The sequence below is a fragment of the Panthera tigris genome, chromosome C1 (genome assembly GCF_018350195.1).
Source record: "Panthera tigris isolate Pti1 chromosome C1, P.tigris_Pti1_mat1.1, whole genome shotgun sequence".
Lineage (NCBI taxonomy): Eukaryota > Metazoa > Chordata > Mammalia > Carnivora > Felidae > Panthera > Panthera tigris.
Window position 1 is genome coordinate 124,189,529 of NC_056667.1, and position 144,179 is coordinate 124,333,707.

The window sequence follows — 144,179 nt, forward strand, 5'->3', positions numbered from 1 at the left end:
CTTTATTTCTCTTTCTGTTGTTTCACTATTGGTGTATAAAAATGCAACCGATTTCTGTACATTGATTTTGTACCCTGTGACTTTGCTGAATTCATGTATCAGTTCTAGCAGTCTTTTGGTGGAGTCTTTCGGGTTTTCCATGTAGGGTATTATGTTGTCTGCGAAAAGTGAAAGTTTGACTTCTTCTTTGCCAATTTTGATGCCTTTTATTTCATTTTGTTGTCTGACTGCTGATGCTAGGACTTCCAACACTATGTTAAACAACAGTGGTGAGAGTGGACATCCCTGTCATGTTCCTGATCTCAGGGGGAAAGCTCTCCATTTTTCCCCATTGAGGATGATATTAGTTGTGGGCTTTTCATCTATGGCTCTTATGATGTTTAAGTATGTTCCTTCCATCCCGACTTTCTTGCGGGTTTTTATTTAGAAAGGATGCTGTATTTTGTCAAATGCTTTTTCTTCATCTATTGAGAGGATCATATGGTTCTTCTTTCTTGTATTAATGTGATGAATCACACTGATTGATTTGTGAATATTGAACCAACCCTGCAGCCCAAGAATGAATCCCACTTGATGATGGTGAAAATTCTTTGTATATGTCATTGAATTCGATTTGCTAGTATCTCGTTGAGAATTTTTGCATCCATGTTCATCAGGGATATTGGCCTGTAGTTCTCCTTTTTTGTGGGGACCCTGTCTGGTTTGTGAATCAAACCAGAGGTAATGCTGGCTTCATAGGATGAGTCCTGAAGTTTTCCTTCCATTTCTATATTTTGGGGACATCTTGAGAAGGATTGATATGAACTCTGCTTTAAATGTCTGGTAGAATTCCCCAGGGAAGCCATGTTTGTCCAGGACTCTTATTTGTTGAGAGATTTTTGATAACTGATGCAACTTCTTTACTAGATATGGATCTGTTCAAATTTTCTATTTCTTCCCGTTTGAGTTTTGATAGTGTGTGGGTGTTTAGGACTTTGTCCATTTCTTCCTGGTTGTCCAGTTTGTTGGCATAGAATTTTTCATAGTATTCTTGGATAATTGCTTGTATTTCTGAGGGATTGGCTGCAAGAAATCCCTTTTCATTCGTGATTTTATCTACTTGGGTCCTCTCTCTTTTCTTTTTGAGAAGCCTGGCTAGAGGTTTATCAATTTTGTTTATTTTTTCAAAAAAACAAATCTTGGTTTCATTAATCTGTTCTATTTTTTTTGGGGGGGGGTTCTGTATTGTTTGTGCTCTGATCTTTATTAATTCTCTTCTTCTGCTGGCTTTGGGGTTTCTTTGCTGTTCTGCTTCTAGTTCCTTTAGGTGTGCTGTTAGATTTTGTATTTGGGATTTTTCTTGTTTCTTGAGATAGGCTGGATTGCAATGTTTTTTCCTCTTAGGACTGCCTTTGCTGCATCCCAAAGGGTTTGATTGTTGTGTTTTCGTTTTCATTTGTTTCCATATATTTTTTAATTTCTTCTTTAATTGCCTGGTTGACCTATTCTTTCTTTAGTAGAATGTTCTTTAACCTCCATGCATTTGGAAGTTTTCCAAACTTTGTCCTGTGATTAATTTCAAGTTTCATAGCATTGTGATCTGAAAGTGTGCATGGTATGATCTAAATTCTTTCATATTTTTTGAGGGCTGTTTTTTGACTCAGTATGTGATCTATCTTGGAGGATGTTCCCTATGCACTCGAGAAGAATGTATATTCCACTGCTGTAGGATGAAAAGTTCTAAATATATCTGTCAAGTCCATCAGGTCCAGTGTATCTTTCAGGGCCATTGTTTCTTTATTGATTTTCTGTCTAGATGACCTGTCCATTGTTGTAAGTGGAGTGTTAAAGCCCCTGCAGTTACCACATTCTTGTCAGTAAGGTTGTTTATGGTTGTGATTAATTGTTTTATATATTTGGGTGCTTCTGAATTCGGTGCATAGACATTTATAATTGTTAGCTCTTCTTGATGGATAGACCTAGTAATTATTATATAATGCCCTTCTTTATCTCTTGTTACAGCCTTTAAAATCTATTTTGTCTGATAGAGGTATGGCTACTCCAGCTTTCTTTTGACTTCCAGTAGCATGGTAGATGTTCTCCATCCCCTCAGTTTCAATCTGAAGATGTCCTCAGGTCTAAAATGGGTTTCTTGAAGGCAGCAAATAGATGGATCTTGTTTTTTTTTTTAATCCATTCTGATACCCTATGTCTTTTGATTGGAGCATTTACTTCATTTGCATTCAGTGTTGTTATTGAAAAACATGGGTTTAGAGTCATTATATTACATGTAGGTTTCATGCTTATGGTGATGTCTCTTGTCCTTTAGTGGTCCTTGCATCATTTTACTCAGAGAGTCTCCCTTAGGATCTCTTGTAGGGATGGTTTATTGGTGATGAATTCCTTCAGTTTTTGTTTGTTTGTTTGGGAAAACCTTGATCTCTCCCTCCTTCTATTCTGAATGAGAGGCTTGCTGGATAAAGGATTCTTGGCTGCATATTTTTCCTGTTCACCACATTGACAATTTCCTGCCACTCCTTTCTGGCCTGCCAAGTTTTAGTAGATAGGTCAGCTACTACCTTTATGTGTCTACCTTATATGTTAAGCCCCGTTTATCCCTAGCTGCTTTCAGAATTCTCTATTTATCTTTGTATTTTGACAGTTTCAGTATGATATGTCATGCAGAAGATTGATGCAAGTTACATATGAAGGGAATTCTCTGTGCCTCCTGGATTTCAATGTTTGTTTCCTTCTCCAGGTTAGGGAAGTTCTCAGCTATGTTTTGTTTAAGTACATTGGCCCCTTTTTCTCTCTTCTTCTTCTGAGACTCCTATGATATGGATATTGTTCTGTTTGATTGCATCACTTAGTTCTCTAAATCTACCCTCATATCCAGAATTTTTTTTATCTCTCTTTTCCTTAGCTTCCCCTTTTTCCATAATTATCTTCTAATTCACCTATTCTCCCCTTCGCCTCTTCAGTCTTTGTTGTGACCACCTCTATTTTATTTTGCACCTCATTTATAGCATTTTTAAATTCATCATTACTATTGCTTAGTTCCTTGATCTCTGCAGCAATAGATTCTCTGCTTTCTTCCATACTTTTCTCAAACCCACTGATTAATCTTATGACTGTTATTCTAAATTCTTGTGCAGTTATATTGTGCATATCTATTTTGATCAATTCTTTAGCTGTCATTTCATCCTGGAATTTCTTTTGAGGAGAACTCTTCTGTTTCATCATTTTGGATAGTGATGTGTTTTAAAAGCTTGTTATGTGCCCTGCACCTGTGAGCACTTGTATATTAAAGACGGGCCATACCCTATCCAGAGCCTGGCCCTTCAGGAGATGTTTTTTTGGAGAGTGTTACTTGCTCTCTCTTGTTGTGACCTTGGGTACTTTATCTCCCAACTGGTAGTGATGTTTTAGACCCTCCACCAGGTGTGCTTTGACTTGTTCATTGAAGTAGCTCTGGAAAGGAAAATAGACAAACAAAAAACAAACAGAAAACAAAAACACACAAACACACAAGCAAGCAAACAAACCAAAAAAACCTAGAACAAAAACCAGAAACACCAGCTACAAGTAAATCACAGGGTGGAGGTAGTGCTGATGGAAGAGGCCTTATCCCATACAAAGAGAGACATGACAAGAGTGGGGAAAAGAAAGAGTAAAAATGGACCAGAGAAACTATATGGCTTAATCCAGAGATAGAGAAAGGAAACTGAAGAAGGAGGCAGGGAAGAATGAAGGAAGATAAAGTTGTCCAGACAGAGAAACTATAGGGCTTAATCCAGAGAGAGAAAATGGAGAATAAAGAAGGAGGTTTGGAACATATATCTAGAGAATGGATTAAATATGTCTGCTTAAACAAACCAACAACCAGAGTAACCATACTAGAGGAGGGAAGAGATGAGAAGGAGGAAGGAAGAATGTATCTATATAATTAGAATTGTTTGAGAATTAAACCAGGCAATGCAGCAGTGCAGTTCTGGAGAAGGGGGCGTCCACTGTGGGTCCTGCTGTCCAATCCCTGAGGTCCCATCTTGGTGGTTGTGGGGAGAAAAATGGCAGCCCCCCCCCCCCGCCCCCAGTCTCTCCTCCGCAGACCACTCTGTTTGAGCTATCTGTCCTCACTGTGCCGTGGATACAAATGAAACAGTTTGTCTCGCTCCGCCGACTCCCGTGCCTGGCATTTGGCTGGGATTCAAACTCTTGCTCCCCGGCCCCAGGAAGCATCTCTCCCCACCACCTGATATGTGGTCCCTGACTGGCAGGTGCGGCAGGCTTTGTCCTGTCCCACAGGGAGGGGGATAACTCCAGGGAGGGGATCATTTTTCCCTAGTGTGGACTGCACTCCTGACCTAGCCCCCGAGACTGGGGTTGGCTCCCCTCCTCCTCAGGTTCATGATCCAGGCAGCTGGCCCCAGTCCACAGAAAGCCCCACAGTTAGAGGCTGGATCTTTCTCTGTCCTGGCCTGAGGTTTTTCTCTTGTCCAGATACAGTGCTGTGCTTCCCCAGCCACTCTTTCTCTTCCCATTGTCTCTCGGAAGAAGCGGATCCCTCCCTCTGTTCATTTCATCTCTCCCACATCACAATCACGCACCTGTGGCCCATCAGGTTGTCCCATGGGTCCCTGGAAGCGCGACTGTCTCTTTTCCACCCGGACTCTTGGGATTCAAAGTCCTTTGGCTTCAATACTTCTTTGTCTGGGAGAAGAGGGAAGTTTGGATACCCCTACTTCTCCGCCATGTTGGCCCCTCCCCTCAGGTGTTAACTCTTTAAATCGTTGAAAGGATGCAGCTCTGAAGCCATTGGATCCTGGCCTTTTGTTTGTTGGGAGTTTTTGGATTACTGGTTGAATTTGATTGCTATTCATCAGTCTGTTCAAATTTTCTATTTCTTTCAGGTTCAGTTTCAGATGTGATGTTTCTAGGAATTGATGCATTTCTTCTAGGTTGTTCATTTGGTTGGTCTATGATTTTTCATGATATTCTGTTATAATATCTGTGTATTTCTGTGATGTCTGTCATTATTTATCCTCTTTCATTTCTGCTTTTAGTTTATTCCTCTTTTTGGGGGGAGGGGGATGAGTGTAGCTAAAGGTGCATCAATTTTGTTTATTCTTTGAAACTATGAGCTTCTGGTTTCTTTGAAGCCTTCTGCTATCTTTGGGGTTTATTCTTTTTTCTAACTGCTTTATGTGTAAGTTTAGGTAGTTTATTTGAGATTTTTCCTCTTGAGGGAGGCCTGGTTTGTTGTAATCATCCCTCTTAGATCATTCATAGCATCCCAAGGATTTTTGACCCTGGTGTTTCCTTTTTCATTTGTCTCTCTATATTTTTGGATTTCCTCTTTGATTTCTTGGTTGACGCATTCATTGCTTAGGAGCATGTTATTTATCTTGCATTTCCTGATTCTTTTCCTGTGATTGATTTCCGGTTTCCTACCATTGTGGTCAGAAAAGATGCATGAGATGCATTCATCTTTTTGAATTTGTTGAGACTTGTTTTGTAGCCTGACATGTGATCTCCTCTGGAGAATGTTCCATGTGCATTTGACAAGAATGTGTATTGTGCTGTTTGGGGATGGAATGTTTGAAATATATTTATTAGATCCATCTGGTCCAGTGTGTCATTCAAAGCCACTGTTTTCTTTTTGATTTTCTGATTGGATGATCTGTCCATTGTTGTAAGGTGGTGTTAAAATCCTATACTAATATTGTATTGCTCTGAATTTCTTCTTTTAGGTCTGTTGTTAGCTGTGTTATATATTTCAGTGCTTCCATGTTGGTTGCATGAATATTCACAATTGGTATGTATTCTTGTAGGTTGTTCCCATTATCACTATGTAGCGTTCTTGGTCTCCTGATATAGTCTTTGTTTGAAAGTCTGTTTTGCCTGATTGGAGTATTGCTACCCCACGTTTCTTTTCACTTCCATTTGCCTGATAAATGTGTTTCCATCTTTTCACTTTGGATCTACATGTGTCTCTAGTTCTGGAATGAGACTCTTATAGGTAGCACATAGGTGGGTCTTGCTTTTTTATCCATTAAGGCACCCTGTGTGTTTTGATTGGAGCATTTAGTCCACTTATATTCAAAGCTATTATTTATTTTAGTATATTTTATTTGCTGAATAGTTAACATGCAGTATTCTGTTAGTTTCAACAATTTTCTGCATCACCAATGCACATCACAGTAAGTCTACTCCTTAATCCCCATCAGTGATTCCACCCATCCCCCACCCCACCCCACCCCCTCTGGTAACCGTCAGTTCTCAATAGTTAAGAGTCTGTTTCATGGCTCATCTCTCTTCTCTCTCTCTTTGTCCTTTGGTCGTTTGTTTCTTAAATACCACATGTGAGTGAAGTCATAGGGTATTTGTCTTTCTCTGACTGATTTATTTCACGTAGAAGTATACTCTGTAGCTCCATCCATGTTATTGCAAATGGGAATATTTCATTCTTTTTTATGGCTGATATGATTCCATTGTGTGTGTGTATATATATATATGTATGTATGTATATATATATATATATATATACATGTATGTATGTCTGCACATATATACATACATGTATACGTGTGTGTGTGTGTGTGTGTGTGTGTGTGTGTGTATTTTCCAGGTCTGTATGTATTCATCTATCTAGGGACACTTGTGCTCTTCCATAATTTGTCTTGTAAATATTGCTGCCTAAACATGGGGTGCATGTATCCCTTTGAAAGAGTGTTTTTGTATTTTAGGGGTACTCAGTAGTGCTATTGCTGGATCATCGGGTAGTTCCATTTTTAACCTTGTTGAGGAACCTCCATACTGTTTCCACAGTGTGGCAGCAGTTGGCATTCCCACCAACAGTGCACAAGAGCTCCTTTTCCTGCGCAACCCATTCTACCCTTGTTTCTTCTGTTGTTCATTGTAGCCATTCTGACAGGTATGAATTGATGTCTCCTTGTACTTCTGATTTGCATTTCCCTGCTGAGGGGAGATGTTGAGTATCTTTTCATGTGTGTGTTGGCCATCTCTGTATCTTCTTTGGAGAGAGATCTGTTCATTTCTTCTGCTCATTTTTTAATTGGACATTTTTGTGTGGGTTTATTTGCACAAATTCTTTATATATTTGGGATACTAACCCTGTTTTGGATATGTCATTTGCAAATATCTTCTCTGTTCAGTAGGTTGCCTTTTAGCTTTGCTGATTGTTTCTTTTGCTATGCAGAGGCTTTTTATTTTGATGAAGTCCCAATAATTTATTTTTGCTTTTATTTCCCTTGCCTCAGGGGACATTTCTAGAAAAATGTTGCTATGGTAGTTACTAGAGACATTACTGCCTGTTCTCTGTTCTGGGATGTTTATGGATTCATGTCTCACATTAGGTCCTTAATCCATTTTGAATTTATTTTTGTGTATAGTATAAGAAAGTGGTCCAATTTTATTCTTTTGCTTATAGCTGACCAGTTTTTCCAGCACCATTTGTTGAAGAGCCTGATTTTTCCCATTGGATATTCCTTCCTGCTTTGTTGAGGATTAATTGAACATAAAATTGTAGGTTTATTTCTGAATATTTTATTCTGTCCCCTCAATGTATGTATTTATTTTTGTGCCAGGACCATACTGTTTTACTGCCTACTGCCTTGGACTAGAACTTGAAGTCGTGAATTGTGATCCCTCCAGCTTTGCTTTTGTTTTCCAAAGCTTCTTTGGTAATTTGGGGTCTTTGCTGGTTCCATATATATTTAGGATTTTTGTTTTAGTTGTGTGAAAAAATGCTGTTGGTACTTTGATAGAGATTACATTAAATCTGTGGATTGCTTTGGTAGTGTAGACATTTCAAAAATATTGGTTCTTTTTTATTTATTTACTGAAAAATTTTTTTATGTTTATTTATTTTTGAGAGAGAGAGAGAAATAGAGCGTGAGTGGGGGAGGGGCAGGAAGAGATGGAGGCATAGAATCCTCCAGCCTCCACACTCTGGGCTGTCATTCAGCACATGGCCCAACGTGGGGCTCAAATGCACGAACTGTGAGATCATGACCCAAACTGAAGTCGGACACTTAACCAACTGAGCCAGCCAGGTGCTTTTCTTTTAAAAAAAATTTCTTTTTAACATTTATTTTTATTTTTGAGACAGAGAGAGACAGAGCATGAACAGGGGAGGGTCAGAGAGAGAGAGAGAGAGAGACACAGAATCTGAAACAGGCTCCAGGGTCTGAGCTGTCAGCACAGAGCCTGATGCGGGGCTCGAACTCACAGACTGCAAGATCATGACCTCAGCCAAAGTCGGACGCTTAACCGACTGAGCCACCCAGGTGCCCCTAAAAAAATTTTTTTTAAATGTTTTATTTATTTTAGAGAGACTGAGACAGAGCATGAGTGGGGGAGGGGCAGAGAGAGAGGGAGACACAGAATCCCAAGCAGATTCCAGGTTCTGAGCTATCCGTACAGAGCCCAATGCAGACCTCAAACCCACAAACATGAGATCATGAACTGAGCTGAAGTCGGACGCTTAATCGACTGAGACACCCAGGCACCCCTGGTTCTTTCTGTGCATGAGCATGGAATGCCTTTCCATTTATTTGTGTTGTCTTCAATTTCTTTCATTAGTGTTTCACAGTGGTCAGAGTAAAGGTCTTGCACTTATTTGCTTAGGTTTATTCCTAGGTATCTTATTATTTTGTGTGTGTGTGTGTGTAAATATAATTGGGATTGTTTCCTTAATTTCCCTTTTATTGCTTTATTATAATAGAAATGCTACTGATTTCTGCACATTGATTTTCCATCCTGTGACATTACTAAATTCAAGTTTCAGTTCTGGTAGATTTTTGGTGGAGTCTGTTGGATTTTCTATATAGAGTATCACATCATGTGCACATAGTGAAATTGTACTTCTTCCTTCCCAATGTGAATGCCTTTCATTTCTTTTTGTTGGCTAAGTGCTGTGACTAGGACTGCCAGTACTATGTTGAATATAAGTGGTAAGAGTGGAGATCTTTACTTTTTACTGACCTTGGAGGAAAGCTTTCTGTTTTCTCCACTGAGTATGATGTCTGCTGTGGGCTTACATAGATAGACTATATTAAGCTGAGGTATGTTCCCTCTAAACCTGTTTTTAGAGGGTTTTTATCATGGATGAGAGTTTTACTTTGTCAAATAATTTTTCTGTGTCTGTAGAAATGATATATATTTTATCCTTTCAATTATTACTGTGATATTGCAGGTTGATTGATATTTGAATATGGAACTACCCTTGCATTCTGGAAGATATCCCACTTTATGCTGGCGGACTATTTTTTGAATGTGTTGTTGGATTCTGTTTGCTAAATCTTGGTTGAGGACTTCTGCATCTGTGTGCATGAACGATATGGACCTGTAGTTTTGTTTTTCCATGGTGTCTTTATTTGGTTTTGGTATCAGGGTAATGCTGGTCTCATATAAGTAATTTGGGTATTTTGTTTCCTGTTCTGTTTTCTGGTATAGTTTGACAAGTACAGGCATCAACTTTTCTTCAGATGTTTGGTAGAATGTGCTTGTGAAGTCCTCTGGTCCTGGACTGTTGTCTGTTAGGTGATTTTTGATTACTGAGTCTGTCTTCTTGCTAGTAAACAATCTGTTCAAATTTTCTATTTCATCCTGCTTCAGTTTTGGTAGGTTCCATGTTTCTAGGAATTGATCTGTATATTCCAATTTGTTGGCATATAGTTTTTCATAATATTCTGTTACATTTCTTTGTATTTCTCTGGTGTTGGTTGTTCTTCTCTGTCATTGTTATTTATATGTGTTGTTTCTGTTTTCTGATTAGTGCGGCTAAGGGTTATCAATTTTATTGATCTTTTCATGGAAGCATCTCCTAATTTCATTTACCTTGTTCTACTGTAGTTTTAATTTCTGTATCATTTATTTCTCCTCTGCTTTTAATTATTTTCTTCATTCTGCTATTTAGGGGTTTTGTTTGTTGTCCTTTGTCTAGCTTTTATTGTCATAAGGTTTTGGAATTTACTTCAGGTTTTTGTTGTTGTTGTTTTCCCCCTGCAGCAGACCTATATTGCTATAAACTTCCCTGTTAGAACCACTTTTCCTGCTTTACAAAAGTTTGGATTGTTGTGTTTTCATCTTCATTTGTTTCCATGTCCTTTTGGATTTCTTCTTTGATTTCTTGGCTGACCCATTGATTGTTTAGGAGCATGTTATTTAACTTCCATGTTTTTGTGCTTTTTCCAGATTTTTTTCTTGTTGTAGACTTCTACTTTCATAGCACTGTGGTCTGAAAAGACACATGGTATGACTTCGATCTGTTTGATTTTGTTTTGGCTTGTTTTATGACCTAATATTTTATCTAGTGTGGAGAATGTTCCATGTGCACCTGAAAAGAAAGTGTATTGTGCTGTGTTAGGATGGAATGTCCTAAATATATCAGTTAAGTCCATCTGGTCTACTCTATCACTCAACATCACCACTTCCTTGTTGATTTTATGATTGAATGATCTCTCCACTGATGCCATTGGGGTGTAAAAGTGCCCTACTAGGATTGTATGACTATCAATTCCTTTACTTTTGTTTTTGACTGTTTTGTGTATTTGGATGCTCTCAGGTTGAGTGCATATATGTTTACAATTGTTCTTTTTGTTGGATTGTACTTTTTATTATTAAGTGTCCTTTGTCTCTTGTTACTGTTTTATTTTTAAATCTATTTTGTCTGATATAGGTATTGCTACTGCAGTTTTCTTTTGATATTTAGTTCTATAATTAGTCTCTTGTAGGTAGAAGATAGATAGGTCCTATATTTTTATCCATTCTATCACCCAGTGCCTTTTATTATTAAGAGAGAGAGAGCACAGGCGTGGGAGGGTGGGGTGGGGGGAGTGGGGAGAGAGAGAGAGAGAGAGAGAGAGAGAGAGAGAGAATGAGAATGAATCTTAAGCAAGTTCCATGCTCAGTGCAGAACCCAACATGGGCTCAGTCCCATGATCCTGGGATCATAGCCTGAGCCCAAATCAAGAGGCGAAATCTCAAGCAATTGAGCCATCCAGGTGCCCCTATCTGTCACCCACTGCCTTTGATTTGAGCATTTATTCTGTTTCCATTCAAAGTAATTGATAGACATGTACTTGTTGTCATTTTATTACTTGATTTTGGTTGTTTCTGAATCTTTCTGATCCTTTCTTTTTCTCTTTTTTACGGTTTGCTGGGTTTCTTTAGTAGCACATTTGAAATTGCTTGTCTTTATTCTCTCCATATGTATTACTGGTGTTTGGTTTGTGGTTATTATTAGGTTTGTACCTAACCACTTCTGCATATAGAGGTCTATATTCAGTTGATAGCTGTTTAAGTTTGAACCAGTTCTTTACTCCTTTCCTCCCCGTGTTGTAAATATGTAGTGTCATATTTCAAAACCTTTTATATCGTGAATACCTTGACTGATGTTTTACAGAAATACTTGTTTTTATTGCTTTAGCGTTTTGCACTTTAATACTGTCATTTTAGGTGTTTCTTTTCCACTCAAAGATTCCCCTTTAACATTTCTTGCCAGGGTGGTTTGTTGGTAGTGAACTCGCTTAGTTTTTATTTGGGAATCTCTTGATCTCTCCTTCCATCTGAATGATAGTGTGCTGGATAGACTCTTTTTGGCTGCAGGTGTTTTCCATTCAGCACCTTTAACATACCATGCTGCTCACTTACGGTTTCAAAGTTTCTTCTGAAAAAAATCCAGTGATAATCTTATAGGGTTTCCCTTATAGGTAACTGTCATCTTTTGTTTTAAAATTTTTCTTTATAATGACATTTTGGGTTTTAATTATTATATGACTTGGTGTGGATCTGCTTCTGTTGAATATATTGGGGGTTCTTTGTGCCTCCTGCTTCTGGATCTGTTTCCTTCCCCGCATAGGGAAGTTTTCCATTTGTTGTGTCTTCAAGTAAATTTTCTGGTTGTTTTTCTCAGAGTTCTGAGAATCAGAGATAGGACAGGAAAGACCTGTTGAAGGTTCTCTGATGAGTCACTGGATTTGCATGCATGGAGGATAGATTTGGGACTCAAATGAACAACCTAACTAACTTCAAAGAACTAGAAGAAAACAACAATCTAAGTCCAATGTTCTCAGAAGGGAGAAAGTAATACATATGAGAATGGAAACAAATGAAACTGAGACCATGAAATCAGTAGAAAATATGAAGAAGACCAACAGTCGGTTTTCTGAAAAGTTAAACAAAATTGACAAGCCTGTACATAGACTATGCTAAGACAGAGAGAGGACCCAAATCAAAAGAATTATAAGTAAGAGAGAAGACATTACATCTGATAGCACAGAAACATAGAGGAGACAAAGAGGCAACTATGGCCAAATTAGATGCCAACAAACTGACAACCTAGAAGAAATGGATAGGTTCTGAGAAACACACAACCTACCAAGACTGTATCAGGAAGGAATAGAAGGTTTTTACAGACCAATTAAAGGAAGACTGTATCAATACCAGAAGATAACCAATGCAAGTAATTTGAATCAGTAATTGAAAATCTTCCAGTGAAGAAAAGCCCAGGACCAGGCGGATTCACTGGTGAATTTGAGCAAAAGTTTGTAGAAGAAATCTAACAGCAGCCCTCTCACTGATTAAAGAGGAATGAACACCACCAAACTCATTTCATGAGATTGGAATTACCCTGTTAGGAAGCCAGAAAAGGATACTACCTGAACAGAAGACTATAGGCCAGTATCCCCGTGATGAATATAGATGAAAAATTTCCAATAATACACAGGCAAACCAAATTCAGCAGCACATTAAAAGGATCATTGACCGTGATGAAGGGTCTTTTTTTCCCTGTAAAGGAAGGATGTTAAGCAATGCAAATCAATAAATGTGACCCCTCACATACTTGAATGAAAGAAAAATCAAGCAGAAATCAGACTCTTAACTATAAATAGCAAACTGACGGTTGCTAGAAGGGAGGTGGGCAGAGGGATGGGTTAAATGGGTGATGGGCTAAGGAGGACACGAGTATTGAGGAACACTGGGTGTTGTATGTAAGTGATGGATGACTAAATTCTTTTTTTTCAATAAATGAAGTTTATTGCCAAATTGGTTTCCATACAACACCCAGTGCTCATCCCAAAAGGTTCCCTCCTCAATACCCATCACCCACCCTCCCCTCCCTCCCACCCCCCATCAACCCTCAGTTTGTTCTCAGTTTTTAAGAGTCTCTTATGCTTTGGCTCTCTTCCACTCTAACCTCTTTTTTTTTTTCCCTTCCCCCCCCCCCCCCCCCATGGGTTTCTGTTAAGTTTCTCAGGATCCACATAAGAGTGAAACCATATGGTATCTGTCTTTCTCTGTATGGCTTATTTCACTTAGCATCACACTCTCCAGTTCCATCCATGTTGCTACAAAGGGCCATATTTCATTCTTTCTCATTGCCACGTAGTACTCCATTGTGTATATAAACCACAATTTCTTTATCCATTCATCAGTTGATGGACATTTAGGCTCTTTCCATAATTTGGCTATTGTTGAGAGTGCTGCTATAAACATTGGGGTACAAGTGCCCCTGTGCATCAGTACTCCTGTATCCCTTGGGTAAATTCCTAGCAGTGCTATTGCTGGGTCATAGGGTAGGTCTGTTTTTAATTTTTTGAGGAACCTCCACACTGTTTTCCAGAGTGGCTGCACCAATTTGCATTCCCATCAACAGTGCAAGAGGGTTCCCGTTTCTCGACATCCTCTCCAGCATCTATAGTCTCTTGATTTGTTCATTTTGGCCACTCTTACTGGCGTGAGGTGATATCTGAGAGTGGTTTTGATTTGTATTTCCCTGATGAGGAGCGACGTTGAGCATCTTTTCATGTGCCTGTTGGCCAGATGGATGACTAAATTCTATACCCAAAACTAGTATTGCACTGTATGTTAACCAACTGGAATTTAAGTAAAAACTTGAAAAATACATACTAAATAAATACATAAATAAATAAATTGTTAAAAATTTAAAGTAAAAATAAATAAATTTTAAAAATTAAAAAGAAAACTCATATGACCATGTCAATAGACACAGAAAAAAGATTTGAGAAAATTTGGTATCCATTTGTGCTAAAAAACTCTTTAAAAATTCAGTGTAGAAGGAACATATCTCAACATAAGAAAGGCCATGTATGTGAAGTCCGCAGCTAACATCATACTCAATAGTGATATTGTGAAAGATTTTCCTTTAAGATAAGGCACAAGACAAGGATGCCCTAGATATGTGAAGGGGATTGGGTGATGCAGGCTTCTGGTTATGTAATGAATAAATCATAGATAGAAGATACAGCATAGGGAACATACTGAATGGTACTGGAATAGATGCATGGTGACACATGATAGCTACACCTGTGTTAGTGTAGCAGAATGTATACACTTGCCCAATCACTATGTTGTTCCTCTGAAACTAATGTAACATAGTGTGTCAGCTATTCCCAAATAAAATGATTTTTTTAAGTAAGGTGAAGGAATGAAATAAAAAGTTTAATGTAAAAGAGCCTGTTAACATCTAATCAAGAAATGCAGTAAAGTTGCAAAATAGAAAGTCACCATACCAAATTCTGTAGCATTCCTATCCATTAACCACATTATCTAAAAAGAAATAAAGAAAAGAATCCCATTTACAATAGCATCAAAAACAATAAAATATATAGGAATAAATTTAGCCAAGGAAGTGAAAGATCTCTCTACAGAAAACTATAAAACCTGTGTGGAGAAATGGAAGAAATTCAATTTGGATGAAAGAAATGAAGAACACACAAGTCAGTGAAAAGCCATCCATGTCCATCTTTTGGAGGAATTAATATAGATACAATATCCATACTACCCAAAGCCATCTAGAGACTCAATGCAATCTCTATCAATACTCCAATGCAATTTTTACGCAATTAGAAAAACATATCCTAAAATATATTTGGAACCACAAAAACACCCCAAGTAGCCAAAGCAGGAAAGAACAAGATAGGAGGCATCACACTTCTTGATTTCAAGCTGCATTCTGACACGAAAGAAATCAGTTATGTCACTGGCATAAGCACACACACAAGACAATGGAACAGAAATTGAGAGCCCAAACTAAACCCATGCATGCACAGTCAACTAGTATTTGGCAGGGGTGTCCAGAATACACAGTGGAGAAAAGTAGTCTCTTGAATAACTGGTGCTGGGAAAATTGGATATTTACATGCATAAGAATAAAGCTTACATCCTTATGTTACACCACTGACAAGTATGAACTTGAAATGCATTAAAGATGTAAATGTATGATATGAAAACATAATTCTTCCTCATCATTTCAGCTCTTATTATGCCAAGACGGAGCTGTTGAGGTGGTGAAGGGCTGGGTGGAGAGTAGTCCTGGAAATAGAAGCCTCTGTGTGTGTGGAACAGACTTTGTTTAGTAGTCTGGAATTATCCCTCTGATCCTTTAAGACTAGCCACTTCCTTCCCTACATTTGCAGACACAGCTAGTACCATGCATGCTGCAAGCAATGCACTGCATTGTCTCCTCAAACTCCTAGAAGCTCTAGGTGGGACCTGGTGGGAAGGGTGGAGTTTTGTGGCACTGCTGCTGCCCTGTTGAAACCAGGTGGAGGGGAAGGAGACAGGCACTGTTCCTGCTTCACTGCAGTTCAGCTATGTTAGTGTTGGTGTTGTTGTTGGATTTTTCACCTTTTACCCTAACACAGCTCAAAAGTTTAATTTCTATCCTACAGGTCAACGTGGCTGCCAGAGCGTTTCCTCCTTTCCCAGAAGTGCCCTCCATGTCGTACCCCGTGGGCTGCCCTTTATCACAATTCATGGGGTCTGGGCCACCCCCACCTTCTCCAACTTGGTGGCCTCTGGGACCTCACCCTCCACCTCCACCATCTGGAAAGATGATCTGAACAGTATGAGTTGACTTATAAAACACGTTTTGTTTTTTTACTTGTGTGTTTCGAAAAGATGCAGTGATGGCACCACAGGGCTTTCAGGTCGGCCTGACTGAGGATGTTACAAAGTTCTTCAAGTTTCTCAGGACATGCATGAAACAGGCTGTCATTTCCACATAGTGAGCTGGGCAACACGTGTCTCTTACAGAGAAGGAAAGAGGCCTGATACAGGCTGACAGACATAGCACTCCTTAGGATGTAGCTTGTACAGAGACCATGTGCTGGGCTCTCCAAAGGATGAGACACACCTTAACTTTATTTCTAGCTACTTGAGACCTGAGCTGCTCACAGCTGCTTGATCAGTTATAAAAACACCTGAACCAGGGCCCTGTGAACCATCCTCTAGGGACAGGATCAGATTTCCCTCTTGTTCTCAACGGTCACCCAAGGCACCTGAAAAACCCACTGCCCCTTGTAAAGGACCAGAGAGTGGGAAAGAGTTGAATATAATGAGACATGGTGCGGAGGGTTTGTTTTTCTTCTGCACAGTCTATGCAAGTCAGAATCAACTTCCATCCACCTCCAGCCTTTATGAGACCCAGGATGTGGCGCAGCTTCGATGGGGGAACATCAGTTGTGTCTCTACCAAGGATGCAGAGTAAGACAAGGTAAATTCTGTTGTCCATTTCAGTTGCAATGATTTCTGGAAACTTTTGTCTGGCCTTGTCTGGTTTTCTGTGTCCTCTGGTATCTTTACTGTCTTTATTTACTTCCTCACAAGCCTCCAGGCTTCTCCAGTTTAAGATCTTCATGTTAGCTGGCGCCTCTGGAAGCCACAAGTGCGTGGAGGCTGAGGACCACGTGGCTGTCACTTTGTGTTTGTGGAAATAGCTTGAGGAGGATGACACTTCACCACACCCTCAAGTCTTCTGGAGCAGCTGACTCCTTCCGCACCATCTTTACATGGGATTTTGTTATTATTTTCATTTTTTCCTATTTCAGGGTAGGTGATGAACTTGTTCAGAATGTCTGTGATGAGCCTCATGACTGGAAAAGATGAAAACTCTTTCCAACTTTATATTCTGTGCTTTGTGCAGTCCTGAGTGTTCTTAGATAAATTTCAGAATTCATTACTGATCCTTCTGTGTTGGTAAATGTGCGATAGAGAATTTCTCCAGTTGTCCCCTAGGTGGAAATACTCTTCAGTTGTGTTTATATGAGGAAAAACCTTCAGTTGTGTTTATATGAGCAGGTTCTCTTGTGTCCCAGGAGCAGTTGTAACTGGTAGTTTGTCTCATGATACCTTATGGGAGTTTCACAGCCGAAATTGAGACCTGTTTCTCTTCATTCTTTTATGTAGAATTTCTACCTCCCTTTTACAATGGGACAAAATAGCTCTGCACCTCATATTGTACTTAAAAGCTGAATTATCTGTGGATTAAGATAAACATATCTGAGACCAATGAATGTGCACAGGTAACGTGTTTCTCTCAGAAAACACATTTCCAGGCCCCCTGCACGACTCCAGGAATCCCCATCTCCTCATAGGTCTCTGTGGCCGTGCAGAGAAGATGCCTTTGTCAGGGAGGGAAGCAGAGTGAGGACAGGCACGGGCTGGCCGGCTGAGCTTTGACCCTGGGGTGGCCCTGAATCTCTGTGTGGTGCTAGGCTTTTCTTTCATTCCTTCATGTTCTGTCCTCAAAGTGCACATAAAAAGCCTGCAGATGCGGTGGAAGAGGACACCAGAGGGGCCCTGGACACAGATGTCTGCCTCTCTGGAATATTCTCCTTTATTAGACTGGCATTAGTGCCATCAATCTTCTAGAATAGGCAGCCTTGGCTTTCTGCATTTATAAACACGGGCAGTGACGTGTGGCAACAGTAGTTTCTCCTTGTAACATCTGGTACCTTCCAGCTGTAGATGGGATCTTGTGGGAAGGTAGAGTTTTCTGCAACTGATGCTCTGTTCTAGAACCTGTGAATGAACAAGAGGCCAGGTGCTGACACCTGCTTCCATTGGGTTTCAGCTCCTGTGGGCATTGTGCTTCTGTGTGTCATACCAACATACCCATCACTTCTGTTGTATAGGTCCCTGTGGATGCAAGAAGACCTCCTCCTTTACCAGGTCCACCCTAAAGGCCCTTCCCCACAGACCCCCTTTTATCACTGTTCATAGGCTCTATGAGCTGCCTCCAGCTCCTGGATGTCCTCAGGGACAGGACCCACCACCTTCACCTCGACTATTTGTAAGATAATCTGAACAGTATGAGTGGACATGTTCAGCACATTCAGCTTCTGCCTTGTTGAGTCTTTGAGAAGACGTAGAGATGGCCTCACAGGCTTTGCAATGCAAGGGTGCTGCTGGCTGAGGACACTGTTAAGATTCCTCAGGTTTCTCGGGACATACGTATGTTAGGCTATGTCATTTTCCCTTACTGAGCTTGGCTGCAGGTGTCTCTTGTGGAGAAGGAAAGAGTCTTTTCGTAGAAAAGCAGGCATATCAGTTCTGCTGATGTGCCTCGTACAGAGTCCATGTTCCTGGCTCTGTGAGAGATGAGGCACACCCCTACCATCAAGGGCTTCAGGTGTCCTAACGGGGAGAGAGTCACATGCATTAAATGACATGGAGCTTCTGATCTACAATAGTGGAAGCTCCAGTAATGGGTCCTCAAGTACAAGAGACAGAGACGTGAATCTCATGAGAATGAATTGGAGGCTGTGGGCGAGAAGGAAGAGCTGAGATGCTGCAGAGGGGAGGGTGATGGACTCAGTGAGATGGAGCTGGAGGCCATTTCTGGCAGGGCCCCAACCTGGGCAGGGAGAGTGAGTGCAGCGTGAGGTCCACACAGAGCTGCTGCATGGATTCAAGCACAGTTCATGCAGGTGTCATCTCTGAAATGTCATTGTGGCCAAAGTGCACCTAGCTCATTATCTAAATAAAGACTGTTGTTTCCCTTGGTTCTGTGTGAAAGAATGCCCTGGAGATTTGTAGTTTAAATTGGTTCTTATGGGATGCTTGTCTGCCTAAGTTTGTGTGCCTCTGTGAGACTAGATGCAACGGAAGGTTGTAGATCAGCTGTGCGGCTTCCTTGGCCTTCAGCCTGAGTCAGACTGTTAGCGGGAAATTCATGGTTGACCAAGACCGCCCCTGCTGGACTCCTGTCATCGCACCCCTGCGCTGCTGTCACCACCCTGCCTGAAGGTTTGCATCTCCGAAACTTCCCTCACAATTTCCTGAGACTTTGCCTGTGTTCCTGCTGTCTCAGCCCTAATACCCACTCTCAGTGGGGCCATCTCAGAGCCTCAGCTTTGTAATCTGAGAAGCAGGGACAGTGTTGGTCTCTGAGGTCAGTGTGATGAAGAGGTGGTTAAGCACATAAGGAATTTGTACAATGTATGGGACGAATGGGCACTCACCCTTCTCAGGGTGGAAGTGAATGTATCTGCACACAGAAGATCATCAACAGATGTTCATTCACTTTCATGAAACTAAGGGTATAATGCCTGAGGCTGGGAGATTGGCAATTCCTGTTTCAAAAGATCCAACAAAGACGCCTGTGTGTTTTCTATGAAAATTCAGGTCCTACTTTACAAAGAAGGAAAAGATAAGTATGAGAATGTGTACATCCAGGGATCTACCTCTAAGATCTGAAGGTAATCTTCCATTACAGGTAGACACACAAATGCAGCCACACAATTAAGTGCTCATTCCAGGCCACACATATATCATAGAAGACAAAATGCATAGAGGAGAACAGAAGATCCCATTGCAATAACTCAAAATCACTTTGACATAAAGGACAATCAGTCTGAAATTTGAAATGGACAGTGAACCATTACAAACCAGCTGTGGTTATTATATATTTAGAGAAGGTATTTAATCTGCCCCTTGGTCTGAATGCTTTCCCTGCCCACCCCATCCCCTCCACTTTGTCCTTCCTAGTGTCCCCTAATATACTTGACACAGTTGTGTCTCTGTGTCAGTGTCTGCTTCCAGGAAAATCGGCACTCATTCCCCATCAGGTGTACCCTCTGGGGTTCTTGTACACACAGTTAACCAACAGGTAGAATGTATAGTATTGGTGGAAGAAGACAGGCCGTTCTTTGGGGTTGTATTGCCTGGAAGGGACCTATAGTTCCATCAGAGGAGTTGGACACATACTTTAGGGAGCTCTGGTGGTGGTGGTTAATTTTGTAGATAGATACTCATGAGCATATGGCACCTGCTAGTTTATGGGGTTTGTGCTGATGAGCAGGGCAGGTATCTGTTTCCAGGAGAGGGTCTAATCTGATGGTGAGGAATGGATTCAGGAGACCAGTAAGGAAGCCCTGAATTAATCCAGCTCTTGTGCCCTTGTGCACCTTACCAGCTGCTCCCAGTAGCACCAATCCAGGTGGCCTCCAAGGGGCAAATGGCAGCAATTTTTGTGGTGAGTCACAGGATATCCCATAAACCTCCCCCTGTTGCCTTATTGAGGCATGGGGAGGGCAGAGGTCAATGGTATTAGATAGGTTCCTTCAACACAACCCAGGAGAGTTGGGTGTAAGATATGGCTCCTTCTGCATCAGCCAATCTAATCCACTTTGCCCTCAGGGACCTTGAACCCTGTGAGCCCCTTTCTCCTCCCAGCTTAGGGAAGCAGCCAGACCTCCAGCAGCTTTTGGGTCATGGCTGGGCCACCAAGGGTAGATGTCTGGTTGTCCACATGCTGCCAGCATTGCTATAGCAAATGTCAACATAAGCAGCTGCTGTATGGGGGGGTGGGGGGAGATTCTCCTCTATTGTGATCAGGGCCTGGGACAAAACATGACAGGAGAGAGGGAGAGACAGGAGTGCCCTGTGCTCCTGGACAGGGCTGCATGCACAGAGCAGATAGCCTGAAGCCTGGGGAGAGGTGGAGAAAGAGATAGGCAGGGAGAGAGACACTGGATGAGTAATGGGGGAATTGGGCAAGTCCTAGGGAGTGAAAGGAAGAAACCGAGAGAGACGGGGTTAGGGAGAAACAAAGAGGAAGTACAAGGAGGAAATTAGGGACCTGGTCCAGGTATGTGGACGGGGTGACATGGGCCAGGGGAGAGGGGATGTATGAAGTGGCTCTGAGTGCTGGGGCAGAAAAGGCTGGTATCATGGGCATCAGAGTTCTGTGACTCCAAGACTCCAACTTCTCTGGGGCCAAGCTCTGCAGAGGCCATTGCATTTGAAAAGATGGGTGTCCCTCATTTCTCCTGGAATTGTGGGGCTCAGCCTCATGTTCCATCATGGAGAGGGATGTCTTGAGGGAGAGTGTGCTGCTCTTTGGCAGGTAAACTCCAGAGCCTGCTCTGTGGGGAGGTGACCCTGAGCCATCTCCCTCACTGCCCCAGGCCCTGCTGCAGTCCCCCCCACCCCCCAGCTGGCCTTCCTCATGTTCTGAACCCAGGCATCAGGCATTGTGTTGCCCCCAAGTCCTGCAGGCTGGACCTGGCAGAGGTGGACAGCTGATATTGATAAAAAGTATTTGACAATAAGGTCCATATTCTCCCTCTGGAACTAGCGATATGCATCAAGATAGTGGGTTGCTATCCTCCTGTCCACTGCCAATCTGAGGATGCCAGATGGTAGGTGAACCCTTCAAAACACCATAGTCTTCTCTTACATCAAATTCAAAGACATAGCTTTTTTTAAAAAATTTTTTTTTAATGTTTATTTATTTTTGAGACAGAGAGAGACACAGCATGAGCAGGGAAGGGGCAGAGAGAGAGGGAGACACAGAATGTGAAGCAGGCTCCAGGCTCTGAGCTGTCAGCACAAAGCCCGACGCGGGGCTCGAACTCATGAACTGTGAGATCGTGACCTGAGCCGAAGTCGGACACTTAACCGACTGAGCCACCCAGGCACCCCTCCCCTAGCTTTTTAATTCTGAAGAGATGGCGATTAGTAATTGAAGGCATAATGGTCCTACAGGAAATTGACCTATATGACTGATGGACATTGTTTGATTCATCTACATCCCTAAAGCCCATTTCATTGAAAATATTAGCCAAGGATACTTACAGTAAATTCATAACAGATGTATAGCTCCCTGTAAGTTGCATTCTGACCTTGTCATCTATGTGTCCATCAAAGACATTATTAGTGACTTTTCAGACAAGCTCTCAACATCAAGATGGTGATGTTAGAGAATCTGGTATAAATGGAATTTCATAGATTCTAAATAAGGAATTATTTTTTTTTATTAGTTTTACTTATTTTTGAGAGGCAGAGAGAGACAGAGCACGAGTGAGGGAGGGGCAGAGAGAGAGGGTGACACAGAATCCAAAGCAGGCTCCAGGCTCTGAACTGACGGCATGGAGCCTGATGCGGGGCCAGAACTCACGAACTGTGAGATCACAACCCAAGCTGAAGTCAGACGCTCACCCAGCTGAGCCACCCAGGTGCTCCAGAATGATTTTTTTTAAATTTTTAATGTTTATTTTTTTCTTTTTTCGAGAGAGCCCGAGCTGGGGAGCGGGGAGAGAGAGGGAGACACTGAATCTGAGGCAGGCTCCAGGCTCTGAGCTGTCAGCACAGAGCGGGACGTGGGGCTCAAACTCATGGATTGCAAGTCCATGACCTGAGTCGAGGTTGGATGCTTAACCGACTAAGCCACCCAGGCACCCCAGGAATGATTTTTTAATGACAAAGAAGGAGAAACTAAAAATAGTGTAAAGGATGTCGATTTTTAATTGAAATATTGTTCACACATTTGTTGTATTAGTTTTAGGCATACATCGTATTATTCCATATGTCTATAAATTATGTTGTACCTAACCACAAGTGTAGCTATCATGTGAAAGCATGCAACATTATTATTACAGGATTGACTCTATTCCATTGGCAGTACCTTGTATCCCTTGGACTTATTCACTCCATAGCTGGAAGCAGGTATCTCTCTCTCAAAGGTGTCAATTCTTTATCTAACCTAAGTATTTTGGTGGTAAACACAATTACCTCTTGTTCAGTATGTGTAAATTGGCAGGCTATTTTTCTGTGAACATTGCTTAAAGCATTACAAATGATGTCATTACATAAATAAATGTGGTTTCATTTTTCACTCACTAGAAAGAAGGAAAAGATTTCTTAGTTTCCCAGGCCCTGTCACCAAGACCCTTCCCAACGTGGAGAACAGGCTTAGTTGCCCAGAACACCTTCTATCCCTCAGCTGAGCGACCAGGGCCTCAACATTGCAGGAATTCCCATGGTGGCCAGCAGAGAGTGCTTGAGCACCACAAACTAGGAGGGGCGGGTTCCTCTGGGTGTGCGGTGATGGCCAGCAGAGGGCACCTCAGAGCAGGAAGGGCTTCTGTCGCCCCCAGAGGACTCAGGGCCTCTGCCGCTGCCTCAGGACAGAGACCAGAGCTGCGTTTCCAGCAGGTTCTGAAACCCGCCCCAGGGGAGACCTTGGGAGCCTTGCAGCAACTTGGTGTCTCCTGAGTCGCCAGAGAGAAGCTGCCTTGTTGCACTGAGTGTTGAGGAGGGGGCGCTGGGTGGCTTCCCTGGGTGCGCTGGTCAGTCAGCAGCACAGGCCCTTGCATTTTCTGGGCTGTTCCCGTGTTTCATTCCTCACTTTCCCAGACAGTATTTGAGCAAGACGTATTTTACTAAAGGACCCGTGGATTGAGGGGTCTCATGACATCACATCATAGATGCCGTGGATGGTTTGTTCCAGATTCAGGCTTGTTTCCAGGGAGAAATCTTGACAGAAATTCAGAAGAACGGAGCTGCATTCAGTTAGGACGTGAAGACATGAAATGCCCGTTTGTCTCAGGACCTTCTAGAAGAATGAACTGGTAGCCACTTTCCGAGTCCTGCTGGAACCAGAGACCGAGGTAAGGGCACAAAATCATACATGCTTTTAAAAAATTTCATGTTTTTTTCCCCAACCTAGTGAAGTGATTGGAAACTACAGAAAACCTGGTAGGTAGGTGTCATTCACCTTATGTTATTTTTTAATTTAAATTCCGGTTAGTAAAGATAGAGTGTAATATTAGTTTCAGGTGTACAACATAGAGCAACACTTTCACACATCACCCATACTTACCCCAAGTGCACGTCTTAATCCCCATCACCTGTTTCACCCATCCCCCACCCCACTGTGGAAACCCTCAGTTTGTTTCCTAGTTCAGAGTCTGTTTGGGGCGCCTGGGTGGCTCAGTCGGTTAAGCGTCGGACTTCAGCTCAGGTCACGATCTCGCGGTCCGTGAGTTCGAGCCCCGCGTCGGGCTCTGGGCTGATGGCCCAGAGCCTGGAGCCTGCTTCAGATTCTGTGTCTCCCTCTCTCTCTGCCCCTCCCCCGTTCATGCTCTGTCTCTCTCTGTCTCAAAAATAAATAAACTTAAAAAAAAAAAAAAGCTGCTGAGGATTCAACTCAGTTTAAAAAAAAAAAGTCTGTTTGTCACTGTCTCCTTTCCCTCCCCCGCCCCCTTGTTTTGTTTCATTTCCACGTGTTAGTGAAATCATCTGGTATTTGTCTTTCTCTGACAGGCTTATTTCACCCAGCATAACATTCTCTCGCTCCATCCACCTCATGGCAAATGACAAGATTTCATGTTTTTATGGCCAAATAATATTCCATTCCATATACTACATCTCAGTTTATTCATCAGTTGATGGAAACTTAGGCAGTTTCCGTAACTTGGCTGTTGTAGAAAATGCTGTAAACATCAGGGTGCATGTATCCCTTTGAAGTATTATTTTTGTATTCTCTGTGTAAATACCTTGTAGTGAAATTGCTGGATCATAAGGTAGTTCTATTTTCAATTTTTTTAGGAATCTCCATGATGTTTTCCAGAGTGGCTGCACCAGTTTGCATTCCTACCAATAGTGCAGGAGGTTTCCTTTTTCCCCACATCCTTGGCAACACCTGCTGTTTCATCATCCATTGATTTGAGTCATTCTGACAGATGTGATGAGTTATCTTATTGTACTTTTGAATTGTATTTCCCTGAAGATCAGTATTGCTGAGCATCTTTTCATGTGTCTCTTGGCTATCTGTATGTCTTCTTTGGGAAAATATCTATTCGTGTCCTCTGCCCATTTTTAATTTAATGTATCATTTTTGGGGTGTGTATAACTATATTTTGGACACTAACCCTTTATCAGATGTCATTTGCAAATATCATCATGCTGTAGGTTGTGTTTTAGTTTTGTTGATTATTTCTTTGGTGACAGAAGCTTTTTATTTTTACGAAGTCCCGTTATTTTTGCTTGTGTTTCCCTTACCTCAGGAGATAGATCTACAAAGATGTTTGTACAGCCAATGTCAAATAAGATACTGCCTGTGTTATCCTCTGGGACTTTTATGGTTTCAGGTTTCCCACATAGGTCTTTATCCATGTTGGATTTATTTTTGTGTATGTTGTAAGAAAGTGGTCTGTTGTTTTGTTTTGTTTTGCAGGTTGCTGTCTAGTTTTTCCAAAACCATATATTGAGGAGACTTTAAGTGTATTTATTTATTTTTGAGAGAGAGACAGAGCATGCAGAAGAGGGGCAGAGAGAAATGGAGAGAGAGAATCCCACGCAGGCTCTACATTGTCAGTGCAGAGGCCTACACGGGTTTCAAACTGATGAACCCTGAGATCATGACCTGAGCTGAATCCACGATTAGATGCTTCAGTGACTGAGACACCCATGTGCCCCAAGACTATCTTTTTTTCCATTGGATATTCTTTCCTGCTTTGTTGAGGATTAATTGACCATATAGGTATGAGTTCATTTCTGGGTTTCCATTCTATTCATCAGTGTGTCTGTGTGTTTTTTTCTTTTTCTTTTTTTTTGCCAGTACCATACTGTTCTGATCACTACAGCTTTATAATAATATAATGTAAAGTCTGGAATTGTGATGTCTCCAGCTTTGCTTTTCTTCTTCAAGTTTGTTTTGGCTGTTTGGGGTCTTTTGTCGTTCCATACAAATTTTGGGATTACTTGTTCTAGTTCTGTGACAAATGTTTTATTAGTGTGATAGGGATTTCATTACATGTGTAGATTGTTTTGAGGAGTGTAGACATTTTAACAGTATTTGTTCTTCCCATCCATGAACATGAAATGTATTTTCATTTGTGTCCTCTTCCATTTCTTTCATCAGTGTTTCATAGCCTTTAGAGTATAGGTCTTTCACCTCTTTGGTTAGGTTTCTTCCTGGTAGGTTGTGGTATTTGGTGCACCTGTCAATGGGATTGATTCCTTACTTTCTTTTAATTCATGATTCATCTATAGAAACACAATCAATTTCTGTACATTGATTTCTGTATATAGTGACTTGTCGAGTTCATGTATCACTTCTAGCGATTTTTATGGGAATCTTTCATGTTTTCTATAGAGAGAATCATGTCAGTTACTAATAGCGAGAGTTCTACTTCTTCCTTGCTGATTTGGATGCCTCTTATTTCTTTTTGTTGTCTGATTGTTGTGGCTAGGAATTCCAGTACTGTGTGGAGTAACAGTGGTGAGAGGGGTCATCCCTGCCTTGTTCTTGACCTTAGAGGAAAAGCTTTCAGTTTTTCCCCATTGAAGATGAGATTAGCTGTGGGTTTTTCATAGATGGCCTTTATTATGTGCAGGTATGTTGAGTCTCAATCTACTTTGCTGAGGGTTTTTATCATGAATGAATGTGACATTTTGTCAAATGCTTTTCCTGCATCTGTTGAAAGCATCATATTGTTCTTATCCTTTCTTCTATTACTGTGGTGCATCATGTTGATTGATCTGTGAATGTGGAACCACCCTTGCAGCCCAGGAATATATTCCACTTGATTATGGTAAATGATTCTATTAATGTATTGTTGACTTTAATTTGAATGTATTTTAATGAGAATTTCTACATACATAGTCATCGAGCTATTGGTCTGCAGTTTTATTTAAAAAATTTTTTTTAATATATTTTTAAATGTTTATTCATTTACTTAGAGTACATAAAGGTGAGGGAGGGCAAAGGGATGGGAGAGAGAGAATCCTGAGCATGCTCCACACTGTCAGCACAGGGTCCAATGTGGGGCTTGGACCCAGGATAATGACCTAATCCGAAGCTAAGAGTTGGAAAGTCAACTGACTGAGCCACCCAGGCGCCCCTGCAGTTTTCAGTTTTAGTGGAGTCTTTATCTGGTTTTGGCGTCAGGGTAATGATGGCCTGATAGCATGAATTTGTAAGTTTTCCTTCTTTTTTATTTTTCATAATAATTCGAGAAGAATAGATATTACCTCTTATTTAAATGTTTGGTAGAATTCATCAGTGAAGCCAGCTGGCCCTGAACTCTTCTTGTGTTGGGGAGATATTTTTTTATTACTGATTCAATTTCTTTCTGGTTTCAGATTTTATGTATCTTCGTTTCAGTTTTGGTTTTCATTTTTATTTGTTTCAGTGTATTTTCTCATTGATTTCCTGGTTGACCCATTCATTTAGTAGCATGTTGTTTAACCTCCCTTTATTTGTAGCCTTTCTTTCTTTTTTTCTCTTTCTTTCTTTCTCTCTCTCTCTCTCTCTCTCTCTCTTTCTTTCTTTCTTTCTTTCTTTTTGTGGTTGACTTCCAGTTTCCTAGATTTGTGGTCAGAAAAGATGCCTGGTCTAATCTCTGTCTTTGGGTACCTGTTGAGGCCTGATTTGTGACCTAGAATGTGATTGATTCTGGAGAATGTCCCATGTGCACTTGAAAAGAATGTGCATTCTGTCATTTTAGTATGGAGTGTTCTGAATATATCTGTTAAACCTATCTGGTCCAGTGTGTCATTCAAAGCCATTGTTTTCTTATTGATTTTCTGTTCAGAGGTTCTTTCCATTGATGTGAGTGATGTGTTAAAGTCCTCTACTATCCTTACATTATTAGAAATGAGTTCCTTTATGTTGTTAATTGTTTTATATATTTGGTGATTGCCATGTTGGGTGCATAAAAATTTACAATCGTTGGATCTTCTTGTTTGGTTGTCCCCTTTATTATGAGATCATGTCCATCTTCATCTCTTATTACAGGTTTATTTCTTTTTTTTAATTTAAGTTTTAGTTGACATACAGTGCATTATTGGGTTCGGGAGCAGAATTCAGGGATTCGTGAGGTACATACAACACCCAGTGCTCATCACAAGTGCCCTCCTTAATACCCATCCCCCACCCATCTCCCTCCATCAACCCTGTTTTTTCTCTATAATTAAGAGACTCATATGGTTTGTTACCACTCTTCTCTTTTCCTGCCCTCTTCCCATGTTTTCATCTATTTTGTTTCTTAAATTCCACATGAGTGAAATAATATATTTTTCTTTCTCTGATTGACATATTTCACTTAGCATAATACATTCTAGCTCTATCCACACCACTGCAATTGGCAAGATTTCATTCTTTTTGATGGCTCAGTAATCCATTTTATGTATGTATATACATATATATGTATGTATGTGTATACATACACACACACACATACCCCACACTTTCTTTATACCTTCATCAGTTGATGGATATTTGGGCTTTCTCCATAGTTTGGCAATTGTTGATAATGCTGGTATAAATATTGGGTGCATGTAATTTCACTATTAGGTATTTACCCAAAGGGTACAAAAATACAGTCTTGGTTTTAAAGTTTATTTTGCCTGATATAAGTATTGCTCCTGGCTTTCTTTTGACATTATTGGCATGAGAAATGTTTCTTCATTCCCTCACTTTAAATCTGCAGGTGACTTTAGGTCCAAATAAGGCTTTGTACACAGCATCTAGATGGGTCTTGCTTTGTTGGTTTGTTTTTCTTTTTTTTCTTTTGTCCATTCTGACACCCTACCCAATGTCTTTTGATTGAAGCATTTAGTCCATTTACATTCAGAGTAACTATTTATAGATATACACTTAATGCCATTTTATTAGTTGTTTTGCCATTGTTTCTTGATGTTTTTTCTGATCCTTTGTTGTCTGTATCACTTTTGGTCTTTCATTTCCACTCAAAGAGTCCGATTTAAATATTCTTTTCTTTTGACTGGTATTACACTTATTTATTTATTTTTAATATTTCTTTTTTTTTTTTTAAATTTAAGCTCAAGTTAGTTATCTTATAGTGGAATACAGTTTCCAGAGAAGAATTTAGTGATCCATCAAGTACAAAAAATACCCAGTACTCATCCCAAGTACCCCACCCCCCTGGCCAGTGCCCATCACCCATTTAACCCATTCCCCTATTCAGTAACCCTCCAGGAACCCTGAGTTTGTTCTCTGTATTTAAGAGTCTCTTATTGTTTGACTCCCTCTCTGTTTGTATCTTATTTTTGCTTTCCTTTCACTATGTTCATCAGTTTTATTTCTTAAATTCCACAGACAAGAGAAATCATATGATGTGTGTATTTCTCTGACATACTTTGCTTAGTTAGCATAATAGAATCCGGTTCCATCCACGTTGTTGCAAATAGCAAGAATTCATTCTTTTTGATCGCCAAGTAATATTCCATTGTATAAATATACCTCATCTTCTTTATCCATTCATCAGTCAATGGTCATTTGGGCTCTTTGCATAACTTAGCTATTTTTGATAATGCTGCTTTAAACATTGGAGTGCATGTGCCACTTCGAGTCAGCATTTGTGTATCCTTTGGATAAATACCTGGTAGTGCAATTGCTGGGTCATTGTGTAGTTCTATTTTTAGTCTTTGTGATAAATCTCCATACTATTTTCCAGAGTGGCTACACCAGTTTGCATTCCCACCAGCATTGCAAAAGGGTTCCCTTTCTCTGCATCCTTGCCAACACCTGTTTTTTCCTGAGATGTTAATTTTAGCCATTCTGATAGGTGTGAGGGGATATCTCATTATGGTTTTGATGATCTCATTGTGGCCAGTGATGACAAGTGAGGTTGAGCATTTTTTCATGTGTGACCAATCTGGATGTTATCTTTGTTAAAGTGTCTCTTCATGTCTTTTGCCCAATTCTTCACTGGATTATTTGGTTTTTAGGTGTTGAGTTTGACAAGTTCTTTATAGATTTTGGATACTAACCCTTTATCTGATATGTCACTTGCAAATATCTTATCCCATTCCATTCAGTTGCCTTTTAGTTTTGCTGATTGTGTCCTCTGCTGTGCAGAAGCTTTTTATCTTGAGGTCCCAATAGTTCATTTTTGTTTTTGTTTCCCTTGTTTCTGGAGACATGACAAGCAAGAAGTTGCTGCAGCCAGGATCAAAGAGGTAGGTTGCCTGTCTTCTCCTCTAGGATTTGATGGTTTCCTGTCTTACATTAGATCTTTCATCCTTTTTGAGAGAGAGAGAGAGAGAGAGAGAGAGAGAGTGTGTGTGTGTGTGTGTGTGTGTGTGTGTGTGTATGGTTTCAGAACATGGTCCACATTCATTCTTCTCACTGTCCAGTTTTCCCAGTACCACTTGCTGAAGAGACTCTTTTTTTCCATTGGATATTCTTTCCTGCTTTGTCAAAGATTAGTTGGCCATATGTTTGAGGGTCTGCTTCTGGGTTCCCTATTCTGTTCCATTGTTTTGTGCCCATACCACACTGTCTTGATGATTGCAGCTTTGTAATACACCATGAAGTCCAGAATTGTGATGTCTCCAGCTTTGTTTTTCTTTTTCAACATTACTTTGGCTATTTGGGGTCTTTTCTGGTTCCATACAAATTTTAGGATTGTTTGTTCTAGCTCTGTGAAGATTGCTGGTATTATTTTCATAGGGATTGCATTGAATGTGTTGATTGCTTTGGGTAGCATTGACATTTCATCAATATTTGTTCTTCCAATCCATGAGCATGGGATGTTTTTCCATTTCTTTGGGTCTTCTTCACTTTCTTTCATAGATGTTCTGTTGTTTTAATTTTTTTAATGTTTATTTTTGAGAGAGAGAGAGAGAGCGTGCATGAGCAGGGGAGGGGCAGAGAGAGGGGGAGACACAGAACCTGAAACAGGCTCCAGGCTCTGAGCTGTCAGCACAAAGCCCGGTGCGGGGCTAGAACCCACAAACTGGGGGATCATGACCTGAGCCAAAGTTGGCGCTTAACTGACTGAGCCACCCAGGCGCCCCCTGTTTTTTTCAGTGTACTGTCTTTTACCTCTTTGGTTAGGTTTATCCCTAGGTATTTTATGGTTTTCAGTGCAACTGTAAATGAGATCAATTCCTTGATTTCTCTTTCTGCTGCCTCATTATTGGCATATAGAAATGCAATCAAATTCTGTATATTGATTTTATATCCTGAGGCTTTCCTGAATTCCTTTATGAGTCCTAGAAGTTTTTTGGTGGAGTCTTTTGGATTTTCCACGGAGAGTTCATGTCTGCGAGGAGGGAAAGTTTGACTCCTCCTTGCCAATTTGGACACCTTGTGTTTCTTTTTGTTGTCTGATTGCTGAGGCTAGGACTTCCAACAGTATGTTGAATAACAGTGGTGAGAGTGGACATCCCTGTCGTGTTCCTAACCTTAGGGGGAGAGCTCTCAGTTTTTCCCCATTGAAGATGATATTAGCTGTGGGACTTTCATATCTGGACATTATGATGTTGAGGCACAATCCTTCTATCCCTCCTTTCATGAGGGTTTTTTTCATTAAGAAAGGATGCTGTATTTTGTCAAATGCTTTTTCTTCATCTATTGAGAGGATCATGTGGTTCTTATCCATTCTTTTATCAATGTGATGTATCACATCCGTTGATTTGCAGACATTGAATCAGTTGTGCATCCGAGGAATAAACCCCACCTCATTGTGGGGATTAATTCTTTTTATGTATTGTTGGATCCGGTTTGCTAATTTTTGTTGAGAATTTTTGCATCCAGTTTCATCAGGGAAATTGGTCTGTAGTTTTCCTTTTTAGTGGAGTCTTTGTCCAGTTTGGACTCAAGGCCATGCTGGCTTCATAGAATGAGTTTGGAAGTGTTCCTTCCATTTCTCTGGCCATGACCTTATCTTGTTCTTTCATTTGGGATGCATTTCTCTTGTCTTGGCATTTTGGCTGAATATTTGCTTTCTCTGTGTTACAAAAGCTCATTATGTTACCTGCCTGTGAGATGAATGGCTTTATGAAGAGGAGGTCATCTAGTGTCCAGGGCCTGGTGGCAGCCAGTGTGGGAATTGCCTTGTTTCCAGCAGGTGGCTCTGTGTGTACACTGGGGGGCAGAGGAGGGAAATGGCACCACCCAGGCTCCTCTGTCCCAGATCCTTTGTCCCCTCTTTGTGAACACTGCCTCTCAGGGATGCTCTCCAAGATGAGCATATAATCTCCCCACTGTGTGCACCAGCCATTGTACAGATCACTGTTTTCATGCCATGTGTCTGCAAGTAGTTTGCTGCCTTCTCTCCATAAGTAGGCCAGTGCCCTCAGTGCTGTATCCCAGCCATGCCTGCTAACCTTTGAAACTCCACATTCTTGGGGTGCCTAGATGGCTTGGTTAAGTGTCTGACTCTTGATCCTGGCTCAGATCATGACCTTGTGGTCGTGGGGTTCTCTCTCTCCCTCTCTTCCTGCCCATCCCTTGCATGTGCTCTCTTTCTGTCTCTCTCAAAATAAATAAACTTTAAAAAAATTAGTGGTACAAAATACTTATTTAGGCAAGATTGCTTCCCTGAGGGGAATGGCAGGGGTCTATCAGTTAAATTTCCAACACTGACTAGGAAATTCTTTGTTGACTGGTTAAAGGTTACATTCCTGCAGGAATGAAACTAGGTTTGGTGACATAGAACCTTAACGTAAGTAACTCCATGATGGGCCTGTGATTTTTCTTAACATTCCAAACCCAAATTTTTACACATCCATTTTTTATTAGAAAGATAGCCCTAAATAATATTTAGCCATCTACTGCCAGCCCGATTTTCATATCCTGTGAAACTGTGACCATTTCCTAATCACAGATGAAGATCAACTCTGTGGCTCCAAGATCTTTGTGGGTCTAAGTTACTTTGATCTATGTTACTAAGATCTTTGTGAGTCTAAGTTACTGATGGACTTTTGAAATCTTTGACACAGGGACCACAGCCAAGTTGCTGAGCCATCACTTAGGCACAGAAGCACCCTTTCCATGTCACTTCTCCCTGAAGCATTGCCTTTCCCTCTTGTACTTCTGGGTCTTACCCTTTGGCAAGTCACATATCCTCATGCAAACCTGTCAAAGTGGCCCAGAGAAAGCTGCTTGCCTGTGACTGCCACTTCATGGTCACATCTTTTCCTTCTGAAACCCCTTGAACTTCCTATCATTCTTCAAATCTTTGAATATCTCTTTGATTTGGAAATATTTGATTCTGTTGTATTCCTGATAAAAATATGCATGAAAATATTAAAGCAAGAATTCTTTAGAATAAGTGAGCCAGTCACAATGATTCATCTGGCCGTTTGTACATTTTTTTTTTTTTGAAAATGTTCAGGCATGATGTGAAGTACATCCTGTAAAATCTGGGTATCATTCATTATCTAGGATAACCACCTTTACAGAAAGCCATTCAATGACATGCTCATTCAAGATCAGAAAAAACAATTTACATACCACATAATACATTGGTATATACATATGTTATTACCTTAAAATATGTAAAGTAGATGTTTCTATGAATTGTATCTCATTGTGCATTCGGTTTTCGGTAACATGAATGCTATTACTTAAACAATAGTAAGAACAACAAGAATAGGTGAATGTCAATCACTAGCAACCAATACTAGAACTAGTTATATAATATTATGTGTTGAAAAAGTAAAACCATGATTACTAATAATCTTTTCATTCATGATGAGTTTCTAGTTACCAAAAAAATTGGGAAGATAGTACTGAGATCTCCACATACATCAGACTGTTTTCTGACTATTGATGTTATATGAGTTGGTACATTATCACAATCAATATCCCAAAGAGATACGGTATTATTAACTAAAGTTTATATGTTTACTCAGATTTCTTCGGTTTTAACCTCTTCTGTTCTAGACTCATCTCAGCTGGCACATTACATTCAATCATCCTGTCTCCTTAGGCTCCACCTGGTTATGACTATTTTTAGATTTGCCATATTTTTCATAATCTGCAAAGTTTTGAGGGTACATTTGTAGAATGTATTTTGTAGAATGATCCTTGGTTGGGATATGTCTAACGTTTGTTCATATGCTTAGGCCAGAGTTAATGTGTTTTGGAGCAGAAGATCCAGAGGCATCATGCCATCCATAATTATCACTTCACATAAAGGATGTTTACTCTGAAGACTGGGGTCTTTTGTGGTTCCACTACAAATTTTAGGGCTGTTCTAGTTCTGTGAAAAATGCTGTTGGTATTTTGATGGAGATTGCATTAATTGTGTCAATTGCTTTGGGAAGTATAGACATTTTCACAATATTTCTACTTCCGATCCATGAGCATGGAATGTCCTTCCATTTCTTAGTGTCATCTTGAATTTCTTTCATCACTGTTTTATAGTTTTCAGAGTATAGGTCACTCACCACTTTGTTCAGATTTATTCATAGATATCTTATTTGGTGTGCAACTGTAAATGGGATGGTTTTCTTAATTTCTTTCTACTGCTTCATTATTGTTGTCTAGAAATGCTACAGATTTCTGTATGATTTTGTATCCTGTGACATTGCTGAATCATTTACCAGTTCTAGCAGTTATTGGGTGGACTCTTTAGGGTTTTCTATATATACTGTCATGTAATCTGCAAAGTAGGAAAGTTTCACTTCTTCCAGATTTGGATTTGTTATGTTTTGTCTGATTGCTCTGGCTTGGACTTTCAGTACTATGTTTATTAAAAGTGGTGAGAGTAAATATCCTTGTCTTCTTCCTGACCTTAGAGGAAAAGTTCTCAGGTTTTCCCCACTAAGGATTATGCTAACTGCGGGGTTTTCACAGATAACCTTCATTATATTGATGTTTGTTCCCTATAAACCTACTTTAGGGGGTTATAATTATGAATGGATGTTGTTCTTTGTCAAATGCTTTTTTTCTGCATGTATTGATTTGACTGTGTTTTTTTTTTTTTTGAAACATTCATTTTTGAAACACAGAGACAGAAGGTGAGTGGGATAGGGGCAGAGAGAGAGGGAGACACAGAATTTGAAGCAGGCTCCAGGCTCTGAGCTGTCAGCAGAGAGCCCAATGAAGGGCTTGAGTCATGAACCATATGGTCATGACTTGAGCCAAGGTTGGATGCTTGAAGGAATGAGCCACTCAGGAGCCCCGATCATATGGTTCTTACCCCTTTTCCCAGTGATGTAATGCATCACAGTGATTGATTTGTGAATATGTAACCACCTTGCAGCTTTGGAACAAATCCACTTAATTGTGGTGAATGATTTTTTAAGGTATTTTTGAATTTGGTTGGTAGTATTTGATTGAGAATTTTTTGCATCCATGTTCATCAGGGATATTGGCCTGGGGTTCTCTTTTTTAGTGGACTCTTTATCTGGTTTTGGTATCAGGGTAATGCTGGCCTCGTAGAATGAATTTGGAAGTTTTCCATCATTTTTCATATTTTGGAATAGCTTAAGAATATGAGGTCTTAACCCTGTTTTAACTGTTTGGTGGAATTCACTTGTGAAGTCATCTGGTCCTAGACTTTTGATTGTTGAGAGTTTTTTGATTACTGACTCAATTTGTTTGCTGGATATTGTTCTGTTCATGTTTTCTTTCTGTTTCAGTTTATGTAACTTATATGTTTCTAGGAATTTATCTGTTTCTTGTAAATCGTCCAAATTTTTGACTTACAAGTTTTCATAATACTATCTTATGATTCTTTGTATTTCTGAGGTGTTGGTTGTGATTTCTCCTAATTTGTGATTTTGAGTCCTTTCTCTTTTTTTTCTATCTGATACAAGCATTGCTACCCTGGCTTTCTTTTGACATTCATTTACGTGATGTTTCTCAACATCCTCTGATTTTCATTCTGTAGGTGGCTTGAGGTCTAAAATGGGTCACTTGTAGACAGCATATAAATCTGTTTTGTTTTTTCATCCATTTTTACACCCTATGTCTTTTTATTGGAGCATTCATTCCATTTACCTTCAAAGTAATTATTGATTTGTATGTATGTATTGCCATTTTATTACCTGTTTTGTTGTGGTGTCTAATGATTTTCTCAATCCTTTCTTGTCTTTCTCTCATGTTTTGCTGATTTACTTTAGTGATATATTTTGATTTCTTTCTCCTTATTCTTTGCATATTTATAAGTGGTTTTTGATATATGGTGACCATTAGGTTTTTACAGAATTTCTTTCCTTTTAGCCATTTGTATTAAGTTGATGGTCATTTACCTTTGAACCCATTATTTTCTCCTCCCTATGTTTTGGCACATGTTATTATATTTTATATCCATTTTTGTGAGTTCCTCAATTGATTTTTTTACAGAAATATTCATTTCTACTGGATTTGTGTTTTCTACCTCTCTATTGTCACTTTTGGTCTCTCCTTTCCACTCAAAGAGTCCCTCTTAGTATTTCTTGCTGGACTGATTTAGTGGTGCAAACTCCTTTAGTTTTTGTTTGGGAAGCTCTAGGTCTCCCTTCTATTCTGAATGACAGCCTTACTGGATAGAGTATTCTTGGCTGCTGGTTTTTCCATTCAGCACTTTGAATATGTCATGTCACTTCCTTCTGGCTTGCCAAGATTCTGTTGACAAATCTGTAGCTGTCCTTTGGTGGCTGGGGGCTATGTACCAGGGCAACCAGGGGCTCAAGGCTGTGCACAGAGTATGTCAGTGGCTGGGGACATGTGGCTGGGTGAGACAGATGAGGGTAGCTGGGGGTGCACAGCTGGGTGCGGTGCAGATGGGCACAGTGTGCAGTGGCAGCTTTGCCTGCAGCTGGCCAGACAGGGTGTCCATGCAGTTTTAACAAAGTTTGCCCTGAGGCCAGCGGGCTTGGAGTGGGTGAGTCCCCCAGAGAACTCTTGGGACTGGCACACAGCTAGCACGTTAGGTAGCAAGTGTCTTTGCAGGTCCACTCCCTGGTAGGTGCCTCCGTGCTTAATCTCGGGGTGGGGGAGAAAAATGGTGACTGTGAGCTCCCTCATTGTTGGAAAAGTCTCCCAACCACCCAGAAGTCAGCATGAACAGATCTGTCTCCTGTTGCCTTGGCATTGTGTAAAATGCCATGTTCACATTGCCTCTCTACACAGGCAGGGACCTGATTATCTCTCATCCTCCTGGATCACCCAGTACTGGGCCAACTGACCTCCAAAGCTCCAGGATCCAAATTCAAGGGAATTCAGCCCCTCTGGTTTTAAAGCCAAATGTTCTGGGGATTAGTCTTCCCTGTGTGAGCTCCCTGGTGTGAGGGCTCACTTTCTCTGCCCTTTCTGCAGGCAGCCGCCCTCCACCTTTCTGACCTTCCTCACCTTTCAGATACAGCTTCTATTTAGTTGTGGAGTTTGTTCTGCCACTCTTTGGATCGCTCTGTGGTTTATGGACTTGGATGTGGATGTTATATAGTTGAAAACATGGGACAGGATGAGCTCAGGGTCCTCCTAACTCTGCTATTATTAATTTTTTAAATGTCTTCATCTTTTGGATTGTTGAGATATGGTCAGACAGACTCCTATCACCCATGCACTTCAGGAGTAGAAAGGAACTTTCCAACATTTTCTTCAGTATTTTATGTTTGAAACTCTCTTTAATGAGGTGCAATTTACATATAACAAATAGCCTCAAGTTAAAGGGTATAATTTGATGAGACTTGATCTCATGGGTATAGCACCATGAAGTCACATGGTTTCTCTCTAAACCTTACACCACAATCCCTTTGTGTCTAGTACTAATGTTGCTTTTGAAATAAGGACATTTTTTTTTTACACGTTTTTGGATATTTCCCAGGTGTCTGAATGCCTGCACTGGGGTACTTCCTTTTCTGATAGACTGTATTCCCATAAGTATTGCAGTGGGTCTACCTTTGGACTTTATCCGTGTTGTATCTTTCAGTCTGTTCACTTAATTTTGTTGCAGTACTTTAATGTTGAGGGATTCATAATTGGATTGATTTTCACTAAATGGTATGAGCTGCAGTTCCAATTATGACAGAAAGCACGGACTTCCTGTGTTAAGTATTCAAGAGCAAGGTAGATATCCTGGGCACTTGAGCTGAGAATGTCACTCTGGCTTTTTGCCAGCCCTCTTCCCTACCCTTAGAGACAAGAATCTCCTTTTGTTCACACAGAAATGTAGGTGAAGTCAGCAGAGAAAGGTCCCTTCTCTTCCCTTTGTCTCTCAAACTCCCTGTCGCTACCTTCTGCCTGTCCCTTTCTCTGACTCAATCCCCCAGGTCCACTGCTCCACTCCAGCCACGATCAAGGTGTCTGCTAGCTGCTGGCCTCTGCTCTGGCTATCCCTCAGTGAGGAAACTGAAGGAGGATTCTGTAGTTCACGGGTCTGATCAAGAAATCTCTGCTCCTCAGAGACCTCCTACACATGGTGCTGTCTGTGGAGACCTGGCATCCTGGGCGAGGGTCTGACTCCATGTGTGGCCTCCTCCTCACTCCTCTCCCACAGTCACTGCTGGTCCCTCATCCTTCCCCACCATTAGAACTCAGCCATTTCCTAGGGACAGATACCTGTCTATCTGACCCAAGGCACCAGGGAGTTAGTGAGTATTTCTAAAACAAGCACCCCATAAATCTAGATATAGGAAGTTACCATCACCCCGGAAAACTCCCTCGGGCTTCTCTCTTCCATCACCACCATTTCTGCCAGTTTGTTACCTGTGTGTACAGGAACCCCACTGTGTACACTCAACGGGGAGTGAGGGTAGATGGTCCTAGAAGCAGACACTGACACGGAGACAGAACGATGAAAGGTGTATTAGGGTAGAGTAGGAAAGACAAAGTGGAGGGGACAGGATGGCCAGGGAAAGCATTCTGGCAGATCCGACACCTTCTTAAAAATATATATATATAATCACCATAGTCTGTCACCGCGCACAGTCCTCTTCAAATTTCAAAATAGTTGTCCTATAATGCAAAGAGATTTTGGTTTATTTCCCTCTGATCTTATGTTTTCCTACATGCATTCTGTCTTCTGTAGTTTATCTGTGGCTGTGGCCACAGATGAACACTTTAGTGTGTGGCTGCATCTGTGAGTCTATATGTAATGGAAAATTATTGTCTTCAGGTCTAGATCTCTGAAGGTACACATTCTCATAATTATCTTTTCTTTCTTTGTCTGGTAGGGCCCGAATTTTAATAGAAAAATGAGGGACCCTGTCTTACTGTTTAAAACAGTGATTCCCAATCCCTGGGCTGAGTTGTTAACGGTCTTAGTTTAATGAATTCCTGTGACCATCTTTTTTGGATGATCATTGTGTGGAGATATCTTAACTGAAACTGTGAGAAGGGTGAGTGGACACTTCCCAGAGATTTTGCAGATGCTTTATGTATTTAATGTCTTCTTCTTATAATGTTCTTGGAAACAAATATTACCCCTGTTTTCACCGATAACACAGCTGAGGCTCCGTGTAGGTCCCACTGAGAACTGGTATTAGGGCTGAGACAGCAGGAACACAGGCAAAGCCTCAGGATATTGTGAGAGAAGTTTGAGGAGATGCAAAGCGGTAGTCAGGGTGATGACAGGGGTCCAGTGGGGGCAGCTTCTGGCCAACCCTAGATTGTAGGTTGACCCACTAAGTGGGTCTGAGTCTGACTTAGGCTGAAGGCCAATGTAGGCACTCAGCTGATCTAGATCCTGTCTCCACTTTTAGTCTCACTAAGGGATATGAACTTGGGCATGCAAGCATTTCCATAAGACCAAGTTAAATTCCCCATATATCCAGGGCATTTTCCCCCCCACAAATTTCCAGAACCTTCAAGAAAACCCAGGGAGACAATAATCGTTTTAGATGATTACCTACGTGCACTTTGGCAACACACTGACATTCTGGAGATGAACACTGCATTGTGCACTGAGAGTGATCCCACATAGCAGCTCTGTGTGGACTTAACACTCCCTGCTCAGGCTGTGGCCAGGAATGATCTCCAACTGCATCTCACTGATCCCAACACCCTCTGCACCTCCTCAAACTCTGTGTACCGTCCTCAACTTCCCTTCTATTCCTGTGTGGTTCAAGTTTCCCCCGTTTCTGCACCGGATCCTTCACTGGTGTTTCCATTATGGTGATCACAAGGTCTGTGTCATTTAATGCATGTCCCTCTTTCACACAGGACACCTGATGCTCTAAAAGTTAGGGGTGAGCCTCATTCTTCACAGAACCCAAAACATTGTGTCTCCAAAATACACAACAGTACTGCTGATATGTCTGCTTTTGTGTAAAAAAAATCCTCTTTCATTTTGACAAGAGAAACCTATAGCTCACTGTATTACAGGGAAATGACACTGCCCACTGTATGTATGTCCTGAGAAACTTGAGATATGCTACCGTGTCCTCAGGCAGGTTGCAGTTGGATTGCCAAAACTCACAATCATCTCGACATCATTCCCACAAAGTCAATCATGAAGAAGATGAATACGCTTTATCAGTCACTCATCCCGTTCAGGTCGTCTTACCAAACTGAGTATGTGGAGGAGCTGGTGGAGGAGGGGGAAGTGGCCCATAGCCCATGACTGGTTATGATGGGTGATCCATGGGGTACAGCCTGCAAGGCGAACCTAGGAAAGGGCCAGGCCCTCTTGCATACATAATGGCCTGTGGAACAGAAACAAAAGCTGTGTTCATAGGACAGAACCAAGCACCGACACTGGCAAAAAGCGAAAACCTAAAGAAGTAGTGCTCATATCCTACTAGGTTTCCTACCACCGGGTTCCAAGCAGGCAACATCGACATCAAAAGAACTCTACCCATACTTTGGGTTCCACTTACAGCTTTGGGTGGGGAATGGATGTTACTGGGATAAACTAGCATCTCCACGTGTCTGGAAATGTAGAAACAGCAAGGGCTCTTTTTCTAGAAGATTTATAGACTGAATACCAAATTAGCAAAGTAGCATATTTCAGATAGGAAGGTATCTATGTCCAGAATCAACCTCCATCCTTCATCCCCCTCCACCACAGAGGCTGCTTATGTGTATGTGAAGAACTATAGAATGAGAAGGAATGACAATGCCAGTGTCCACACATGGAATCATAGCCCTCGTGGCTCAAAGCTCTGCCTCTAAGCCCCTGCCTGTGCCCAATCTACTTCTCTCCTGACAATGGGGAGATGGGGATCCTGAGGTCCTGCAGAGGACCTGGAAAAGCATGCTCTTAGAAAAACAGGTAACCTATACATGTTAGTTGGGTTCAGCTAATTTATTTTAATTCAGAGGTACTTCTCAGTTTAAGTACAGTACAATTTGCAAGGTAATTGTGTCCTCTGGAAAAATGAGCTGAAATTCTGACAGACAAAATTAACACAAATGCACTTTGATTTCTGGTGTAAGTTTCCATGTTTTAGCTGTACCTGTGACACAGGACGCAAGAGAACGTGCTCATGTGAACACAAGTGAAGGACACGGTGGGGACTTGCCACACAGGTAATCTTGGATTTTTTTCTCTTCACAACTTAAATTTCAGTGCATGTTTTCTATGACAAATATGTCACCTCTTCTAGTTCAGAGTATTTACACCCAGGGCACATCTAAAGGGATTCCGGACAGCAAGTTTACCAAAATGCTGATGGGTATGAAATTTACTTTGTCTAAGACCATTCTAAATGACACATACAAAAATAGAAGTTGGAGTGAAGGCATTTTGCATTTTCAAATTGTAAGGATACCCACAGATTTTTCTGAACACATTAAAACCCTTGATAGAAAGAAATAGGAGAGGAAGAAACAGCAAGAGCAACGATTACACACTGAGGAGATCCAGGAAGAATGAGGCAAGGTAGGAGACTTCCAAGTGGAGTGTGGTGTCATCCTCCTTGATTTACTCCAGGAACACATTGGAAAAGCCCTATGGTCCTCACCCTTAAGCACGCTTAGCTTCTAAAGTTACCACAAAGAGATGCCAGGTGGAAAACAGGGAAGCCCATAGACTCGGGGGTAAAGGTTTTGCATTTGGAAAAAACAAAAAAAAAAAAAAAACAAGAACAGCAGGCATACCATAAGACACACAAACCAGAGATGATGGCAGGAGAGTGTGCTGTACAGAAAGATGCGGCTGTCCGTAAAGACTTAGAACTGAAAATGGCCACAGCATTTACCTTGTGCTTCTTGGCAGTTTTGGCAGAGCCAGTGTTGATGTCACTCTTGGGAGTGACACCTGCTTCTGGATCTGCAAAGAGCCCTAGAAGGGATGGAGGTTTATTCTGATTTGAGTAGACTGTTTGGAGATCAAAAACAAAAACACCCTCCCCTCATTCTTCCAACAACTATCTGCCCCAGTCAGATCCCAAATCACGTGCAGAGGGTATCCCACATGCCCCAGGTGATCCCCGAGAAGAACTTGAAGAACCATCCCTTATAACTTGATGAAGACTCCTAAAAGCCCTGATTCAGATCTATTTATCGCTCATCGAACAACTATGGATGGCTGGGGCCCGACTAGATGGACATACATTAGGCTGTGCCTCATGCCTCACAGATCCCAGCATGTGGAATATGTACAGGGCATTTCTGCTGAAGCGCTATGTCTGCTTTTCTGCACACAGCCCCATTCCTTCTCCACAAGAGACACCTGTACCAACACATGGTGGGGGAAATGACAAAGATGAGATCATGAGAAACTTGAGGAATGTGGTAATGGCAGCAGACACATTCCCCTTGCGTCACAATGGTCTGTGGTACTGCCTCTGCACCTTGGCCAAAGACCTAACAGCAACAAAAATAAGATGAGTGTGTTTTACAAGTCAACTTCTAGTGCTCACATCATCTTACCAAGTGTTGCAGGTGGAGGGGTTCGGGGTGGCCCCAGGGCCACCAAGATTCAGGAGGTGGATGTGTCTAATAGTCCATGGGGGCGGGGCGCCTCTAGGGTAGGGCATGCAGAATCGTCCATTAATGGAGAAGGTCCCCAGAATCCAGACTGCCCTGCAGAACAGAAGTGACAGCTACATTCATATGCCAGACAAGAGAACCAATACCAAAAGCAGCTGTAACTCAGAGAAGAACATGTCAGCACCTGCCACCTTCTCTGCCACCAGGATCCAAGAGAGTAGCATCAGTACCTGAAAACTCTGTCCCTGCCACTGGATACCACCTACAGCTTGGGGTAGTAGATGTCAGAGGTTAAACTACTGTCATCACACATCACTGCCCATGTCTGCAGAAGTAAAATGACAAGGGTACTGTCCTACAGGGTTAACAGAAGTAATTACAGACTAATGAAGTAGCATTCCCCAGACAGGCAGACATCAATGTCCAGGTTCACCCTGCATCTCTCCTCTACACCGACTCCAGATGTTCTGTTTTTGGTATATTAAGAACACACACACAAAAAATGGGAATAAACAGCTCATATTCTGCTCATGGAATCACAGTTACTCCTGGCGAAAAGTTCTGCAGCCGGACCCTCACTTTGCCTTCTCTGCTCCTCTCCCTTACAAAGGAGTCTTCCCTCTTGAAGTGTTGTCAAAGGCCTCTGAGACCTCTGGAGAGTGGAGGATGCCTGGAATCTTGCAGGGGAATGAGTCTTCTGTGAAGAACAAGTTACTTGTAAAAGCCTACAAAGCTCAGATGTGTTCATCTTAATTCATAGGGAATTCTGACTTTAAGCATATTACAGGACACAGTAATTATGTCCAACAGAAAAAAGAGGTAGAAATTCACATAACAGATTTAATGCAAGTGTTTTGGTATAAAACTCCTGGTATGTGTCATGAGACTGTATCAGCTCTAACAGTGACTGGGGACACAACCAGAAACTGCTCATGTAAACCTGTAAACATGTAAAGGACACGGTATTCAAACTATTTATACCTCAGGTATAGCTGGAAGGATTCCAGACAACTCATTTACCAACAAAGACAGGAAGGTGATGAGTGATGACATTGACTTTATCAAAGACCACTCTAAATAGCACAGGGCACATATAAACATATAAAGTTGGAGTCATGATGTCTTTTTGCACTTTTGAATTTTAAACAATATGGCAGACTTTCTAACAGGTTAATCTCCTAGCCAGAATCAAGAAAGGAAGACACAGCAGCCAAACTGTTCCCACAGAGGTGAGGTTGGAAGGGGTCACCCAGGCCAGGAGACTTCTGTTTGGAGTGTGGGGTCATCCTCCTCTCGTCATTTCCTGAAACACATGGAAAGACCTTAAGGTACTCAGTCTCTAAGCACTTTTGGCTTCTAAACTTACCACAGAAAGCTGACACACTAAAAACTGACAAGCCTGTGGGCTCCTGGGTTATGAGTGTGCGTTTGGAAAACAAAGAATTAAACAGACATACCACACAACATGCAAAATGAGACAAGACCAGGAGAGTGTGCTGTACAGAAAGAGGAGGTTTTCCCGAAAGACTTAAAACTGAGAATGGCCCCAGCATTTACCTTGTCCTTGTCTGCATTCTTGGTACAGTCAGAGCTGCTGTAACTCACAAAGGTTTCAGAGTTTCTGGATCTACTAAAGACCCTAGAAGGGACAGAGGTTTATTCTGCTTTTAGAGGACTGTCCGGAATGAAAACAATCCCTCTTCTGATTGCTCAAGTATCTTAAACTTTTCCCTACACTCAGGTCCCTGACCAGAGGCAGAGGGTATCCCACATGCCTCAGGTGACCCCCAAGGATAAGGGGGAGAACCATCCCCTCACCTTGATAAAGACCTCATGGTGCCCTAGTTCATGTTGTTTCATAATTAAATAACTGTGGACAGGTCAGGCTCAACTAGCAATTTAGAATTCATCAATAAAACAGAGGTTTCTCAGTATACATCATGGGAAATCACCATTTCATTACAGATTAAGAATAAATATGAGGACGCTTGGGTGGCTCAATGCTAACACTTGGGTTAAGCATCTGACTCTTGATTTTGGCTCAGGTCATGATCTCACAGCTTGTGAATTCGAGCCCAGCATTGGGTCCTCAATGACAGTGTGGAGCCTGATGGGGATTCTGTCTCTGCCTCTCACTCTATGCCTCCCAGACATACTCTGTCTCTCTCAAAATAAATAAACTTTAAAAAAAGAATAAAATTGAGAATACTGGTTTGGTGTATATCCTCGATGAATCCTCAAGAAGGGTGCGTTTCTTCAGACTTAAGGCGAATTGTTCAATCTTTCAGCTTATCTATAAGCTGCCTTCCACATGTGAGAAGTTATTATATACGTAAAGACTAATTTTACACTATTGAGAAAATGAAAACTATGAGAATTTAGCAGTTAAACTGCAGAGTTGAACTGATAACATCAGAGGACTAAGCTACATGGAACTTGAATTTAGGCATGTAGGGCTACAGTTCACAAAACCAAACAAAAATAAAGGACATTAAAAATAGTAAATAAATGACCTTCTCCTCAAATAAACTAAAGTCTTCACATTGAGTCCAGGTGGGAAGAAGGATGAGGCCCATGTCCTGTCATCCTTTCCAGGCTCTTCAGACAGGGGGATGCTAGAGGAGGTGGGAGGGTCACAGTCGGAGGAGGGGGATGTGTCCACCAGTCACAGGGACAAGTGCCCCACTGCCTGCGGCACCAGAGGAGAACACCCTCCTATCACCCCTTCAGACCACCTGCTGTCCTTCGTGCCTGTGATTCTTTCCAGACCACACGATGATCACCCACAGGAACAGGCTGCACAGCAGAAATTAGGCCACTGCAGGTCACAACGTGCTCCTTACCTCTCCTTGGAGGGTTCTGCATCTCTGGTCTTCCAGGCATTGGTTTCTGCCTCATGTATCCCTCAGGCAGCCTCTTTCCTTCCATCCAATCCAGTCTTGGATACAGAAAAAGAATGGACTTCTGTAAGAGTTGCAACACCACGTCCTCTACTAGACAACAAACAGTGCAGGTGTCATCCCTCGAAACATCCATAAAAATGCCAAATGGCCACACCCGTATTTCAAGTAGGCGACCTCCCTGCTCTGCTCTGCCATCTCCCTGTCCCAGATCTGAGTCTTGATGTGGGGGAGAAAAAACACATCCACCTTCAGTCTTGCCAGATGGTGCACCAAAGAAAGAGGAGGAAACAAGAAAGCACCAAGTTGTGCTGAGCATTCTTCTTATGAACTGCAATCTGAAAAAGCCAATAATGAAAAGCCCATGTTTAGGGATTCCAAGGGCCACTACACTCACCTGCATGAGGTGCTTAGGGTTCAGTATGTCAGGCAGAACTCAGATTACCTGGTGTCTGAAGGTGAGCTCTGCCTGCTGTAGCTGTTCTTGTGTTTGTTCAGTTTGTTGCCTGTGAGTCACAATTGCTTTTGTCAGATAAGGCCCAATATTGGGTATGATTTTAAATAATCTGCCCACATTCCCATCAACCTCGTATCTGTCCCCAATACAATTTATTCTTACATGATTATAAATGTACTGTAGAATCAAAGCTATTAGATCCCTTCCTTATTATTCCATGCTTGTAGGGTTCAGAGTTCATAGAATTCCTTCCCATTTTCAATCTTGACCTAATTCATCATGTGACAAGTGTCTTTCATCATAAAGCTCTATTCTCCTTTAACTTATATCCTCACCATGTTTCCCAGGGTTGCAAAGACAAGGGCCATGAAATGGCACTACCATGTTGATGGGTATGATTCATCATATGACACACTGCTCTCCTATAGATTATGACAATTGACACCACCCCCAAGGAATGTTGGCATGGACGAAGTTTCCACACAGTCTGGCCATTGCTTGAGATCTGCAAATGTTTAGAAACTTAATTGTTTTGTTCTAAAACTTACCTTTTTTTTTTATCTGTTAATACTCTATGCATATGTCCTCTGAATTTTTGCTTATATTACTATGTTGAGTCTAAACACTGTAAAAAGGTTAAAAACAAAAAAATGAACAGAGGTTTCATGAGCTGCTGGTAATCAGTAGCTGAACTCACTTGTACTTGTTTATTTCTTCTGTAGCTATTTTCTTTTTTTTAATGTTTGTTTATTTTTGAGACAGAGAGAGAGAGAGAGAGTGAGTGAGCGCGTCCATGAGCGGGGGAGGGACAGAGAGAGAGGTAACAGAATCAAAAGCAGGCTCCAGGCTCTGAGCTGTCAGCACAGAGCCTGACACAGGGCTCGAACTCACGGACTGTGAAATTATGACCTGAGCTAAAGTTGGACACTTAAACGACTGAGCCACCCAGGCACCCCTTCTGTAGCTATTTTCAAATTTTACCTGCAGCTGCCAGCTGATTCTTCTTTGCCACCAGTTCACAGTGTCATTTTCAGCTTCCTAAGATGGGAAAGATATATACACAGTCAGGACCAACGTCCAGAAATTCTCCCTTTGTACCTCCCAGCACTCTTGAAGGCCTATGCAAATATCCCTTCCCCCACATCTCCCATAAATGCACAGACTGACAACACAATCAGAGAAATGAAGTGAACACCCCATTTAAGTTAAAGAAAATTCAACTTCTGTCTGCTGCCACGACTCTGCTATCAGAACTGTCTTTCTAGTTCTCTGTTTCCTCTCCTTTATCATAAAGTCATCAAATAACATTGCACTTTGTGCCTTCCCAGAGTTGGTCTTTGGTTTGAGATGGTGAAGACTCATTTCATCAATGTGAAAAACCATGTCTGACCAACTGTACCCATTAGGATGAAGCAGGGGATCATCACTAGTCTTACACCTCCATGGGGAGACCTGATTCTCAGTCCAAAAGTTGTACCGTGACACAATCACCCTGAAAGATGACCTTCCAGGATGTGACTTCACCAACATTGCAGCTCACTCCCAGACAGCACTAGAGTTCAGGACTACAATCCCTGCCTCCACCTTCACCTATCCTGGTGGAGAAAAAGGCCAATCTTAGAGCAGTAACATCTCCTGAAGTACAACCTGATATGAATGGTCACACAGTGTGGGTTTACTTCCTGGAAACAGATTTCAGATGGAAAACTCTCAACTTCATAGAACCAAATCTACTTTAAAAAGACTGATTCCATTGATAGTGAAAGCAGCAACAGGCAATGCTTGGCAAGGCTGGTTTGCTGTGTTGCCCTCAGACTATTTTGTTTGTGGTGTTGATCTGGTTTCAACTTGACACTTGATGTACTCAAGAATCACATGCAAAATTGAAACTCTCTTAGAAACGGACACAAAAGCACTAGACAGAGAAAGTCACATGCATTTACTTCTGGCCTCTCAGGGAGTCCTTCAGCAAATGTTTTCTGGAGTGGTTGTCATGTAGTGGCTCTGTTGTAAGGGGCTGGAGAGAGAGAGGTGGTCAGGGTGCTGCACCCGCTCACAGAAAGAGCTTATGAATTAACAAAAACAAGATGCGACACAGAGCAGGCCCTAACCCCAGGTGTGGGAAGGACTAACATAAAGCTGAGTCTCCAGGGAAGAGAAGGAAGACTTCATTTTCCAACATGAATGAGGGACTCTCAAGTCCCTGATATCCTCTTGAGAACAAAAGGAAATCTGTACAAAGGAGGAAGCATGTGAGTGAATGCACCAAATATCTAACAACTCCACAAACACACACAAGACCAAGAAGGAGAAGAAGGAAGCCCAGGACAAAGCCAGCCTGGCAGTTGGATCCAATCTCCCTAGGACTCATCATTGATTTGGGGGGGGGGGCATACATCTGAATAGCAAAGAAGCTGAACAACTTTATGGGCACAGACTTAGAAGTAAACAAGTGTAGTTCAGGGGCGGCCAGCAAAGATGAGCCCTAGTGAAGCTGCAGACTTTGATCAAGACTCAGAAGAGTTACACTTAAAAACTCAGGGGACAGGAAACAACTTCACTTTCTTAGGGATTGGGCCTACAGTGAATAATCTCACTGGCAGAATGGATGCAGGGATCCAGTACTGCTGGCATCCCTACCCACTTTCCAGAAAGCAACATCTATTGTTTCTGCAGCAAGATAATTCAGTTTTTTCCCCACACATATCTGACCCATGTCTGGTCCTGAACAAAAATGACCTAATTTCTGGATGACAAAACAGTGTGATGGGATTGAAACCTATAGGACAATCCAGAGTGGATCCAGGTATCAACGTAATTAATGATGGTACCTTCCCTCTTCCACCCCCAAATACATGACACAATGTGTGACAGGCACTTAGGACAGAAAGGAAAATGCAGGTTATGTTACAGAAAGCAAGGTAGGAAGGGCAGGCCCAATTCTACTGAGTGCATTTGGCAAAAATACTCTCGACCCAGTTCCAAAAGAAATAGAATTATCTCTACTGGCTGCCACATTCTTTCATACAATGCAGTCCTTGTGACAGTTCTCACATGAACATCTTACTTTTCTGTAGCCACTTTTCTTTGTTCATAGAATTCTTCCAGGTTATGTGCTTTTTCCTTCAGCTGTTTGACTTTTGCTTCCTTTGTGGCTTTCACAGACCTCAACGCATTACACTTGTCTTCCAGGGTCTTTTTATTTTCTGTAAACAAACAAACAAACAAACAAACAAAAAGGTGTTTTCTTTATAAATGTGCACATGACTTGATTTTGGTGAGACAGAAAAAGGGCAAGAACCATGAAGGTATGAAGGTATTCTTTCCCTTTCCAATGCAAAGTCATTGCCACCATATGGGGATTTCTCCCCAACAGAAAATATACCTTCCAGTTGACAGTTATTGGACCTCAAGGCTCTTAGCTCTACATCCTCGAATTCAACATTTGCATCTTGTAGTTAAGACAGATATGAGAAAAGACTTTCATGGAAAACTGATTGCACAATTTGAGTGTACCTCACACAGGATTGTGCATTACAATAAACAAAGACCTTGAGGCATAAATATAACTAGAAGACAAAGATGGTGGAAAATAGTTCATGTCTAAAAACTCATAAATGGCTTTCTTAGTGGTATACAAATGTGTGTCTGTATACACACACACACACACACACACACACACACATGTGTGTATCCCCCTCCCCCATTCATGTTGAAAATTCACTGTTCTGGGGCGCCTGGGTGGCTCAGTCGGTTGAGCGTCCGACTTCAGCTCAGGTCACAATCTCGCGGTCTGTGAGTTCGAGCCCCGCGTCTGGCTCTGGGCTGATGGCTCAGAGCCTGGAGCCTGCTTCCGATTCTGTGTCTCCCTCTCTCTCTGCTCCTCCCCCGTTCATGCTCGCTCTATCTCAAAAATAAATAAACGTTAAAAAAAAATTAAAAAAAAAAAGAAAATTCACTGTTCAACATTAAGAGAGAAAGAGACTATGGAGCACCTGGGTGGCTCAGTCAGCTGAGCATAATACTCTTGATTTTGGGTCAGGTCATGATTCTAGGATCATGCAATCCAGACCTGTGTTGGGCTGCACACACACTGAGTGTGGATCCTGCTTAAGATTCTCTCTTTCCCTCTGCCCCTCTCCCCAACTCACATGCCCTCTTTCACTAAAATTTAAAAAAAAAAATTCATAAAGAATTATTTAAAAATATTTTTTTAAAGGAAAGGATTATACACTGTGGCTATCACCCTTTCTCTCCCAACTATATTTGGGTATTTTCTACATATCTTGGAGGGCAGAATTGAATGATGTGATAATTACCTAGTTGTGAAAATAAAAGATAACACCTAGTCCTTGAAATAGCAAAACTCATCTTGGTGGTCCTAGTGAAATTCCAGCTCATTGTTCAGAAAGAGGTTTGGCTCCCAGAGGCCCACTCTCTACTGTGGTAAACGGCAAGCAAATATGCTGTGCTCACTTCACCCAATGAACAAAAAGCCTCCAAAGCAAAATTACAGTAAAACTCAGCAGCCAACTCTTACCACTTCCTGATTCTTCACATTCCTCTCTCTCTCTGAGTTTGCAAGGTAGCAAGTGCACTTTGAAGGGTATCATTTAAATTTTCATTAAGGTGGGTCCCTGGGTGGCTCAGTCAGTTAAGCATCTGACTTCAGCTCAGGTTGTCATCTCATGGTTTGGGAGTTTGAGCCCTGTCGGACTCTGTGCTGAGAATTCAGAGCCTGGAGCCTGTTTTGGATTCTGTGTTTCCCTCTCTCTCTACACCCTCCCCTGCTTGTGCTCTGTCTCTATCTCTCAAAAAATTAATAAACACTATTTTTTAAAAATTTCATTAAAGTGCTCCACTATTTTGATGTTCTCCAACAAAACACGTTGAATGAGTAATAATAGTTCGTTACTTTTACTTGTGTTTTTAGAATGCAATCTAGGCAAAGAAGGGATTCTTACCATCAATTTAAGAGCTTCATCAGAGAGAAATTTACTTTCTCTCTTAGTTTCCTGAAGACACTTCCTTAATTCATTGTTGTGTAAAACACGAAAAAGGAATCAGAATTAAAAAAAAAAAAAGCATAATGCTAGATAAACCTATCTTCTAATGTGTGACTCCTTTCACAAATAAAGAGGTAGCTCTTTACATTTGTGAAGCTTGTCTTGAATTGGTACTGTTTATAGAACACATGAAATAGGTCAGTAGGATGATCTATCAGAGTGGAAGTAACCACAATGAAATCGCAAAAAAATATTTGAAAGGGCAATGCTACCTGCTGTTCCCAAATGGATATTTTTTCAGCAAGTGAAGTTCTCTGTTTTCTTTCTTAAAAGTATTGACCTTCTCAGTTATTCGCTGTAAACTAACTAAAAGGAGATAACACATTTTCTAAGGTTGTTACCAAACCAGTGACATCGAATAATCCCAGTGTATTAGCAGCACAGACACATGATCTGACGGGTGGGTGTAATTAACATTTTAGCTTTCCTGTTGTGCCTGAAGAAATCAAGTTTTAGCACATTCTAAACCTAAGAAAACCTTATTTCAATGAGATTCCTATTTAAAATATTGTCCAGGGGCGCCTGGGTGGCGCAGTCGGTTAAGCGTCCGACTTCAGCCAGGTCACGATCTCATGGTCCGTGAGTTCGAGCCCCGCGTCAGGCTCTGGGCTGATGGCTCGGAGCCTGGAGCCTGTTTCCGATTCTGTGTCTCCCTCTCTAGACTCTGTCCCTCCCCCGTTCATGCTCTGTCTCTCTCTGTCCCAAAAAATCAATAAAAAACGTTGAAAAAAAAAATAAATAAAATAAAATATTGTCCAAAATGGAGAAACACAATAAAATATCTTCTAATTTCTCTCCCATCTGGAAGCATCCTTCTTGGAAAATTCAATCACTTCAAATACTTATGTCACCACCAGAGATGAAACAGAAAAATCAAATCCTATCAACTTACATTTCTCTCTTCCAAGTATGAAGGTACATAGATAGGTCCCTGCAAATAAAGGAACAAACAAAAACAAAAAACCGTCATTTAGTCTTGATTTGAGCCACTTACACCCCCAGGTGCTATTTGGAATTCCACACAAGGAAAGCTCAAACCGCTGACTGATTGACTACTCAAAGGCCTTGGATGACTTCCTGCTGCTCACAGATTGCCATTCATGAACCCGAGGCTGGGGGCCCTGGAGGACAAGGTCTTTGGAATCAAACATACAGGTACCATCTCAGCTTTACACTTAGTGGCTGGAGGATCTGGATTAATGGCAATTCCTAGAAGACAGACTTTTTTCATCCCAACATGAGAACGTTACCCTCCAACCTTACAGGAATATTATTCTTTAATAAGGACCCAATTACAGGCAACACATGTAAGCTCTAGAACAGACTCCTCTAACAGGGATTATTTCTGTCATCTGACCATAAAGTGCAAACTTCTCTTCTGTTGGCCCAGTGTGAGAGCTCTCATGCTCTGAGATCACTCTTCCCTGCCACCACTGCTGCATTCAAAGGGATGAACACCAGCCTTTGAGGGCTTGCTAAGTGTCAGGCATCCACCCTGGCTGTCAACAGACAGCACCACAGAATCACCACAGTCTATTAAGCCCATGCAGAATACATTACCCCCATTTGCAACAAATTCATTTCCACTCATTTTCCCCTGGCATGAATGGCTCCCTCCACCTCAGACTCAAAACCATAGTTTAAACCTCTCTTGTGACACACACCCTGCCTGGCAATATCTGGCTTCGTCTCTAAGCTTAGGCTTCTTGATAGGCTTGTAGATAGAGTGTTTTCTCATTCTCACATTTCACCAAGAACCAGGTCATAGCAAAGTACTCACTCCAAATCTCAGGCTCATATCATCACTTGTTTCCTAACCATTTCTATGTAAAATTACACTCATTTCATTCCCTCTACTCTGGTGACATGTTCCTCCTCCTGATGTCTTAAGAGATGGCAACTCCCTCCACATTATCACGTAGGCTCCAAACAGGGAAGAGAAAGATGAATTTCAAGAGTTAACAAGTCAATTAGACATCAGAAGTCACCATATTTATCCTTAGGTGAATTAAAACGCACATCAAGGGGCACCTGGGTGGCTCAGTTGGTTGCATGTCTGACCTTGGCTCAGGTCATGATCTCACGGTTCATGGGTTCTACCATCCCATTGGCCTCTATGGTGATAAGTAGGAGCCTGGAGCCCACTTTGGACTCTGTGTCTCCCTCCCCCACTCACACTCTCTCTCACTCAAACATTAAAAAAAAACCCATCAAACACCAGTACTGAGAAAATATTGCAAAGAAAACTAAAGCTTAAATTCTTACCGTGATATTCTTGAGGCTCTAAGAGGGGAAAAAACAAAATTAAATTTGTTGTCAAAACATATTATTAGTAAAAACCTATAGTTCCTGATAAATAGCAAAATAGTAAGTAATCCAATGAAATTACAATAATTTTATTTTGCATAATTAATTTACAGCAAGAAGTTGCTGCAGCCAGGATCAAAGAGGTAGGTTGCCTGTTTTCTCCTCTAGGATTTTGATGGTTTCCTGTCTTACATTAGATCTTTCATCCATTTTGAGTGTGTGTGTGTGTGTGTGTGTGTGTGTGTGTGTGTGTTTCAGAACATGGTCCACGTTCATTCTTCTCACTGACCAGTTTTCCCAGTACCACTTGCTGAAGAGACTTTTTTTTCCATTGGGTATTCTTTCTTGCTTTGTCAAAGATTAGTCAGCCATATGTTTGAGGGTCCGCTTCTGGGTTCCCTATTCTGTTCCACTGATCCATGTGTCTGTTTTTGTGCCCATACCACACTGTCTTGATGATTGCAGCTTTGTAATATACCATGAAGTCCAGAATTGTGATGTCTCCAGCTTTGTTTTTCTTTTTCAACATTACTTTGGCTATTCAGGGTCTTTCTCTGCTGTCCCCTATGCTTTTTCCAAGCCCAGCGATTAATTTTATGACTATTATTCTAAATTCTTGTTCTGTTATATTGCTTAAATCGTTTTTGATAAATTCATTAGCTGTTGCTACTTCCTGGAGTTTCTTTTGAGGAGAATTCTTCCGTTTCGTCATTTTGAATAGTCCCTGTGGTTGCTCCAAACTGCAGGGCACTTCCCCTGTGTTGTCCGGAGTAGCTTGTGCTGATGGGCGGGACCGCAGTCAGACCTGATGTCTGCCCCCAGCTCACCACTGGGGCCACAGTCAGACTGGTGTGTACCTTATCTTCCCCTCTCCCAGGGGCAGCACTCACTGTGGAGTGGTGTGGCCCCTGTCTGGGCTACTTGCACACTGCCAGGCTTGTGGTGCTGCTTCGATGGGATCTGGCATTTTAGCTGGGGTGGATCCACAAGGTGCACAGGGGCGGGAGGGGCAGACTTAGCTCGCTTTGCCTTTGGTGGTCTGCTTCTGGAGGGGCCCTGTGGCACCGGGAGGGAGGGAGACCCACCGGAGGGATGGATCCACAAGAAGCACAGTGTTGGGTGTTTGCACAGTGCAAGTAAGTTCCATGATGGGAACTGGTTCCCTTTGGGATTTTGGCTAGGGGATGGGCGAGGGAGATGGCGCTGGCTAGCGCCTTTGTTCCCCACCAAGCTGAGCTCTGGCCTCTGGGGCTCAACAACTCTCCCTTCCATTGTCCTTTAGCCCTTCTGCTCTCCGAGCAGAGCTGCTGACTTACAACATTCCAGATGTTAAGTCCCGCTGGCTGTCAGAACTCATGCAGTCTGGCCCCTCCACTTTTGCAAGCCAGACTCGGGGGCTCTGCCTTGCCAGGCAGCCTGCCCCTCCACTGCCCCGGCTCCCTCCCGCCAGTCTGTGTAGCACGCACGACCTCTCTGCCCTTCCTACCCTCTTCTGTGGGCCTCTTGTCTACACTTGGGTCTGGAGAATCTGTTCTGCTAGTCTCCTGGCATTTTTCTGGGTTATTTAGGCAGATGTGGGTGGAATCTAAGCAATCAGCAGGACACAGTGAGCCCAGTGTCCTCCTACACCACCATCTTCCATGATCTCTCTCTTCCTGACAGCTGATGTTTAAAAAAAGAGCAAAAAGTGCTCTCAGACGTCAGTCACCCCTGACAAATTCTAGCTCAATCAAATCTAGGCATGACCCAGTTTTGACACCATTAACGTATTTCCCCATTCTAAAGTTTTAAAGGATGATGAAAGGCTGAGGCCAGCCCTAAACTCCTGCCAGGATGTTGGAATATCATGCTATCAAAAAGCCACTTAGGAAACTCAGAGCTTCCCTGTGTCACCCAGCCCCATGGGCAGGGGAAATGAAAAGGAATATGAACACACCAAATACTTAATATGTGTGTTTCTTTGTGAAGGCAAGTTTTCTACAGTGGCAGGGAGAGGGGGAAATATTCATTTAGGAATAAATTCCAAAGTATTCTGTTCTTCCAGAAAAGATCTGCCCTCAAAAGGAACTAAGAGCCTAACTGGGGATTTCCCAAAGAGTAAGCAATACAGGTGAGGGAAAATACTCAACTCCAGGGCTCTCTCCTTCCTGTCTCACCTGGGAGTAAATTCAGCCTAACTCCTAGCCAGATAAATATAAAAACCTCACACTCATGTCCTATTTACCTCAGTTTCTTTACCAGCACATAACATTTACCTTTCAACACAACTTACAAGGCATAGTAAAGTAAAAACCACACAGTTTGAACACAGACAGGAAGCATTAGAATCACACTTCCTATGGCAGAGATGTAGGGATTATCAGTCCTTCTTAAAACCACTTCCATTCCTATGATAATGCAGACAATGAAAAAAGTGAACAACATGCAAAAAGAGATGGTGAATGTAAGCTAACAAACATTAGCACCTCTCTTGCTCTAGTTACCTTTATTATTCTTATTTTACTAACAATCCTTGAATTTACCCTAGCCCTAATTCAAGCTTATGTTTTTACCCTACTAGTAAGCCTATACCTACATGACAATACCTAATGACCCACCAAACGCGTGCATATCACATAGTCAACCCTACCCCATGACCACTTACAGGAGCCCTTTCAGCCCTCCTAATAACTTAAAGGTCTAGCCATATGATTTCACTATAACTCAACATTACTACTAACTTTAGGAATAACTACCAACATATTAACCATATACCAATGATGGCGAGACATTATCCGAGAATACATTCCAAGGTCACCACACACCTATTGTTCAAAAAGGTCTGCGATACAGAATAATTCTCTTCATTGTCTCAGAAGTGTTCCTTTTTGCAGGCTTCTTCTGAGCTTTCTACCACTCAAGCCTAGCCCCAACTCCCGAATTAGGAGGCTGCTGACCACCTACAGGTATTACCCCTCTTAACCCCCTAGAGGTCCCATTACTTAATACCTCAGTACTTCTAGCCTCCAGAGTATCAATTACTTGAGCTAACCATAGCCTAATAGAAGGTAATCAAAAACACATACTCCAGGCCCTATTTATTACAATTTCCCTGGGAGTGTACTTCACACTCCTTCAAGCCTCAGAATACTATGAAACATCATTCACAATCTCAGATGGAATTTATGGATCCACTTTCTTTATAGTCACAGGATTCTACGGACTACATGTAATCATTGGCTCTACTTTCCTAATTGTATGCTTCTTGCGTCAACTGAAATATCATTTCACATCAAATCATCACTTCAGATTTGAAGCCACTGCTTGATACTGACATTTCGTAGACATGTTCTGACTATTCCTATACGTTTCTGTTTATTGATGAGGATCCTATTCCTTTAGTGTTAACAAGTACAGTTGACTTCCAATCAACAAGTTTCGATATAGTCCGAAAAGGAATAATAAACATAATACTTACTCTACTCACCAACACACTCCTATCCACACTACTTGTATTGATCGCATTCTGATGACCTCAACTAAATATCTACGCAGAAAAAGCAAGCCCATATGAGTGTGGATCTGACCCTATAGGGTCTGCTTTTTTACCCTCCTCCATGAAATTTTTCTTAGTAGCCATCACATTTCTGTTGTTCGACCTAGAAATTGCATTGTTACTACCCCTCCCTTGAGCCTCACAAACAAATAGCCTATCGACTATGCTCACCATGGCTCTTCTACTAATCTCACTATTAGCCGCAAGCCTAGCTTATGAATGAACCCCAAAAGGACTAGAGTGAACTGAATATGATAATAAGTTTAAATTAAAACAAATGATTTCGACTCATTAGATTGTAGTTTGCCTTATAATTATCAAATGTCTATAGTCTATATTAATATCTTTCTAGCTTTCATTATGTTATTTATACGACTATATATATCAGTCCCATCTAATATCCTCCCTCTTATGGCTAGAAGGTATAATGCTATCTCTATTCATTATAATAACCATAGCAATCCTAAATAGCCATTTCACACTAGCCAGCATAACCCCTATTATCTTACTAGTATTCGCAGCCTGCGAAGCCGCATTGGGCCTATCCTTACTAGTAATAGTATCAAACACATACGGTACTGACTACGTACAAAACTCAAACCTCCTACAATGCTAAAAATTATTATCCCTACCGCAATACTCATACCACTAACATGACTATCAAAACCCAACATAATCTGAATCAACTCAACAGCCTACAGCCTGTTAGTTAGCCTCATTAGCCTTACTTACCTCAACCAACTAGGCGAGAACAGTCTTAACTTCTCACTATTATTTTTCTCAGACTCACTCTCTGCACCCCTATTGGTACTAACAACATGACTCCTACAATTAATACTTATAGCCAGCCAATCACACCTATCAAAAAAAACCCTAACCCGAAAAAAACTATATATTACAATACTCATTCTCCTGCAGCTTCTCTTAATTATAACATTTACTGCCACAGAATTAATTATATTCTACATTCTATTTGAAGCCACATTAATCCCTACCCTAATCATCATTACCCGATGGAGTAACCAAACAGAACGATTAAATGCCAGCCTATATTTCTTATTCTACACCCTAATAGGCTCACTACCTCTACTGGTCGCACTATTATATATCCAAAATACAACAGGATCATTAATTTTCCTAATTATTCAATACTGAGCCAAGCCAATTTCAACCACTTGATCCAATATTTTTCTCTGATTAGCATGCATAATAGCATTTATAGTAAAAATACCTCTGTACGGACTCCATCTCTGACTACCAAAAGCACACGTTGAAGCTCCTATTGCCGGATCAATAGTTCTTGCTGCCATATTATTGAAACTAGGCAGATATGGAATGATACGTATTACAGTCTTACTTAACCCTGTAACAAACCAAATAGCATACCCCTTCATAATACTATCCCTATGAGGAATAGTTATAACAAGCTCTACCTGCCTACGCCAAACAGACCTAAAATCTCTAATTGCATACTCATCTGTAAGTCACATAGCTCTAGTAATTGTAGCAGTACTAATCCAAACACCATGAAGCTATATAGGAGCAAAAGCTCTCATAATCACCCACAGACTAACTTCATCAATACTATTCTGCCTCGCAAACTCAAACTATGAACGAGTATATAGCCGAACAATAATCCTAGCATGAGGCTTACAAACTATTCTTCCCCTAATAGCTGTCTGATGACTACTAGCTAGTCTTGCAAACCTAGCCCTTCCCCCTACAATTAACTTAATCGGAGAGCTATTTGTAGTAATAGCCTCCTTCTCATGATCTAACATTACCATTATTCTCATAGGTACAAATATTATCATCACAGCCCTATACTCTCCTTACATACTTATTACAACCCAACGAGGTAAGTATACACACCATATTAAAAACAACCCATCATTTACACGAGAAAATGCTCTAATAACTTTCCACCTACTCCCACTCTTTCTCCTATCGCTTAATCCTAAAATCATACTGGGTCCTATTTACTGTATATATAGTTTAACAAAAACATTAGATTGTGAATCTAATAATAGAAGTGTAAACCTTCCTATTTACTGAAAAACTATACAAGAACTGCTAATTCATGCCTCTGCGTATAAAAACGTGGCTTTTTCAACTTTTATAGGATAGAAATAACCATTGGTCTTAGGAACCAAAAAATTGGTGCAACTCCAAATAAAAGTAATAAACTTATTTGCCTCATCTATACTAACTGCAATATTCATCATACTACTACCCATTATCATATCTAATACTCAGCTATACAAAAATAATCTATATCCACACTATGTAAAAACCACAATTTCCTATGCCTTTGCTATTAGCATGGTCCCAACCATAATATTTATTTCCTCCAGACAAGAAACAATCATCTCAAACTGACATTGACTATCGATCCAAACTCTTAAACTATCACTAAGCTTTAAACTAGACTATTTCTCAATTATTTTTGTACCTGTAGCACTCTTCGTTACATGATCAATTGTAGAATTTTCAATATGATACATACACGCAGATCCATACATTAACCGATTTTTTAAATATCTCCTTATATTCCTAATTACCATAATAATCTTAGTAACCATGAACCCCTAAGATTTTAAAGTGATTCGAGATATCAAGAGCACCATAACAGAAATAAAAAATGCCTTTGATGGGTTAACAGACTCAACATAGCTGAGGAAAGAATCATTGAGCCTAAAGAAATGCCAGTAGCACCTTCCAAAAAGGAAACACAAAGAAAAAAAATTAAAAATATGGCACAGAAAACCCAAGACCAGTGGGACAATTGCAAAATGTGTAATACACATGTTAGGAATACCAGGACAATGGAGAAGAGAGTTATTTGAAGCAATAATGACTGAGGATTTTCCCAAATAAATAGTCACCAAATCACAGATCCAGGATACTCAAAAAATCAAAAGCAGGACAAATACCCAAGACAAACATACAAATGACTAATAACAAGAACAAAAAACCCACCAACTATGCTTAATATATTCAACTATGGATAATTAAAACAGCCTTGGAAATCTGGAGCAGGGGTTGGGGGTGTGAGGAGAGAGGGGTAAGAACACCTTACCCAAGAGGAACAAGGATAAGAAATACCTGAGATTTCTTTTCATAAACCATGCAATCAAGAAGAATGGAATATTTCAAGTATTAAAAGAAACATCAAACTATCTAACCAGTGAAATTATCCTTCAAACACACTACAGAGTAAGGAAAATTGTCAGGGATAATGACTGGCATTACTTCAATGGTAAAGAAGTCAGTTCTCCAAAAAGGCACAACAGTTTCTAATGTGCATGCATTAACAAGAGATGTGTCAAGATACATAAGGCCAACATTGACAGAACTGCTGGTAGAAAGAGCTGAATCCACTACTACAGCTGGAGAATTCAATACCCTCTATCAGTCACTGACAGATCCAGCATACAGATATTCAGTAAGATCACAGATGACCTGAACAGTATCACCAATCAACTGGATCCATTACCATCTGTAGAACACTTCATCCAACAGAAAATTATATATTCCTGTCAAGCTCACAGAACATTCACTGAGATAGGCCATATTTGCGGCCATAAGATACATCTGAACAGCCACAATAACAGAAATCATAGGAAGTATGTTCTCAGACCACAAATGAGTGAAATTAGACCTCACGAACAGAAAGATATCTGGAAAATGACAAAAACATTGTAGATTAAATAAGCTTCTAAAGAACACATGGTCTGTTAGAGGGGAGGTTTGTGGGGGGATGGGCAAAAGAGTCAAGGGGATCAAGAGTACATTTATGGTAATGAGCACTGAGAAATGTAAAGAATTGAAGAATCATAATGTACACCTGAATCTAATATTACATTGTATGTACATTATACTTGAACTTAAAAAAATATATATGTGTAAAAGAAGACATTTCTACAGAAATTTTTAAATAGTTCAATCTAAATGATAGTGACAATTGAACAGATTAGAGGGAAATTTGTAATACTGAGTGCATATAAAGGCACAGTGAGTATAAAATTTTCTGCTTATTTATGATTTAAAAAATATAAGGTACTTTAGTATACTCACAGCAAGTACAGTTCTGAAGAGGTAAATTAGAAATGCACAAATTCCCAGGGAGGCAGTAATAATGTTATGATTCCACAGAATTCCAAACACATCAGAGCCAAGAGAGAAATGGTATGCTAAAATATGGAGAAGCTGAAATAATATTGGAGACAACAAGGAATCCATCAAAGACATTTACAATATATCTGTCACAAAGAATCATCTTTACAAACTCTCAACCAATCTCCAGGAGACTTTCAAATGCCTCCTCAAAGGAGGAGGACAGACGGCTTAGAAAGCAGCAGGAGCAAACTTTTGGGAGTGATGGAGTGTGTTTACTCTCACTGTGGTGATAGCTTCATTACTCCTTACATATGTCAAATATCAACAAATCATTTCCTTTAAAAAGGTGTTACTATACATAAATTACACCACACTGAAGCTATAGGAAAACTATAACAGGCAACACTTAGGGATTTTATTTTGCTGACAAACACATTCCAAATACTTTCTAAATAGTTAAGAATTTATAAACAAACTTAAAATAGAAAAATATGTAATGCAAACATATGGTAGATAAGTCAATGACTTCTATTGTACATTCTTAAAGTACCTAAATAAACTCCTTTGAAATATCTCCAAAAATATGCCCAAAATTTTTGGAAGAATGGGAGAAAGTAACAATAAAAAATGTACTAGAGATACAAATGAGAATGTTAGATAGATAGATGTTTACAGATAGGGATATAACTGAGAGAGATGGGTAGTTGCTACTATAAATATGAGATTATTATTCCAAGCAAATTATACTTCTTTTTCACTTCCTAAACACATTGACATTTTCTTTTAATGTTTGATACCAAATCATAGCCCAAAATGTCAGATTTCTGAAGTAAATAAAGATTTGCATAATCAGATGATCTTGTATATTCTGATGATATCTATGAGATTTTAAGTTCCTCTGAATACACCCATCAAATAGCCAATGAAAGGAATTCACATTCCTATTTCACAGTATTGTACCTAAATCAATCAATAACAACTATGAAAATTAATTTCTAAAAGAATACAAAAGTCCTGGATATGGTCATCAAAACAAAAGAACACATATCATTTTACAAAAACTAGACTTACCAGTATTTTAGGAGCAAACACACACACAATACAATTCACACGAATTCACATACGAAGCTGTAATTTTGTGCAACTGAACCTTTCTAGAAAGTAGCCTCCACAATGTGTACCATTTGTTTCTTCAGCTCTCAGAACTGAGGTCACTAAAATGTGTGCTGGTTGGAAATGTACACCGTCTTTGAGTGGCCACTGTCTGAAAGAGAGCAGGGGCTGTCAGCACAATGATCATGGGGATCAAATGCACCAAAAATGGGCCATATTGATATGAATGTAAACCATCCTCAGTCTTGGGTACTCTTGAAACACCTGGCAGCTGTCTAGCTGCTAATATTAGTAATTGACTCCTTTTTTTAAAAAAAAAATTATTGTCAAGTTAGCTAACATACAGTATATACAGTGTGCTCTTGGTTTTGGGGGTAGATTCCGTGATTCATAGCATATATACAACACCCAGTGCTCATCCCAACAAGTGCCCTCCTCAATGCCCATCATCCATTTCCTCCCTCTCCCATCCCCCCCCCCATCAACCCTCAGTTTGTTTTTCATATTCAAGAATCTCTTATGGTTTGCCTCCCTCTCTGAAACTATTTTTTCCTCTTCTCTTACCCCATGGTCTTCCATTAAGTTTCTCAAGTTCCGCATGTGATTGAAAACATGATAATCTGTCTCTGACTGTACCCTCCAATTCCATCCATATTGTTGCAAATGGCAGGATTTCATTCTTTCTCATTGCCAAGTAGTTTTCTCTTGTATGTATAATCCACATCTTTATGCATTCATCAGTTGATGGACATTTGGGCTCTTTCCATAATTTGGCTATTGTTGAAAGCATTGCTATAAATGGTATAAAGGGTATATGTGCCCCTATGAATCAGCTCTCCTGTATCATTTGGATAAATTCCTAGTAGCGCTATTGCTGGGTCATAGGGTGGTTCTATTTTTAATTTTTTGAGGAACCTCCACACTGTCTTCCAGAGTGGCTTCACCAGTTTGCATTCCCACTGACAATGCAAGAGGGTTCCTGTTTCTCCACATTCTCGCCAACATCTGTTTCCTGAGTTGTTAGTTTTAGCCACTCTGACTGGTGGGTGGTATCTCAGTGTGGTTTTGATTTGTATTTCCCTGATGATGAGTGATGTTGAGCAGTGTCTGTCGGCCATCCAGATGTCGTCTTTGGAAAAGTGTCTATTCATGTCTTCTGCCCATTTCTTCACTAGATTATTTCTTTTTGAGTGTTGAGTTTGGTAAGTCTTTTATAGATTTTGGATACTAACCCTTTATCTGTCATTTGCAAATATCTTCTCCCATTGTGTCAGTTGCCTTTTAGTTTTGTTGATTGTTTCCTTTGCAATGCAGAAGCTTTTTATCTTCATGAGGTCCCAACTGTTCATTTTTGCTTCTATTTCCCTTGCCTTCAGAGATGTGTGGAGCAAGAAATTGCTGTGGCTGAGGTCAAAGAGGTTGTTGCCTGTTTTCTCCTCTATGGTTTTGATGGTTTCCTGTCTCACATTTAGGTATTTCATTCATTTTGAGTTTATTTTTGTGTATGGTGTAAGAAAGTGGTCCAGTTTCATTCTTTTGCATGTTGCTGTACAGTCTCTTCACTACGTTCTCACAGACAACGGCCATTAACAGGGGCAGGTGGGAAATACAACAAAAGTTAGTTTATGCAAAACTCAGAGATGAGGTAGGAGAGAGAGCTGAACTGATCTATGAGATGCAACCCAGGTAGAGGAGGAAAATTCTAATATAGACGACCAAGAAATTTCCTCCTTTGTAGTCTCAAAAGAAACAGAATAGATTCTATTTTGACTAGAGTTATTCATGGGGGATGATTCTGCCTCAATACAAGTGTTGTTCCAGACTACTGGGGCTTTCCAGATCCAGCTCTATGAATCTGGTGCCTGCCAATCTAAAGAAATCTACTTATTTCTATGGGTATTCCCTGTCTCTCTCCCCTGGGGGGTACAGATTTTGATGTTTAAAAATGTTTATGTATTTTTTGAGAAAGAGGGAACATGCAAGTGGGGGAGAGGCAGAGAGAGAGGGACATAAAGAGTCCCGAGCAGGCTCTGAGCTGTCAGTGAAAAGCCCAACATGGGGCTCAATCTCACAAATCGTGAGATCATGACATGAGCCAAAATCAAGAGTCACACACTTAACTGATTGAGCCACCCAGGTACCCTATAGGTTTGCCTTTTCATGAGTAAGTGAAACATTCACATCGGGATCTAGGTATATCTTTATATTCGAATAATCCTAAATACATTTGGGAACTTTTTGCTTTGGGTAAATCAACACTCTGCACATACATGGTTAAAGAAAGGACAAACTCTTTCACTTCCTGCTCATGTGGCTCCTAGTGATTTTCCTATTGTACATGTCCCAGCAGGATGCAGCTAGTTTCTGCTGGGCTGCTCAGAACTCCCATCAATGTTATGGGACAGAGTCCCTAGGGGCAGCCTCCAAAACCACAAAGAATGGGCTGATCAGAAGTTCTTAAAAGTCAACAAACAAGGAAGCACAGAGCACAAAGGACATTTCACTTTTTAACCCTCTAGTGTGAACACCAATGCTTCAGATACCACTGTTCCCAGGGCTAGCAAACTTCACAAATATGAACAGTGTGCTGATAGGAAAACAAATCACATCTAAGATGGACCCTAAACTTACAAGGCTTGAATCAGGATCTTGACAGGGCTTCCAGGAGTCAATCTAATATCCATAGATGCTATTAAATAAGAGTTTCTTACATTTTTGAAAACAATTTTAATGAGATATAATTCACATATCATATAAGCCCCTACTGAAGACTAAGATCTCAGTGGCTTTTAGTATCTTCATAAATCCTTCCTTGTTGACACTATAAATATACTGTTTTTAGGTTTCCATCCTGTCAATGCTGATCTTTTTGGACCAAGCAGCACAAACCGAACCCAGAACTGGATGTGGACAGCTGTGGAGAAACCTGGCCTGTGGTCTTCAGTCTTCAGGAAGAACTGAAGTTCTTCTGAAGTTCCCATCAAGAACCCCATGAAAAAGCTGTTGTTTAACCACAGTATGAATGAACCCAATAGGAAGGAAGAATCCACCTATGTCCCATGTTTACTCACATTTGGGTTTGAGTAACTGGGACACCAGAGCATGAGTAGACAGAAAAACACCTTCTGCACCTTCGTGTCCTGGTTGTTATCAGGGGGCACCGGGGCACCAGGGAGGAGGTGGGGGTGGGAATGGAGTGGGGTGATAATTGGGGCTGGAGGTGGTGTTTCAGTAAGGGTGGGATTGGGGAGGGTGGGTGTCAGGAGAAGAAGGGGGTGAGGGACAGTACCAAGATCAGATCAAGTTCTTGAGTGGAGGAAGGGGGGTTCAGACAGGTTAGTTGGTCAGCAGGTCAACAAATCACTAGGTGAGCAGGACACAAGTAGCAGCTGGAGCAGAGGAGGATCCATCTATCTTCAAGCCTTCAACTCTCTGAGCATTGCTTTAACAGCCTGTGACATTTATTCTCTCTCTCTCTCTCTCTCTCTCTCTCTCTCTCTCTCTCTCTCAACCAATCAGCTGCCTTCACCCCTGGTAGATCAACACAGACATCCAGCGTGACTTAATTTTTTAAAAAGCCACTTCTCACCTGCCACATCACCATGTGCCATCCCAATGACTGTTGCTCTCTGGAACACTGGCAGACCTTCTGGTTTCTGGTCCCTCCCAACCCAGGTCCCTTTCCCCTCTTCTTGGAGCTCTCTCCTTCCTTTCAGAACTCCAATGAAATACATAAGCACAGTGAGCATTTTCAACCCTCTCTAAATAACCCAAAGAAGATAGAACATACATAAGATATAGATCTTGATAGCAACCATCTGAATCCTATAGCAATATCCATTTATGTGTCCACATCTACATATAACACTGTTGAGGACACATTAACTTTAAGCACATAGGATGCAGATACAAAAATTCACACTATTTTGGCCATCCGTGAAATTTCAATATATTCCAGAGGAATGAAACACACAGAATATCTTTTGGTAATTTAATGTGCTAGAAATAGCTGCTAAAAACCTAACTAGAAATTCCCGTATGTTTAGTAATTGAGAAGTACCTTCATAAATATGAATAAAGAAATCCCAAAGAAAAAGAGCTATATTTGACTGAATGGTATGAGCATGATAAAATTATAATCAAATATGTCTCCAGACCTGGAATATCCTGAAATATTGGTGTGAGAAGATTGTCTGGTCCCCAAATCATCTCTAATTGACCTAGACCTTTTAATACCCCAAATAGTGGTCGATCTGTCACTTGTCTATATGACCCTCCTACCCATTAGGATGGACTTTACATAATGAATCCCAGAGGAGGAATAATCCAAGCTGACTCTCATGGGATCTCCTGGGATCTGCAGGAATGAGAGCATTTTAAGAGAAATACTTCATCAGCTTATCTCCTGGGAGCCCTGGGACAACACCCATATTGTTGGCAGCACTAGGTGTGCTGGGCAGGGAGCGCCTAGCAGGTGGCCAGGGTCACCCCAATTATAACTGGAGCAGGGATCAGGGAAAGCAGCAGCAGTGAACAGAGACTGGGGGCCTCAAACAGGTGAGATCATTCATGGAGGTAAAGTAGTGTCCCCAAAGCCAGTATCAGCTTCCCATCTGGAGAGCCCTTTGTAGCCCCTGGGGACAGGGCCAGGAGCCTAGAGTTTGAGATCCAGCTGTGCTGCTTACCAGCTGTGTGACCCTGGGCTGGTTTCTTTCAGTAAAATGGTGTCCTTCCGTGTCCATGCCTGTGTCTATAACTGCTGTGGACAGGAGGAAACCACGTCTTGAGCACCTGTGCACATTAGCATCACCATCTCCATGTGATGCAGGATCATCAAGCCCAATGGTCATGAATGAATTGAGATATTGTATCGTGCAAAAAGGTGTTCTAATTATACCACAGGGACAGGACCCATTGGCAGAAAGAGTTGTACTTGAAAGGTGAGGAATGATTGTATACTTTTAAGTTTGGGGGTGTGTGGAGGGTAAAGATAATCTAAGTCTCTAAAGCAATTTGTGCGTGTTAAAGAAGAGTCATGGGATCCTGGAGTTCTGGCTGTTGTGAAGACAGGGTTGCTTTCAGTCTCTAGCAAAACATCACCATTAAGGCAGACATGAACACCTTGAGCAGGGTCACACTCTGCATGTCTCAGGGATTTATCAGTGGGCTGCAAGTTGTGAGAAAATATAATTTTGATTATTATTCTCTTCCCTTTGTTCTCCTCATTCCCCCACCCCAAACAATTTTTTAAGTTTCTTTATTTTGAGAGAAAGACACAGAGAGCGAGCAGGAGATGGGCAGAGAGAGCGGGAGAGAGAGAATCCCAAGCAGCATCCACTCTCATATTGCTGAGCCCAATGCAGGGTTGAACTCACACCATGAGATCATGGCCCAAGCTGAAATCAAGAATCAGAGCCTTAACTGACTGAGCCACCAAGGTGCCCCCCTGTCCTCTGGACAATTCTGACCCTTAAATCTTTAAGACTGTTGAAGGCAGGTGGAAGGCCTCATCTTCTGTAGCATCTTCCTGCTGAATAGAGACCTAGAGATGTCCCTAGGTCATCTAATTGGGTGATCTAATGGGTCAACATTGATTAGTCAGGAACGTATAGGGGAATTAGGAAAAGTGGAGGCAGACAAGTCCAATGTGGACATCAAAGAAGTATCTCTGTGGGTGGTAAGGACCATCTGTCAACCTGAAGTTATTGTAGTGATGGAGTCTTGGCACTAAGCAGAGAAACTTTGGAAAAGGCAACATATGAGGATTAGTATGGCTATAAGAGTGAGAAGTCCAACAAAGAGACCCATAATAGTTGACCATAGTCCTCCTGTGAACCAGGAACTTAACCAGTCCTTGAAAGAGAGGGAAGAATTTTCTAGACCCTTTATTTGAGCATAAGTGTCAGGTGGTAATCCTGTCTTATTTTTGTGAAAATCTGGAGTACAAACCTACCACTTTGCTTTAATGAAGCATAGGTGCCTCCTTGGGTTGCAGTCAGGATATCAAGGGCCATTCAGTTCTGGAGGGCCAGTTTTTAAACTGAGCTGGGTCTTTTAAGATGGCTACTGTATGCTTGGCTAAAGCCTCTATTTGCAATTTTACATCAAAAGAGGTGGCCCCTGGGGTGAATATGGCTAAGGGATAAAACGACCAAGAAGTCCTCTTTGTTTGATGTCTAAATTTAACAATATCCTAATTATGAGGAATCACTGGCAAGTGGGAGAAAACTTGCCTCAGGAGATAAGGGCATGCCCAAGTGTATCATCCAATCCAGGTATAAGAAAGTGGGGCCATCCATTATATCCACAAGCATGGTTGACCCCAAGGACTGGGACACACTCTGGTTTTGTCATCCCAGCCACACAGAATTGGTCAAGGTGATAGCTGAGTTTACCACTGCGGGAATCCATCCCATTTTCCAGCTGTTCAAATAATCATATGCCCATGGAGTCCTATTATTATGCCCAGATAATAACAAGCAAGAAGATTCTCTATACATGAGCTACTATGGCAATTTCTCTGAAGTTTACCTCAAGTTGTCTAGCTTAGGCAAACAACAGACATTCAAAGACAATCAGAACTAGAGTTTAACACCTGCAAAGATATGTTACTGAAACATAATTTTCTCTCCAAAATCACCCTATTTCCAGAGGTAGCCAAATCAAAACTAATTCATTTGAAAAACAAGTTTGGTTTTAACAAACTTGGCCAAATTATTTACATAGGCTTAGCAAGAATAGTGACTGGTCATACAGATCTTTGCTAGACAAATTTGCTTTGCTGGAACTTTTTATAAAGAATGTTGATTGAACTTTTAGTAGCTGCTCTAAGCCAAAGTCCAAGCCAAATACTTGCCATTAGATATGCCTGCAGTACCTGTAGATGTGGGTGAATTCCTCTTCTTAAGGTTCCCCAAATATCCTGAGGTTCCTACACCAGCCAGGAAGTGATATTCTTTACTCACCTGGTAAGGCTGCTGGGAAATCTGTAAGCAAGGTATCAGGCCAACAGTTCAAAGGGGCTTTGCTGGCTTAAGTTTCATTTTTTAAAATGTTTATTTTTGAGAGAAAGGTGGGGGATGAGTAGGAGAGGGTCAGAGAGAGAGGGAGAGAGAAGATCCTTGAAGGCTCTGTACTGACAGTGCAGAGTCTGATGTGGGGCTCAAACTCACAAACTGTGAGATCATGACCTGAGCTGAAGTTGGATGCTTAACTGACTGAGCCACCCGGGGGTCCATTGGCTTTTTGTTTCATAAAAGCAACCTTGGTTCCTTAAAGCTGTATGGTCATATCTGACATCTATGTATGTCTCTCTGAAATATGACATTCCAGTCAAAGCTTTGGTAAAATAACCAATATTTCCAATGGTGTCCTGTTACAAGGAGAACAGATTCTTTTTTTTAATTTTTTAAAATGTTTTTATTTATTTTTGAAGGAGAGAGAGAAATAGAGCGTGAGCAGGGGAGGGGCAGAGAGAGGAGGAGACACAGAATCAGAAGCAGGCTCCAGACTCTGAGCTGTCAGCACAGAGCCCGACACGGGGCTCGAACCCACGAACCGTGAGATCATGACCTGAGCTGAAGTCGGATGCTCAACTGACTGAGCCACCCAGGCACCCCTGAGAACAGATTCTTATTGAACTTATGCAAACAACTGTAACTGCCTTGAAAGAAAGGATATTCACTGAGAGCTTTTGAATTTCAAAGGGTTCAGCTAGGGAGGAAACTCTTTACGCAAATGACTGATATGTTTTACATGAGAATACTCCTCACTTGTAAGGAACCTTCTATTTGGTAGGGTGCTTGTTAAAAACTCAGATTCCTAAAGCCCATGCCAAACAAGCCCTATTAAATCTGAGTCTCTAAGCAGGTGCAACTTTTGCAAGGTTCCCAGAGGTTTCCTGACGTTTGACCATGGCTTCTCTACCCCCGGTTTATTGTCAAAATCCCAGATTCTACTCCTGGGGGCTGGGGCTATTTTCCCCTCTTTCCTGACAGTTCTTAGAACTGGAGATTTTTTCTCTGACGCAAACCTAATGGCCCAATTATACATGACTTTTTAACCCCGAATCTTATTATTGCAAAGCACATTTTTGCTTTGAAAATCACTTCAAAGTGGAGATAACCCAAACATTCACTGGTTTATTTGATTAAGACTCTAAGCCCTTCTGATTATATCACACCTGTCCTCTTCCCTCTGCACTAGCAGTATCCAATTTGCTTCAGAGCACAGGTCTATGGGCTTGAATCTGTTTAAACCTAACAGCAGAGCTGCAGAAAATATACATATATGTCATTATGCGGTCATTAATATCGGTAAGTGAATCAATATAAGATTTTGTGGTAGTAAGTTATATGCAGTACCTATTGAACATATGTGGTAGAATTTTTCTGATCAATCAGAGCAATATTATTATGGTATTTTCAGTAAATTTATAACAATGTAGAGGTTAACTAACAATCAGTGATCCTCACAGATGCCAGTTTACCAAGATATTATTCTATTCTCTTAGCAATGGAGCTATAAAGCCCTCCAAATCACACAACAGATTATGTTATAATTTCATTGTTGGTCTTATGGAACTTTTCCAACAATCTATGAGGTTTTCTGAAGGTGTTAGAATTACATCCATTTGAACAACAGAAAGTATATGGGTTTATATTTATATCTACCATGAGTCAAATGTTCAAACAATAGCTTTTTCTGAGATTAGTGCCACAAATGCAAAATAATCCATACCCAATGGAGCCTAACAGAGAGAATTCCTTACATTCTTTTCTTATCAGAGAAGTAGGCTCTGCTTTGAGGGGGGCTGGGTGTTTTTATCTGCCTTTTCACTAATTTTACTAGGAAACAAATGCATAGTTTACTTCCACATATAAATTCACAAAGCTGTAGAACAAAAGAGCCAGAAGGGACTTAAGAAGTCAACCTCCTTGTTCAAGGTCAGTGGCAAAAATGGGACTATAACCAGATCTGCTCTTTCTTCTGTTCCATAAATTCAGTTCAGGTGATTTAACATATGTATATTCGATACCAACTTTGTATAAAGGAAACATCTTTTGAAGCATAATGTTTGTAAAAACACAGCTGTCCCAAAATATCTGCCACAAATCCCTCCTTCCCTATGACATGGTCTCTTGATAAAGTTTTGGTTAAAACAAAATGTATACCCTGTATACAATAACAATCTGAAAAGAGAAATTCTTTGTCCACCCATGACTCATTCATTTGTCCAGTCAATTATCAAGGATATAGTAAGAGTCTTACCATGTCAGGCACAACTAAGTCTAAGGGTAAGTAGATCAACCAGACATGGTTCCTACCCTTGAGGAATTTACTGGCTAGTGGGGAGAGACAGAAATATCAACTAATGACTAATAGCATTATGACTAAGGCAAGGAAATGCTGAAACAGCAGTTTAACATTTAGCTTGAAGGAAGTCAATAAGGAAGTCAATCCATTTGGGATGGATTTGGAAGTACACCTGGTCATCTTTCTTTAAGGTTCGAGTGCAATTAATGGGATGCTACTCTGCTATGCTCGGAGTTACCAACCATCACGTACTGTAACAGAAAGTTCACTCATTCGGAATCTCTCAAATTCTCTTCTCTTTCATACATCAAAACAGCAGTGGGATTCAGTTTTGCCCTAACCTAGTTTGCTAAGTGGAGATTTAAAACCTGGCATCAGCAGGCTGTGTTGGAAGCATGGTACTGGGGGTTCAGAAGTTATCTCAAGGAGTAAGGCAGCATCTATTCACAGCCATAAAGATTCTGAGGATGGAAGAACACACTCCCCAGCATTATGCTCAGAGAAGGGGCCAGGACTCTGAGGATCAATGCTCTGTCATTCCCTCACCTATGCATATTTGCAAGGCATAAGGCAGCCCCAGAGTGGTGAGGTCAAGTCAGGTGATTACAGAGTGCCTGTCACCTCAAGGTTAGTGATTATGGAGTTCAGGCTGTGAGACGAACTTTTTTTTAGGAATAATGGCAAGAACTGAGCAGAAGACTGTAGGGGGCTGTGCTCCTGCAGAGGAAACTTTTCCCAAAGGCCCTATGAGGACAGCTATAGGGTTTGGTTGAGATGATGGCTTGCCCTAATGGGCCCAGTTTTCAAGGCTTCCCTGAGTCAGTTTTTCAGTTCACCTGCCCAGTTGCTTACAGGAGAGCTAGCTGGCTGGGTTAGGACTAGTTCCAGGGTTTGCCACATCATAGAAACAGAGTACTCTCTTTGCTTCTTGCCACAACTCAGAACTATTTCTGACCCATGTCTCACCATGATAAGAGTTGTCACCTTCTCTAACACTGTAACGTACCAGAAATGAAGTCATAACTCAACCTTTCTTCCTAAAATATCCACAGACTCCTTTATGCAAATTTATCCAATCCTTTTCGAGAACACTCAGATGCCATCACTAAGAGGAACTGGCTGGCTTCCATAAGTCAAATGAAAGTCTCTATTCACCTTTTCTGCAGGCCTCCTTAAACTTCTATCTGTAAGCAGCGTAACACAGTGGTTGAAAGCACAGCCTTTAGAGCCATATTCCTTGAGTTTAAAATATCCTGGCTCCACTACTTACTACCTGTGTAAATTTAAATGTCTTGTGTCAACTCATTTGTAAAATAGACATTACAATATTGTTATGGTACCTATAAAATAGATAAAGCATTTAGATCAGAGTCAGCATAATATAAACACTAGTGATTATTATTATTTTAGTAATTGCAACTAGAAGCTGTTTTCATGAGAGAGGAAAATCTGACAGGATGCTGTATTACAAAAAGATTAAAAAACTGCCAAATAAACAGCATTCAGGACATCTCAGAGGAAAGAGTTCATATAAAGATACGAAGGTATTTGATCTTTGAACATGTATTTATTGAAGCCCTGTTCAAAGCACCAGTGATATAGGCATTCACAAAAAAGACCCCACTCTCTGTCCTCATGGAGCTAATACTCAATGGGGGGGTTGGGGAACAGATAATTTACCAAAAACATAGGCAAAATGATATAATATATGAGCTCAGGATGAGTATTATGGAAAAAAATAAAGGGGTATGAGAATTCAAAGTTGGGAAAGATGGTGTAATTTAGTTAGGGTGGTTGGGAAAGCTTTATTGACAAGATAGCATTTGCTTTAGGGCCAGAAAGAGGGAAGGCTGCAATCCATGTGTATAGTTGAGGAAATCCTTTCCACGTTTCTTGCAAAGTTTCTGAGATAAAAACTTGGTGTGTTTGAAAAACAGCAAAGAGGTCAATATAGGTGGAGCAGAGTAAGGGAAGGAGAGACTGGTAGAAGATAAGGTCAAACACTAGCAAGGATGGGGGCAGATAATATAAGATCTCGTAAGCCACAGGGTAATGACTCTGGGTTTTACTCTGAGAGAGCTGGAAGATAATGCAGAATTGTGAGTGGAAGAGTCATACAGTCACACTTCAGTTTTTAAAGGACCATTTTGGCTTCTGTGTTAAAAAAATAATAATAAAATTATGAGTCAAAGAGGGAGAAAGCAGGATACCAATGAGAAGGCGGCTACAATGTTCTAGATGAAGAATCATGGTAGCTTGGACCAGGGTGGTAATATCAGAGAGGATGAAAAGGAGTCTGGTTTAGATATATTTAAAGGTAAGGCCAACAATACCTGCTGACAGACTGGATATGAGGGTAGGGTATAAAATAAAGTGGGGAGTCAAAAAAAAACTCCAAGAAATTAAAACCCAACACCTAGAAAAATAGAAATTATATATTTTTTAAAAATTTAATATTTATTTATTTTTGAGAGAGAGACAGAAAGAGAGACAGAGTGCAAGTGGGGGAGATGCAGAGAGATGGAGACACAGACTCCAAAGCAGGTTCCATGCTCTGAGCTGTCAGCACAGAGCCCAATGTGGGGCTTGAACTCACGGACCACGAGATCATGACCTGAGCTGAAGTCGGATGCCTAACCAAGTGAGCCACTCAGGTACCCCAGAATTTATATTTACTATGGGAAGAGGACTGTAGAATGAGAAGGTTGTAAGAGGGTCACAATTTTAGTTTTGAATATAATGTGTTTGAGACATTTGTTAGACATACAAGCAAGGGCATCAAGTGGAGAAATAGGAGATGGGAGTTTGTGGGAGGTCTGGGCTGGTGATTTAAATTTGAGGATCATCAGGGTATTTAGGAGAGTGATAACAGTGAAAGGAAGAGATGTAAGGATTGAGATGTGGAGCCTCCAATATTTAGGGTTTGGGGAGACAACAGGAACCAGCAAACACTGAGGAAGAAGAGACTTGAGCAATGTGGTATATTGCAAGCCAAGTGATGAAGCTATATCAAGAAGAGTGTCTTAGTTCTGATTAACATAACAGAATACCACACATGGGCAGCTTATAAACAATACAAACTTATTTCTCAAAGTTCTGGAGTCTAGAAGTCCAAGATCAAGGAGCATCATGGTCAGGTTCTGGTGAGAGCTCTCTTCTGGGGTGCAGATTTCTCTTTGTATCCTCATGTGGCAGAAGCAGAGAAAGGAGGCAGGCTCTCTCATGACTCATTACAAGGGCACTAATCCCTTCCCTAAGGACATCATCCTCATGACTGCATCTAATCTAATTACTTCTTGAATGTCCCACCTCCTAATACCATCATATTGAGGAGTAGAGTTTTAACATATAAATTTAGGGTAGGACATAAACATTCAGTCCCTAACAGTGAATATTTGCATTAATCTAAATATTATTGATAGGTCAAGTAATATGAAGACTAAGAATAAAGAAAGAAGTCTAGTATTGCCCAAGGGACTTAGCAGTATGGAGGTCTTTGGTGACCTTGAAAAAAAGAAGCCTGATTTGAGCAGCTTCTAGAGGTCATGGATGAGAGAAACTGGAAAAAATTAATGTATTTCTGGTGTCAGCAGCAAAAGGGGAACAGAAACATGGAATGGTATCTAAGACTGACCAATGGGATCAGGAGAGGAATATTTTTCTTAGGGGAAAGCAATAACATGTTTATATACTTTGGGGGATGATGCAGTCAAGAGGAGGAAACTGACATGCCAAGGAGGTGAGAGTTGCCAACATCCTAAGTAAGGGGGAAGGAACTGAATGTAGTGAATCTAATTGGATCTAATGTAAGGCTGGAGGGGCTGGCTTCAGGCAGGAGCATGGACAATTCCTCTCTAGGAGCAGAAAGATATATCTCCTAACTAATTCCGCTTTTTCAGTGGAATAGAGAACAAAGCAATCAGCTGCGATGAATGATCAAGACTGATGTATTAGAGGGGCGCCTGGGAGGCTCAGTAGGTTAAGCGTCCGACTTCGGCTTAAGTCATGAGCTCATGGTCTGTGGGTTCAAGCCCAGAGCCTGGAGCCTGCTTCAAATTCTGTGTCTTCCTCTCTCTCTGCCCCTCTCCTGCTTGTGCTCTCTCTCTCTCTCTCAAAAATAACAAATCAACATTTAAAAATTTAAAAAAAAAAGACTGATGTATTAGAGATTGGAGGAGTGAAGGAAAGTTATGGAGCAGTCATGTAGGTGAGTGGACCAGAGAAACGCAGTAGGATGGCAGGGTGGCACTACCACCCGTTTAATATTAGCACTTAGGAATTTCAAAGACCAAGCAGCTGGAAAAGGGAGATACAGAAGAGGTGAGAGTGAAGAGTTGGAGGGTTTGGTAAACAGTAAAAAACCCTATTAAGGATTTTATACTCCAACCTACAAGATAAAGGGAAGCTAATCCTGCTTGTCAAGCAGGGCAATGGCATAATTTAAGTGGGCTTGCCAGAGAGAAAATTCTGGTCAGCAAGAACATGATGGGCTAAAAGTTTTTAGTGGAGATATGGTCTTTGTGGTATCTAAAACTCCTTCTTATAACCAAAAAAAAAAAAAAAAAATAGAGTTTGCTCTACAAAACCAACCCAGTAGGTGGGGGAGCCAAGATGGCGGAACAGCATGGAAGTTGTTTTTGCATCTCACATCCATGAAATACAGCGAGATCAACACTAACCATCCTGTACATCTAGAAAACTTATTTGAAGATTAACACAACAATCTGCATAACCTGAACCACAGAACTCAGCAGGTACACAGCGCAAAGAGGTAAACAGGGGACAGAAGCTGCAGAGGGCTGGGAGCTGTTTTTGCTTGCAGAGAGAGGACAGAGACGGGGAGGAGAGTATGGGAAAAGCAGCCCCCTCAAAAGCAGCCAGAAAGAAAGTGGAATAGTGGAAACAGTCGCAGGGACTGAACTAAAAAGGGAGAAAGGAGAGGGTTTAAATTCCATTAAGACTCTATAAACAGGGGGAGTGCAGAGTCTGAAACTCCAATGCTCAATACCTGGTGGTGCTCTGGTGGGAAGGGCGAATCCCCAGGAGCAGAGTGGGGTCCGGAAGGTCCTCGGGCCACCCAGGGAGAAGCAGTTTCACTATTAGAAGGACATTTGGTAGAGGCTGTACGGCCACCTGTTCCCAGCAGACCCCAGAGAACAACCACATTCGCTGGTGCTGGAATAGGGTCATTGAAGGTGAAGTCTGGTGCCAGATGTGGGTTGTGATTTGCCATAATCCCTGAAATGCTGCTCCTACAGGATCGTGTGAACTTTTTCTGTGGCACGCAGCTGCAGTCTCTGGGCATCAACAGCAGCATGGTCCTAGGTGAGGCTGGCACCCGGCCACTGCTCATTGAGACCCAAACCCAGAGGATCTGAGCAGGTCAAAGCTGCAGTCCCTCAGAAGTGAGGGGTCGGGAAACAGCCGCATCTGAGATAAAACTCAGGAGGGAAGTGGAGCCTGGCAACTTGATGGCTTGGTCATGGACAGTGTTAAAGCGGGGAATGGACAGAAACCAGAGACAAAGGATGGGTGTGCAATTGCTGATCGGGGAGAGCACAGAGTTCCTATACTAGAGACTGGGAGGCTGGGTGATGCTATTTTCACCATTCCCGTGCATGTGCATACACACCAACAAGCGCCACAACATTCAACCCTAGTAAGCTAAGCAGCGCCATCTAGTGGAGAACAGAGCCCTTACATTAAGCCCCACCTGACTGGGCCAAACTCACTCTTCAGGAACACCACAAATCTCTCTGCCTGCTTAGTTGACAGACTACAAAGTGCTTCATAGTTTGACTTCTAGGGGAAAGCGATGTAATTTCAATCGTATTTCAGTCTGTTCGCTGGTCCATGTATTCAATTTTCTTTTTTTTATTTCTTTTTTTTTCTTGAATACAGAAAGAGAAAAATCTATTTTTACTGTCAATTTTTATTAAAAATATTTTTCTTTATTTTTTTCTTCTAAATTTTTTACTTTTTTGTAATGTTTTCAAATTCTATTTCACTTCCATTATTTCATTTTATTCTATTTCATTGTATTCATTTTCTCAAATTTTCAAACATTTTCCTTCCCCCCCCTTTTTTATCTAATCTATCAAGCTCCTTTCAATAGCCAGACCAAAATACCAGGATCTAAAAATCATTTATTTGATTTGTGTGTGTGTGTTGCTTTTAATTTTTTAATTTTTTTTTACCTTATTAATACCTTTTTTTCCTTAAAAATGATGAAACAGGAATTCACCCCAAAAGAAACAGCAGGAACAAACAACAGTCAGGGACGTAATCAACACAGATACAAGCAAGATGTCTGAACCAAAAGTTAAAATCACGATAATAAGAATACTAGCTGGGGTTGAAAATAGGTTAGAATCCCTCTCTGTGGAGATAAAAGAAAAAAGCTAGTCAGGATGAAATAAAAAATGCTATAACTGAGCTGCATCTCGAATGGATGCCATGGATAAGGCAGAGCAGGAAATCAGCAATAGAGAGGACAAACTTATGGAGAATACTGAAGCAGAAAAAAAGAGGGAGAGTAAGGCAAAAGAGCACAATTTAGGAATTAGAAAAATCAGTGACTCATTAAAAAGGAACAACATCAGAATCATGGGGTCCCAGAAGATGAAGAAAGAGAAAAGGGGTAGTAGGGTTCTGTGAGCAAATCATTGCAGATAACTTTCCTAACCTGGGGAAAGACACAGACATCAAAATCCAGGAAGCATAGAGGACTCCCATAAGATTCAACAAAAAACCGACCATCAACAAGGAATATCATAGTCAAATTCACAAAATACTCAGGCAAGGAAAGAATCATGAAAGCAACAAGGGAAAAAAGTCCTTACCTACAAGGGAAGGCAGGACAGGTTCGCAGCAGACCTATCCAAAGAAATTTGGCAGGCCAGAAAGGAGTGGCAAGATACATGCAATGTGCTGAATCAGAAAAATATGCAGCCAAGAATTCCTTATCCACCAAGGCTGTCATTCAAAATAGAAGGAGAGATTAAAAGTTTCCCAAACAAAACTTAAAGGAGTTCGTGACCACTAAACGAGCCCTCAAGAAATTTTCAGGGGGACTCTCTGAGGGGAGAAAAGATGAAAAAAAGAAAAAAAAAGACCAAAAGCAATAAAGACTAGAAAGCTTTGGCTTTCAACAATGTTGAAACATTGTCATTCAAACAATGTCATTCATACAATGGCTTTGAATGACACACTGGACCAAATGGACTTAACAGATATATTCAGAATATTTCATCCTAAAGCAGCAGAATATACATTCTTCTCCAGTGCACATGGAATGTTGTGCAGAATAGATCACATACTGGGACACAAATCAGCCCTCAACAAGTACAGAAATATCGGATCATACTGTGCATATTTTCAGACCACAATGCTGTGAAACTCGAAATCAACCACAGAAAAAAAATTGGAAAGATGGCAAGTACTTGGAGACTAAAGAACATCCTACTAAAGAATGAATGGGCTAACCAAGAAGTTGAAGAGGAAATTAAAAGGTCCACAGAAGCCAATGAAAATGGTAACACTACAGCCAAAACCTCTGCAAAGCAGCAAAGGTAGTAACACAAGGGAAGTATATAGCAGTCCAGGTCTTTCTAAAGAAGGAAGAAAGGTCTCAGATACACAACCTAACCTTACACCTTAAAGAGCTGGAAAAAGAACAGCAGATAAAACCCAAAACCAGCAGAAGACAAGAAGTGATAAAGATTAGAGCAAAAATCAATGCTATTGAAACTAAACACACACACACACACACACACACACACACACACACACACAACCAAAAACCAAAACAAAAAACAAAAAAACAGTAGAACAGATCAAGGAAACCAGAAGCTGGTTCTTTGAAAGAATTAACAAAATTGATAAACCACTAGCCAGTTTGATCAAAAAGAAAAAGGAAAGGACCCAAATAAATATAATCAAAAATCAAAGTGGAGAGATCACAACCAACACAGCAGAAATAAAACCAATAATAAGAGAATATTATGAGAAATTGTACTCCAATTAAATGGGCAATCTGGAAGAAATGGACAAATCCCTAGAAATATATAAACTACCCAAACTGAAACAGGAAGCAATAGAAAATTTGAACAGACCCATAACCAGTAAGGAAATCAAATTAGTAATCAAAAATCTCCCAAAAACCAAGAGCCCAGGTCCAGATGGCTTTTCTAGGGGGAACTCTACCAGACATTTAAGGAAGAGTTAACACCTATTTTCTTGAAGCTGTCCCAAAAAATAGAAATAGAGGGAAAACTTCCAACCTCTTTCTATGAAGCCAGCATTACCTTGATTCAAAACCAGAGACTCCACTAAAAAGGAGAACTATAGACCAATTTCCCTGATGAACATGGATGCAAAAATCTTCCACAAGATATGAGCCAACCAAATTCAACAATACATTAAAAAATTATTCACCATGACCATGTGGGATTTATGCCTGGGATGCAGGGCTGGTTCAATGTCTACCAAACAATCTATGTGATTCATCACATCAGTAAAAGAAAGGACAAGAACCATATGATCCTCTCAATAGATGCAGAGAAAGCATTTGACAAAATACAGCATCCTTTCTTGATAAAAACCCTCAAGAAAGTAGGAATAGAAGGATAATACCTCGAGATCATAAAAGCCATATACAAAAGACCCAATGCTAATATTCTCCTCAATGGGAGAAAAACTGAGAGCTTTCTACCTAAGGTCAGGAACAAGACAGGGATGTCCACTCTAGCCACTGTTATTCAACATAGTATTGGAAGTCTTAGCCTCAGCAATCAGACAACACAAAGAAATAAAAGGCATCCAAATCGGCCAGGAAGAGGTCAAACTTTCACTCTTTGCAGAAGGCATGAAACTCTATATGGAAAACCCAAAAGATTCCACCAAAAACTGCTAGAATTGATCCATGAATTCAGCAAAGTGGCAGGATATAAAATCAATGCACAGAAATCGGTTGCATTCCTATATGCCAACAATGAAGCAACAGAAAGAGAAATCAAGGAATCGATCCCATTTACAATTGCACCAAAAACCATAAAATACCTAGGAATAAATCTAACCAAAGAGGTGAAAAATCTGTACACTGAAAACTATGGAAAGCTTATGAAAGAAATTGAAGATGACACACAAAGAATGAAAAATATTCCATGCTCCTGGGTAGGAAGAACAAATACTGTTAAAATGTCAATACTACCCAAAGCAATCTACATATTCAATGCAATACCTATCAAAATAACACCAGCATTCTTCACAGAGCTACAATAAACAATCCTAAAATTTGTATGGAACCAGAAAAGACCCCGAATAGCCAAAGCAGTCTTGAAAAAGAAAACCAAAGCAGGAGGCATCACAATCCCCGATTTCAAGTTGTATTACAAAGCTGTAATCATCAACACAGTGTGGTACTGGCACAAGAACAGACAGATCAATGGAATAGAATAGAGAACCCAGAAATGGACCCACAAACATATGGCCAACTAACCTTTGACAAAGCAGGAAAGAATATCCAATGGAGTAAAGACAGTCTTCTCAGCAAGGGTACTGGGTAAATTGGACAGCGACATGCAGAAGAATGAGCCCAGACCACTTTCTCACACCATACGCAAAAAGACACTCAAAATGGATGAAAGACCTAAGTGTAAGATAGGAAGCCATCAAAATCCTCAAGGACAAAGCAGGCAAAAACCTCTTTGACCTTGGCCACAGCAACTTCTTACTCAACATGTCTCCAGAGGCAAGGGAAACAAAAACAAAAATGAACTATTGGGACCTCATCAAAAAAAAAAAAAAAGCTTCCGCATAGCAAAGGAAACAATCAGCAAAACTAAAAGGCAACTGACAGAATGGGAGAAGATATTTGCAAATGACATATCAGATAAAGGGTTAGTATCCAAAATCTATAAAGAACAACTCAAACTCAATACCCCCAAAACAAATAATCCATTGAAGAAATGGGCAAAAACATGAATAGGCACTTCTCCAAGGAAGACATCCAGATGGCCAACCGACACATGAAAAAATGCTCAACATCACTCATCATCAGGGAAATACAAATAAAAACCACAATGAGATATCCCCACGCCCCTGTCAGAATGGCTAACATTAACAACTCAGGCAACAACAGATGTTGGCGAGGATGTGAAGAAAGAGGAACTCTTTGCACTGCTGGTGGGAATGCAAACTGGTGCAGCCACTCTGGAAAACAGTATGGAGGTTCCTCAAAAAATTCAAAAGAGGACTACCCTACAACCCAGCAAGTGTACTACCAGGTATTTATCCAAGGGATACAGGTATGCTGTTTCGAAGGGGCATGTGCACCCCAATGTTTATAGCAGCCCTATTAACAACAGCCAAAGTATGGGAAAAGCCCAAATGTCCATTGATGGATGAATGGATAAAGAAGATGTGGTATGTATGTGTGTGTGTGTGTGTGTGTGTATATATATATATATATATATATATATATATGTGTGTGTGTGTGTGTGTGTGTGTACATATACACACATATACACACATATATATACACACACACACATACTCATACACACGTGTATATATATACACATACATACATACATAAACACACATACACAATGGAATATTTTTTGTCAATCAAAAAGAATGATATCATGCCATTTGCAACTACATGGATGGAACTAGAGAGTATTATGCTAAGGGAAATTAGAGAAAGACAAATATCATAGGACTTCACTCATATGAGGACTTTAAGACACAAAACAGACGAACATAAGGGAAGGGAAGCAAAAATAATATAAAAAAAGGGAGGGGGACAAAAACATAAGAAACTCGTAAATGTGGAGAACAAACAGGGTTACTGGAGGAATTGTGGGAGGGGTGATGTGCTAAATGGGTAAGGGGCATTAAGGAATCTACTCCTGAAATCATTGTTGGACATTATGGTAACTAACTTTTGATGTAAATTTAAAAAACAAATTAAGTAAAAATTAAAAAAAAAAAACAGTAACCCAGTAAATAAAAGATTTCCCCACAGAATATTGTTGAAAACTCCAAGTCAGTCATGAGTCCCCACTAAGTTTTGTAACTAAGTGGCTTTCTTAATTTCCCTAGTTTCTCATAAATACGGACCATGTGCTCTGACACAAATCTGCTCTTGCCCTGCCTCAAAGTTAGCAAAAAGAAAATATTCTCCTATGACTTGGCTTGTTAAAAAGAAAAGAAAGAGGGAAAAAATTCATTTGAGATAAACCAACTATTTCTCATGATGGAAAATCTGCATGATTACTTTGGACATAATGTATTGCATTTATTTCTGGCTGACTTTGCGTAAGTCAGTGACGCTTTTTAAATGACCAAATATTGCACATTTCACACACATACACACACACACACGAACAGCATGAAAGAAAAGTGAATAGGATATAAAATAAATGCAGTAAGAACATAAAAGATTAGTTTTCTTATAAAATGTAAAATAACTGCTTTGGGAACAGTTTTACATTTCATAACTTCACAAGCAAATTTATGTTGGCTTCTAATTTATTAACCATTTTTAGAAATACTATTTTCAATGATAACTCTAAATACAAATGTGATTATGGTTCAGAAAGAGGGAAACATTTTTTTTCTTTTTAGTAAATTAATCATGTTGAAAACTGAAAGGATATCAGTTTTGCAAAAGACAATTCCAACAGACAACATTGTCGATATCCGAACCATCATTTCAGTAAAAGTACAGTCAGTGAGGCTGTATCCTTGACTCAAAATCATGTACCATTTGTGTTGGGAACCCCAGAAACTCTCCTCCAACATGATGATTGTCATCCAGGAGCTATATATATATATATATATATATATATTTTTTTTTTTTTTTAACTGATGAAATGGAATGTTCAAACTATCTTTATCATGACTCCAGGATCTGGCTTTTTAAGTCCAGCTCAGTTCTAAAATGGTCTTAACTCATTTGCCTCAGGTTAGTTATCTTAATTCTGAATACCCAAATAAAAGGGACCTCAAATTAATTCTTTGATCATTAAAGAAAACAGGTCTACAACAATGATACATACCAAACTTTACTAGCTAAGATTGTATGCCTATCTCTTCCAAGTTACTAAAAGATTGATGCTTTCATTAAGCTTAATGGTCAACCTGATATATGATGGGTGGATGGGTGCCTCAGGAAACAACAGTAATTTATGCTTGGAGATTCAGGCTATTTCTTTGTTTTAATCAGCAGTCATTATAAGTATGTTACTGTCTACAGATTTATTCTAGACCTATTTTCTATGTTTTAGGTCATATTTGAGAGAGAGAGACACAGAGCACGAGCGGGGGAGGGGCAGAGAGAGGGAGACACAGAATCTGAAGCAGGCTCCAGGCTCCCAGCTGTCAGCACAGAGCCTGACATGGGGCTCGAAGTCACGAGCAGTGAGATCATGACCTGAGCCGAAGTCAGACGCTTAACCAACTGAGCCACCCAGATGCCCCTAGACCTATTTTAAATTCGCAAATTAATATCAGACTCCAAAAGTATTGATTATTATCTAAGCCTTTATCCGATTCACAAGGTGCATTTACTTTGAACAAAATGTATTTCTATAAAATGCTCTAGTCTTCTATTTTTAGGAGCTACATAGACATAGAAGCAGAGAACCAACAGCTTCTTCATACACAACTTAAGAGCCATCTCTACACCCCTGATGCCAATTGAAAACAACCTTTACATGGCCACTTGATCAACATCCATAAGCTCAGGGCAATGGTTTGGAAATGCCAAATGAAACCAGAGCTCAACAGGTATAAGGAGTCACACCATGACCTATAGTATTTCCATCTACATGTCCAAATGACACTATTAACAGCTGCTTTCCTGTCAATTTCATGATTGCACAACTTGTATGAATGCAAATATAACATACTTTTTAATGCAAAGCTCACTCTAAAATATAAAATCTATGGAGAAAAACCCAAAGTTCTATTTTAAACAATCAGCTGCACCCAAAGAGAGAACGATACTCTCCTAACTATAAATAACTGACTTTCAAAGTCTACGATGGTTTTTCACCAATAGAGCTCAGGCACGTTATCAAGAACACATGGTAAACTCTTACAACAAAGGCAATGACCTTTTCCTGTATATTTTAGGATAAAATAACAGCTATTACCTTGACATTATAAATTCATTGTATAATTCCGACCTCTTAAAAAGGAAACAAACTCTCTTGGTATTCTTAGTGGCTAAATTTTGCCAAGGGAAAAATACATTTAGATAATCATTGAGGATAACAGAAATTGCAGAAGAAAAAAAAAAAGGATATGAGATTCAAATTCAACCTGTAGGTATAATTACTCAGATTCTAAACTTAATCCCATTTCCTGAGATGTGACACCAGCTTTACAGGTACCATTGCTTATAAGATATCAGGCTGAAGTATGGCTTTTCCCCATTCATCTTGGGGACAGTGTGGTAGATGAAAGAATGTGGGCTTTGGGGCCCATGAGAACGAAGTTATCAAAATGATAGCACTTACTAATACTGTGATTTCAGAAACATGACCTACTCTCTTTTGAGCCTCAGATTGTAGATTTTTGAAATGAGAGTAATCATACTTACTCACCTGGAGGTTATGAAGTGCATGCTAAGGATGTAATTCCAGTGCCAGCCAGGAACTTGGAGTACAGAGGTAGAAGGAAGATGCAAACCTATACAAATAAACAGAGTTATAACTTGGGGTAAGGGCAAACTGGGATTAGCACTGGGTGAGCAAATAATGGCACAAGGGCATACAGAAAAAAAAACAAACAAACAAACCCATGTGGGTAGTGACTAGGTACTACAGACACAAACCTGTCATGAAATGGATTTGCCCCCAAAATCCATACGCTGAAGTCCTAACTACCCCCATGTGACTGTACTTGGATACCAGATCTTGAAAGGTAAAGTGGAGGTTGAATGAGCTCATTTGGGGGGAGGAACCCTAATCTGATAACTGGTGTCCTATAAGAAGAGAGTGGGCACCTACACACACAGAAGGAAGACCACGTGAAGACGGTGGGAAGGAGGTCGTCCACCAGTCATGGAGAGAGGAGACCCACCCTAACCACACCTTGATCTAAAGTGTGAGAAATGAGAAAATAAATAAATCAATTTCTGTTGCTTAAGCCACCCAGTCTGTGGTACTTTGTGATGGCAGACCCAGCAAACTGATATGAAATCCCAACACTTACTCATGCAGCGAATGGTATTTGAGCTTTTGCAGGAGTTAGGCACTGTTCTAGGGCCCTAAGGAAACAGCCCTAAACAAAGCTAGTTTGGTCTTTGAACCCCATGGAGCCGACATTCTGGCAGGGACTGCAGCAGGCGACAGACAGCAAGCAAGTAAGAAAAACATGATGCCAAGGACCGGGAAGAAAAAGAAGGCGGGGAAGGCAGATCCAGTGTTTGGGTCGGAGAAGGAGCAGTTTTCAGTTTTAGATAGAGAGCTAGCAGAGACCCCACCGAGCAGGTGACGTCAGAGCAAAGATATGACAGAAATGAGGGAGTGTGTCATGTGGGTATGTGGGAGGACATTCCGGACAGAGAGAGGCAAAGCAAGTGCAAAGACCTGAAGCAGGAATATGTGCCTGACATGCTCAGGGAGCAGGGAGGGGCCGGTGTGGCCAGTAAACGAGGGGAGGGGAGGAGGAGATGCCTTCAGGGAGGGGGCAGAGGCTGGGGAGAGTAGCACCTGTGTGGTGTGTAATTGGAGTCAGGCGTCTGGAGACAGGAAAACCTGGGGGCAGAGCATAAAGACCTGGAGGCCCCAGCTGCTGGTAGATAGAAGCCTGAGGCTGGCTGAGATCACCCCAGAGTAAGGACAGGTGGAAAGCTGATGGGAAGTGGGAAGAAGATGAGGACAAACCAACACAGACACTGGTGAGCAGCGGCCCGGGCAGCGGGAGGAGGATGGAAGTAATTTTTACAGAAAGGGAGTAATTACGTGTGTCTGTAAAATGGTGCCACGTAGTCCACAAACTGGGGGTTGACACTTCACTGTGAGCTTCAGCAATGTGAGTGTCGTTCATTAATGAGATGAGAACTAGGGACAAGTGGGAGAGGAAGCCCACTCAGACTCAGCTGACAGAGGTAAGGTCTGCAGGCGCCGACACGTGCAATGCTAGGACTCAGGAAGACAAAACAGGTGGTGGTGAATGGGAAGTGATTGCTCCCCGTGGGCTGGGAGAAACAGCCGCAGGTGCACAGGATGGCCGGGTCCGAGGAAACCCCAGGTGTGCAGGAGAGAGTGAAGCGGTGCAGGAGCCGCGTTAGCAAGATGGCTTCCTCCCTTAGGAACACTGCTCAACTGTGGCAACGGGGCACCAGCCAGAGCCGTGGGGACAGACATAGCAAGGTGGGTGGCTGTGAGGTTGCTGGGACTGTGTGTGACTGGGAAACACCGTGAAGATGCCCTATGTTTTCTCTGCCTCTAGAACGGGATCACGGCCAGGATTTCGAAAGTGATGCACATGAGAAACAGAGCATCAAGCCCTCCACAGGGACCCCAGTGTTGTCTTCTTACAGCAGACATTCCCACCTCCTTCCTGCCCCCATCACCTCCGTGGTGTCTGGCAAGCCCTCATCTGCTCTCCATTTCTAAGATTTTGTTGCCTCGAGAATATTTTACAAGTGGAATCGAAAAGCACGTGACCTTTTTAGGATTCGCTTTTTCCCCTCTGGGCATAATTCTCTGGAGATTCGGTCCTGCTGCAGTGCCTATCAACAGTGCGTGCCCTGGCACTGCTCACCGGTGAGCACCCCACTGCACGGGGCTGGCATGGTTTGGCTGCCTCCCTATGGAAGGACACATTGTACTAGGCTGGACAATGGCCCTCCAAGAAATCAAGTCCTAATACCTGGAATCTAACTCCCATCAATGGGATCTAGTTAAGGATCTTGAGGACTGGGTTGTCTGAGTGAGCCCTAGATGGAATCACGAGCATCCTTAGAGAGGCAAAGGGAGACTTGACAAAAGAGGAGGGACTGTGTCCCTGGAGACAGACTGGGGTGATGTGGACACAAGCCAAGGGAGGTTGGTGGCTGCTGGGAACTACCAGAGGGAAGGGATACACTGTCCCCAGAGCCCTGGGGTCTCCAGAGGAAGTACAGCCCTGCTGACACCTTAGTCTCAGTGAAGCGAATTTCAGGTTCCTGGCCTCCAGAACTGTGAGAGAACACTATTTCGTTCTCATAAGCCACCAAGTTTGTGGTATAAGAGCAAGCAGGTGTGTGCACAACAGGTCCCCACTCCCATCTCCCTCGGACCTTGGAATCTTCCTTCCCTGGGAAAGTCAGGGAAGCTCTGGCATTTCAACCTAGTTGACTTCAGGCAGCCATTGAGTCATTATTATGACCATTCCCAGTTCTCAAGGCAACACATTAAATTACATTTCCTGCGGGAGGAACTGTGTATCTATGTCTGGCCTATCGTACATCACCCTCTTTGGTTTAATACTCTTTGAATCCACTCCCATACTCGCTCCCCAGTCTCCTACCAGTGTGAAGTGGTAACTCCCCTGCATGGGCACCTGATCCCGTGTGGACCTGATTCTGTACCTCTGTTTGGAGTACACTGGCATCCGGTTATTTTCCAGGAAGTAAACACGGATACTAGACATGGAGACTGAAGATCACTGCTCTCTGTCACGACAGTATTGTCTTAGGTGAAGCCATCAAAACCTTTTCTCTAGGGGTCCTGGGGGTGGGGTAAGACTATTTCCCTTGGACAGGGGCGGGGGGAGCTACTTCTCTTGGCAACAAAACACATGATACTCCCCTCATGAGGCCATACGTTTTCTGATGTTTCACCCTTGCTTTCAACCTCTCCTATTTCCTGTGTATACCCCAGACACCCAAAACTGACCCTGGACAGTCTCTGTAACTGTCCCCCATGGCCACAGTGAGGACTCCACTTGCGATCCTCCAGCATGCTGTCCTCCATCACTCTGAACCAGCACTAATGGTAATGTGAACAAATATGAAGTCACCTCCTGCCACCAATGACCAGTATCCACTTCTGCCAAGAAGAAAGCTACTTGTATGTCCCCCAGAGAGAAGAGCAGTCCAGTCCCAGAGTCCCAGTTCCAGGTGGTTTTCTGTGGCCACTCGCAGTACAAATTACCATTTGTGCAGGACTGCAACAGGAGACAGACCGCACACCCAAAAGCAGTGAGTGAAGAGTGCTGCAAGGGTAAGGGAACCTCCAACAGACGGCGGGGAGGGCAAAGCGGCCATGCTTACCAAAGGCAAGATGTTTCCACTAAAAAGAAAGTGCAAGGAAAAGTGGTTCCTGATCCTGTGAGATTTATCAGGAGATGAGGGTCATGTGGGGAGATGTGATACAGAAGAACACGACTACAGAAGCCCCCCCGTTATCCATGGTGATACTTCTGGAGACTCCAGGTGGATCCCTGAAACCACAGACAGTACAAATACTATAGTGGCCATGAAGGGGTGCTGGTGGCACACCCCCACAACGCCAATGAAGGGGTGCAAGTCGCTGATGAAGGGGGGCAAGCGGCACATCCGCAAATCTACGATGAAGGGTTGCAAGATGCCCATGCATGTTTGCAGGCGGCACACCCCACAATGGCAATGAAAGGGTACAGGACGCCGATGCAAAGGTGCAGGTGGTTCACCCCTCCATGGCCTATGAAGGGGTGCTGGCGGCACACCCCTACATGGACCAAGAAGGGGTGCTGGTAGCACACCCCTACATGGAAAGGGTGCAGGCGGCTCACCCCTACCTGGCCCATGAAGAGGCACGGGCAGCTCACTCCTACATGGCCCAGGAAAGGGTGCTGGCGGCACACCTCTACATGGCGCTGGCAGCACACCTGAAATGGCCCATGAAGGGGCACAGGTGACGCACCCATACATGGACCATGAAGAGGCGCAGGCGGCTCACCCCTACATGGACCAAGAAGGGGTGCTAGTAGCACACCCCTACATGGAGAGTGTGCAGGCGACTCACCCCTACCTGGCCCATGAAGAGGTGCGGGCAGCTTACTCCTAAATGGCCCAGGAAAGGGTGCTGGCGGCACACCTGAAATGGCCCATGAAGGGGCACAGGTGACGCACCCATACATGGACCATGAAGAGGCGCAGGCGGCTCACCCCTACATGGACCAAGAAGGGGTGCAGGCATGATGCCCCTACATAGCTGAAGAAGGGGTGCAGGCATGACATACCTACATGGCCAATGAAGGGGCACAGAAGGGGTGCAAGCGTGACACCCCTCCATCGCCAATGTAGGTGTATCAAGGCTGACCTAGAAGGGTGAAAAATATGATTTGCGTTCTGTAGGAGGCTGTTAGGGATGCGGCCATGAGCATTCACAGTAGGGCTCAGGCATTGGTATATGATCTTAAGATCTGAATACCAAAAAATAGACAACCAACTCCTACCTTATGACCGGGTGAATTTCACAATACAAGCAATAATGCTAATATGTGCAACAAGTATTTGTCCTTGCATAAGCTTCTATCAGAGCAGATGACCACAGATAGTTAACAATAAGATAAAAATAACCTAACTGTAAAATCAATATCAAACCAATTGTTGACCCAACACATATAGGCAATCAAGGAAAGATTAAAAGTAAAAGGAACTCAGCAAACAGAAGCCCTGCCTGTTTACCAGTAACATCACGTCTAGCATTTCTAGTATTAGAGGCCCTGCCTGCCCAGGGACATTCATGAAACGGCAGTGGTATCCTGATCGTGCAAAGGTAGCATAATCACTTGTTCCCTAAATAGTGACTCATACGAATGGCCACACGAGGGTTTTACTGTCTCTTCCAATGGGTGAAATGGACCTTCCTGTGAAGATGCGGGAATAGGACAAGAAGACAAGACCCTATGGAGCTGATTTAAAATGTTCTTAGCTTCATTTTTTTGAGAGAGAGAGAGAGAGAGAGAGAGAGAGAGAAAGAACACAAGTGGGGAAGGGGCAGAGAGGGAGACACAGTATCTGAAGCAGGCTCCAGGTTCAAAGCCATCAGCACAGAGGCCCCCAGGGTTCGAACCCACAACCTGTGAAACCATGAGCTGAGCCAAAGTGGGACGCTTAACCCACTGAGACACCCAGGCACCACAAAAAATGTCTGACTTAAAAAGAAACATCACCATTACATCCCCATTGAAGCGGCGCAGATGGGGCACATGAGTGACCTCCTCCCGCGCAGAGGTGGGGCAGAGCACATGAGTGACACCCCTCCCTCGCGAAGGCGATGGTGCAACGGTGACCCCCCCCCCTCGCCGGGGGGGGGGGGGTGGTGGTGGGCATGCGTGAAATCCTACATTGCGGGGGTGGGGGGGTGGGGGGGTGGGAGGCGGAGGGGACGGGGAGGGGGAGGCGGAGGCGGGTGGGGCGCATGCATGAACCCCCTCCTGGGCCTAGGGTGGGTGGGGCGCTTGCGTAAAACCCTCGGCGCCAAAGGCGGGGGCAGGACACTTGCGTTAACCATCTCCCTGAGGGGTTGCAAGTATGACCTAACCCTTACCCTAACCACTTGCTGTAATCTTTTATTTTTTTTTATTATTTATTTATTTATTTATTTATTTTTTAATATATGAATTTTATTGTCAAATTGGTTTCCATACAACACCCAGTGCTCATCCCAAAAGATGCCCTCCTCAATACCCATCACCCACCCTCCCCTCCCTCCCAACCCCCATCAACCCTCAGTTTGTTCTCAGTTTTTTTTTTTTTAATTTTTATTTTTTAATATATGAAATTTACTGTCAAATTGGTTTCCATACAACACCCAGTGCTCATCCCAAAAGGTGCCCTCCTCAATACCCATCACCCACCCTGCCCTCCCTCCCACCCCCCATCAACCCTCAGTTTGTTCTCAGTTTTTAACAGTCTCTTATGCTGTGGTTCTCTCCCACTCTAACCTCTTTTTTTTTTTTTCTTCCCCTCCCCCATGGGTTTCTGTTAAGTTTCTCAGGATCCACATAACTTTAGCCTCTACTACAAAGCTGTAATCATCAAGACAGCATGGTATTGGCACAAAAACAGACACATAGACTAATGGAATAGAATAGAATAGAAACCCCAGAACTAGACCCACAAACGTATGGCCAACTCATCTTTGACAAGGCAGGAAAGAACATCCAATGGAAAAAAGACAGTCTCTTTAACAAATGGTGCTGGGAGAACTGGACAGCAACATGCAGAAGGTTGAAACTAGACCACTTTCTCACACCATTCACAAAAATAAACTCAAAATGGATAAAGGACCTGAATGTGAGACCATCAAAACCCTAGAGGAGAAAGCAGGAAAAGACCTCTCTGACCTCAGCCGTAGCAATCTCTTACTCGAGACATCCCCAAAGGCAAGGGAATTAAAAGCAAAAGTGAATTACTGGGACCTTATGAAGATAAAAAGCTTCTGCACAGCAAAGGAAACAACCAACAAAACGAAAAGGCAACCAACGGAATGGGAAAAGATATTTGCAAATGACATATCGGACAAAGGGCTAGTATCCAAAATCTATAAAGAGCTCACCAAACTCCACACCCAAAAAACAAATAACCCAGTGAAGAAATGGGCAGAAAACATGAATAGACACTTCTCTAAAGAAGACATCCGGATGGCCAACAGACACATGAAAAGATGTTCAACGTCGCTGTAATCTTAACCATAACCCTTACCTTAAGAGATGCCTGCTTCTTCAGCTGTGAAAGTGGAAAGAGCCATTCAAATGTCAGGTTTAATAGTGGCATTACTCCCTCGCTGAGGGGTGGTGTAGCCCATGGGTGACCCCCTCCCATTCCGAGGGGTGGCGAGCCGCGTGCATGAACTCCCTCCTGTGCCAAAGAACGCCAGGGCGCAAGCATGAACTTTCTCTGGTGCCGAGGGGGGCGGGGTGCATGGGTGAACCACCTCCTGCGCCGGGGGCGGGCGCTTGCGCGGACGGGGGGGGGGGGGGGGGGGTTGTGCACATGCGTGAACACCCTCCAGTGCCGAGAGGGGCCGGACGCATGCGTGAAACCCACACGCGCCGTGGGGTGCTGTGCATATGCCTGAACACCCTCCTGCGCCGAGGGGTATGGGGCGCATGCAGAAACGCCCTCCCTTGCAGAAGGGTGCCGGGGCACATGAGTGAACACAGTCTCGTGCCAAAGAGGGGACAGGGCGCAGGCATGAAATTCTCCCGCGCCGAGAGGAGCAGCGCGCATGCGTGAACGTCCTCCCTCGGTGAGTGGGCACTGTGCGCATGCGTGAACACCCTCCTCCTGGTACAGATCTCCAGCTTCCGAGAACAGCCATCATCAACACCCTTTACCAGGAAAGCCAGAGAGCTCCAAGTCCATTACCAAATGACATGTCATTGATCATTTCTGGGTGGAGCAACCTCTTCCCCTTTGTGAAATGGGCAGGGAATGCTGCATTCAAACCCCATGTTTTCAAATCTGGTGCTGGCAAGAGTGGTAATGGGTAGAGATGCATGTGGGTGCAAAGGGTAGAGAGTCCTTTGGTCAGTTCATCTTTATTTGGTACCTGGTCTGTGCTTAGCAACATGATACATGGTGTGAGAGTAAGACATTCTTATCCTCAAAGCAACTAGACACTAGCAACATAACTACAATAATAGTGATGAGGATTTACCTTCAACGCACACTACTAAGTCAAGAAGCATGGAGTTGGGAACCCAGGGGTGGAACCACAAAGCCCAGGAATATGTATCGCTCCACCACCAGCTGCCTGGGGCTAGCCTCACTTTCCTTATTTGGGACACAGAACTATGAATCCCTTCCTCATAGGAGTATTATGAGGATAAACGGCAATAATCATTCATGTATTCAGCACAGTGCGTGGCACAAAGTAACTGCCCGGTGAGGCATGGCCACTGTTGAGAATACAAGGAGATTTACATGAATCTGGGGGAGATGAGTGGTGGTGGTGGGGGGGGGGTGGTTCCTAGCATGGGTTTGAGCTATGCCCACAGGGTGAGTGGGCTTTGGACAAGTAAAGGAAAAATAAACCATTTTTAGGTGAGAAGGACAATCTGAAGACAATTGTTAGGGCGGCTTGGTATCCAGCTGATTATGTAAAGGTTTGTTCAAGAGTAAGCCCCAAGCAAAATACTAAGGAGCCCCATGTTGTCACTGCCTCCCTTCCTCTGGTAGGCTCTCCTCTTCTCTGCTATGTCTTTTCTCCATGTGCAGTGCCTCAGATGATTCCCGTTACATCCCTCCACCACTGCTCTGCTTGCCCAGCCTCATGTTCAAATTTCTTGTTGAGGGCTTTTCATGTAATAGGAATGTTAAATTAACTCTTACTAAGGTTTCCATGGCTAATCCACCCATATATGTATACATGTACATATACACAAATCCACATATATACAAACCCACATATGTATGCATGTATTTTCACATATATGCAAACATATATATGTACACACACACTTTTTTTTTAAGTAGAATTTTTTTTCCCTGAAATCAAAAGTGTGACTATAAAGGTAGCAACTCCAAGTGTTAACAGTATGTTGTTGGGAGACAGTGGCCTTTGAAAACCTATTTCACATTTTACTATATATATTTAAAGATACTCCAGTTACATCTACAATAATCTGAGAATAAGTTATTTTTTTTAACATTTATTTATTTTTGAGACAGAGAGAGACAGAGCATGAATGGGGGAGGGTCAGAGAGAGGGAGACACAGAATCTGAAACAGGCTCCAGGCTCTGAGCCATCAGCACAGAGCCCAACGCGGGGCTCGAACTCACGGACCGCGAGATCGTGACCTGAGCCGAAGTCGGCCGCTTAACTGACTGAGCCACCCAGGCGCCCCTGAGGATAAGTTATTAACACATACATATTTCAGAGACTGTTTTCAACAAAAAATTCCTCCTACACTTTTCAAAAAATCCCTGCATAATAAGAGACTTGAGTTCTGCTGTGAGTCCTGCCTCTGAGTCACTGTGAAAGTCCTTTGCCTCAGCATCCTTACCTTTAACTGTCCTCTCAAACTGGGGAGGGCTTTTGTGCTACATGTCTCAATTTGCCCATCACAGCCACGCTCCATGTCTCGATCTTCTTCCCTGTCCTGGCAGTCTGATCACATGGAAGGAACCAATGGTTTCCTTGCTGCAGCTGTGTTTAGCTATTGAGAGCCGTGTCAGGAGAGCAAAGAAGGAAAGAAAGGCCAGGGAATCTATATATTCCTCTGTCCTTGCCTAGCAGAGTCATTGCAAGCAGATTCCTCCCTCCACCTGCAGAGAGTAACAGCCCTGGGAGCTCTCACTGTCTCTGAGTTCTGGTAACTGCTCACTGCCTCACCCCTTCAGCCTTTCCAGCCCCAGGGATTACTCTCCCCCCACGGTTTCCCTATACCCTGTTCACACCTTTGAAATAATCCCTTTATGAAACTCCCCTCAGCTGACACCATTTTGTCTTGCTGGGGCCCTGACTGACATGATGGCCATTACTTGTCTGCTCATCAGCTCCATACCCCTCCAGGAGAAACTGCTCTAAAACCCTACTCCCCCCAAAACCATGTGTTGCACTGTGTGAAGTTTTCTGCCCACCCCAGCCACAGCTGACTGGACCAAGTATGGTCATCTGACAAAACCTTCCATAGCAGGCTGGACAGTTACCTATGACTTGTAAGGTCTGATTCCAACAGATAAGCTCAGCCAATCAGATTCTTCTTTAGGAATGGAGGCCTGAGAGACAGAGACAATAGCAACAGCTGTGGCAACTAATTTACAGAGGTCATGAGGCAGATTTGTGGAAATATGCAAAACCTGAGTCTAATCATGAGGAAACATTAGGAACAAATTGAAAAGTACCCAGAAAACAAATTCCCTTTATTCCTCAAACTGTTAAGATCATCAAAGACAAGGAAAGATGGAATAAGTGTTCCATGTTAAATGAGTCCAAAGAAATGTGACAACAAAATGAAAAGGGTGATCCTGAATTGGACCCTACATGGGAAAAACTCCCCCCCCCCCCTTTTGGCTCAACAGACACTTGGGACTCCTACAGATGAGGAAAATGAGACCTGGAATACTTATGTAAAGACATGGTACTAGAGCACAGATAACCTGTTTTTCAAATCCCCGTCTATCATCCTATCTCCAAATAACTTCAAGTTCTATTTCTAGCTTTATTATTATTTCTCTATTATCATAAACTCACCCAAAGTTGATCTAAAGCAATAAAATCTCAGCAGTGACTCTCCCTCTAGTCTCAGGGCTTCTGATGCCTTTTGATTCTGTGCTGCTACACATACCTATTAAATAACAATACATCATGAAGCTAAACCTGATAAGTTGGATGAATTTCCCATTTCTGTTCAAATCCATTGTCTGATGATATTTCAGAAATAAAAAACCAGGCAATCAATCTTTCCATTGTAGCAGTATCAGTTTGGGCTGAAAGGTCTATATTTTTGGACTTAAAAGTATTTCAAGGGGCAGTGAATATTTTGAAAACTCTGGGAGATTGAGGAAGTTGTTGTAGGTAACACATGTCTATTCAGGAACTGAGTATAAAGCACTGATAGATGGCTTAGGTTGGTGCCCAGTAAAGATAAAGGAATAAAAGGAAAACTTTCAGCCTGCTTTAGCCTTTATGTGGGCTGCTAAAGCTTAACTGAGATACAGGAAGCCATACAAAAAAGTTTATATTATATAATACAAGCTTAAATGGATAGGCATCACCAATGAGCAAGAAAGAGAAAACAACTTTTTGTAGTGACGGAACTTACTTTCAGAGCTCTTAATCATTCTCCAAGATGAAAATATATGGTTGATTCTTTGTTTTGCTTTATTGGCTTTCAGCAGGTGCCCATAGTTTTATTAACTATCAGCATCTCTTTCTCCATTATGTATTCCCAATTTCCAATATTGGGATGTCCTCAACTGCTTGATATTTCACTCTGTTTTTTCAGTTACTTACTTTCCACTTAATCAAAGTACTTTTCCACTTGATAAAGTACAAGATATGTATAGCAAAAGCCTGGTCCTGCTGAACATTTTCACCTTTAACTTGGAAGGTAAGAATAAAAAACATGTCCACTAAATGTAGAGGGATACTAAATGCAGTGTAGGGAACTCTTAAATTACACAGCACGAAAGTGATCTGGCAGAATAAACTGTGTTTGGTAAGAAGCCACTTTACTTTTAAATTTTATATATTTATTTATTTTGAGAGAGAGTGTGTGTGTGTACGCTGAGGGGGCAGAGAGAAGGAGAGAGAGAAAGAATATCAAGCACTGATAGTGTGGAGCCTGATGCAGGGCTCAAACCCACAAACCGTGAGATCATGACCTGAGCTGAAATCAAGAGTCGGTAGCTTAACTGACTGAGCCACCCTGAGGCACCCTGGAAGAAATCACTTTATTTTTTTTTCAATATATGAAATTTATTGTCAAATTGGTTTCCATACAACTCCCAGTACTCATCCCAAAAGGTGCCCTCCTCAATACCCATCACCCACCTCCCCATCAACCCTCAGTTCGTTCTCAGTTTTTAAGAGTCTCTTATGCTTTGGCTCTCTCCCACTCTAACCTCTTTTTTTTTTCCTTTCCCTCCCCCATGGGTTTCTGTTAAGTTGGAAGAAGTCACTTTAAATAGCACATGAATTTTAGCAAAACTTTTTAAAAATGTGTAAAAAAGATTACTATATTGTCAAAATGAAACAAAGATAAATACTGAATAATATTAGCAAATATCATATGCCATGACACAATTATAAACACTATATATATGTATATTTCTATATAAACATATATAATAGGTTAGCATATATGAACTAATTTTTTAAATTTTTTTTATTATATGAAATTTATTGTCAAATTAGTTTCCATACAACACCCAGTGCTCATCCCAAAAGATGCCCTCTTCAATGCCCATCACCTACCCTACCCTCCCTCCCACCCCCCATCAACCCTCAGTTTGTTCTCAGTTTTTAAGAGTCTCTTATGCTTTGGCTCTCTCCCCCCCCACCCGCAACCTTTTTTTTTTCTTTTTTTCCTTCCCCTCCCCCATGGGTTTCTGTTAAGTTTCTCAGGATCCACATAAGAGTGAGAACATATGGTATCTGTCTTTCTCTGTATGGCTTATTTCACTTAGCATCACACTCTCCAGTTCCATCCACGTTGCTACAAAGGGCCATATTTCATTCTTTCTCATTGCCACGTAGTACTCCATTGTGTAAACCACAATTTCTTTATCCATTCATCAATTGATGGACATTTAGGCTGTTTCCACAATTTGGCTATTGTTGAGAGTGCTGCTATAAACATTGGGGTACAAGTGCCCCTATGCATCAGTACTCCTGTATCCCTTGGGTAAATTCCTAGCAGTGCTATTGCTGGGTCATAGGGTAGGTCTATTTTTAATTTTTTGAGGAACCTCCACACTGTTTTCCAGAGTGGCTGCACCAATTTGCATTCCCACCAACAGTGCAAGAGGGTTCCCATTTCTCCACATCCTCTCCAGCATCTATAGTCTCCTGATTTGTTCATTTTGGCCACTCTTACTGGCGTGAGGTGATATCTCAGTGTGGTTTTGATTTGTATTTCCCTGACGAGGAGCGATGTTGAGCATCTTTTCATGTGCCTGTTGGCCATCTGGATGTCGCTTAACCAGATGGATATTGATATCCAGACCCATAGTCCATTCTGTCTGAGAAAGGATTCATGGAGGTTGCAAAGGAACATGGGAGATACCCTATTTATAGGCTTTCCTTCTTAAAATATTTTTTAATATTTATATATTTTAAGAGAGAGATTAAGCAGTGGAAGGGCAAAGAGAGAAGGAGACAGAATCTTAAGCAGGCTCCATGGCATTACCACAGAGCCCAGTACGGGGCTCAAACCCACAAACTGTGAGATTATGACCTGAGCCAAAATCAAGAGTCAGACACTGAGCCACCCAGGCACCCCATATAACGTTTCCTTCTGTGCTTTATGGAATCACTGAGTTCCCTAAGTCAATATTCTTGATCTAACATTTTTCTTTCCCTCTTCTTTTCAGCTTTATTATTTTCCATAATTTTATCTTCTATATCTCCTATTCATTCCTCTGCTTCTTCCATCCTCATTGTGATTACATTCAGTCAGTTTTCCAACTCAGTTATAGCATTTTTATTTCAGCCTGATTAGTTTTTAGTTTTTAGATCTGCAGCAAGGATTTCTCTGGTGTCTTCTATGCTTTTTTCAGCCCAGCTAGTATTCGTATGACTGTTGTTCTAAATTCTTGTTCAGATATATTGCTTAAATCTGTTTTGAGCAAATCCCTGACTATGGTTTCTTCTTGATCTTTATTTTGGGGGAGAATTCCTCTCTCTTGTTATTTTGTCTAGGTTTCTGTCCTATGTGTGTTATGAAAGCTTGTCATGTTTCTTGTTCCTGAGACTAATGGCTAAATTAAGAAGAGGTCATATGCTATCCAGGACCTGGTGCTTCAGGAAGTGCTTTCTGGTGGATGCTGTGTGCATCCTGCTGTTGTGATTTGGCTGCTCCTTCCCACAGGTTAGTCCTCTGCAGAATTCCTCCTTGCTTGCAGTGGGGTGTATTTGGACCTTTAACTAGGTGTGCTTGAATTTGTTTGTTAAAATAAACCTGATTAAAAAAACGAAGTCTGATACAAAAAAAAGGAAAAGGAACCAAAAAAAAAAAACCCCAAAAACAAAAAAAACAAAAACAAAAAACCTATAAGCCTGATTCCAAACAGGGGGGAAAAAAAAGAAAAGAAAAGAAGCCAGATCCAAAAAACAAAACAGGAAAGGAAAAAAAAAAAAAACAAACTAATGAATGAACAAAAAATTACAGGCCTGATTAAAAAAGAAAACAAAAGCCTGGTCTTATTTCCACCAGAACTAAAGAACTGAAGCTGACATTTTGAAGCATTATATGATCAGTAGACTTGCTGCATGCGGTGGGGGGTTGGGGATCTGCTGGTCCTTCTGGGCGAGAGGCCCACGTGCTGGCTCATAACCAGATCTGCCCTAATAAGGATGCAACTGTAGAGCACTGGGAAGAGGGGTGCTGGTATAAATACCTTTAGCCTGCATTAGGGGTGCTGTGTTGCACACTGAGGTCCCACAAACCTAGGAGGACAGGGGGAAAAGGCATCACCATGGTCTGTCATCCCTTAACAGGGGAGTTCGTGCCCAGCACTGTTTAAGAATGCCTCACATAAAAGTAAACGATCTTCTCTCTGGTGTCCCAGGCTTCTATCAAATCACTGCCTTCACCCTGTCTGTGTCCAGGCTTTTGGCCTGCCAGGCACCATAGCTCTCCTGTGTTTCATCTCTGGCACATAGCTGGGATTCAAAACTTCACATCTTAAAGGAGGTGGCATGGCACAGAACCATTCCCCTCCTCAGTAGGCTGTCTCTGGTGCTATTTTGTCCCAGAAAAGCAGTCGGACAGCCACACATGTGCTTGGAATTTATGGTGAAGCACAATGAAAAGCAGTGACCACTTTATCTGCCCTCTGCACACACCTCTGTTGAAGGGCTTCTCAAAGGTACCATCCAGGTCTTTTGTCCTTGGAGAGGCAATATATTTTCTTCTAAATTCAGTTTAGGAAAAGGAATATTCTCTCTCAGTTTGACCCAGGGGATCCCCCACCACAGTGTCCACTCCAGGGCCTCTGTGTTCCTTCCTTCCAGGAGCACCACCACATGCTCAGCGAATGGAGAAGACTCCCAAAATCTTGTAATTTGAGCTCTACTATTTGCAAAAATTTGTGATACTCCACACCTCCCAATTCCCCAGTTAACGGTTTTGGGGGAGTGCTTTTCTTGCATGAACTGGAGGTGATGCTCCCTCTCCCCCTCTCTTCTTCTCTCCATGAAAGGGCCCCCTACCCTCCACTGCTCCAAGGCTTTTCTCCCCAATTCATATCTCTGCACCTCGGACCTGTCAGGTTCTCTCTCTCAAATTATGCAGATTGTTCTCTTAATCCTCAGATCAATTTCCTAGGTGTTCAAAATGATTTGATGTTGATTTAGCTGTGCTTGAGGGATGAGGAAATCCCAGGGTCCCCCTACTATTCCTCTATCTTAACTCCTTCCCCTCCTGTAAAGTATCCTTCTGAATGGTCTTCCGTGATGCTGTGGGTCAATTATCTAGGATCTATATTTACTATCTTCAAACCTTTTTTTCAATTTTGTTTTCAGTAAATTGTTTTCAACATGTATAGTTTTGAATAATTAGTTCCACAGATTGTTTAATCACATGAAACTTGGGATTAGGTTAATTAATAGTGGAGGGTAGTTAATTTACTAGTGGAACCCATTACAACATTAAGAACTTGTAGCCACTCCACAGGGTAGACTATGTGTTTCAGCTTGCAACTAAGAATACCCTTCATTTGAAATAGATGGGCTCCTAAACATGGCACTTAGACAAAGTATGTAATTTGTCATGAGTTTTAAGTATGAAAACTATCCCCATCAACATGTTAAGGTATATAGACCAAGTATTTCTATCCAATATGAGTATCAAAAGGTTGTGTAAATATTCAGAAAGGAGGGCAAGCAAGAAGATCACATGGTAAAGTGAGGACCAGCGAATATGAATTTCAACCCATACTTTACACCTCAGCATCAAAACCTTATCCCATAGCTTAGTAAATATATGGCACTTTATTAGGAGATATTAAATAGTAAGCCTTTACTGGTTGAGGCCCACAATCCTGTTATTGCTAAGCTTTCTGCCATGGTCAGAGACAACTTGTCTCTAAAAACCTAAAGTATCCCAGGAAAAGCCCTGCTCTGTAAACACTAGCCGGGGCTTTGGGGCCAAAGCTCATCTACCTGGTAAGTTGTCTAGGCATGTGAAGCATGAAGTGTGACCAGTTTACCTAGAGTGGACACAACATCAGTAATCTACTCAGGGCCTGCTTACCCATACCTCATACCAGCTCTTGTTCACCTTTCCAAGAGCAGGATTATATTACCAACTATACCAGAATGCACCCTGAGAAGAGAACTGCAAGAAAGCATTTGTTTAAGAGAGTAGATCTTAAAAGTTCTCATCACAAGAAAATATAAAAAAAATTAACTATGTGTGGTAATGTATGTTAACTAGACTTATTGTCGTGATCATTTCATGACATACAAATATGGAATCGTTATGTTGTACACCTGAAACAAATACAAAATTATATATCAAATATATTATATCTCAGTTTTTTTTAAAAAGCATCTACCCCTCATAGTTTCATATAGATTTTCTTTTTTCTTCCTCCTTCCCAAAGCTCTTCCCCTAGAGAGATAGCCTCATATAAATCCCAAGCATGGATTACCCTTAACTTATATCAGAGCTCCTTTCCATGAAGATGTTCCTAGAAATGGGTAGTTCACCAACAGTGACATTCAATAGACTTGAAGTAGTGACTTGACAATTAATAAAATTACCCCCCCCAGACAAACATAACTAGTAACTGGCTTTTTAAGCAGCATTCAGACATAAAACACTTGAGTAATGTTGAGGTTCCTAACAACTGTTTTGCAAGTATAGCCAAGTCATGATCCTTCTGGAAGGCACAGCAGAAAAAAACAAATGAGCAAACTAGCCAAAATCATAGATTTTTAAAATCCCTGCAAATTGATATGTAGCCTTCAGGCTGGGAAATACTGTAGAAAAGCAGCCATTCATGTAATATTCTTTGCATAAAGAGTCTGGTTCATCCTCAAATGGTAACAGGTGGACATTTCAGTCTAATTTCTTGTTCACTGGAGACAATTCCAAAACCCTCGTTTTACCCAAGTGTTTCTACCTAATATCTGTCTGATATGAATGTTAGGAATAGACTAATTAATGTAGGAACCTGAAGGAGATCTCAAGCAGCAAAAATATCTGAAATGTCTGAGGCTCCTGCTGGCCACCCTGCCTGGTAAGGAGCTGAAAGTCCTGTTAGCGACATTCCCCACTTTGGATCATTTTCATTCAGGCAGAGGGAGAGGACCTTTCTGAGGAGCAGACCACTGATCCCCTGTAGTTTAAAGGAGAGAGCCACATTATGCAGCTCTCTCATTTGAATTATATAAGACTCAGAGATAAGTATTTCCTCTCTGCGATAAGAGCAGGGGCCTATAATAGCCATAGAACTATTTTCGTGAAAGGGTCTCATTTGCACCCTTAGCAGCTGCTATGAGAGATGTGAGCAGCCAGCTGAGGTCTAAAGTGAGCCTGACTCCTAAGCTTAAAAGAAAGACTTGGAGGTACAGTTACTGGGGAAGCTGGCCACTGATTAGACACCGACATTAGTTATGCTGTTAGTCTTCAGTATCAGACCATTAGTTCCAGGATTCTGCTGAGACCCAATTGAAGCTAGAATGGGAACATTCTTAAAGATGCAGTCTGAGAAGAAGAGTCACAAATGTCAGTTGCTTTGGGTGACAACTTTTTCCTACCTGAAAACCAGAGCAGTCAGTGGGAAGGAAATTATTTTGTAACAGTATCTGATATGTGCAGACTTCTGACCTGGAAGCAGAGCAGCCCCCTTACTCATGTGTTCATTCATGACTTCAGGGTGATTCCCATGTATGCAGGGGTGGGGGGTGTGTGAGAAAGCCTGAGGGCATGGGGAGCCTGGTACACCCAGCATCACAGCCACATAATTACTGGGAGGTCAAGTGATCAAATATTCTCTTTTCTTCCTTTTTTTTCTTTCTTCCCTCTAGAAGGAAAATGGCAGAATTGATCTGCTAAAATAAAAGAGCAATGTGGGTATTCAAGGCAGGAGGAGGCTACCAAAACATTGGCTAGGAGGGCACTTGTTACAAATAGGCCTACAGGAAATAAATATGAAATGGATGGGGCTCAAGGGGAACCAGAGGGTGACTAGGAACCAAGGCCATCAACTGCTTGGACAGGAGAGACCTAGACAATCACACAGGGCAGGGGAGCCCAAAGGTCTTGGAATTCATGGGTTCATCAGGTTGCTTTTTACACAGATATGGGAAAATATCAACAACAAACAAACAACAACAAACAAACAACAACAAAAAAAGGATGCTTATAGAGAAATATCTAAAATCCCTAAAACACATCAGTGGAAAAAGTTTGGGATAACAAATTAAGTAGTTGTCCATTATTCTGAATAGTCATTCAAAACCAATAGCTAATCACTTCATGTTTTTGCAAAGTGCTACAACATACATTATCCTATTTAATAGTCATAACAAAGGTGTTCATGAGAAGATAGTTGTGTGTCAACTTGACTGGGCTAAAGGCTGCAAAGATATTTGATCAAACATTATTCTTGATGTTTCTTTCAATTTCAGGGCATTTTTGGATATGATTAACATTTAACTGGGTAGATTGAGTAAAGTAGATTGCTCTCCCTAATGTGGGCAGGCCAATTCAGGCGGGTGGGAAGGCCTGAATTGAACAAAAAGATTAGTCATACCTTGAATAAGAGAGAGTTTCTCTTGCCTGGCTGCTTTCAAACTGAGACATTGGCTTTTTCATGCCTTTGGATTGAACCTTTGGTTCTTCCCGGATCTTAAGCCTGTTAGTCTTTAGAATGGAATATACTATCAGCTTTTCTGGATCTCTAGCTTGCCAACTACTTACCCTTGCAGATCTTGAGACTTGCTGGCCTCCATAATTGTGTGAGCTAATCTCTTATGACATATTATACAATCGACATACATATATACAACCAATAGGATGTACTATTTATATGTATTATATTTATATGTATATATATGTATATATACATGTATATGTCTATACACTATAATATTATATACTATACTTAATATATATGATATATTATATATATAATACATCCTTTTGGTTGTCTTTCTCTGAAGAACCTTGATGAATATAATAGTATTACCATGATTTTATAAATAAATAAACTGAGATTTAGAGAGATTTCATAACCACCATAAAAGCACTTGAGAATTAATGGCAAGGAAGGTGTTGAATATGGGTCTTCTAACTTGAAGATATATTAACTTGTTCTTCCCCACATTTGGGATAAGATCATCAATTCATACAGAATTTATAGCTTTATTTTTTAAGTAATAGCTATTACTTTTTAGAATAGTTACAGATTTACAGAGAGACTGAGCAGATAGTACAGAGTTTCCATATAATCCTGTACTTAGTTTCCCCCTTTTATTAATATTTAGTAAAAATAATGAACTAATGATGTGTTATTATTACCTAAATTCCACACTTGATCCAGATTTCTTTTTTTTCCTCCAAACTTTAGTTTTACTTGATATTCTTTTTCTATTCCTGGATCCCACCGAGGATACCACATTACATTAGTGGTAATATCTCCTCAGGCTCCGTTTGGTTATTAGAGTTTCTCAGAATTTCCTTTCCTTTTCTTTTTTCTTTTTTTTTCATTTTTCTTTTCTTTTCTTTTCTTTTCTTTTCTTTTCTTTTCTTTTCTTTTCTTTTCTTTTCTTTTCTTTTCTTTTTGATGACTTTGGCAGTTTCAGAAGTACAGTCAGGGATTTTGTAGGATTTTGTAGTCACTCTATTGGGATCTATCTGATGTTTTCTCATGATTAGACTAAGGTCATGGATTTGGGGGGAGGAAGACCACAGAAGTAAAGGGCCAATGCAAGGGTATATATTCTCAACACAATTTATGACTGTTGATGTTTACCCTGATCACCTGGCTGAGATGGTGTTTGTCAGGTTTTTACACAGTAAAGTTACTTCTTTATTTCTCTTTCCATATTGTACTCTTTGGAAGGAACTTACAATGCATAACCCACATTTAAAGAGTTGGGAATTATGCTCCTAGAAGCTGGAATAGCTACATAATTTATCTGGAAGTATACATAGGAGAATAGTTTCTTCTTTTAATTATTAATGCATTCGATTAATTTTGGGTTTGAGGATACATGAAATACTTTGAGTTATAATCCAATATTACTTTATTTTGTTACTCAAATTTTTCCAGGTTTGGCCATTGGGAGCTTTTTCAGTTCACTCCTGTGTCTCTTTGACTTACCCCATCAAATTTTTTTTTGTTTTTTGTTTGTACATTACCTTACTTTTTGGAACAAGACGCTCCAGCTTCATCTTGTAAATTTTCTTTCCCAGTCCTAGCATTAGCCTTTTCTCCAATGAGAGTCCTGGCACCTCATTGGAGAATGATATTGGAAACCAAGATCTCGGTACTAGGTGTGTTCCTTGCTACTGGTGCGTCATTACTTCTAGGCCTTCTCAGTGGATACAGCAAAATATATGTTTGATGAAGCCAGAAGCTGGTTCTTTGAAAGAATTAACAAAATTGATAAACCACTAGCCAGTTTGATTAAAAAGAAAAAGGAAAGGACCCAAATAAATAAAATCAAGAATGAAAGAGGAGCGATCACAACACAGCAGAAATAAAAACAATAATAAGAAAATATTATGAGCAATTATACACCAATAAAATGGGCAATCTGGAAGAAATGGACAAATTCCTAGAAACATATACGCTACCAAAACTGAAACAGGAAGAAATAGAAAATTTGAACAGACCCATAACCAGTAAGGAAGTCAAATTAGTAATCAACAATATGCAAAAAAAAAACAAGAGTCCAGGGCCAGATGGCTTGCTAGGGGGAATTATACCAAACATTCAAGGCAGAGTTAACAGCTATTCTCTTGAAGCTCTTCCAAAAAATAGAAATTGAAGGAAGACTTCCAAACACTTTCTATGAGGCCAGCATTACCTTGATGCCAAAACCAGACAAAGACCCTACTAAAAATGAGAACTATAGACCAATTTCCCTGATGAACATGGATGCAAAAATCCTCAACAAGATATTAGCCAACCAGATCCAACAATACATTAAAAAAAAAGTATTCACCATGACCAAGTGGGATTTATACCTGGGATGCAGGGCTGGTTCAATATCTGCAAAACAATCAATGTGACTCATCACATCAATAAAAGAAAGGACAAGAACCATATGATCCTCTCAATAGATGCAGAGAAAGCATTTGACAAAATACAGCATCTTTTCTTGATAAAAACCCTCAAGAAAGTAGGAATAGAAGGATCGTATCTCAAGATCATAAAAGCCATATGCAAAAGACCCAATGCTAATATCATCCTCAATGGGGAAAAACTGAGAGCTTTCTACCTAAGGTCAGGAACAAGACAGGGATGTCCACTCTAGCCACTGGTATTCAACATAGTATTGGAAGTCTTAGCCTCAGCAATCAGACAACACAAAGAAATAAAAGGCATCCAAATCGGCCAGGAAGAGGTCAAACTTTCACTCTTTGCAGAAGGCATGAAACTCTATAAGGAAAACCCAAAAGATTCCACCAAAAACTGCTAGAATTGATCCATGAATTCAGCAAAGTGGCAGGATATAAAATCAATGCACAGAAATCGGTTGCATACCTATACACCAGCAATGAAGCAATAGAAAGAGAAATCAAGGAATCGGTCCCATTTACAATTGCACCAAAACCTATAAAATACCTAGGAATAAATCTAACCAAAGAGGTGAAAAATCTATACACTGAAAACTATAGAAAGCTCATGAAAGAAATTGAAGATGACACACAAAAAATGAAAAATATTCCGTGCTCCTGGATAGGAAGAACAAATATTGTTAAAATGTCAATACTACCCAAAGCAATCTGTTAATTCAGTGCAATCCCTATCAAAATAACACGAGCATTCTTCACAGAGTTAGAACAAATAATCCTACGATGTGTATGGAACCAGAAAAGACCCCGAATAGCCAAAGCAATCTTGAAAAAGAAAACCAAAGCAGGAGGCATCACAATCCTGGACTTTAAGCTGTATTACAAAGCTGTAATCATCAACACAGTGTGGTACTGGCACAAGAACAGACACTCAGATCAATGGGACAGAACAGAGAACCCAGAAATGGACCCATAAACATATGGCCAACTAACCTTTGACAAAGCAGGAAAGAATATCCAATGAAATAAAGACAGTCTTCTCAGCAAGTGGTGCTGGGAAAACCGGACAGCGACATGCAGAAGAATGAGCCCAGACCACTTTCTCACAGCATACACAAAAAGACACTCAAAATGGATGAAAGACTTAAATGTAAGACAGGAAGCCATCAAAATCCTCAAGGAGAAAGCAGGCAAAAACTCTTTGACCTTGGCCGTAGCAACTTCTTACTCAACACATCTCCAGAGACAAGGGAAACAAAAACAAAAATGAACTATTGGGACCTCATCAAAATAAAAACTTCTGCATAGCGAGGAAAATAATCAGCAAAACTAAAAGGCAACTGACAGAATGGGAGAAGATATTTGCAAATGACATATCAGATAAAGGGTTAGTATCCAAAATCTATAAAGAACAACTCAAACTCAACACCCCCAAAACAAATAATCCATTGAAGAAATGGGCAAAGACATGAATAGACACTTCTCCAAGGAAGACATCCAGATGGCCAACCGACACATGAAAAAATGTTCAACATCACTCATCATCAGAGAAATACAAATCAAAACTACAAAGAGATACCCCCTCACCTCTGTCAAAATGGCTAACATTAACAACTCAGGCAACCACAGATGTTGGTGAGGGTACGAAGAAAGAGGAACTCTTTTGCACTGCTGGTGGGAATGCAAACTGGTGCAGCTACTCTGGAAAACAGTATGGAGGTTCCTCAAAAAATTAAAAATAGAACTTCCCTATGACACAGCAATTGCACTACTAGGTATTTATCCAACAGATACAGGTATGCTGTTCCAAAGGGGCACATGCACCCCAATGTTTATAGCAGCCCTATCAACAATAGCCAAAGTATGGAAAGAGCCCAAATGTCCATTGATGGATGAATGGATAAAGAAGATGTGGCATATATTTGCAATGGAGTATTACTTGGCAACCAAAAAGAAAGAAATCTTGCCATTTACAACTACGTGGATGGAACTAGAAGGTATTATGCTAAGCGAAATTAGTCAGAGAAAGACAAATATCATATGACTTCACTCATATGAGTACTTTAAGACACAGAATAGGTGAACACAAGGGAAGGGAAGCAAAAATAATATAAAAACAAGGAGGGGGAAAAACATAAGAGACTCTTAAATATTTAGAACAGAGGGTTACTAGAGGGGATGTGGGAGGGGGGATGCGCTAAATGGTTAAGGGGCATTAAGGAATCTACTCCTGAAACATTGTTGCACTATATGCTAACTAATTTGGATGTATATTTCAAAATGAAATTAAAATTAAATTAAATTAAAAAAAGAAATATATGTATGTATACTACTATCTGTAAACTTTTCTATATGTAGCCACTTATGTCTACATTAAGTTAAACATTAGTTCCCACTGCCATCTTCAAATCTAGTTTACATGGATTATTCTTTTAATTTTTTGAGACATAATTGACATTTAACACTATCATAGCTTCATGTGTACAACATAACAATTCGATATTTCTGAGTATTGCGAAATACCACAATAAATCTGGTTAACATCTATCACGACATACATTTACATTTTTTCTCTTGTAATGAAACTTTTAAGACAACTCTCTTAGCAACTTTCAAATATACAATAGAGTATTAACAATAGTAACTATTAACTATAGTCCCCATGCTGTACATCACATCCAAGGACTTATTTATTTTCCAACTAGAAGTTTGCATCTTTTGACCACCCACATGGGTCATTCTAACCTCTGCCCTTGCATGTCTGTAAATTTCCACTACAACAGTGAGAAACCTTGATCTCACTATTCACCATCCATTTGCTTAATTGTTCAATTCCAGTATATTTGTATAGTAGTATCAGAATGTCAACCTGTTTCCTTGTGAAAAACAACTTTATCAACTAGATTATATCTCTTATGTGTGGTTCCTTTGCCTTTGATCTACAAACCACATTAATTTCCAAAGTTATTTAGGTCAGCATCTTTTCCCCCATCCCTTTCAGTGGATTGTTTTGTACATTTCTAATGCAATTATATTCTTGTTACAGTATACATTCTTTATTAGAATCCGCGAACTTCCTAAGCTAGTTTTTAATTGGTGTGCACTAAGGTTCATTCTTTGTGCTATAATTTCTGTGGGTTCTGGCACATGCATAATGTCATGTACAAAATTACAAAATCATACAGAATTTTTCAATCCTCCTAAAAATCTCCTATACTTCACCTCTGCCCTTTCACTCTGGGCAATCACTGATCTTTTTACCTTCTTTATTTGCCTTTTCCAGACTTTCTACAGTTGGAATCATATAGTTTGTAACCCTTCCAGACTGGCTTCTTTCACTTAGCGATATTCATTTAAAGACTTCCCCATGTCTTTTTGTCATTTGATAGCTCATTTCTTTTTTCTTGTTTTTAAAGTTTATTCACTTATTTTGAGAGAGAGAGAATGAGCAGAGGAGGGGCAGAGAGAGAGGGAGAGAGAAAATTCCAAGCAGGCTCTACACTGTCAGCACAGAGCCAGATGCGGGGCTTGAATTCATCAACTGCGAGATCATGACCTGAGTCAAAACCAAGACTCAGACACTCAACCGACGGAGCCATTCATGCACCCCTAACTCATTTCCTATCCCTGAATAATATTCCATTTTAGGGATGTACCACAGTTTATTTCTCCATTCAGTTGTTGGAGAACCTCTTGGCTGCTTTCAGTTTTTGGAAGTTGTAAATAAAGATGCCATAAATATTTGCATGCAGTTTCCAACTCAATTGCATAAATATCTAGAGGTGTGATTGCTAGATCATATGGTGAAACTAGGTTTAGTTTTGTAAGAAGATGCAAAACTATCTTCTGAAGTGACTGCATCATTTTTAATTCCCACCAGCAATGAATAGGAGTTCTTGTTGTTCCACATCCTCACCAGCATTTGGTATTGACAGTTTTCTGGATTTTTGTCATGCCAGTAGTTATATGGTGGCATCTCATTGTTTTAATTTGCACTTCCCTAATGACAAATATTGTTGAGCAGAGGGGTTTTTTGTATGCTTTCAGTACAAGTCCATTCTCAGATAAATGTTTTGCAAATATTTTCTCCCAATTTGTGATTTGGCCTCCTCATTCTCTTAACAAATGTCTCAGTGAAAAGATTCTCTTTTCACAAAGCCTAACATTTTTTTTCATGGATTTTTTTATATCATATCTAAAAATATGTTTCCAAACCCAGAGTCACTTAGATTTTTTGGCAAAAAGTATGAGGTCTATGTCTAGACCCCAAGGGTCAATGTGACGTCCAATGCCAAATAGTGAGATAGCTATAAGGTTCCATTTGTCCACCACCACCACCATTTTGAATATAGTCAATGAATGAACACTGGTCCCACACAGATCAGTGGTGATTTACCTTGACAATGCTCTTGAACACCTAGACCATGTACTATACATCAGAGTGGTATTCTCAGCATAGGTTAGGTTATAACTTGCTTTGCTGTATCCTCCCGTGCTCAACAAGCTTCTAAAGCAGGGCATGTCCTGCCAGTGTCTACTTGCCTCAGCCACACACTATTTCCCTTACATGTAAACCCTTAGGCAGTCCAGGTTCTCCTCTTGTGTTGTTCTTCTCCATGCTGGCACTGTGTATTTTACCCCTATTTTCTTTGTATTAGAAGAGCATCTTAAAAATGTAAGTATGTCAGTACCCTGACCTACACATTTCATCACTGCACTTATAGCTAAGGAACGTTGAGTACTTGCTATGTAGCAGATACGGTTAACCACAGTTCATCACAGTAATGAAGGGAATCAAATCACTGTCTTCAAAAAATCTAAAGTTTAGAGGACACAACTCATAACCCAAACAAGAAATAAACAGGCTAAGTGCTTTGACCCATAAGGTGCTGTGAGAACCAGAGGAGGATTTCAACTATCTCAGAATTTTCCAGCAGTCAAACACTGTATTGCTCTCCTTTTGGTTCAAACCTTCAGGCTTGTGATCTTTGAACAAGACAGTAGGAAAATGATCGGATACACCAGAGTCATTTTTATAAACCAGCAAATTTATAGGGATTCCCGTAGCATCCTGGAGAGAAAAACCGGCTGCTATGACATTGTTTTCCCCTTTCCTGCAGCATTCAATGTTCCCATCCTTAGCTCCTTCCTTTCCCCTGTGAGATAATTTAATCCTGTATGCACAAAAATGGCTTGTCAAAAACGTAGCACTTGTAGGGCTGATGGCTCCTGTGGGGGATTATACCTGAGCAGAGGATCTACCAGCTACCCACAGTGAGTGGGTTAAAATGTCTGTAGCCACAAGCTGTCTCCAAATCAGCAGATTCTGAATTACCAGCTATAGGTGTTAGAATTCTGGTTAATGGGTGAGCACAGACATCTGCAAAATGAATCTGATTCAGATGAACTCTGAAGTTGATATCATTTCAGAAAGGAAATCATTAACTTCATTTATTTTGTCCTCCATATGCTGAGCTCGTTCCTTTGGTCACATTCAAAACTTTAGAACACAGGTTGCTTAGGTTTAATACACAAGCACAAAAACACATTCATCTCTCCCACACCACCTTCAGAGATGCCAGAAGGCCCTTTCCAATGTTTTCAGGGGTGTTGAAACTTCAGCCTCCATTCACGCAAACACAAGATAGGAAGCTCAGTACAAAACTACCATGTCCCAGGTACCTGCTATGGTTTGGGAAATGGGGAAGTGTTAGGAAAGGTGGAATAAAAGGAGAGATGAACAGACATACACAGTAGGAGGTAAAATCAGGGAGATACCATAATCATACAAAGTAGGCAGCTAATTATGGGCATGTCACTCAAGAGAATGCTATGAGTGCCCTCAACCAGAAACATTACTCAACAACTAGATTGCTAAAAGGGCACACATGGGGGAAATCATTCCATTTGGATCAAGAAATGAAGACACTTGTCTACAAAATTTCCAGTAGAAGGTAACATATAACCCAGTTATACACACTCTTGCATTGTCATGGTTTGGAATTTCAAATTAGCCGGTCATCATTTGAAGGGCTTTGAAGAAACAATGGAACATGGGGGTAAACTTTCATGACAGAGAGGAGACAGGTAGGAACTAGAACACTGTGAACACAGAGGAAGGCAATCCTAGGTAGGTCAACTCTCATTTAGTAATTTATTCATGCAAAAAACATTATTGACATTTTTACCATGTTTAAGGCACTATGTATGGGAATATGGAGATGAACAAAGCCCTGAAAGAAGGTGTGGCATGTGTGTGTGTGTGTGTGTGTGTGTGTGTGTGTGTGAACACGCACGTGTGTGACTGTGTAGGAGAGGAAACAAATCAACTAACAACCAGATATATTACAAAGTGAAAGTGCTCTAGTGGTGCCTGGGTGGCTCAGTTGGTTAAGCATCTGACTCTTGATCTCAGCTCAGGTCATGATCTCATGGTTTGTGAGATTGAGTCCCTCATTGGGCTCTGTACTGACCACACAGATCCTGCTTGAAATTCTCTCTCTCCCTCTCTCTCTGCCCCTCTCCCACATGAGTTCTCTCTCTCTCTCTCTCTCTCTCTCTCTCTCTCTCTCTCTCTCTCAAAATAAATAAAATACAAATAAACTTTAAAAAAAGAAAAAAAGTGCCCTTACATAAGAATACTCCAAGAGCAAAGGCATCACAGATGAAGGAACAACTGATTCAAACTTAAGAAGAGGAAATAGGACCAGGTCTGAGAATGTTATTCAGAGAAAAAGTGACTTAAGAGTTGAGAGGGTAGAAGCAGTGGACCAAGAGGACCAAACTCACTTCCAAATCAAAGGAGGGTTCTTTGATGTGAATCCCCAGCCTCCTTTCCACAAAAGAGAACATCCTTTTTTCTCAATAGATTTCCAGTCAAAAACATATTTGCCAGCCCCACCCACATCCACATTCATAGCTCCACCTTTTAGCTGCAACACTTCAGAAAATCTCAGGCTGAGGAGTGAGAAGCACCAGGTAAAAGCAGGGAAGCTGCCTGGCCATCAGCTCATGGGCAGGCCTGTGGCTGGAAAAGCCCATGGAGTCCTGTGCCCTGAACCCCATGTTGCAGACGGTTTATAGGTTCTAGGTTCCTCAGTTTACCTTTTTCCTACTTTTATTCCTACTTTTACTAGGCTTCTATAGACTGCCCCCCAAATTTGCTATTTACATAGTCTTTGGACAGCCATCTAGTTATGCACTCTGACTTTTGGTTACTTAACTGTCTCCAGACTGACTGCTATCTAGATGCAAGAGGCCCCCCTTCTAGCATCCCAACAATTCCTCTGCTAGTTGCTAATTATAGTTATGCTTGATCAAGAAGCACAGCAGGAGAGCTTTTATGCTGGATGCTCCATTGGTCCTTCCAGGGTTACCCTCCATACTCTGCACCAGACCATGTATCCCAGGCTGACTTGATGGACCACATTGATGGGCAATTTTGTCTTCTGATTCCATTAGGTTTGATCAACTTGGCAGGGAGGGCAGGAGACCAGAGCCTTTCCTCAGCTGTCTGAGGCCCTTGTCAACAGGTCACACTCATGTCAAGCAGACATCTGTGGGTAGCTATCCTTTAGGATTCTGGGAGTGGCTCCTATCCCCCGGTCCCTTCAGGTATAGGGGTGGTATGGCTGTTGCTAGTTTCACATTATACCTTGTTAATCTCCTTCAGCCCTGCCCATAGGCCCCCTTCATTTAAACTTTCCACACATCACCCAGACTGAAGTGCTGGAGGCTTCCTGATGGGACGCTGCCTGACAGAGCTGGGTGTTCTTCTAGAGACAGGGAGAGGCCACCTCCCTTCCTGGCCCAGGAGCCAACAATTCTACAAGATTTCTACAATTCTACAACAATCCTACAATTCTACTGAGAGCCTACAGAGGACAACACCAGGATGTGGTGGTAAACAAAACAGCAAAACATACTGCATTCACGGATTTTGCATCCAATGAAGGGAGACAGACAATAAAAGATACACAACAAGTGCTATAGAGAAAGGGACAAAGGTGAAGGAGAGGAGAACAGAGAACGCCAGGGGTTCAATCTGATATAACATGGCCAAGGAAGGACTGGTTGTCTTTCTGCAGGGTGTGACCATCAGGCTATAACAGGAAAAAGGAAAATCCCCAAATCAAAAAAATGTCAGGAAATTTATGGAGAAAAATTTTGACTAACTGGATGAAGGCAGCAAGCAAAGCTTTATTTAACATGCCATAATATTTAGAGAGAATCCAAAGTATATCAAAGTTGGCAAAGCTAAACATTTTAACAAAAAAATTAAGTACTTTAAGAACTGTATTTAACCTGACTTTGTATCATACCCCAAAACATCACCTTGTCCTGACAAGATATGAGAATAAAAGGAAACTTTATCCCCCTTAAAAAAAAACATGAAAAAATTAAATTGTTATTTCGAAGAATAATTCAGGGCAAAATGGTTTTTTTCCTAATAATTTTTTAATCTTGATAAACTGATTCCCTCCTCTCCATTTAAGGAGATATAGCCTGTCATGGGTTCATTGCTGCAAGGGCGATAATGTCAGGAAGTAAGTATTTAGTGGATCTGAGAGTATTTGGATCGTAAACAAGATGTTTTGAAGAAGCATTAGTAAAGAGAACAGCCTCTGTCCCCACAATGCCTCCAGGCACCAGGCAGGTACCATCCTGAGTGAAGAGACCAGGGTAGTGAGGGGGACTGGATGGCTAGGCTCCTCTAAGGGAGCAAACAATACCATTGCACCCAGTCATGCAGCATGACCTGATCTTCCATTTTTCAAGAGCAGCCAGAAAGCTAAATCTTCATGTGAAATCCTGATTTTCAAATGCTAGCAACAAATGGAAAGGTTTGTGTACAACACTGGGCCAGCTAAACAGTACTTCTATGGATTGCCTTTGTTTTCTGGCCAGATTCAGCTTGTTGGCCACAAACTTGCCACCTCCACTTCGGAGAAAGACCAAATGCAAACAGCAACAAGGAGATGCAAAACCCCTCATTGGCCGCAATCCAGTACAAACAAGCACTGCTACAAACAAACACTGTGTGTGAGAGATGTTTGCAAAAGAAAGCAGAAGAAACACTTGAAGAATAAATAGAGAGTGTGGGACTGTAAGACTCCTCTCTTGAACTGTGTGGCAGGCACAGAAGCTCAGAATCCACTGGGAAAGCCAAAGCAACTGTCTCCCCTAAAATCTGGAGAGATGTGCCCCCCCCCCCCCCGCTGCCCTTCAGATGAGGTTCCAGCCAATTTTATTTGGAAGGCAAGGTATTAGAATGGGGAGGAGGGTCAGCAAAGTAGCTTCCAGACTGAGAAGTCAATTTAAGATGGTTAAATGAAGCAAGACACTCCATACCCTTCACACAGCTTTATTCAAGGTAACTTGCTGACAGTGGGGGAATAGTGTAGACAATGACCCAGCCACCATGCAGCCATTCTCCACCCAGCCTAGACCTTAACCCATAGCGTCTGTAGAGTGAGGGAGCATGATGGTGAGGTCACAGGGTAGTTACCTAAAGTAAGGCCCTTGTATGCCACATTAGGGAAAATCAGAACAAGCCCTCCCGCATTTCATTCAGGGCATAATTAACCTCCAAGGGGCCTGGAACACATAGCCTTGAGGGAGGTCATTGTGTGGGCATGAACAAGATGGAGGGCCAGGTATGGAGTCCATGCTGTCAGCGCTCCTACACAGAGTGACTCAACTGGCAACTAGATGACCTAAAGATGAGGACACTGTGCTCAGAGGGATGGAGTGATCTGCCCGTGCTCACATGGTTAAAAAGGGGTAGAGACCCGGCACCTGGGTGGCTCAATCGGTTGAGCCACTGCCTTCAGCTCAGGTCATGATCTCACGATTCGTGAGTTCAAGCCCCACATCTGGCTCTCTGCTGTCAGCATAAAGCCGGCTTGGGAACCTCTGTCCCCCTCTCTCTCTGCCCCTCCCCCACTTGCACACACTCTCTGTCTCTCAAAAATATATTAAAAAAAAAAAAAAAGGAAGGGGTGCCCTGGTGGCTCAGTTGGTTGGGCGTCCGACTTGGCCTCAGATCATGATCTCATGGTTGTTGGTTTTGAGCCCCGTGTCCAGCTCTAGGCTGACAGCTCGGAGCCTGGAGCCTGCTTCCGATTCTGTGTCTCCTTCCCTCTCTGCCCCTCTCCCACTTGTGTTCTGTCTCTCTCTCTCAAAAATAACTAAATATAAAATAAAAAATTTAAAAAGGAGGTAGAGATAGGAGGTGAAGTTTGGTTTAGCTTACTGGGAAGTGTATGCTCTTTCAGTAGCTAGGAATCCTGTAGTTATCACAATTGTAAACTTGAAAAAGACAAAGATGAAGAAGAAGGGGAGGAAGCAGAGGAGAAGGAAAAAGGATGAGGAAAGAGAGGAAGAGGGAAGACTGAGAGAGAAGGAAGTAAACAAATAAGGAAAAGAAAGGAAGGAAAGAAAAGGGATAAAAATAAAGGACAAACAGCAAGAAAAGGAAAAGAAAGATAGAAAATCAATGAAAATGGAGGCAAGGAGAGGGGAAATGGAGAAGAAAAAAAGAAAGAGGTCAAAGGAAAAGGAAAAAATAGAAAAAATGGAAAAAGGGAAAGAAGGAAGGACATAGGAAAGTTTAGCAAGAAGAGGCAAGAATGAAAAGAGAAGAAAAATTGCGAAGGAAGGGAGGAAAGAAAATGGAAGCAGTAATAGAGAAGTGAGAACAGGAAGTGAGAAAAGGGGTAGTGAGAAGAAAGGGAAGGTAGAAATGGAAGTGATGAGAGGGAAGCAAGGATAGGACAGGAGGATGGGAAAAAGGGAGGGAAGGAGGGGGGAGAGAGTGGAAGAGGGAGGGAGGGAAGGAGAGAGGGAGGGAGGGAAGGAGAGAGGGAGGGAGGGAGAGGGAGGGAGAGAGAGAGAGAGAGAGAGAGGGAGAGAGAGAGAGAGAGAGAGAGAGGGGAAGCAAAGCTATTTTCAAATACACATAAGTAAGTAATGGCTTCCATGTACATACTCAATTCTAGGTGAGGGTTCTCCCTAGAACCCTCATGCCCCTAGTTCCTCTTGGCCAAGCCCAACTGCACAAGACCCAGACAGAACTCAGAAAGGATGAGAAAACACAAGGAATGACAAACGCCCTTTGCTTAATGTGCCCAGGGCAGCATGAGGAATGGGCTTGTGCTGCCTGAGCCAGAGGGAAATCCAGTTAATGAAAGATTTTTGTCATGTGAGCCAGGTTTAGCAACTCCCTACCGTGAAATCTTTGTTATCCAAAGCATGAAAGAGTGAAGGAACTGACTACATCCACTCATGTTTCCCAGGTGCCCAATGCTCTGCTTGCTTCCCCTCCCTCACAGGGTGCCTGCGGCCCACCTGCGCTGCACAAGCTTGGAGAGAAATACTATTTATTCCAGAGCTGTGGTGGCTTCTAAAGAAAGTTTTAAGGATGTGAAAGATAAGTTGGTATCATTCCTGCCCTAATATTGAGCACGTCGCCAACTTCTATCTCTAGGATTTACATGAAAAGGAATGGAAAACACGCTACAAACACTTTTTGCCCGGTGCTAGGCCATAGCAGACAAGATGCTAGTGGGCTTGAATGGAATGCTACTCTCTTTCTACTTTTAAGATCTTGTGTGATCAAAGGATTCCAGCTGTGGAAACCTCTGTCCTCTGTTTACAAAAGAAATAAAAGGGGGTGCATGAAAACTCTCATTTTTTTAAGTAGAGCACGGAGAGTTTTCATGACTTTATCCCTACAGATAAATGGACATCTGGTACTCCCCCACAACACCTAAAACCTAGCACAGAATTTGCAGGTTGCAGATGTCTACTCAAACTTGAAGCTGTATGGTGTATGGGAAAGAGCCCTGGACTGGCGTATTCTCCCTCCATTTTGACAATAACCAAAGAGAAGTCATCCAGCAAGTCACCAAACAACACGTTGTTGACTTCTTCATGTAAACCTGACAAACTGATTTAGTTTAGGGGTCTCAAGCCAGCAGACCTGAAGCTGGATCTGACTAGCAGACATGCTGACTGTGGCAGCTGCTGTGTCCCCAGATTTTCCCCTAGGCTGCCCAGCCCATGAGTCTGATGGCATTCTCCCAGGTTAGCCAGTCTGAAGGTCTTCACTATGGTGATGCAGCACACATTCCCCCGAGGGAAAAACAGACAGGCTAACATCATGCCACATTCCTTCCCACCTCTGTGACCTGTTTGCCCAGGCTCCTTGGGGGGCTGCACTTCTTCTGCCCATTTCATAAATTTTGGGCTTTCTCGGGGTCCTCCACATCCCAGTCTACACAACACACCCTGGGTGCTTGCTTCAATACCCAGTGCTTCCCAGGCTGAGTGCTCATGACTCCCCAGACTACATTTTCATCTCTAAGCTGCTCCGTTTTTCTCCTGAGCATCTCTACTTAGATTCTCCCAAATACCACAGCCTCAACATGTCTGAAGTGTACCCCGCATTTTCTCTCCTCCCTTCTCTAGAACACCACCCCTAGCTGCCCTCACATACCTCTCTCCTTCCAACCTCTGAACTTTGCTGATCTTCCATTAGCTTGGAGTAACCCCTACTCCTTTCTCTGCCTGAAGCACTCTTTCTCATCCTGCAGGTACCAGCTTACTTCCTCACACAAGCTCTCTGACCACAAGACTGCTTCTCTGTGTTCTCACAGCTCCCTGGATTATTACCTCTCTCACAGCACCTGTCACATCTGGGCAGTCCTGCTTTATTCTCCCATTTACTGTCAGCTCCTAAAAACAGGCTCAGTGCCTTGTTTACCATTGCTTCTACTGTATCTAGCACCGTACTTGCCCACTAAATAACTACTGAATAAGACAATCAAATTAAAGACACAGTGTTCCTCGCTCCTAAAAATGTATAATCACCTCTAAGCGTCCTTTTCTTCATTTCTTTCTCCTAAGCTTAGCTCATAAATCAATGACCTGCCATGATACATTCTTTTGCAGTTACTATCCAGTGATGTAATTTGTGTATCGGAGCAAAAGCTGTTGTCTGCATGGATTCTCCTGTGTTTAAGTCACTGTCTTCATGACAGCAGGCTGTGCACTAAAAGAGAAATGTTTGCCTACAAGGGGAGTAAAAGTTTACCATTTAATTCACAAGTGAGCTGATTTGGTAGAACTGAATTCTACAGGAAATTAGACCTCCCTTGCTGGGAAGGCTTTTCTGTGCCTGGTTAACACACATGACATGTTTCTGGTGTTGCTGAGAACTGGTCCACTTTGCATGTTCACAGAGGGTGGACCTCTCTCTATCTCTCTCATCTCCATCCAGCTTCTGACCCCTCAACACTCATTGCCACTTCAAATGGCCCTGGCGTAGGGATCAAGTGTTGTGTGCCTGGTGACATATTTGCAATTCACCCAGTTCTTTAACTCGACCTTGGCAACAGGACAAGGTGGTTACAGTGAAGATTAATGAGACAATTATTTTTACAAGAATATAAACAGCCTGACTTGGCTGTGTTAACAGCAGCCCTGATATGTGTTGCTCCTTAGCATCAAGATTTAGTTCCTTGAATTCTGAGCAGTGGAAAGTCAATGCAAAGTGTGCTTTGAGGTAATCACTTATAATGGAGAAAAGTAAATTAAGATACGGCTTGATATCATTACAACAAACACTATTAACACTGAAGTCTCTTTAAAAATACAAGGATAGAGGAAAAAGCCTCAGAACAAGGTCTTGGCACCACCCGTCACTAACTCTGGCACTCATACAAGCCATCTAAAGACTCAGAGTCTCAGTTTGCTCATCTTTAAAATGGAAATAATTGCCCATGAAAAGGAAAGGAAAAATCAGAATTAATGTAAGAAATGGCTGGGATGCCTGGGTGGCTCAGTCGGTTGAGCATCCGACTCTGGCTCAGTTCATGATCTCGCAGTCTGTGGGTTTAAGCCCCGACTAGGGCTCTGTGCTGACAGCTCAGAGCCTGGAGCCTGCTTCGGATTCTGTGTCTCCCTCTCTCTCTGCCCCTCCACTGTTCATGCTCTGTCTCTCTCTCAAAAATAAATAAACATTTAAAAAATTAGTGTAAGAACCAGCTGCAGCCACTTTTTTAAAAATATTTATTTTTGAGAGAGAGAGAGAGAGAGAGAGAGAGACAGAGACAGAGAGACAGAGGGCAAGCAGGGGAGGGGCAGAGAGAGAGGGAGACACAGAATCCGAAGCAGTCTCCAGGCTCTGAGCTGTCAGCACAGAGCCCGATGTGGGGCTCGAACCCACAAACCGTGAGATCATGACCTGAGCCAGAGTCGGATGCTCAACTGACTGAGCCACCTAGGCACCCCTACAGACACTTTTGTGAAATTAGGAATTCAAATCTGGGAAGATAGTTCTTTATTAAGGAAAATATCTTATAAGCTTCTTTGAGAATAAAGCCAGGCCCCTCCAAAGCATGGTCTGAAAAAAAAAAAAAAAAGCTTGAAGAAAATCAAAGTTAGAGAAAATTTAAGCCCAGAGCAAAGGGGCAGAGAGTCATCAGAAGTGAGAGAAAGGAAAGATGGAGTCCACAGAGGCAACAAGAAGGTTCCGACAATATGCAGTGGCTGAATAAGGAATTTCCCTGTGGTGAAAAGTGCTCAGTATATTTCTGTGCACAAGAACATCTGAATGGAATTTGAAGTGGTTTTTTGCCTGTGGTGTAATTACCTTCCATTTCCCCCCAAACTTCAATAAAGTCTGCAACACACGGCAATCTGGAATGAGCGGTGAATGGTCAGGATGAAGAAAGGCTGCTGAAGGGCAGCACCCCCATGGGTCAGGCAGCTCTCTGAAGCATACACACTGGCAGTGTGGGCTTACCCGGGGCTGTGAAACCTCCCTCACCGGGGCCCCAAGGGGGGCTCATCATCGCTCCATCCTCTGCCTCAAGCTTGCATCCCCTGGAAATTTATGGAACCATGAATTCCTGCTGGCCCCAGACAGAAGGGAGACTGGAGCCCTTTTATTTGGATACTCAAGTGGAAGGGGACCCCAAAAGGCTGGAGCGCCCAGATGCTCTTGGGTTTCATAGCTGTCCTGACCACCTCATAGAGATGCAGTGAGGATTGGCTGGAAATAATAGATGTGAAAGGAGCTACACAAAAAAAGCTACTTTCACAAAGCAAAATAGCTATTGTGGAGAAAATAATTTTTACAAGCAGTTTCAATAACATACAATGCAGGATACTAATATAATTAAAATTCACTATTACATTTGAGTTTGTGACCCACTTCTTCCAAGCACTCACCAAGCAATAAGATTTGTAGCTCACTGGGGTTCATTAGAAAGGGTTCATAAGGACCCCGGCTTCGGGTGAGCAAGAGCCCCACTTTAGGTGAGCCCTGCTTCTCTCTCTGTCTCTCTGCCCATCATAGGGTTCTCTTTCTCTCTCCCTCTCTCTCCCTCCTTCTCTCTCTGCCCTTCGTGGGATTCTCTCACTCTCTCCCCACCCCTCTCCTACCTTGCTCATTTGCACCCTCTCTCAATAAAAAAAAAGGAAAAGAAAAAGAAAGGGTGATAATAAGTTATATCTTGCAGTTGTTATAATATTCAGATAACCATATGTGTAGCTTCAAAGCATACTTTATTAACAAAATAACAGTATTATAGAGAATTATGTGAGAGATGCTGTCTATGGATGGATTCACAGAGAAGTGCTATTTATTGTCACTGAGCCCAGAGATTATAAAGAAGAAAAAAAAAAACTGACAGAAACTTAGCAGGCAAAGCATCTGTCAAATCTGAGTTCCAAGCCCAGCCTAAGCACAAACTAATCGTAACCTTGAACAAACCACTCAGCTTCTCAGCTGTAAAATGGTAATGAATATGTCTGCTATCCTATCTACCTCTCAGCACCGTTAAAAGGATAGGATAACACACTACATATGAAAACCCTTTAACTATGAAGTCCTCTGAAAAAGAAGGCATCACTGTGAAGAAGTCTGTTTTTGAGGGTTTGCGGGTTTTGTTTTGAGGGTTTGCTTTCTAGGCATTTTGGTATTAGATGAACTCTGCATTAGCCTGCTCATGCTGCATAAAATATCTGTCCTCTTTAAAAATACTCAGTGAGGGGCACCTGGGTGGCTCAGTCGGTTGAGCGTCCGACTTCAGCTCAGGTCATGATCTCACAGCTTGTGATTCGAACCCCACGTCAGGCTCTGTGCTGACAGCTCAGAGGCCGGAGCCTGCTTCTGATTCTGTGTCTCCCCCTCTCTCTCTGCCCCTCCCCTGCTCATGCTCTGTCTCTCTCTGTCTCATAAATAAATAAACATTAAAAAAAGTTTAAAAAAATACTCAGTGATAAATCATTCACCAGGCATCCTCCAGGGGGAGGGGAGTGGTTGTGGTTCTGCCCCCCTCCCATGTTCTGGAGAATAGAAGGGCAGGAGGCAGCCTGGATGGAAAGTGATTCAGCTCAGGATCACCCTCTGATTGTTTTTATACAGGTAAAAACTGGAAGAGAATACAAAATACTAGAAAATAATAACTGCATGGGTTAGCATAGTGAGATTGAACACCCCTGTTTTATGTTTTAAATGCTTCCTTTTTTATAGCTGCAATGCTCTTATGCAATAATAAAAACAAGGAAGAAAAAAAACCCTGACATGCACTTGGCAACACCTTGCAGTCACAGAGCATTTTCACACAGAGCAATTGGATTCTCACTACTGCTCTGTGATGTCGAGGGGGCACTGTTACTGACCCCATTTTACAGCTAAGGAAACTGAGGCTTGGACAGGCTGAAGAATCTATACATTCTTTCCATTCTTGGGCTCTTCCCAGAAGAAAAGGAGACACTGCTTCAGGGAGGAACTAAGAGAGGTACAAACAAGCAGAGGTTTGCTTGGAGGGCCATTCTAGAAAGAGGCAAGGTGAGGCTGTGGCTCAAGATGAAACTAAGGCTCTGAAAAAGTGGTAAAGATGGCCAAACACATGTAAGACAGTGTTGATCTTACCTGTGAGAAACCAGCCTTGTATTTTCATGAATTTCTTGGCAAATGAGCCAAGAAATCCTTCCTCCCCTCAGAGTAGGATACAAACCCCAGTGCACACAGACATGGTAGGGGGACTGGGAGCACTGGGACGTGTGGCAGTCACAAAATGTTTCGTAATTTGATGACTTGGAAATTGGTCAAGGTCTTATAGAAGAGAAAATTGTCCGAGAAGAGCTGCTGTAAGCTAATACCAAAAAGCAGTGCCTTGGGGACAGCAGGGTGGAGATGCAAACTGGTGGCCCACAGATCAAACCGAACTCTTGGATATACCATTTGGAGTTCCCAGAGCTATTATCACAGGTGCTGGTGTCATTTTCACACGAATCAGTTGCCAACATTTTACTATGGTTGGATTTAACACAAAAATCTAGGTCTCTAGCTTTTCTTGAAGATATCAAATGTTCTGACTTCCTAGGCTCAGGACACCTGCATGGGGGCAATTTGCTACAACATTCTCTGCACCTCCCCAGACACCCCCAGCTGAGGGTCTTCACATACCTTATCTGGATGGCCCTGTACGCAGTTGAGTTCAGGACCCCTGCTCTAGAGCTCAAGCAAAAGTTTGGACGGCAAGCCCAGGTAGGCACGAGGCAACTCCCAGGACCCAGGCAGCCAGGAAACTTACTCTGTCTTGTGTGGTTCATACTCTGTTTTCTCAATTTCCACCTGCCTGAGGTGTCCAGACTTAAAAGTTGACCATGTCCCACCCTAAGAAGTGGAAATCATGGCTGAGCACTGGTGCGGGAGCACACCTGGAATGTTTACCAGGAGACCAAGAGCAGAATGGATGGGTTCAGGGTCAAAAGCCATTGGGGGCAAATAAACAGACAAGCAGCAGCTACAAGGGCTCAGCATAAGGAGGTGTGGAAGAGATCCCCTCAATTCAGGTGATTCTCACCAGCATGCCTTTTGAAGACTCTGCATGCCACTCTCATGGGGGCATTTCATCCATAAGACCAAAAATGGTTGTTTCTGAATCCAGTGCCACTGGGGAAGAAGAGGCTGGGGGGGGGGGCGGTGGATAAGGCTTCCATCAGGTTCAGCTCCATGCTTGTCACACTAAAGACCACAATCAAAGTTATTTAAGAAATGAATGATTGGATCAAGTCTGCATCTGAGAGGCTGCTGGTGGGAGGGCCACTGGTACCTGCTCTAGGGAGGGCAACTTGGCTATAGCTAGTAAAACCACCAGAAGACTGGCTTTCACTTACAACGCATCAAACCTACTTCTTGGAATTCATCTTCTAGATACACGTGCACAGGCACAAAATGACATGTATATAAGTTTATTTACATGTAGTTTTGTTTACATGAGAGAAAAATTGGAAATAATCCAATGCTTCTCAAGAGAAGATTACTTACACAGTTTATGGTACAGCCAAAGAATGGGATACTACACAGCCATTAAAAAATGTGAGACTCTCTATGTACTAAAAAAATTTCCAAGAAATGAAATGAAAAAAGCAAGATATAGAATAGTATAATATAATACCTTATAATATTATATATATATATATACATATAATATATATATACATATATATAATATAATACCTAATAATATAATACCTTATAATATAATATAAAAAAGCAAGGTATAGAATAGTATACCTATAATACCTTATAATACCTACCATACCTATAATATATTACCTTTTCTACATAAAGCACAAAAGATAAAAGTCTATATTCATATTTGCCTTTCACACTTTACATACACACCCTCAAAAATAAAAAGAATGGTTACCTATTTGGGGCAGTGCAGGAGGATGAGACAGATGGGAGGGGGGTAGAGCCTGGGTGGGAGAAATCCTTTTCAATGACCCCTTTATTGTTTTGCCTTTTGAACTATGTGGACATGTTACCTTTTAAAACACAAGTGCATTTCTTTTTTTTTTTTAATTTTTTTTTTTAATATATGAAATTTACTGTCAAATTGGTTTCCATACAACACCCAGTGCTCATCCCAAAAGGTGCCCTCCTCAATACCCATCACCCACCCTGCCCTCCCTCCCACCCCCCATCAACCCTGTTTGTTCTCAGTTTTTAACAGTCTCTTATGCTTTGGCTCTCTCCCACTCTAACCTCTTTTTTTTTTTTTTTTCTTTCCTTCCCCTCCCCCATGGGTTTCTGTTATGTTTCTCAGGATCCACATAAGAGTGAAACCATATGGTATCTGTCTTTCTCTGTATGGCTTATTTCACTTAGCATCACACTCTCCAGTTCCATCCATGTTGCTACAAAAGGCCATATTTCATTTTTTCTCATTGCCACGTAGTATTCCATTGTGTATATAAACCACAATTTCTTTATCCATTCATCAGTTGATGGACATTTAGGCTCTTTCCATAATTTGGCTATTGTTGAGAGTGCCGCTATAAACATTGGGGTACAGGTGCCCCTATGCATCAGTACTCCTGTATCCCTTGGATAAATTCCTAGCAGTGCTATCGCTGGGTCATAGGGTAGGTCTATTTTTAATTTTCTGAGGAACCTCCACACTGCTTTCCAGAGCGGCTGCACCAATTTGCATTCCCACCAACAGTGCAAGAGGGTTCCTGTTTCTCCACATCCTCTCCAGCATCTATAGTCTCCTGATTTCTTCATTTTGGCCACTCTGACTGGCGTGAGGTGGTATCTGAGTGTGGTTTTGATTTGTATTTCCCTGATAAGGAGCGACGTTGAGCATCTTTTCATGTGCCTGTTGGCCATCCGGATGTCTTCTTTAGAGAAGTGTCTATTCATGTTTTCTGCCCATTTCTTCACTGGGTTATCTGTTTTTCGGGTGTGGAGTTTGATGAGCTCTTTATAGATTTTGGATACTAGCCCTTTGTCCGATGTGTCATTTGCAAATATCTTTTCCCATTCCATTGGCTGCCTTTTAGTTTTGTTGGTTGTTTCCTTTGCTGTGCAGAAGCTTTTTATCTTCATAAGGTCCCAGTAATTCACTTTTGCTTTTAATTCCCTTGCCTTTGGGGATGTGCCGAGTAAGAGATTGCTACGGCTGAGGTCAGAGAGGTCTTTTCCTGCTTTCTCCTCTAAGGTTTTGATGGTTTCCTGTCTCACATTCAGGTCCTTTATCCATTTTGAGTTTATTTTTGTGAATGGTGTGAGAAAGTGGTCTAGTTTCAGCTTTCTGCATGTTGCTGTCCAGTTCTCCCAGCACCATTTGTTAAAGAGACTGTCTTTTTTCCATTGGATGTTCTTTCCTGCTTTGTCAAAGATGAGTTGGCCATACGTTTGTGGGTCTAGTTCTGGGGTTTCTATTCTATTCCATTGGTCTATGTGTCTGTTTTTATGCCAATACCATGCTGTCTTGATGATGACAGCTTTGTAGTAGAGGCTAAAGTCTGGGATTGTGATGCCTCCTGCTTTGGTCTTCTTCTTCAAAATTACTTTGGCTATTCGGGGCCTTTTGTGGTTCCATATGAATTTTAGGATTGCTTGTTCTAGTTTCGAGAAGAATGCTGGTGCAATTTTGATTGGGATTGCATTGAATGTGTAGATAGCTTTGGGTAGTATTGACATTTTGACAATATTTATTCTTCCAATCCATGAGCAGGGAATGTCTTTCCATTTCTTTATATCTTCTTCAATTACCTGCATAAGCTTTCTATAGTTTTCAGCATACAGATCTTTTACATCTTTGGTTAGATTTATTCCTAGGTATTTTATGCTTCTTGGTGCAATTGTGAATGGGATCAGTTTCTTCATTTGTCTTTCTGTTGCTTCATTGTTAGTGTATAAGAATGCAACTGATTTCTGTACATTGATTTTGTATCCTGCAACTTTGCTGAATTCATGTATCAGTTCTAGCAGACTTTTGGTGGAGTCTATCGGATTTTCCATGTATAATATCATGTCATCTGCAAAAAGCGAAAGCTTGACTTCATCTTTGCCAATTTTGATGCCTTTGATTTCCTTTTGTTGTCTGATTGCTGATGCTAGAACTTCCAGCACTATATTGAACAACAGCGGTGACAGTGGGCATCCCTGTCGTGTTCCTGATCTCAGGGAAAAAGCTCTCAGTTTTTCCCCGTTGAGGATGATGTTAGCTGTGGGCTTTTCATAAATGGCCTTTATGATGTTTAAGTATGTTCCTTCTATCCCGACTTTCTCAAGGGTTTTTATTAAGAAAGGGTGCTGGATTTTGTCAAAGGCCTTTTCTGCATCGATTGACAGGATCATATGGTTCTTCTCTTTTTTTTTGTTAATGTGATGTATCACGTTGATCGATTTGCGAATGTTGAACCAGCCCTGCATCCCAGGAATGAATCCCACTTGATCATGGTGAATAATTCTTTTTATATGCTGTTGAATTCGATTTGCTAGTATCTTATTAAGAATTTTTGCATCCATATTCATCAGGGATATTGGCCTGTAGTTCTCTTTTTTTACTGGGTCTCTGTCTGGTTTAGGAATCAAAGTAATACTGGCTTCATAGAATGAGTCTGGAAGTTTTCCTTCCCTTTCTATTTCTTGGAATAGCTTGAGAAGGATAGGTATTATCTCTGCTTTAAATGTCTGGTAGAACTCCCCTGGGAAGCCATCTGGTCCTGGACTCTTATTTGTTGGGAGATTTTTGATAACCGATTCAATTTCTTCGCTGGTTATGGGTCTGTTCAAGCTTTCTATTTCCTCCTGATTGAGTTTTGGAAGAGTGTGGGTGTTTAGAAATTTGTCCATTTCTTCCAGGTTGTCCAATTTGCTGGCATATAATTTTTCATAGTATTCCCTGATAATTGTTTGTATCTCTGAGGGATTGGTTGTAATCATTCCATTTTCATTCATGATTTTATCTATTTGGGTCATCTCCCTTTTCTTTTTGAGAAGCCTGGCTAGAGGTTTGTCAATTTTGTTTATTTTTTCAAAAAACCAACTCTTGGTTTCGTTGATCTGCTCTACAGTTTTTTTAGATTCTATATTGTTTATTTCTGCTCTGATCTTTATTATTTCTCTTCTTCTGCTGGGTTTAGGCTGCCTTTGCTGTTCTGCTTCTATTTCCTTTAGGTGTGCTGTTAGGTTTTGTATTTGGGATTTTTCTTGTTTCTTGAGATAGGCCTGGATTGCAATGTATTTTCCTCTCAGGACTGCCTTCGCTGCATCCCAAAGCGTTTGGATTGTTGTATTTTCATTTTCGTTTGTTTCCATATATATTTTAATTTCTTCTCTAATTGCCTGGTTGACCCACTCATTCGTTAGTAGGGTGTTCTTTAACCTCCACGCTTTTGGAGGTTTTCCAGACTTTTTCCTGTGGTTGATTTCAAGCTTCATAGCATTGTGGTCTGAAAGTATGCATGGTATAATTTCAATTCTTGTAAACTTATGAAGGGCTGTTTTGTGACCCAGTATATGATCCATCTTGGAGAATGTTCCATGTGCACTCGAGAAGAAAGTATATTCTGTTGCTTTGGGATGCAGAGTTCTAAATATATCTGTCAAGTCCATCTGATCCAATGTATCATTCAGGGCCCTTGTTTCTTTATTGACCGTGTGTCTAGATGATCTATCCATTTCTGTAAGTGGGGTGTTAAAGTCCCCTGCAATGACCACATTCTTATCAATAAGGTTGCTTATGTTTATGAGTAATTGTTTTATATATCTGGGGGCTCGGGTATTTGGCGCATAGACATTTATAATAGTTAGCTCTTCCTGGTGGATAGACCCTGTGATTATTATATAATGCCCTTCTTCATCTCTTGTTACAGCCTTTAATTTAAAGTCTAGTTTGTCTGATATAAGTATGGCTACTCCAGCTTTCTTTTGGCTTCCAGGAGCATGATAAATAGTTCTCCATCCCCTCACTCTCAATCTAAAGGTGTCCTCAGATCTAAAATGAGTCTCTTGTAGACAGCAAATAGATGGGTCTTGTTTTTTTATCCATTCTGATACCCTATGTCTTTTAGTTGGCGCATTTAATCCATTTACATTCAGTGTTATTATAGAAAGATATGGGTTTAGAGTCATTGTGATGTCTGTATGTTTTATGTTTGTAGTGATGTCTCTGGTACTTTGTCTCACAGGATCCCCCTTAGGATCTCTTGTAGGGCTGGTTTCGTGGTGACAAATTCCTTCAGTTTTTGTTTGTTTGGGAAGACCTTTATCTCTCCTTCTATTCTAAATGACAGACTTGCTGGATAAAGGATTCTCGGCTGCATATTTTTTCTGTTTAGCACACTGTAGATATCGTGCCAAGCCTTTCTGGCCTGCCAAGTTTCAAAGGAGAGATCAGTCACGAGTCTTATAGGTCTCCCTTTATATGTGAGGGCACGTTTATCCCTTGCTGCTTTCAGAATTTTCTCTTTATCCTTGTATTTTGCCAGTTTCACTATGATATGTCGTGCAGAAGATCGATTCAAGTTACGTCTGAAGGGAGTTCTCTGTGCCTCTTGGATTTCAATGCCTTTTTCCTTCCCCAGTTCAGGGAAGTTCTCAGCTATAATTTGTTCAAGTACCCCTTCAGCACCTTTCCCTCTCTCTTCCTCCTCTGGGATACCAATTATGCGTATATTATTTTTTTTTAGTGTATCACTTAGTTCTCTAATTTTCCCCTCATACTCCTGGATTTTTTTATCTCTCTTTCTTTCAGCTTCCTCTTTCTCCATAACTTTATCTTCTAGTTCACCTATTCTCTCCTCTGCCTCTTCAAGCCGAGCCATTGTGGTTTCCATTTTGTTTTGCATTTCGTTTAAAGCGTTTTTCAACTCCTCGTGACTGTTCCTTAGTCCCTCGATCTTTATGGCAAGAGATTCTCTGCTGTCCTGTATACTGTTTTCAAGCCCAGCGATTAATTTTATGACTATTATTCTAAATTCACTTTCTGTTATATTATTTAAATCCTTTTTGATCAGTTCATTAGCTGTTGTTATTTCCTGGAGATTCTTCTGAGGGGAATTCTTCCGTTTGGTCATTTTGGAGAGTCCCTGGCGTGGTGAGGACCTGCAGTGCACTTCCCCTGTGCTGTGGTGTATAACTGGAGTTAGTGGGCGGGGCCGCAGTCCGACCCGATGTCTGCCCCCAGCCCACTGCTGGGGCCACAGTCAGACTGGTGTGTGCCTTCTCTTCCCCTCTCCTAGGGGCGGGATTCACTGTGGGGTGGCGTGTCCCGTCTGGGCTACTTGCACACTGCCAGGCTTGTGTTGCTGGGGATCTGGCGTATTAGCTGGGGTGGGTAGGCAAGGTGCACGGGGGCTGGAGGGGCAGGCTTAGCTCGCTTCTCCTTAGGTGATCCACTTCAGGAGGAGCCCTGTGGCAGCGGGAGGGAGTCAGATCCGCTGCCGGAGGTTTGGCTCCGCAGAAGCACAGAGTTGGGTGTTTGCGCGGAGCGAGCAAGTTCCCTGGCAGGAACTGGTTCCCTTTGGGATTTTGGCTGGGGGATGGGCGGGGGAGATGGCGCTGGCGCCTTTGTTCCCCGCCAAGCTGAGCTCTGCCGTCCGGGGGCTCAGCAGCTCTCCCTCCCTTTGTCCTCCAGCCTTCCCGCTTTCCGCGCAGAGCTGTTAACTTATGACCTCCCAGACGCTAAGTCGCGCTTGCTGTCGGAACACAGTCTGTCCGGCCCCTCCGCTTTTGCCAGCCCGACTCGGGGGCTCCGCTTGGCCGGCGAGCCGCCCCTCCGCCCCGGCTCCCTCCCGCCAGTCCGTGGAGCGCGCACCGCCTCGCCGCCCTTCCTACCCTCTTCCGTGGGCCTCTAGTCTGCGCTTGACTCCGGAGACTCCCTTCTGCTAATCCTCTGGCGGTTTTCTGGGTTCTTTAGGCAGGTGTAGGTGGAATCTAAGTGATCGGCCGGACGCGCTGTGAGCCCCGCGTCCTCCTACGCCGCCATCTTCCGGAACCTCCTCCAAGTGCATTTCTTTTTGAATGTCAGATTGGGAGGTGGAGGCATCAGTGGGCCTGGGTGTCAAAAACAGCATGGCTAGAGATAAGGGAGCACCTTCACCTGGCAATACAGTGCTACACTGTTCTCTTGAGGTCTGTAAGAGCCACAGAAGCTAGGTTCCTGCTCTGGAACATGGCACCCGTTCCCTGGAGGTACCTGAAGAAAGGTGAAGGCCCAGAAGCAAACTTAACAAACTTCTTTAGGATGCTCATGGTATTCAAGATTTGGAATAGTTCAGTGACAGAAAGTGACATTCTTATAATTCTTAAAATATAACTGATTATTTACATATGCTGACCAAATGTTAACATTCACATAAGTGACTCCATTGAATGTGAGGGAAGCAAAAGAGATAGCACTGAAAGTATTGTGTGTTTATGCAGAAATACAGTGGGGTTATGTGAAGATCTTTTCAGATAATTTCAAATATATTTCTCACCCTGTGACTCCTTGCCCTTAGGGCTTCCAGGCCATGGTCTTGGTGCTTTAAGGGGGAGTCAGCTCCCCACAGCAAATAGTCACAAAAGATTTTGGTTTAAAAAAAAAAAGCTTGAGGGGTACCCAGGTGGCTCAGTCAGTTGAATGCCTGACTCTTGATTTTGGCTCAGGTGATGATCTCAGGGTTTTGGGATTGAGCTACATTGGGCTCCATGCTAAGCTTGGAGCCTGCTTAAGATCCCCCCCCCCCTTTCCCCCTTACGCACTCTGGCCCTTTCCTACTTGCTCTCTCTCTCTCTCTTTCTCTCTCTCAAATAAAATAAAAAAATTAAAAGAAGCTTGAAATCCAAGCACTCTTCAAAAAGAAAAGAACATCTAGATTTTTTTAGTCCATCAGGAATGAAGCCTAAAGAACCAGATGATGGCATTTCTTTGGTGGTTGTGGGAAGGAGGAGGAAAGAGATGAGAACAGAGAGGACTTCCTTTTTTGCATTTCTTTGGAAGGTGCAGGCAGATGGGAAACATCCAGACAGGTATAGAGGAGGCAGGGAATAAGACATGGCAGCCAGTGGCAGCTCCCACAGGGGCAGAACAAGAAACCCCCAAGCTTCCCAAAGAAGTCCCCTGTCACAGACTGAACTGTGTACCCTGCAACATTTGTATGTTGAAGCCCTAATGTTTAATGCAACAGTATTTGGAGTTAGGGTCTTTAAGGGAGTGATTAAGGTTAAATGAGATTATATGGAGGGACCCTAATCCAGTAAAATCGGTGTCTTTAAAATAAGAGCAAGAGACTTCAGGAATGTGCATGCACAGAGAAGAGGTCCCATGAGGACACAGTGGGAAGGCAGCCATCTGTAAACCAAAGAAAGGTCTTTGCAGAAACCAACCCTACCAGCACCTTGATCTTGGATTTCTAGCCTCCAGAACTATGAAGAAATAAATTCCTGGGGCGCCTGGGTGGCTCAGTCAGTTAAGTGTCAGGCTCTTGATTTCAGCTCAGGTCATCTCATGGTTCTGTGCTGATGGAGTTGAGCCTGCTTGGGATTCTGTCTTCCTGTCTCTCCTCCCCTCCCCACTCAAGCTCTCTCTCTTTCTCTTTCTGTCTCTAAATAAACAAGCATGAAATTCTTTTTAAAAGAAATAAATTTCTGTTGTTTAAGCCACCTGGTCTGTAGAATTTTATTAGGGCAACCTTAGCTAAGACACATCTCAATCACCTCTTGTGCCACTGTCAAGTGTGATGTCCCAGCACTATCATCATGAGTTGGCTTTGTGTGTCCCCTGGTGTGCCATGTAGGGCCTCAGAGGTCCTAGTGGGGGTCTTGGAGGTGCTGCAAGCCCAGGTGGCCCAGAAGAAGCCTGGGGTTGCTAAAGATGGGTGGGAACTTTGAAACCGGATACAAAAGGTAGGAGGAGTATCTGCTGCGTGAACACCAACACATCAAGTCATCTGGACAATGTCATGGTTCCTAGTCAGGGGCACCAGTCCTGCACATCCCCATCTTGCCTGAGGTCAGGGAGCAACCAGAGCATACCCTGTGGATGGTCTTCCCTCCACTGCCCTTGGTCACCTATGTTGGACCCCTCCCTCCATTCACCAAAGGACCTAGCTGTCCAAGAGAAGATGGGGGATGGAGGAGGGTACAAAAATAGGAAAGGCAGCATTTATCCCAGAAGGAAAATTACCTGGAGAGACTGTTCAAACTACTGATTCAGACTCAGATTACCAGATTGGACTAAACTAAGTCTCTTCTGGGACTTCTTACCTCTTTCACAGGAAGGGACCTCATAAGGGAAATCATATTAGTAATAGGCAAGATAAGGAAAACACATTTTTCTGCACATCTACTTGTGGTTAAGAGTAATCTATTAGTCCATAGATATTTTTATGAGTATATACATCTATATGTATGTGTACATACATATATTTTGTAAAAGACCATCAAGTGTGTTACAATGGAGCACTACATTCAAAGGAAGGATTGAATGCAGCCTAAATTTTAGAAAAAATTTCTCCCTGATTTAGCACCCACCTGAGAAGCCTCTGATAGCACTTTCCGTCTATGGCCAAAGGTCACATGTCCTGATACAGTACGACCCCGCTGGCTGCATTTCTTATTTCCAGGATCCATCTTCCTGCCCCTTCACAGTGGGAAATCTCACTTCCTGGGGACCACAGTGTCTATCCACTGAAGACTGATGAGTGGGATCATTTATCTTATGGTTTACCTCTCCCACAAAATGCTACTACTGCAGGATACAGAGATGTGATGGCTCACGATCCTCACTACAGGTCAAAAATAACAGAAAGGGGAAAACATTGAATGGACAGGTGAGATCCCCAGGTTACTTGTTTTTGCTTTGCTTTTTTAAAAAGTAGCGGTGTGTGTTTTACAGTTGAGAAGCAATTCAAAACAAAGAAAACAGAAATGTCTTTTTAAAATAGGTTTTTTGTAAATATTAAGCAACCAGTAAGTATTTATGGGCCCCTATACCTAATGGAGGAGGCAGACAATCCCAGAGCCCAGGCACCTTGCAGGATCTGGTCCTGGCTCAGACCTAGGGGGACAGCAGCCTGACTGGTTAACAGGAATAACAAAAATTGCATCCCACTGACCAGGGAAATTTTGAAAATGTATGGTTACTTATTTATTTATTTTTCTTCATCCACACAGTCACTTCATGTAAAGAACACAGCTGTTCATTTGTAAATGTTTCGTGGTGTTTGGGCAACTTTGGGGGTCCTCTGCAGACATCGTGCCCATTAGCAATCCTAAATGTTTTGAAAGATATCTGAGTAGGCTCATGCTTAAAGCAGGCAAGGCCATTCCATGACCCCAAATAAAGACCTAGAATGTACCTGTCACATTTCGCATTCACAATCCAGCCAAAAAGGCTTTAAAACTTCCACCTTGGAGTTGGCAAAATATGTAATGGAGAATGATAAATAATCACATAACTGTTCAGAAAGCCACCTGCAGCTCATCAGCAGAATTAGAAACCAGCTCTTCAAAGAGCAACCCCTGATCTCAGATCAAAGGGAAAAAGTGAAGGAAAAAATCCAGACAAATCTTTCACTTCATTGTCTGCTGACTTCCTGAAAACAAACAAACAAACAATAATAATATACCCAATGACATTGTGGCAATATATTATGTCCTCAGTCTCTTTACAGAACTCTCCTTCAATCATTAGATCTTGGACTGGTGTGTGTTTCTTTCATGAATGAAATGGTTTATCTTTTTGAATATGATTCTTTCCCCTTGTCATAAATATGCAGAATAGTGATTGATTTTGAACTCTGGGTTGGCTGGTTCTCTTTTTGTTGTAGCTCCCTAGAAAGAAAGAAAGAAAGAAAGAAAGAAAGAAAGAAAGAAAGAAAGAAGAAAAGAAAGAAAGAAACAAAAGTTGGAGATATTCACTTGGAGACATTCACTTGCATTATTGGAGACACCCACTTGGATAGTGGTTGGTGGTTATTATTTCTAGTTAATACTTAATTGATTACCATGTTCCTGGCACTATGCTGAGCACTCATGTGTCTTATTTGGTCTTCATAACAGCCCCATGGGAGATGCCATTATTATCCACATGTGGTGGGGTGGGGAGTGAGAGCCTGAGACAGAGAGATGAGGCACCCCAAGTCATATGAGTGGCAGAGCTAAGACTCAACCCAGGTCTGTCAGGTGTCACGCCAGGGCTCTTGCCCACCCAACTACACTGATCTCCATGAAGCTGGGAGATAATCTGTCCCCAGAAAATAGTAAGGGGAAGAGAATAAAAAGAATATAAACCAAGTTGGGATGCTTCCAAGGAGATGCCTGTGAATGTATGTGCCTGAGGAGGAGGCTGGAGAATTGAGACGGGCACCCTTTTACCTTATAGTAAGGACAGTGTAGTAAGGACAATGAGGGAGTTCCTATAATTACATAATTTATCAAGTGGCTCACCTTTCGTTTAACTTTTTTCTATTTCTTTGTCTCATAAAGAAATCAAAAGCAATTTTGTATCATTTTAAAGGCAAGAGGATGGGAGAGAAAGTGGTTGCATTCTCTGCTGAGACTTCATAAGGAGAGGGTGAGCCAGGGCCACGCAGGAGGAAGGAGGAGCAAGTCTCTCAGCAGGGCCACAGGGGGAAGGGAAATTGTGCAGGCCCATATACTCCCCCAGGGTACGTCTCTGGGCAGAGCAGGTTTACAATACTGCCAGTTTCTTATGATCAAATTAACTTTGGTTGATCGATTAATCTCCTTACCTACCTTAATGATGCCTGAAATGCATCACAGAAAGTTCTATTAGACGGAACTGGTCCAAAACAATGTTAGAGGGTCAATAGTAAGTCAGTAATATCAGTGTGGGCTCAGAGTATATGGAAACTGGGTTGGGAAAATATAAAAGTATATAATTTTAATATAAAAAATCTTAAAGTTTAAATCACTTTAAGATGATTTACATTACTAAATAATTAACCTAAAGGATTATCCCACAAATTTTAAGTCTTGAATTAAAAGAACTCCATTTAGTTCAAGACATCCTATTAAAATGAAAACATGACAGAGTAATAAGATTTTAGGGCAGGAATAGCAAAAGGGCTATCTGGTAAACAGTCTATCAGTAACTAGAAAGAAATCAAAGAAACCTGGATACAGATTTTGGCTCCACCCCTTAACCAATGTGATATTTGAGGCAGGTCATGTAGTCCTTGGGGGTTTCAGGGTTCTCCTCTCTAATTGGGGACTCTAGCCACACAACATCATTTTACTGTGAGAACTAATGACTCGACATATTGAAAATGCCTGGTCCATGGTAGGTGTTCTGATGGGGGCAGAGGAAACATGCATTGATTGCAGCCCTACTACAGGTGACATTCTTTCACGGAAATTCTCTGTTTTCACAACAATCTTCCATTTTAAGGAAGGATGGAGGATTAGAGAAGTTAAGTAATTTGCCCAGGTTTACATAGTCAGTCAGTGGTAGAACCCAAATTCAAACCTGTATTTTGACTTACAGTGGAGTTTTCCTTCTACTTTAGCAGATGGTCTCTCAAAATCGAAACAGTAATGACGAGGGAGAGGCCTCATTTGATTTCATCAAACTAGGCCACGTAGCAGCCCTCTGCTCTACCTCCAGGGAGTACAAATTCTATGGTAAAAACCTAGGGTACATTCCCTTCTGTGACACTACAGACCCGATGACCTCTCAAGTGTCCCTGCATTCCCCAGAACCTCTGTACCAGGCCAAGTGGGCAGTATTGATTATGTTATTACAGGATAACACGCAAATCCATGAGGTAAGCACCAGAACTAATTGGGCCTGGTTTGCTATAGATTCAAGTTTTCTGGCTGAGCAACTTGTGAATTGAATTAAGCTAAAAACATGTGACATTTCTGACTTCCTCGAGTCCTGGGCATTGTTGTGTTTTTTGAGAGCCTTCTCTGGGCATTGGGGGTCATGAGTCAAAGAGCCAAAATGCCCAGTGCACACAGCAATGACCTCTTCTACTAACACAAGGGGAACATAGAGAGGGTGGGAGACAATGACAAGGAAGAGAGAGAGAGAAGGGAGTTAGCATTCATTTGATGCCGACCATGTGCTAGGCACTGCATGAGGCGCTTTGTATCTTTAAATTTTTTGGCACCATCTACAGTAATTTTTATTACACCCTTTTTACATGGCGAGTAATTTAAAATACTGGTATTTGTAACTTGGCCTTTAATCTTGTCAAATGAGTTTGCTTTTGCCAAATATGAAGGGAGCTCAGAATGACATTTAGCTGGGATTCAGGCAGGTCTGACAACCTGGCAAAGGAGGCCTCCCAGAACATTTCTGCAATAAGACGGAGGGGCCTTCTGCAGAGAACTCATACCAAGGGAGGTGAAGGAGAACAGGCATATGTTTGTTGGGTAGCTAAGATCTATTCCTGACCTCTTTCTTATTAAAATAACCTAAATATTGGTAGGAATATCAATATGCATAATTGGACATTTGTTTCTCTAGACTTCCTTGAAGGTAAAAGTGACTATGTTACTGAGTTCTGGCCAATAAGACATGAACAGAAATCTGCAAGGAAATTCAGGGAACTTCCACTTACGAAAAAAAGGAGAGAAATGAAGGTGGTACCACACTTTTCTTTTCTGTCTTTATTCTGCCTTAAACATGGATATCTGCAGTGGCAGCAGCCACCTTATGACCATGACGCAACAGTATGAAGGAAAAAGACCAAAAGGTTGGCAGAGAACTTGCCTGATATTATTACTCTCCTCATCTGCACCAACAACACTGACCTCCAGATTCCTTTTTGCATGACAAAATCGACTGTTGATTTAAGCACTGTTTTTGGATTTTTCTATTACTTAAGATCAAACATATTCCTAACTGATTTACACAGCATTAAAGCCTTCCTTGGTTTGGGAAGGAGGTTCTCATTCAACATGGATCTATTGCTTTGTCTCCCTTTCCCTTTGCACACTGGACCATTGTCAAAGTACTGAGGAAAGTAGGGGGCTCATGGACAAAATAAAAGTTAACAGAGCTCCTTGGCTGAAAAGACTTTACCCCTCTAACAATTTAATTTCAAACAGGGAGATGTGGTATGAGTTACAGCTCTTTAGGTTCAAAGTGATAGAAAAGGTACACAGATTGATTCAAGCAAAATGAGGAACAAATTAGCTCACATACTGTCAATCCAGGGAGTGGTCAGGCTTCAGGCACACTGGATCTGGGGGCTCAAACATCATCAGGCCTGGATGTGTCCCAATTTCTCTGCTGCACTTTACGTTAGCATCTCTCTTGGAAAGTCTCTCTCTTCACTGCACCCCACTAGCTCTAGTCTTACATTCTCAAAACTGCAAATCTAGCAGACAGGGAACACCTGTCTCTCTCCTGGTACTGCCACAAAAAAAGTTGAACTTCATTTGCCTGATTTAGGTCATGTGCCACCCCCAGCACTGATGCAGGAAGTAGAAGAATCAGGTCTACCCAAATTACATGGACAGATTATGGGTACAAGGTGGTTTCCCAAGGAAAATATACTCCCAAAAGGTATAAGGAATTCTTGGCAGGGAAAAGCAATGCCATCACTGTTGAGATGCTCTTCTCAGCTCTATTACTTAATACTAAAAAGGCTGGGTCCCAGAAAACCCCACAATTCAGGTGTGGTGGGAATATCGCTCCTTCCTGTATTAAAAAAAAAAATCAGACAATTTCAAGAAAGAGATCTCAGATAGTAATGGTATAAGGAATGGGGTTTTGTGGGGAGAACATCTAAGATATCACCTAGAGATATTACTAGATTCTGATGTCCTATATCAGAAGGTAGAATCTGAACCGTGGGATACCTGGGCTGTGTATTACTACAATTTTATTATTATTATTATTATTCCCAAAGGCTAGTAAGAATAATGAATTAGACCATCATCTGACAACTGCTGAGTGCTGCCATGTGCAGGATAGTTAGTGGGCTCAGAAATTATTGGCAAATCGAATACTAGAAAACATGCCAGTCCTAATGGATTTTACAAATATCTTCATTCAAGCATAGCTAATAATGCAAAGCAGAACATGCAGAGAACTGATACTAGTTGTGCAGAAAAAGAAATATTAATGAATGCTGAACATGCCAAGGAAGAATCCACAGGAAAGAATGAGAATTTAGGATGTCAAAAGAGATATATCCTTGTTATGAAAAGAATAGCCTTCTTACAAATCAGGACTTTTCTCTTGCTGCTTCTACGTTCCCAACATCTCCAAACCAGCAGTACAAAGGCCATGTTTGACTTTACAAAATAAAAAAAAATTAATGTTTTATATATTTTTGAGAGCTAGAGAGAGAGAGGGAGGGACAGAGAGAGAGGGAGACACAGAATCTGAAGTAGGCTCCAGGTTCTGAGCTGTCGGCACAGAGCCCAACATGGGGCTCGAGCTCGCAAACTGTGAGATCATGAGCCAAAGCCAACGCTTAACTGACTGAGCCACCCAGGCGCCCCCTTTCCAAAATTTACCTATTCCTCAGGACTGACCCAAGAAGGGCAGGCAGAGGTGATCCACGAGGACTCTGCAGAGACAGAGCTGAGTGCAGTGGGTGGGCTGAGATGGTGCCTCTGAGCAGGTACAGAGTCCTAGAGATCCCAGGAGCACACACAGAGCTGGTCTACAGGCCAGCCCACTCTCACCTAATGTGATCAAGCAGCAGCTGCAGGAGAGAGGTGGGCCCTACTTACAGGGCACGCGGGATCAAGGGAGGGTGCTTTGTTTTCTTAGGATAGAGGACACCTGAGTGTGTTTCCCTGCTGAGGAAAAGATTCTGTTTGAGAGGCAGACTTGCACACACAAGAGGGAAAATTTTTAGAGCAGGATTCCTGAGGAGGCAGGAGGGCTCTCAGAGACAGAGGAGGCTTGGCTTCAGGCTGAGGAGGAGAAGTGTGAGTAACTCTCTTGGAACAGGAAAGCAGCTCCAGCTGGCCCGGCCGGAGACTCCATGGTCAAGAGCAGAAATTCCAAAGTCAAGCAGAGCTAGGCTCACATCCCAGGTCCCCACTTCTAAAGCTGGGTAAACTTGGGCTCCACTTATTCATCTAAAAAAATAAGAATTTTATACTTCTATCATATAGTTACCTTAAAGACTATATGAAGTAATGTACCCAAAAGGCTGGTCTACTAGGAAAGAGTCTAATGTGAACTCTAAGAGATAGTAGCAACAAAAAAGAATAAGGCAGATATTTATACACAAGTATGACAAGATCTGCAAGACATACTTCTGAGGGTCTTTTTTATTTATTTTTGAGAGAGAGAGAGAGCACAAGCAGGAAAGGGGCGGGGGGGGGGGGGAGAGGGCACAGAGAATCCTAAGCAGGCTCCGTGCTATCAGTGCAAAGCCTGACACAGGCCTCAAACCCATGAACCGTGAGATCATGACCTGAGCCAAAGTCAGACACTCAACCAGCTGAGCCACCCAGGTGCCCCCATACTTCTGAGTTTTTACAACAGGAAATTACAAAGTAAAATATATAGTAGGATAACATTTACATTTAAAAGTCCAAGTAACTGCAGTGGATTGAAGAACATGATATATAGGTAAATCTCTGAGCTCATCATTATAGAAAAAGAAACCTAGTAAGAGAAGAAATTTTCAAGGATACTAGGGAACCAATTCATTATTTTGAAACTAAGCAAATAAAGGATTAAATCGAACATTTCTTTTTAAATTCCCTATACAAACTGCACTTCAGGCTAATCAAATAGTTGATAAGGGGAAGTTTCCCAGGATATTACAGCTAATAAAAAAGAAATAGCAGAATTTGGGTAGCACCATTTGGCAACCCCCAGTGAATTAATGTGTCTGACTACTAAGCATCAGTGGATGTCAGCATCATAAAAACAAAACCAAGAAATTAGGCACCTGCTTACAGAAGAGTACAACATCTCCTATGAAGGAGTCCTGCAAAAAAAAAAAAAAAAAAAAAAAAAAATCAAGTCTGAATCTGATCCCACCTCCAGAGCAACAACCAACCTACAGGAAAAATTGAGACAAAGGGATATGTTAAATAGCACCAAGGAAATGCCAGCATTCAAATCCAAACTGTGGAAAACTCTGAAGACAAAGCCCAGTTTCTCAAAAACAAAACAAAAATCTGTAATAAGAACAAAAAGCATGGAAACCTAAAAATTAAAAGGAATTTTAAAAAGTTACCCAATGGTATGTGTGAGCCACATCTGGATCCTGACTAAAGAAGCAAGTTGTTAAAAGAAATAGTGAACGCTGGAGACATTTTAACACAAACTAAATGTTTAAAATACTTAAGAAGTGCTATTAATGTTTTTGGAACCCCTGCTGGGGTTAGGGTCCCTGCAGACAGGAGCCAAGAATCCACATCCCAGTGCTTCATTAAAAAATTTTTCTCCCAGGAAAAATTGGTAAGGGAGTGGGGGAAGGAAAAGAGGGAAAAAGAAGAAATCAGGCAAGGATACAATTTGAGGCAAAGTCCCAGCCTCAGCCTGACCCTGTAGGGAGTTCTGGAGGGGAAATCACACTACAGGGTTGGTCCCACCATGAAGTGAGGGAGCTGGTGTTCAGGGCCAGGTGCCAGTCACTGGCGTTAGAGAAGAGCGGGATAAAAGGATGTTCTGGCTTTTGGTCAGTCTGGGATGGTGACATGGTCTACATCATCCCTTCTGAAGGGCGCAGTCTTAAATGTGGAAAGGACTGACAGCAATTTCACCAAAGCCTAGGGCCCTTTATGCAAATCAGTCCCTGGGGCAAGCCAGGAGTGTCCTCAATCTCCCTGAAGCACTTATGCAAATCTGGAGCTAAAAGTGACATGTCCTGAAGCATTGTTAACAGTTATCTTTCTAAAATTGGTAAGGGAGTGGGGGAAGGAAAAGTTTCCCAGAACTGAGGTCAATGAAGAAAGTAGACCAAATATTATTTGTACTTTTCTAAATGAGTTAAGGTGACCTAAAATATGTCCCATAGAATACAAGTTCCAAACAATGCTGTAGGAGACATGCAAACAGGGTTCTCTGACTGACTAAGTCTGGGAGAAAGAACCCACTGCAAGTTAAGTAGGTGCCTTTACTACAGGCCTTCCCAGAACTGTTAATGTGCTGCTGGGCAGTATGTATCTCCCAAAGGCAAGAATTTCCCAAACCAATAATGTACACCCTGAATTCTAAGATACACATTTCCGCTTCATTTTAACATCTCTGAAATCTGATGCATCTTTCATGGATCTTATGAAATTGGGTTGAGTGGCTACAAAACTAAACATTTTTCATGTACAGCTTCTCATGCTCCAAGTCCAAGTCCATCCTCAACAAGCTCAATGGCAACTCAAAGGCCTACGATGTGCCCGGCATGGAGCTTAGTTTTCAAAGTAGCTTCTACCATAAATGAGCAACTGATAGATCAGAGGAACTGATCTCATAGCACCATAAAGAATTTGGAGTTTTATATGATCTATCAGTGCCAGACACGGGGTGAAAGTCTAAGCTCCCTGCTTAGTCTGGCATCCACCTACCTAGATAGCAAGAACCACCCCCAGCAGATGCTCCCCTAGAACAGACCTCTCAGCCTTCACCGACAGGCAGACGCGTGCCAACAGCCCCATCCATGGGGCTCCAGGCAGCCGCTCAGCAGTGTCCACACAGCTTATGACTCAACCAACATTTTTTCAGTGGTTTTGACTCCTGCCACCTTGTCAACTATCCCCTTTTCTCCTGGATACCTTTTGCCCTACTTTACAATGCGTTGCTTTTCATCTGCTGCGGACTGAGTCAGGTAACCAAATATGCTAGAATGGAGTGTAAACTGTGAGTCAAACAGTTCTGAATAAAGGTCTGAGGTTATGAGGAGGGTTCTGGACTTGTTCAGGCTTCACAGTGTGGTCACTGGGTAGGGAGAGGATGGGATTATGGAGCAGGGGCCAGGAGAGCCCACCTTGTTTTCAGGCTGGACCCTGAGGGGGGTGCCCATTAGCAGTCACCCAAAGGGGTGTTCTGATGTTGGTCTTAGTTCAGGCAGCTCCTCTAGGAGATGTTCCTTCCCCAGGCAGTGGGGCTCAGCTTCCCCGGGGAAGTGGGGCTCAGCAGGAAGACAATCCAAACAGTAGAGAATTCCCGGAGGTCTGTTTGTGAGTACAGCAGCTTCCCAGTGAGCAAGAACTCAGAGTCCACCTACAGTTGGAGACTGAGGTGAGGGATGCTCCTGCCCCACACTGGTGGCAGGAACAGAAACCTGGACCATGCAGGGTGCGCAGACTGAACAGGAAAGACAGAGGCCGCATTTTGTGGTTTGGGCCAGCTCTACTGCCCCTCCGTGAGAATCACTCAAGATTCAGGGTCTCCTGCACAGGAAAGTGGTGACCCCAAATGACCCCAGAACAAGGCAAGTTCCTTCGGAACCAGGCCACGGACCCATTGACAAGGGATAGCTGACAGAGAGGGCAATTCCTTCCCCCAATTTGAAGTTTTGAAACCCACTCTGCTAGACAACCACAGCCCCTCTCAGGGTCACTACCACCAGGGAGACAGATTTAAGATAGGAGAGGCCCCCAGTGAGCACCCAAGACAGGTTGAAGGTACAAGAGCTCTGACAGAGGCCTCAACTGCACAGGAGACCCCCAAAGCCCTGCCTCAGGCCTTCCTTGGATCACTTTTGTGGCCTCAGCTCCAGGCCAAATGCCCATCCCAAGGCTGACCTCAGTGACAAGGGTTAAATTTCTCCAGGGACCCAACCTCTCTTCCTTGCTGGATGACCGACCTGGGCTAAGGACGCTGCATCTGTCCCCTGAATGATGAGGGTGTTGACAGCAGCAAGCCCCAAGGCTTTTTTGATCAGTCTCACCTGGTGGCTCAGGAGGCCAACCTGTGAATGGGATCTCACTAGGACGTTTTGGGTTTCTTTGGAAGAACGATCTTCCTGAGGTGACATTGAAGTGACAAGGAGAGAGATAAGGTGAGACAGACATTTGATCAAGTCTCTGACCCTCATCAGACT

At 41.7% G+C, this 144,179-nt stretch overlaps 3 long non-coding RNA genes across 3 annotated transcripts; all 3 read right to left on the reverse strand.

The window, feature by feature from the left end:
* Positions 1 to 40,294: 40,294 nt before the first annotated feature.
* Positions 40,295 to 42,860, reverse strand: LOC122241312. The gene is made up of 3 exons (XR_006221377.1): positions 42,596 to 42,860; positions 41,923 to 42,005; positions 40,295 to 40,425 (listed from the first exon to the last, which is right to left on the reverse strand). It is a non-coding gene; the product is annotated as an uncharacterized LOC122241312 (long non-coding RNA).
* An 858-nt stretch (positions 42,861 to 43,718) lies between these two features.
* Positions 43,719 to 49,207, reverse strand: LOC102970069. Its single transcript, XR_006221378.1, has 6 exons — positions 49,080 to 49,207; positions 46,994 to 47,050; positions 46,001 to 46,061; positions 45,499 to 45,593; positions 44,213 to 44,294; positions 43,719 to 43,958 (listed from the first exon to the last, which is right to left on the reverse strand). It is a non-coding gene; the product is annotated as an uncharacterized LOC102970069 (long non-coding RNA).
* Positions 49,208 to 51,970: 2,763 nt separating this feature from the next.
* On the reverse strand, positions 51,971 to 92,306 carry LOC122241313. Its single transcript, XR_006221379.1, has 3 exons — positions 92,163 to 92,306; positions 85,084 to 85,168; positions 51,971 to 52,009 (listed from the first exon to the last, which is right to left on the reverse strand). It is a non-coding gene; the product is annotated as an uncharacterized LOC122241313 (long non-coding RNA).
* Positions 92,307 to 144,179: the final 51,873 nt, after the last annotated feature.